Here is a 127,042-nt window from a genome sequence, read left to right on the forward strand (position 1 = left end):
TTTGTTTAATTGATAGGTGCATGCATTCATGTTATTGATGATTTGATGTACAACAAGAGACTTTGGGAGGTGGTGTTTCTCGTCAATTAATTAATTTAATTAATTATTTCTTGCTAATTTACGCACGTATCAATTAATCTAATGCCCACCCAAAGTAGTAAAGAACACAAATCCCTTAAACAACGTTCCTTCAAGTTCTTCCTCCAATCCTACTCGTCTATTATTTGGTGGACATAAATTAATCTTCGATCAATATCTTATACAAATTTAATATATTTCTCGTATCATATGTAGAATTGTTGTACATTGGTAAAAAATCAGAACATTTCGGATCATAATCAGTTTGACTATTACATAGACTTTGAGGCTGCCTGGTTTATCTCCTTGATAAACAAATTTCGTTTATCACAAGGTAGCAGTTTTGGTATAAACCGCTACCTCAAGTACCAGTTATAATGCAAAATAGCTTCCTTAAGTAGCAGTTTAAAAAAATCATACGGTCATGGGTGATGGAGTGGGGGTGAATTTTACGTTACGTTGTACCCGCCTCATCCCCACCTCACACCAATATTAATATATTTTTAAAAACAAAATTATATACTTCTATACTATTTTATTAAAAATAAATAAATAAATAAATAAATAAATTTATGTAAAATAAAATAGTAGATTAGTAGATATAATAATTTGTAAGACGCCAATATTATAACTAAAAAGGCGTGTAATATTAACAATTTTTTTTTTTTTGGTAATCTATTTTAATTATGTTGGATTGTGTATTGGAAGGTGGGGATTAGGGGAGTCTGAGGTTTGAATTAAGTGGGAATGGATATCCAAGTGGGGGTGGGGGCGGGGATGGATTTGGAATCGTACCCGTCGAGGCGGGGATAGGGATGAATTTTGAACCTGCCGCGGGGACGGGGACGGGGATAGGGATGAAAAATTTTAGGTGGGGATGGGGATGAGAAGGTCAACATCCGCTCCGCTCCGCCCCGCCCCGCCCCATTGACATCCCTAGTCAAATTAATTAATACAATCAACTAGTCAAAATCAGATAAAATAGTCCGCTTTCAATTTTAAGCTATTTACCAACGGCCAAAGTATTAAATAAAAAATACAAAGGTTTATGCTACAAAATTCTTTAATATAAAGTCAAAGATTGATCTAATTTTGTACGTACACCCCTTAATTATTACTCCCTCCGTCCCAAAAACAACGACTCATTTGGGTTGATTACGCGGGTATTAAGAAAGTTAAGTAAAAAGAAGTAAAAGTATATTGGAAAGATAAATTTACATGTGGTTTGTAAAAAAATAGAGAGAGAAAATAATAAAATAAGAAAATCAAATTTTTATATGGGGAAGCTAATTTTGCACAAATATTGTTGCAAATTGGTGGTGTTTTAATGCAAATGGGTCATTCTTTTTGGGACAAAATTTTGGCCAAATGGGTCGTTCTTTTTGGGACGGAGGGAGTACAAAGTATTCCGATTATTAATTTATTGCAGTTATAAATTAAAGTTGGTTAGTTGATTTGCAATTTCAAAAGTGATAGAGTATATTAAATCAATCTTGGACTTTAATCATCAATTTAATTTTATTTTTAGATTTTATAACATGATATCAAGAGTCAATATGACACAAAGGTTACGAGTTCAAATCCCATGTAAGGGGGAGTGACAATATATTATATAAAACGATTATGAATTTCAACCATCAACTTAACTTTTTGGTTGAGTTGGTCTTCTAAAAACAAAAGGTACTTTTATATACAAATTATTAAATAGACCTGGTTCACACTAATTTATTGTGGACCACTAACATTAGGGAAATTATGGTTGTTTTATTAGAAAAAAAAAACGGTCACTATGTAACACCCCCAAATCTCCCTCTACGGAAATACCAGTATAATACGTATAATTATACCGTAGAGATAGACTTGGGCGTATTACCGCCGCGTGATTACGCAAGGCTACTCAAAATACTTAACTCAATACCAAAAACTTGCAGCGGAAACTCAACTTTCTTTTATTAATACTTATGAAAATAGTAACATTGTTATGAGTACTCTAAATAAAGACAAGACCAACATTTCTAAACTAGGTGAAGCAAATCCCGGGACTCCCATATGCTCATTCATGACTCCACCTGAAAATAGTCAACACTGCTTACCATTACGGTAAACAGGGCGAACCAAAACAAATAGAAAATACAGATTAGCAAAATATGTTAAGTATGATAAGTGCAAGATAATGTAAACTCAATTTATTTGCAAACATGCTTTTAAAATCGATTCCAATAAATAATCCCCTAATTCCAAAACTCATGATTCAAAACCAATTCCAATGATTCAACATTCAAAATAATTGATAAACCAATTCCTTTAAAAATCCAATTCCTTTTTGAACCAATTTCTTTAAATTCAATTCCTCACCCAAGTGTGCACACCCCCCAAGCTAGTCTCCTTATATTACAAGGCTATTCTTGAGGAAAGACCCGGTCATACAAAGTCCAAGGCCTTATCAATAAACCAAATCCGCATAGTGGGATTACCAACCTGCTTATAAAGCATTAATAATAATAATAATTCAATGGTTCAATAAATCCTTTTAAGATCCAACAAATCCAATATAATTCAAACTCCTTTTTGATGAATCCACATACTTTCAAAATCAAAACATTTTAAATAAATACTTGAGAATAAAATCTCATATTAATAGCTTTCCAAAATTAATAACTCTTCCTTGAAAAACCTTTTAATTAATTCAACAAACCTTTTAAAAATCAAATTATTTAAACACAATAAGTAATTCAAACCATTTAAAACATGATTTTAAAACCAAAATACTTTTATCAATACCTCCAAACATGATTTATTTCAAAATCATAATTCAAATCAATTTAATTCAATCACCAATCAAATCAAATAAAACATGTTATTCAAACCAATCACTTTCAAAGGTATCTAGCCACCTAACGTACCTTGATCCTTGCTTAGCTATACACACCAAAAGAACCTCAAGAATCTTGGTCGAACACACCCTACAAATAAATATAACCTTAATCAATATAAGGTTAACAAATAATTAAAAACCCCCAACTATGTGTACACGAACCTTTTAATTAATTTCTCATAAATATCATTAAAAATATGATTTTATATAATTAATTCTACTCATAATAATTTTTATAAATCCCCCCATAATAAAAATAATAATAATTTAATAAGAGAAGAGAAGAAGAAAGAGAAGAATTGGATTTGCGTAGGAAATAATAGACAGAACTTTCAGAGGCTATAACTCCTTTGATATAGCTCGGAATTGGGTGATTCTTGAGCCTAACCTCAAGGACTTTTCAAGAGGAACAACTTTCTGTGAAACGTCTATACCCAAAAAACTGAGCAGAAATGCCCGAAAATAGGCTTCAAAGATAAACGGGATGATTTGTGTAAAATTGAGGAGAAGAAAAGAAGAGAATTGGTGTGAAGAATGTGAGAGGTATGAAGGGGTATTTATAGGCTAGGATGTAGAAAGGATAGAGTTTAAGGTGTGATATGATTACTAGAAAATGTGATAAGTTTTTGGGGTTGTTAAGGTACTTGAATCAAATTAAGTCTAGATTAATAGTTGGGTTAAAAGATAAGAAAATTTAAATGGATATACATATGGTTGGGAGAAGAAAGATAGGAACAAAATGGGATAATGAAGAAGAAAATTAGAGGATAATTTTAAAATATAATAATTAACAAACTAAAGTGATAACAATCAATAATAATATAATAATTGAATAAATGAATATTTTAGATAATATCAAAATTAGTTAAATACATAATGTATATTAAATATTTCTCTTGAAATAGTTAGTAAAATATGGACCAACCTTAAAAAGATAATTAAACCTATATTATTAATTTAGAAATCCAAAAATAATTAATTATTCAAATGATTAAATACTTATATTTGGCGCTAAAATTCAAATATTATTTTGGCCCCAAATAATGAAATTACTAAAATACCCTTTTTATAAAATAATTCTTAATTAATTAATTATAAAATACGTATGAAAATACGGGGTATTACAATCTACCCCCCTTAAAATAAGTTTCGACCCGAAACTTAGCCAAAAGAAACGATAATCATTTTGAAATTATTGGTTTATGCACAATCCTAACTTGACTCAAGACTCCAACCAAACTCAAGTAAGACTCGAAATCACTCAAAAATGACTTGAAAAGCAAACGCGCGAAACTCTATCGCCCTCTATCCCCCTTAAAAGGAGTTACGCCCTCGTAACTCGATCAACACTGCAACTCATTAAATAAATCAACTATATTAACAATTTATCAACAATCATCTATCAAAATAAGGAAAACCAGAAAGTTTCAAATATCCAAAGAGCTTAGGTTAAAATGATTTGAATACGAATAAAAGTAGTGAGTAAACTCGAAAAATATTTTTATAAGTCATTGGAAAATAATTTAAAATACTTACATTAGAAGAAATTGTTGTAAAAGTCTCGTATATATATAATTACAAAGTATGAACTGAAATAAAAATATTTAATAAAAGATTTTAAAAGATCTATGAAAATTTTCAATCCAAACAACTATTTAGAAACAAAGAATACAAAACTTTATTTTGAAAATTGTGTATTTGAAAATTCATTTTGCATACTTGTAATAAAATACTTGTTTCAATAAAAGTCTTACTTTTTCATAAAGAAACTCAATAATCACATATTCAACTTCATAGCAAACACTGTCATGGGTACTAAGCATAAAAGGAACACATCTTATCTTGACCCTCTTATTGCTCATAGATTAGCAACTTGTCTCAAGGTATCCTCCAAAAGTATTAACAACTTCCCTTACAAATTCATAAATCCTGGTAATACATCCTTAAATAGTAGTCATTAGCTCTTGGTTACTTCATAATACTTCGTTTTAAACATTTAAAAACTCGATCATCTTTTCTCATAACTTCAAATTCCTCAATCTGGTTGTTATAATCCATAACTCATCTTTAAGGTAATTCATTTATAACTCAATGCGATCATTGATTATTTCATTATTAATAACTTCTCTATATCAATTAACTTTGCCACCAACCCTTAGAGTAAAATCCTTTAAGTAACTATCCAAACAATCATTCCTTTAACTAACTTCAATAAATCCCTTCACAAGCTAAGGTATTATTTCTTCAAAATAAACTTCGATTTAAAACAAATTCTTTTATCTCAAATACACCATTCCACTTGAATTGACTCAAAATCCTCTAACTTTTGTATTAAGCTTCTTCAAAGATTCAACCATCATACATTTTACTTTGAATAATAACCACAATACTCATCCTCACACCATTTGGATATTTTCCACCATTAGATACAAACTATCATAAATTAATGCTAATATCCAATTCGTACCTCCCAAAAATACATACCTTACTCATACAAGACTAGTTTAACTTATCAATACCACAAATAATATTTCCTTGATCAACATAAAGCATATTCCAAAAATTAGGAAAGACTTGATAACACAAATCCTCCAAATATTCATGATAACAATCCAAAATAACAACTCATTTATCCCGTAGAAGTCATCAAATCCTTTAATCTCAAAAAAACAAATCAACCATATTGACCACATGTAACACTAGTATGATCCAAATACTTGCCACATATCACATAAAGGGTTAAGGCCAGAGTGACAATTCCAGTTATGAACTCACTAACTGTGACTCCATTATCTTTCAAGTAATGTAAGTTAAAGTAATTCTGTTTCATTTCATCAAACATTTCCATCTGTTTCATACACACATGCAAAACAATTAATTCAATGTCGAATCAATTCAATTCAAAATCCATTTGCAATAAGCAATTCATAACTCAATAAACCAAGCATAACTCAAGATCACCCAACCATGGGTAATAACTCAAAGATTTCGGACCTCTTGACCATTCCCTAAGGTGTTTCAACACCAACTTTAATGCACACATAATCGCATACTCAAGTTTCAAATAATTTCAATTCTTTTAATTTTCGAAAATAATAGATATGTACTTGAATCATGATTATAGGACGGTCGAGCCCGCGTCTTCCAGGAAAGTTACCTACGACGTTGAGGCGAGCCTTTCCTAGACAGAGAGTCGTACCCATTATAGGCCTCCGTAGAGAACTCGAGCATACCTTTCTCATTCATCTTTCCACAAATAGGAAAATAGTTTTATATAAAAATAATGCTTTTGACTCTCACACAAATGCGAAACTCTATCTATCCTATATGTCCTTCTTAAGTCTACCCACAATTTTTATTATTACTCCACTTTTAATCTTTTTAGGACCGTTGAATCTGATACCACTTTGTAACACCCCCAAATCTCCCTCTGCGGAAATACCAGTATAATACGTATAATTATACCGTAGAGATAGACTTGGGCGTATTACCGCCGCGTGATTACGCAAGGCTACTCAAAATACTTAACTCAATACCAAAAACTTGCAGCGGAAACTCAACTTTCTTTTATTAATACTTATGAAAATAGTAACATTGTTATGAGTACTCTAAATAAAGACAAGACCAACATTTCTAAACTAGGTGAAGCAAATCCCGGGACTCCCATATGCTCATTCATGACTCCACCTGAAAATAGTCAACACTGCTTACCATTACGGTAAACAGGGCGAACCAAAACAAATAGAAAATACAGATTAGCAAAATATGCTAAGTATGATAAGTGCAAGATAATGTAAACTCAATTTATCTCCATGATCACTAATTGGTCAAACTAACTACCCTTTATTCCAAAATTGAGTCATGCACTCATGCGCATAGTGGTGAATTGGTGATCGAGCTGAGCAGTGGAAGTTTGGAGTAATCATATCATGTGAAATTACATTATTGCGTCCTTGTATCTACGTAGTATTAGATCGGTAATCACACGTATTTATTTTAGAGTTGTTTATATTATTATTGAATGATTAATTGTTCATATGCTTTAATTTATATGTATGATTAATGTATACAATTTCATGATTTGATCAGATTTAATGTCTTGTTATTATTGTTGTACGTATATGATGAATCGTATAAATATGTTAGGGTTTTTATTGTTGTTGTTATAGGGAGTATTGTTTTATCGAGGTTTTAGGGTTGTTAATGCAGAGTATTATACTAAAACATGCTTTTAAAATCATGCTTTTAAAATCAATTTATTTGCAAACATGCTCTGATACCACTTTGTAACACCCCCAAATCTCCCTCTACGGAAATACCAGTATAATACGTATAATTATACCGTAGAGATAGACTTGGGCGTATTACCGCCGCGTGATTACGCAAGGCTACTCAAAATACTTAACTCAATACCAAAAACTTGCAGCGGAAACTCAACTTTCTTTTATTAATACTTATGAAAATAGTAACATTGTTATGAGTACTCTAAATAAAGACAAGACCAACATTTCTAAACTAGGTGAAGCAAATCCCGGGACTCCCATATGCTCATTCATGACTCCACCTGAAAATAGTCAACACTGCTTACCATTACGGTAAACAGGGCGAACCAAAACAAATAGAAAATACAGATTAGCAAAATATGTTAAGTATGATAAGTGCAAGATAATGTAAACTCAATTTATTTGCAAACATGCTTTTAAAATCGATTCCAATAAATAATCCCCTAATTCCAAAACTCATGATTCAAAACCAATTCCAATGATTCAACATTCAAAATAATTGATAAACCAATTCCTTTAAAAATCCAATTCCTTTTTGAACCAATTTCTTTAAATTCAATTCCTCACCCAAGTGTGCACACCCCCCAAGCTAGTCTCCTTATATTACAAGGCTATTCTTGAGGAAAGACCCGGTCATACAAAGTCCAAGGCCTTATCAATAAACCAAATCCGCATAGTGGGATTACCAACCTGCTTATAAAGCATTAATAATAATAATAATTCAATGGTTCAATAAATCCTTTTAAGATCCAACAAATCCAATATAATTCAAACTCCTTTTTGATGAATCCACATACTTTCAAAATCAAAACATTTTAAATAAATACTTGAGAATAAAATCTCATATTAATAGCTTTCCAAAATTAATAACTCTTCCTTGAAAAACCTTTTAATTAATTCAACAAACCTTTTAAAAATCAAATTATTTAAACACAATAAGTAATTCAAACCATTTAAAACATGATTTTAAAACCAAAATACTTTTATCAATACCTCCAAACATGATTTATTTCAAAATCATAATTCAAATCAATTTAATTCAATCACCAATCAAATCAAATAAAACATGTTATTCAAACCAATCACTTTCAAAGGTATCTAGCCACCTAACGTACCTTGATCCTTGCTTAGCTATACACACCAAAAGAACCTCAAGAATCTTGGTCGAACACACCCTACAAATAAATATAACCTTAATCAATATAAGGTTAACAAATAATTAAAAACCCCCAACTATGTGTACACGAACCTTTTAATTAATTTCTCATAAATATCATTAAAAATATGATTTTATATAATTAATTCTACTCATAATAATTTTTATAAATCCCCCCATAATAAAAATAATAATAATTTAATAAGAGAAGAGAAGAAGAAAGAGAAGAATTGGATTTGCGTAGGAAATAATAGACAGAACTTTCAGAGGCTATAACTCCTTTGATATAGCTCAGAATTGGGTGATTCTTGAGCCTAACCTCAAGGACTTTTCAAGAGGAACAACTTTCTATGAAACGTCTATACCCCAAAAACTGAGCAAAAATGCCCGAAAATTGGCTTCAAAGATAAACGGGATGATTTGTGTAAAATTGAGGAGAAGAAAAGAAGAGAATTGGTGTGAAGAATGTGAGAGATATGAAGGGGTATTTATAGGCTAGGATGTAGAAAGGATAGAGTTTAAGGTGTGATATGATTACTAGAAAATGTGATAAGTTTTTGGGGTTGTTAAGGTACTTGAATCAAATTAAGTCTAGATTAATAGTTGGGTTAAAAGATAAGAAAATTTAAATGGATATACATATGGTTGGGAGAAGAAAGATAGGAACAAAATGGGATAATGAAGAAGAAAATTAGAGGATAATTTAAAATATAATAATTAACAAACTAAAGTGATAACAATCAATAATAATATAATAATTGAATAAATGAATATTTTAGATAATATCAAAATTAGTTAAATACATAATGTATATTAAATATTTCTCTTGAAATAGTTAGTAAAATATGGACCAACCTTAAAAAGATAATTAAACCTATATTATTAATTTAGAAATCCAAAAATAATTAATTATTCAAATGATTAAATACTTATATTTGGCGCTAAAATTCAAATATTATTTTGGCCCCAAATAATGAAATTACTAAAATACCCTTTTTATAAAATAATTCTTAATTAATTAATTATAAAATACGGGGTATTACACACTATAATAGAAAAAAGGTCTCTATGTTGAAATAAAAGTCATTTTGGTAATATATATGCTATAAAAGGTTAATTTTTTTAATGAAATATTTTATATACTGGTTAATTTGAATAATAAAGACCACTATGTTAAATTAGGGTCATAACGTTGTACTTTAAGTTCACAATAATATTAAACGTTATACTAGTTTTAATAAAGGTTATTATGTTAAAAATAAGGTTACTATATCAAAATTAAGGGTTACTATGTTCATATAATGTCAGTTGCGTGTGTATAAACCTCGGGTCACAATAACATTATTGTGGACCAGGTCCACGCAAGATTTTCTATTATGAGAGAATGAGTTGCATTGTATTGATGATCTTGGCTATTATTTATAGCCTACAAAAGATAACCTACACAATATAAACTATATCATATAAACTTTTATAAATCTATCTTAGAATATCACTAAGATATATTATTATCCTAAATATAATATTATGAGATCTATATGGAAAATATATCACAATAATACATTTTCCTATATTCCTAACAATTATCAACAAGAAGAGAAATGGCATTTGCTAAAGCTCATTCTTGTGGTTGCTTTCGTAGTCTTTTCGGTCAATTTTGATAACTACTTAGTATTTACTGTCGTATTTTACATATAACATGCCACATGCTAATTTCCAATTTAATTTTTATTTTTTTCGTAAAAAAAAATATCTAATTTTCTTTTATTTACATTAGACGATTTGTTACGTAATCATGGGTACCGCTTAGGGCATGTTCTCTTACGTTCAGTTCATTTCAACTCAGCTCAGCTCAGTTCAGCTCAGTCAATGAGAATAGGCCCTTAGTTATTGCAAGTCTGGGTCACCTAACACTCGTCAATAGCCAAATTATCCCATGCATGAAAGAACGGGCTATGTCCAATAACAGTCAATACTTTTGACATAGTAAGATCTCTCATTTAGAAATCAAAATTTAGCATAGAAAAATTTAGTTAAATCTTGGAAGATAGTTAGTTGTAAAGAAGAGTAATCCAAAAGCATTCAGATCTTTCAAAGGTATGTTTGTTTATTTTTTTTTGGGTAATTTTTAAGATTTTTATTGTGGTGGTTGCTTGGATTTTACTTCGTTGTATTATGGAATCTGGATCTATGGATACTACTATCTAGGTCATTTTAGTATTTATTGATTAAAAGTGCATGAAGTTTACCATTTTAGGTCTTAATAATAAATATTGTAGGTCTTTATAATTATTAAAACTTTAGCATTTTGCTGTACGTATATAGTCCAAAATAAGATGATTATTGTGATGGCTTTAAATCCTAATATTTGTGTTTGGTGATTAGTTGATTGAAAGAGAGGTTCGAACTTGATCTTTTATTTTTATTTTGAATACAAACCACATGTACGTAACCTTTTCAATTTCGATATTTAAAGACAAATATAACTTGGTCAAATACATGTGCATTCAATAATTTTATGCCAATGTTCCTATATACTTATTTATTTTAATACTCCGTAATACGTATCACATTAATTATAGAAATGGCTTAATAACCCACAACTCAACACAAAACGGATAGTACCACGAGCCTAATGGCTCAACGTATGTAACGTGGAGATATGCAATCGATGTATATCATATAATCATATTTGCTTATTTTGTACGTGTTACAGAAATAATCGTAGCAACTCCGAATTGCTATGGAAAATGTGGGAGGTTGTACGTAACATACGAGTGTAATGTGGATTGTGTTATGAAACATTTCAAAGGAGGAAGATGCCAACTTGTTGCTCCTGGTAGAACTAGTGTCTTCTGCTGCTGTCAAATTTAATGAGGCTTTAAGCTACTAGTTGATAGTTTGATACAGTACTTGATAAGATTGTTCAAGAGATCTGGCAATATTAATTTCATACATGAATATTTCAAAATCTAATGTTACTATCATTGTTATTAATTTTTTTTGTCACCGTTCCAATTATTAAGGTAAATGATATACGTGTCATTAGAATTTAGGATTACAAATAAGCATTTAATTAATCGAAGGATTCATCACACATTATGCAAGGCAAAATTATGCATAATCGGTTTAACAAAAACATTTATTTTATTTTTTATTTTCAATTTTAGCTACTAATTTGTGGCCCTTAGAGCTTTATACAAAGTATATCAGTGTTATTGTTATGTTTCATTTTCACAATCTAGTTGGTTTATAGACATATTAAATGAACCACTTGGTTGGGTTAGTCTCATGTCACTTTCAAGTTTTTCTTTCAATAACTACAATACTTCATGACGATTTTCAATCACTATAAATTTTAATGTCAGAGATTCAATTTTGATAAAAATGGTCTTTCATGGTCTTTTTTTGGTATAGAATATAGGTGAAGATAATTCATTTAGGTACATAAATAAACACAACAAACTGAACCACAAATGTATGGTGAGCTACCGTGGTAGCCACCCTAGCCGGTAGCTCGGTAGGGCGTATTTTTGCCATCGAATATCATTCTTGACAGCAAACGCTTAGGCAGAATAAATATTTCCAACATAAATTTTCATATAATTGCTTGCACTGATATATTTTGATAATTACCAATTGGTTATTGGTGCAGTGGTAATTGGAGCTGCACTTGGTAAGGAGGGCCGCATATTTGATCTCCTACAACAACAATTGGGAGGAGACTAGTATCTAACCATTCAAAACTGAGCCCCAAATCCGGATTAGCTCAAAGGGTGAACCGGGCCAAAAAAAGAAAATATATACTTCAGTATATTTCAATAATTTCATTGCTTAGTTTACTTTCAAACATGCAATTATTTTTTTGCACGTTTCATTACCCAAAATTACAAGCCATCAAATTCAAGCATTATTGAACCTTGAATTATAAGATTGAATAGCATATGCAATGGTATGATTAGAAATGGGTAAATGACAAATGGTACACATCATATTGATTATATTTTGCTAAATATAATGCAATTGATAAATCCCAAAAATATTGGGAAATTATAGAAAGATAATAGCTTCTCAACAGCAACATAATGTGGACAAGTGAATCATCATATGAAATAATCCTACAATAGCTAAACTTAAACCACCTAAATAGTTTATAAAAGATTCCACCATACTATTGACATCAGAACCCAACTTGACAAATACCCGATTAGACGTGGGTCGGATTCCAAACGAGAAGATCCAGATTTGTGTGGGATGGAATTTGAACCAGCGGGTTGCGGGGTGGCTGCAGGAGCCATATCAAAACCACTGAAACCTGTCGTCGGAGGTGAAAGGGACGGAGGGGGTGCCGCCACTAGCGAGGGTGGAGAGGAAGAATTAGGCAGTGAAGGTGTTTTGTTGATATCCTGCAACACCCCATCTATCCCATGACACCTGATTGAAGACCCAGCAACACAGAGGTCAGGGCTTATTATCTTAACATTGTTAAGGAAGAAGCTCTTACGCCCATTATTCGAGACTTTAAGCATAAACTCGAGCTCTGATGAAGGAAGCATCGACCCAGTTGGGAAGCGGATTAAGTAGTCAAACCTCAAAGTGGCTGGTATCGAGTGCCTGAGCAAGAAGTTAAGCACATCATTTTCCGGTATCACAGCTTTTGCTAATAACCGGTTGTTGGGCATCAAGAAGGTTACGTTGCTTGGGATCTTGTCTGTCGAAACCATATTTAAAAGCATGACAAATGCAAAGTAGTTAGCTCTTTGCATTTCTTCAATAGCAGTGTTAAGGGTTTGATTTGTTAAGGGGGCATCTTTAGCAATGGCCGAAGGCATCAGCGCCATTACAAAGAGTGAAAGGGCAGTGTATATGGCCATAGTTAGCAGGGATCTGTGTTTGTTCAGAAAAGAGGAGGTTTCATATGCAGGAAGAAAGTGCTTAAAATAAGATACTAGATCTTAACAGAAAATGAAAATCAAATTATATAGCTTAAGACATGCAACAATGCTGGTTCAACAACTGAAAGTTCACAGTTTCTGTGTTTTCGATATTTAGCAATCATAAACTTATCATTCATGAGTTTTACATCTCAAATTCAGATGAGAACATTTTAGTTGTAGTTACTGGAGGGTTGGACAACATGTCACCTACTCATATTTCATTTCTTTATTTTTGTAACCTAGTTAAAAATTACCATGCTTTTGGGATTGTTGTTTAGACAAGATCCTACATCAATTCGCCTGATAATTACGCAATAAACTCATTGCAAACAATGGCACAATCTGAAAGACTGAAGACGTTACTTCAAAATAATATCTTTCTGAAAAAAATGTTTTTACTGAATCATACAAAAATGAACGAATATTGGGGAGGGGGGTAGCATATTCTCCCACTCTAGCTCCTGGAGTCATTGGTGAGCCTTAGTAACATTGCTGAATGATATGACTCAGCATGAGCGATTAACTCATAGAGCAGTCAATAAAGAATATGTAGGAAAGTAATTTTATCTAACCAAATTTTTTTACCTTCTAAGGGAACTGAAATGAGCCTCCGATTTGGTCAGTATCTGATGGAGGTTTGATAGCAACCCAGAGGAGGGAAATCGTAATAGCAAGTAGTCCCGACCATACGAAAACAATAGTAGGTGTCCTCCCTCTTCTTCCCATCAGACCTTTAGCAAAAGGATACAGATGTGCCAACACCCAGAAACTGAAGAAAACCCCACCTATCAGCTTACTCCACTGGGGTATAGTACTGTAGATTGTACGGCTAAACCCAACTGCTATTGCTATCAAATTAAGCATCATGATCAGAATAGGTGGAATCATCAAAGATGTCCATTTCACGATGTAAAGATCAGCAAATTCATCATCGTTCTCATCACCGGAAGATTTAGAAGTCAAGGTAAAAGAGATTTCAATTCCCGCTACCACTTTCAGCAAGCCTTGGAGCACTGCAGCAAGATGAGCACTTGTCCCTCCAATCAACCAAAACTGTTCATTTCGCCACCATTCCTCCAACTGAATGCCTGACCATTTGATCTCAAGGATAGCAAGCAGACAGAGAGTTAAAGTAATGATTAGTAGATAGGTGAGGAAAGTGACATTCAGGGTTTGTACGATGAACTGGCCGGAGAAGAGAGAGAGTGCAGGTAGGAAGCAGTATACAATTAGGAAAATAGAGGTGAAAGGATAGATACCCACATTAAGGTATGCAATTCTTTGCAATATTTTCATTTTTGGGCTGGCAAGAAGGGCGTTATTGCGGGAGAAGAAGATTTCAACCGAGCCAGTAGCCCACCGAAGAACCTGATGGAGACGATCAGTTAGATTGATTGGAGCAGTCCCTCGGAAAGCATCTCGTTTGGTGACACAGTACACAGACTTCCAACCTCTGTTGTGCATCCTATAACCAGTGACCACATCCTCTGTAACAGAACCGTAGATCCAACCCACACGCTGCCCCCATTCTGTCTTGTCCTCATACCAGCAAGAAATGGAATTGATTGCCTCAGCAACAGTGTTTGCATCAAGCAACTCACGGCCGATTGTGAGAGCGCCAGGTGGCCTTCCATTCTTGACTGCAGGGTGATCAGCCAGCGGACGGCCTTGGTACTCTGCCACAGGGATTGAATCAATAAGGAACCTAGAGTTGCCGAATTTCTTAGGAAATGTGGCAAGAGGCATTTCTTCATCGTCAGAGTCGTCACCCATTCTCAGAGCTCGGTTCTCTTCAGCTGCTGCGCGCTTTTTGCTACGTCGAAAGCAGCAATCCCAGACACTTGGAGCACGGTCTTTTGCACGAGGTGGATCAAAGCCATAAAGGGCCATTCTTCTGAATAGACAACCAGTTCCGACATAGACTGGGCCTTGAAGCCCATCAAGGGCTCGCATATTGACGTCAAAGAAAACTGTGTTATTGTTGGCATACCGATCAGAGGGGTCAATACCCTCAAACCTTTGAGGGAACTGTACATAACATATGCGATCCCCACCACGGTCCATCATGAAACACATGCCTTCTCTCATTGCTTGGGCGTAGTAAATATAATGGTCACAATCCAGGTTGAGAATGAAGGGACCATTAGACATGATTGCAGATGCTCTCACCAATGCATTCATGGCTCCAGCCTTTTTGTTGTGATCATAACCAGGGCGCTTCTCACGTGACACATAAACCAGCAGGGGAAGGCGGATGTCAACTTCTGTAAGGTCAAGAAGCTTGGAATCATCAGGAACACCTAAAAGTGGTTCTTCACTCGGAGGCTTGAGCATAACCTGCATCACATACAAAAGGCCAAATCAGCACATCTGATCATAAAAGCATTAATCTATTTAAGGATTTAACAATCACTAATTTACAATCAAATAGACGACCTACTCCACAAAATAAGAGCTCGGTTTGAACTATGTATACTTTGGCCTTTTAACACAGCACAACCATACACAATCCTTAGAGACCCAAACATAGTATGTCCCTAAGATGATATACCAAAGAATGAAGTCCCTCAATTTAGCAAGGGAAGATACTCGTGGTCAGCAATTACACTAATCAATGCATGATTTCCAAATCCATTTGACAAATTTTCCGAATGTACAAAATGCCACATGTATAGTTTGAAAACATTGTAGCTCACATTGTACCCCCTAATAACTCTTTTATAATTATCTCATCAAATAAATTATGTCCTCATGATCCTCCACCAAAACACATAGAAAATTATATGTAGAACCAGGGGTGGATCAAGAGACATGATAATTATAGTGACGATTCTAAAAAGTTTACTATAATTTATGTCACTAAATCTTTCAGTAGATGTATTGGTTTAGCGTTCAATGACATATATTATCATCGGTCATGAAATGAAGAGTTATCAAATGTTACCTGTATGATTCCTGCATGATCTCCCTTTGAGTGTTCAGGAGAAGGATGATTCCAAGTACCAGGCCAGTGAGTTCCATCAGCCATCCAAGTAGCTTTCGGAATTTTAACAACCTCAAAAGGTTCATCGGTTGGATTTTGTCTCTGAAGTTTAAGGGCTTTGATTTCTTCCCTGGCATGGTAAGCATCAGATCGCCGTCGAATAGACTCGGGCAAACCATTGATCCGAACCTTGAATTCATCATATTCTCTTTTTACACGCCTACGGTCTTTAACAAAGTCTTGGCGAACTTTATTCTTGTATGGATCCTTCTTCAGACTAAAGTAAGAATCAGGATTCCTTGGCTCAATATTATGTTTACGGCAAAAAGGGACCCACATATGGGCAAAGCTTGCAGCTTCAGCCATGGCCTCAAAGGTAAGAAGGGCACCACCATCATCAGAAACATAGCAAGACAGCTTTTCAACAGGATAATCAGCAGCTAGGATAGACAAAATAGTGTTGGCAGTGACAAGAGGAGGCTCTTTTTCTGGATCTGCAGTAGACACAAAAATATCTATTCCAGGGAGATCTGATCTTCCAGTTGGATTGTTAGAACTAGGAGTCTCAAACTTCTCTTTCAGAACATTAAGATCTGTAGCACGATTTATGGGGCAGAGTTTTGGCATCTGATCAAGAAGCCAAGAGAAGGCAAACCAAATCTCACAGACCACAGACATGCCCCACAGCCATAATGCATCTTCATTTTTATGTTTGACTCTCCATGCAAGGAAGAAACCGAGAACAACCATTCGCACAAAAATGAGCAACCTATAATAGTGAACAAGCAGAAAATTAATACTGCTGAATAAACAGTGTAAAAACGATTATAGAAGAAAAATCAATCAGACATAAACATAACAGAAACATTACCGATAAGGACTGAGAACAGCAGCAGGAATCTTCACTTTCCGAGTAAGTGGCCTCCACGGTTTGTTCATCAATTCCTGAGGATCATGCACTTCTCCATCCTCTCCATTACCATCACTAGGAGCTCCCTCTTTTGGCCAAATAGCATTTCCATAACCATATGTCCCCTTTGTTTCAAATAACCACCGACTGTGATCAAATTCTGCAGTCTGACTTCTCATCAACACCGACTTTGTCGATTTCATTAACGACAATCTCCGCTCCATCTTGTTCATTCCGCCTGCAGGTGGAAGTGGGAGCGGTCTTTCACCAGTTGCCGCATCCAATTCAGGATTCTTGTAAGGTTCCTTACAACCAGGACACAATGAGTTCCCAGACTTGACTGCATCAATGTAGCAGTCACGACATATCTTGAAATCACATTCACAAGGAAGAATATCCTCACCCCTCTCATCACTCATCACATTCCCATCGCATCCAGGGATCGCACAAGAGGATCCCTTGGCACCAGCCATCTGTGGGTGGCTAGCTTCAGAATCAAAAACCTTGTCCATGAGATGAGCTCTTGTAACACTATTAAACCCTCCAGTAAAAAGAGAGTTGGAAACATATTGCTCCTCAACCCTTTGTGAAATGGTGTGGTCCATTGGCTGGTTATCAGGTGTTTGAGGTATCTGCACAGTATACTGTGCATATTCTGAACTCGAAAGTTCACTATCAAGATCATCCCTCGAACGGTTAGTATAGCGACCAGAGGAGCGTCGACCAAAGCTTACAGTTGGAGGAAGGGGAGGTCTGAGTTGCTGCAACTCAGATGCATCAGTGCTCGCTGATAGATTCGAGCGACTTTGCTTAAAAGATTTAGATGCCATTTGTATATACCTATCCAGAATCCCACAAATTCAACAATCAGATACTTCAACATTTTACTTATGCATTGACATTCATAATTCATTTTCTGCTAAATTTCAGCAGAACCAATGGTAATACAATAAACAGCATAATTTCACCCAGATTCAAACACAAATTATCAATACTGCTGACTAAGAATAAGCAAGAAATCTGAACTAACACAAACTTCACTACTATTACTACTATAAATAAATCATATTCAATTATTCAACCTAAACTCAGATCTTTAAATCAAATTTAAACCACCCCAGAATACTAATAAGCTCTATAATTACTAACTTGCATCATTACAGTAAAAGAAATCAAATCAAACCAAAACAAAATTCAGATCTTAAAACCCTAAATTCAACTGAAGAATCAATACAAAAATCAATCCAAAAAAAAACCCTTTATTCATAATATAGTTTAAGTCATCATTAACACAAAAAAAGGGAATAAAATAAAAGCTAAACTTGAGCAATAGCAGCAAAACAAAAACCAAAAACAGGGGATTAAAAAATTATACAAAATAAAAACATGGATTTAAAAATCCATTAAAAAAAATTAAAGCTTACCACTTTCAGCATAAAGGAAGAGATCTTTGGTGGGATCTTAGTAAAGAAGCTTCAAATTCAAATCAATGGCGAAAAATAGCAGAAACATGCTGTTCTTGCTCAACCCAAAAGAGAAGAGATAATAGATTGTAAGAAAAATGCAATAATAGTTGTAATAATTATTGCAAATAGCAAAGCTAAAATGGAAAATTTAGATTTATGGAATAGTTTCTAAAAAAACCCAGATTATATTAAACCAAAAAAAATTGAGAAAGAATGAAAATAAATTTTCTCTTCCCAATAAATTAAATTAAAAAGGGAGTATAAAAAATGTGAATTAGCAAAGTTTGAAAAAAAAATAAAAATTGGTATTTGTGAGAGTAAGGTTCACACGGAAGTGTGAACTGGGAAGTTGCTGCTTCCAGTGGGTTTTATTACATTGTTCATGTGAGAGATTAAGCAAGCTACTCTACTATTACACGACACCGTTTTACGCGTTTCTTTGGATTTTATTTTTTTTGAATATAAAGTGCGGTTTTTCCGTTAAAGTGTACTTTTTTTAACTAAGTTCAATAGGAGTACAAGCGTTTTATGCTTTTGTTTTGTTTATTTATACCTTGTCATGTAAAAAGTGTGTAAATGTGGGGTGTAAGGAGATAGTAATGAGTAGAGCATGCCTATGTAGCACAAAAAATACAACACATGAAATATGAAATACAAGTCTATCGACATGATAAACATATTTAAGATAAGTAGATACTAACGGGGTATGAATGACATTTTTTCATTAAGCGATGGGTATTGTTGTACGATTACTAGGCATGATCGCATGCGTGGGACTAATGTCATGTCTGACTACTTCATCAATAAACTCGATTACCGAAGTAGTATTTTGCTTCATCAAAGCCTGACTAATACATCTCTTTCTTGCATCATCCACCGAAGCTTCTTCTCCTCCCTTCCTCGATTTCCACCATCTTCGAAAATCAAGGTAAATGGTAGCTTCAATAGAGGACATGGATGGGCTTAATTTCACCCTTTCTTCATAGGATATTAGTTTAATAGGCAACAAAGCCGCCAGAGATGGTGTTGCCATCGGTGGAAGATGGGTGGAGATCGAGGAAAGGAGGAAGCTTTAATGATGGTGTCTGAGCCCTTTTGTGTTATATGCATTGCTCCACGGTAACATAACATTAAGGGCTTGTTCTCATAGATTGAACTTAGTTGAGCTGAACTGAACTGAAATGAATATTTTATAGGAGAAGAAAATTAGGAGCTGAGCTGAACTAAACTAAACTAAACTGAAAATAAATGTATGAGAACAAACCCTAACAGTGATTGAACATCATTCTCTACCTAGCACATGACATGCTAAAAAATAACAATAGAACCATTACATAAACCTTACCGGTTTGTCTATAAGATTAATGGGGTCGCCTCCTACAATAATATAATAATCGGTCTAATTTTCGGGTCATGAATTAAAAATTCATTTCATAGAAAACAACAAATAATGTTAATCTTAAAACTAAAACATTAAGTTCATCACGCCACCCTTCATCTTATCTATCAATTCTTTTTTAAAAAAATTAATAAAAAATAAACATTTAAAATGAAGTAAGTAAGTATCCACATCTAACATTGAACAGAATAGAAGCTCCCTTTACTTGCCATTTCGCCAAGTAATTGGCTAATCCAAAATTTTAAAAAGTAAAGTACTTGATAATACTGTTATAGATTAGATTTTCATTATAAGACAAAATAGAAAGGAAAAAAAAATGTCAAAGCACATCACAATAAGTATGGGGACAGTCATTGTAACATGCACTTTTGATTTTGAGCTGACCTTATAAAAGAAATTTGCTCTAACATCTTTTTGTTGCTACAAGTATTTAATCAACTATTCCGTAACATATTTGTCAGTAATTCTTTATTGTAAGTTAATAATAACCATATATATGAAAATAAATCATCTAAATATGTCACTAGTATGGAAAGAATACATTTTAGGAGGCACAGGTGCAACCACTTTGCCACCTAAATTGAATCCTTCCTAAATTTTTTTTTAGTACATATATACTTTTCAATTCTTAAAAGTTTGATACTAACTTGTTTGACATTGGTAATCATGGGTTCTAATTTGGTTATATAGGTATTCCTTACACAGTAAATGTTACTCCGTACTTTCTTAATATTTTCTCGGGAAATTATGAAGTAGGATATGTATATTGTATAAGATGTACTAAAGCTCTAAAAGTCAATTGTAGATTTAAAAAAATCATACATTATCAATCGTAAGAACATTGCATCTTATTATATACACTCGAAAATTTCCGGAAATTCCCGTATCTCATTTCTCACCTTACTTTTAATAGATACAGAGTACTAAATGGCATAAATGAAGCACTAATAATGGTCTGAGCTCGATCGAGATCAAGAGGAATATACATGCTGGCGTTCCATGAATTTGCAAATCAAAAGAAAATTAAAGTCGAAGGTACAATATTCATGTGCACCGCCTTTTGAGTCTATGCTACCTTAATCATTTCATATACTTCACTAATTTATAATTTATTATTAAGGGCCTAATAAGGTCATTGTCAAGATACATATAGTCAAAATTCAATAATGAACTTGTGAAAAAAATAAAAAATGACATACAATGGAAAAAGAATATAATATTCTTGCAAGATCTAAGCCGAGAAGTATGGGAATAATGGATGCTGTCTTTTTCATGGGAAGACCATTATTATCCTCATCGTCCTTATTGTCATTTTTATAGGACTGTACCCAGTATTGAAATAAGCTGCCCTACAAAATGTTATTAGACAACACGTGATTTTGTCTTGCATTTTTAAATTATCACCTCCATTACATAATATTTGCAACAATTTGAAATAAAGTAGAGAGGAAAAATCTCTAAACGTTGCAAATATTATGTAAAGAGGTAGTAATATCAATTCAAAATACTACGTAGTTGAGACTGTTTTAGTAAATGTTCAAGTTAACCCAACGTTGAAAATTTTCAAGTGACATATCAAAATTGACATAATGCTTAAGAGTTTTTCTCTATCCCTATAAATTTCAATGCATATGAATGCTGGACTATCCATACTTTACTACGTACTAATTCAACATCCTTGATGCACTGAAAGACCTGCGGTGGTTTGTGATCAATCATCATCCTTGGCCCTAGCCTTGAAGACTGCAAGACCTGCGGACTTGGCAAAACTCGCAAGTTCTCATCACAAACCAAAAGTAACCGCAGAAGATAAATTAAGGATCGATAAATTCGATCATAAGGTTTAAATTACATTACCCATAAGGAAAAAATGTATTCTTTGCCAAAACAAACATAAGAATGACATATTACAATTTGAGATTTGAGCAAACTATTCCTTGATCCAGAAAGTGAACACAGTGAGACGTATAACTGAACTATTATGAACAAGTGAGTCCAAAAAGGCAATTCTACACCAGCAATAAGGAATTACAAAAAAAATTGAGGAAGGGGTTATCTATAGTTAAATTTCAGTCATAACAAGGGACCTGGGATACTGGAATTTGACTGCCTGCATTCACATATGCATGTGCTTCTGGATCCCTGAACCACACGTTGAGATCTCCTGATATGAAGTTTGATGTTAACCAGCTTACCAGCAATCTGCAGCATCTTTCTTAAGTTAGCAGAAATTCAATAGGGCAAAGGACATGAAGAGGGGGGGGGGGGGGGTAGTTGTATGTACAAATTTAACAAGCAAGCCAAAGTTTGCAGGACAAAGGGAAGGTTTTGCAAGAAATAGACAAGGTTATGAATCGTAAAAGCAAACCATTCTCCATGTCAAGTCTTCAGGACCCAAAGGCTGTGCTGGATTTGAATAAACAAAATGCCTCGAGTACTGAAAATAAAAACAATTTCAGTCATAAATTATCATAAGCAAAAGACAATTAAGATAATTATGCTAGTTCAAAATGGAAATCCTAAACAAACCCAAACACAGTTTAGATACCAGGGTGAAACACTCTTGTTTCTTTTACATTACATTAAAAAGGGAAGATGATAGGCAACAATCAAATGAGGAGATGGTTCAATCATATTTAAAGATGCTTTTAACATTTTTGGGCTATTAGGCGGCAAAAAAATACAAATTTAAAATTACCTTGGCCAAGAATTTTTGTCTCTCTTTGATCTCTGAAGGACTAAAACCTTTAAGGTGTGTTAATAGCCAGCCCGGTCTTAATGCATCATTTGATGAAACAAATACAGCCATCTGCATACATAATGACAAAAAGAATCTTGAGTATAAAATTCAGTTCAAAGTACTTATAACATGAACTGATTATTTGACAACTTAGTGAAAAAAGGCAGAAATTTGAAGCAAAAAACTGAGCAGCATAGCTTAATAATATGCTAATTCACTTGAATATTTGTGGGTTTCTGATAATAGTAACAAATTGTTATTAGAACCAATTGCATCCAAATTAAGATATCCAAATGTCTCCCTTTTGGAATAATGAAAGATACCCAGAACTTAGTTAAACATTTAGAAAACTTATGCAAATGGCAAGAAGCAGCATAGGCTGACAAAACGCTAGATGCTAATGTACGTCACAATATCATGGGCACTATATACAAGTAGCAAGATAATAGATGATACTATTCTATGCATGTGGGCAGGTTCAGATTTGGCTTGTCAAAGGACTGGGGATGCCCAACACTTAGGGCCCGGCTGGACAAACCACTTGACTCGGATAGGAGGCGCAAGCTGGGCAGGAAGCTAAATTGGGGGCCCCAGGGATACTAATTGCATCCAAACCAAGCTTTGCAAATTCCATCCCTCAGAGAGTATGGAGGAGCCAAGAAGGTCATGCAGACAGCATACAGTAACAGCAGCTCTTGGGCTATCAGTTTAAAAATTAAAAAGGCAAGAATGTACGACAACAATCAAGCTTGAAATTCACATCCACCTCCATTTAGTCTTCCAACAAAAAAGAAAAGAGACCTAAGTCTAATAATTACACTGCCATCAGAGAGACAAAAGAGAATCATAGTCGAAGAGCTTTGCAAAAATGAACATGTAATATCTTTACATTCACTGCAATCAGTTCAGTTGACTACTGATTGGTCTGTCAGTGTGCAATTAGTGGCTAGCAGCCCAGTGCTAACAGTCAGCAAAATGCTAAATTACAGTACAATATATAACACAATAGCAGTAATTGATAGATGACAATAACACCGAATATTGTGAACGGAAGGAAAAAAAGAAAGAAAAGGGGAAGTTACAAAAAAAAAAAAAGATATTATGTTTGATAAACTAATGTTAGTCCGTAGCAGTTTAACATGTCAAAACATATGATGACACAAACTATGCTAGATTCTATTCACTTGAGAGGTGTGCATAAAATTTTCTTTCTAGGGTCTTATATAGTGAAAACACTATGTGAAACCTAAAAATCACAATTTTCATTTGAAAGTTTCCTAATTTAAACATTGATATGTGAAACGCTAAAACAGTCCAAATGGCATTGGCATTGGCATTGCCATAGTCTATAGCCATACCTTACGATAGTCGATTATTCCTTCAAATGGAAGCTCCAGCTCGTCACTGACTATAACAGGGATGCAGCCACTGAATATAGCATCAAACAGTCTTGCAGATGATGGAGTGTCACCGGCTGGGCTCAGGCAAAAGATGGACCTGACAAGCATGAAAAACTACTCAGCTGCATCCACAATTTGTAGGTGTAATAAACTATTCAGCTAAAAATCTCAACACAATTGAATGTATTGATAGTTAAGAAAGAAAAATTAAGGTAGATTGTCCAAGTGAAGTTCATAATTCTCACTTGCGCATTCCATTTTGGGCTGCAGCTTTGCCAGCCTCTCCAGATGTCCCTTCTTCAATGACTACACCATCAGCACCAGACAGCTCTATCACAAGTTTTGATCGGATCTTTCCTCCCTAAAAAGCAGAACAACAATATAAGTAAAGACATTTAACATCTTGTATATGGTACTTCCAACAGATGTCTTTCTTCTTTCACAAGCATTATCAGACAAAAACTTTATTTTCAGCAATCAAAAGCACCATTGCTTTTAAATAACTAGAAAGAAAATCATTAGAAGTGTACACAAAACATTTGCCTTAAGCTCAAATTTAACAAGGCAGAAAGAATGATAATGATTAGTAACAATCTCCAAGTCTAACCTCTATCCAGTATCCACTACCTCCAACTCATAACATATTCCCACTTTCACACTCCACAGAGACTTAGAAAGTTCATTAGACGGCATTGCAAAGGTAATTTGCCCAAATATATTAAAGAACATTAGAGTTTATAAGGAACACTATGCAATATCATAAAGTTATAGCAGCAAAAGAATTAGAAAAATATGTCGATAGACTTAGTCTTTATTCTCTTTAATACAAACCCATTTTGAAAATCTCCAACTGCAGCATGCACGACTTACTATGCATAAAGAGAGTAGGAAGTATTTCAGTTCAAGTTACTCCCAATAGTCCTAAAACAACACAAATCATCTATGACAATTCCAAATAAAATACTAAAAGCTAGCAATCATGAGAAGGCTCCTTACAGCATTTCTTTTAAGTCTCCCACGAAAAAATAGCAGTGTACTTCTCTTGGATTCATATTCACGTAAACAATAAGAGTCGCAAAAGTCCACATTAGAAACATATGGCAGAATCAGGTCTTTCTCGAGGTAAACCTGGCCAGGCTTGTACCTAAATCCAACACATAGTATCCAAATCAGCCACATTAACTTCTTAGGTGGTAATTAAATTACAAAAACAATCACAAACCAGTTTCCTGTTGAGTCCATGTCAGGTAATAGCCAAATTGCGGTTTTCATAAGTCTACGAACTGATTTAAATGACCAGGGATGATGAACTGGAAGTATGTGGTCTCTTCCCCCAGAACGCTTCCATGCTGGCTGATCAGTCACCCATTTTAAAGCTTCCTACATCAAAGCATAACATACAATTACTTAGCAAGAACATTCAGCTACAGAAGAAATCATCATCTCACAAATAAAAAGATTGAAGGAGGAACTTGGCCACCTTCAGGGTATTGACCAAGGCCCCATAAAGACAAAATGTTGATTAAATATTAGGCAAACTACTACTGCTTCACATGACCAAAAGGCAAATTTAGTGTTTTCTTTCCAACATTTAGGAATTTTTATCAGTCATATGCTTTGTTCAAGACCATATATCAACAATAATATATTTGGTATCTAAACTTAATGTTTTGGTGCATAAGTTTACTAATATTTAATGTACAGATTTTTTTTCCGCCACCCAAACTTCTCCATAGTTTTAATTAATAGTCAGACATTCTATCTACTAGTGCATTAACACAACAACATAAACATTATTTACATACCTATATTTAGTAATTTAAAATACTTTATATAATAGGATTAAAATCTTACAGCATAAGTCAATCTTCCCTAAGATTTGCTTATATAGATGTGGTGCTAGGTTTCTAGCTTTTGCTCCCTTAAACTTCAGGAAGCAAATTTGTCAAGCATTTTGTTAAATAGCAAAAAAATCTTGAGGTTGAAATTATGTGCACAGAAAACCTCATGCAAGTGAACTCCATGCATTTGTGAGTAAAGTTAAGCATGGAACAGAGGAGTAAGAGTGTAAGACAAACAGACTAGATAAACAAACAGAATTTAAACTTCGGACCTGAAACTAAAGCCGCATTTTTACAGTAAAACAATAAATGATACATTTCAATCTCAAATTCAAAACTGTTTTGCCTGATGAGCTGAAATCATAAAATGACTTGGAGGTGATTTAAAATTTTGGATACAATTCTGAAGAATCAAATTTCATCAGCAAAAACTTCATTGACATACACACAACAATTTTTTCACACCTCTTATCATAAAAAGACTTGGAGGTGATTTAGAATTTGGATACAATTCTGAAGACTCAAACATCACCAGCAAAAACTTCAATGACATACTCATTACAATCCAATGCAAAATTGCACATATCACAAACCAGACATCAATGCAAGGTTTAACTAAAGCAGGAAAAACAAAACAAAGAACAAAGAAAACCGAATATCAGAGAAGCACTCACACCCTGTAAAGTGCTTTGCACTGCTGTTTCTCCATCAAGAAGTAGCTGATAGTGGTGAAGAATGGGATATAAAATAAATCAGCTTCCTCTTGCTTGTGAACGCGTATGACGTTTTTTAACAGCCTTTTTGACTCCGGAGCAATCAGATCAGCCCAAAGCCAGTAGTCAACAGAATGCTGCAAAAGAGTAAACGAAAGTATTCAACGATCATTCTCATCCTTAAACAGATTACCACAGACAACAGCACTATAAAGAAAACTAAACCGATAAGTAATCTACACCAATGCACTTACAAGTCATAAGTAATAACCTCGTCCCCATATATCATGAAACCATATAGAGTACCTAGCAACCAATTCAATTTTCCAAGGGTCGAAACCTAAATCTTAATAGAACTTTCTTACTACCCCTCGCCACTTTCCCACTTAAAAACTAAGTAGCTCTTCATATCTAGTAAGTTAAATAACACATTCTCAAATTACACTTACTATTTCAGGAATTGATTCGTAGGCCCTGTTTGATTCACTTTAATTTTGCTGAACTGAAATTATTTTTACTGAACTTAAATTATTTTTACTGATTTTCTATTATAATTCTTCTTTAAGAAAACTGAATTTTACTGAACTGAACTTATTTTTACTGAACTGAAATTAATTTTACTGAACTGAAATTAATTTTACTGAACTGAACTTATTTTTACTGAATTAAAATTATTTTTACTTAATATTATTTTTTTAAGGTGAATCATACAGGGCCGTAGTCTCATGACACGATGCCTGTTATCGACAACTTACGATTTAACAAGCGTTATTATGGTATTTTAAGCCAAATCGTTAACAATAGTTTCTAACCAATGCAGCAATGCTGCCTAACAACTTGAGGACGATGGAGTTCAACCCAAAAAGGCAAGTAATTTAAGTTTTGTGAAGCTCTAAGTAGAGAGTTGCCTCAAATTTCAATCTGCCTTCTTCATTTTTGAGTTTAATTGTCCAAAAGCATACACTAAAATTCCAGTTTCAAAATTTCTCAGATGATACACAAATTGATGCTTCAACACACAGCAATAACTAATCAAATCAACACAACAATTTCATAAGCAAAATCAAAGTTAACAAAATATGCAAGAATCTCAATAGAATAGAAGCAGAAATTCACCTGTTCGATAAGACGATGAACAGGACTACCATTAGAGGTCAAATTGGAGGTCTCTTTATAAGTATTCCGAAACAACCACAACAAATCATAAGTAAATTTCGAAGGCATTTCATACACATAAACCCTAATCGGCATCGAACCAGCAGGATAATACGATTCATCACCAATTCGCTCATTCTCTCTCTTCCAAATCAAATCATCCAGCTTCTTCACACTCTCATCGTCGGTGGAACTCGCTGTATCATCATTCAAATGCTTGGGGAGCTTGTTCGTGAGGAAATTCTCGAGCGATGCGACGAAAGAATACTCGAAATTAGGGTTAGGGTTTGGGATTGAGAAAGAGGATTTGGGAGAGAGAGAAGGAGTTGCAGAGGAGAAGAAGAAGACGATGAAGAAGAAAGTGAGGAGAGAGAGAATGATGATGATGATTGGAGAAGTGTAGATTGGTCTTTCTCTTGAGGAAGATGAAGAAGAAGAGTGGAGGTGTTTTCCTGCCATTGTTGGAAGGTAGGAGAGAGAAAGTGTGCAGGAGAAGAATGCAGTGAAGTGTGAAAGTTTTGAGATCTCTGTTTGAGTGTTTCAGTTTTCACATGATGATCAATGGTAAATTTATGGAGTGACGGTAGAGGGAAAGAACCAACACTAGAGTAGCGCGTCCGTCCAGCCGTGCTAGCTCACGTTTTGAACCCACTTATAAATAGTCATGTCGTGCTGGGCTTCTGGTGAAATTAAAAGACAACAATTAAGTAAATGAAGCCAAATGAGGAAAATTAGATATCATGTTCAAACAAATTTTTAAATAAGATCGTCCTACCATTAAGATTACCTTGACTCACAAAAGTGCTCTTATGATGGTATCATCATGGTAACAAACTTACAAAAGTAGTCTTACAAATTTACAATGGTAATGTAGTCTTGTACAAATTCTTCTGATAAAGCTATAAGGGTTTAGATTAATGGGTACGACTTATAAACTTCTTAGTGTTTGGTGAACAATTGTGGTAGAGGAAATAATGACACTAGACCCGTCGGTTGAACCGTGCTAGTCCACGTTTTGGACCCACTAATAAGAAGTCGTGTTGTGTTGGGCTTCTAGTGAACTTAAGACGAGATAACAAGTGAGTGAATGAAACTCAAGGAGCAAATTAGTTATCATGCTTAAATAATTTTTTACGCGTAAATAAAATTGCCTTACCATTATAAGATCACCATGACTCACAAAAATGTTCTTATGATTGTAATAAAAGCAGCCTTACAATGGTAAGTCAGTAATGCATTTGTCTAATTAAGCTATAAGGGTTTGGATTAATTGGTACGAGTCATACAACTTACGAAACTTCGTAGTGTTTGATAACAATTCGGGATGGGGGAGGTTGGTTAGGCTTCAAGCTTCAATCTTAGACTCCTAATCATTTGTTCGACCTTAACCATACTTGCGGTTTACCTCTAGAAAGAACTACTTTTTTGCCCCAATTTCGGGCTTCAACATTTATGACGGATTCATGGGAACTTATTATTAATAGCTAGTATATTATTAATGGTTCATATACTCTGACAGAAGTCATTGTGAAAGAAGATGATGGCTTTAATTCAAAGTAGATCAATGGAAGATAATGGTAGGCTAAAGCAAAATACTCGTAATAGGTTTAACCTTTAGAACCAGAGGCCAAAATGACAACATGCTTTTAACTATTCTCCGTGTTTAAACAACGAACAGACCAATGGAACAATAATCAGGTAAACCACAAGCACAGCTCCTAGATAATTCAAGATTACTGGAACTAAAAATCCAAGAATCTGTGAAGAATCTACTTACAAAGGAGCGGCCAGACACAATGAAAATGTTAGCAATCCTTATAAAATTCACATGCATTTCCTTTAGCCTCAAACACATATCCAGGAATCAAACACATACATAGAACACCTGACCACTCATATATGTATACGTAAAGTCAGAAGGAAATGAGATCATCTTTTGCTGAATCCGGTTTCTTTGGCTCAATTCCAGAATTTGTTGGGGTGCCAGATTTCGAGCCAAAGATCATCTCGTCAAGATCATCCATCATGTCATCATGCTGCCCTCCATGAGAATTGCCTCGGGATCCTGATGGTTTCCTTACAAGTGACTCTTCTTTCCCAGCCCGTGGAGACTCCTCAGGCTCAACAGCAACAGGAATCATGGCTGGTTCCGGTGCTGATGGGACAGTAGAGGGCTTTTTCATATCATCATATTTGGAGATGACTTTCTGGATCTCATCGTTTACATTTAGGGCCTCAAAAAGAAGAGCCTCATCATCACCAGCAGTCTCAATGATTCTCTGAATAGTGAATTGGGACTGGCGACACTGTTGTACCAACGTTGTAGTCAAGTCATCCTGCCAAAGGGAAGAAACAACCTATTATTCACTTAAGCATATCAGAGCAAGTGCATCATCGGTTAAAAAATTAGAAAAATCCTCCAGGGAATACCAAGTAACAGAAACAGTGAACATAAATTCAACTGCATAACATGAAGAAGTTACAAAATGGTTAAGTTGAAAAAATACTCGCTAGCACGCATCATAAGCAATACTGAGAGCAGTGAGAAGTGATAAAAATTTATCTTTATACCAATAAATATAGCAGCTCATTTTGCTCAACTTCCATACCACACAAAACTGAATAGAAACTCAATTTGAATTCCGAAGCCTGAAGGTCCATGTAATGGACATAGATTCAATAATTTGCCTCAGCCTTAGTAGTCATATGCAGACTCCCATAAATTTCACCTACTGAGCCATGCAGCAGACCAGGCATTCTGTTTCAGAAGGGCATGAGGAATTGCTAAATATTGAGTGTAGTCAAGAGATACAACAAACCTTTAGAGCAACTCAACCTAATTATAGAATGCAATGGCATTGCCAATTGTCATATGGCATCCGAAAAGGTAATTATAAGCCATACATATATTAGTGTTGCTGAGGGAAGAACAATGGAGGAACATGTCAGGGCAGAGCGATTGGAATTTGAAAGAGGTGCTAGTTGGATCTAGTTCTACCGAAAACATGTCACCGCTTGCAGTTCTATCATTATGGAGCCAACAAAAAGCAATCTTCAATTCTTCATAATCACAGCAAAGGAGTCTACACTCTAAAACAATCAATCTGAACAAATGGTACAGGGAACCCTTAAAAACTAATTTTCGTCAAAAGCATCACTATGAACATAAATTGACCTTTGACACCTCCTGATCTGCACAGAGCATAATCTCAAACACTGGACAGAAAAATAAGGAAGAAGTGGGTGGCTGGTTCAAATGTAGGTCAGCTAGACTGATTGCTGGATTCCTCAACAAATTCTAATTATTCAATCACTTGGCATAGTCTTGCAACAATTTCATATTCAACTATATGGTCTAAGCAAGATCATATCACATGCAAAGGGCTTGATGCAAAAGTTCTACAAACCCTGTTCAATTGTGTAATAAGCCAGTCCTGAACCTCCTTAACCACTTTGTTCTCTTTACTCTTGCCTAGATTCTTCCTCTATGAACCTCCACAATGCCTCTATGACCAATGCCACCTTATCCCAGATCAACCACAAGGCCCACAATGCTAGACTGGAAGCCTAAAAACACTGGTTTGGAAACACAACTGGATCGCAACTTCACTAAATATTTCACAAATTTAGGTCTTTCAATCAAACATCTATATTCTTCTGCCATAAAAATCTGAAGTGGCCAAAATGCAAAATGAATTTCAAAGAAGATTCTTCAATCCTAACATCTAGTCATCACAGCCATTAACTGCCCAAGCTATATAATATTGCACATCAAAATGTAATCATCTTCAAGAAGGGGAAAGAAAAAGAAACAGGCACAACGTAAATAGAGTATTAAAACAGCATATACTCAATCTCTAGCAACAGAGCAGTGTAGATGAATCATAGACTAGTAAAGAATCTTGGGTGGCTCAGCTGATAGCCTGTTAGAGCTATCTCACCTTTTCTGCTGACTACAGAATAAGCATGGCAGGATATCCAGCAACCAAATATCAGGGATTATAAATCCATCAAATCAATTGACTGGAATGAATAAAAAAAAATTAAATATAAAAATCATGCAAAGTTGGTGAGGCAGTATATATTGAGTATGCGTAGGATCCCAAGCATATTATGCTTCTAATGAAATCTAACACATATAATGCTTCTAATGAAATCTAACACAAGCTCATCTCTAAAGGTACATCGAATGATCCTAAAAAAGTCGATATTCTATGATTTTAGAGGGAGCAACAGTAACAGAAATTACCTGCAGCACATCTTGTTGAGGAGAAGATGATAAAACAGTAGAAAGAAGTTCAATACAGTTCCGTGCTACATCAAAAGCTTCTTTTGTGTCTTCAGCAGAGAAGGTTTGTACAGGAACATCACGTTGTGCAAGAGTTGCATTCAATTCTGCTTCAGAGACGGAGCGTGGAGGGGTAAATACGGGTGCCAAACTCTCATCATCACGCCCTGGGAACCGGATTCCTCTCGACTTCAAGCTCTTTTAAGCAAAGGATACAACGTTAGAATGAAAGGGTAGGGTAATATATTACTCTATGCTCATTAAAATATTTCAATCTTAAGCAATACATGTTAAGTCTGCATTCCAAAGGTAGCATGCCAAATCTTATGTTTCTCCAATATAAACTTCCATAACAAGTAAGAAAAAGAGAGTCAAGCAAAAATTAGTACTTCGTATAAGAAAAAGGAGAAAACCTTAAATCATTCGATTCAGGAGCATTCCTAAGACAGATTGGATCATTTGAATGATATACTTTTGATGTGCATAAAGGAAAGTACAAAGTAAAGAGGCTATAAAAGTTATTGCATTTCAGGAAGTTTAAAAAGACTGTGATATATAGCCCTTTATAAAAGCTGAAAATTGCATATGACTTTCAATTAAAAAAAATAGTTACACATGAACTTCAAACCTAAATTATATACTGTCAACTTAGCATAAGTGAAACACATTATTAAACTACATGTTTTGATGCAGACATGCAGTCTTAAGAATTCACCATATGCTTCCCCCTTCCCCCACCCTACAGGAAATGCCTGATTATAAGGCTTATCAACTTATATAGTGAGTGTCAAAAAAAAAAAATAGTGAGTGTCTAATACGAGATGACCATGGCATGTGTAACACCAGAATTTTAATCTGAGTCTGAACAAATAAATACTCCATATTTGGATAAGATCACACAAAGGGGAGTGTCCAATCTTTCCCCCATCATCCTACATCTTGAATCTGTGAATCTACTAAGTTATTGAGTTGTATTTGCAAAAAAAGAAAAAAATAAAATAACAAATAATAAAATCCACATTCACTCCGAATACTCCGTAATAATTTGAGAACTTCTTTAATTTTTGACAAGTAGAAGACTGAAACATGATAAAATATATTTTCGTTCCAGTCAAAATCAAAAACAAGAGAAGACGGATATCCAAATAAAAATATGGACATACCTTGTATGTTTCTTCAAATACAGGCAAGTATCTCAGCTCATTTGTAGACTCCCCCCAGGATTCGATTAGCATAAGTGCCTTGTTCCTGTTCATAACAACAGTTTGGGGGTCATCAATCAACTTTACCATCTCATCAAGAACCCTTTCTGACGCCACCTCAGAGAATGCCTTTTCACAGTTCTTAACAATAGTTTCGAGCAACACCATAGCCAAATACTGAATCCTAGGGGTCTTTAACATAATCCGCTTCTTTATCCCTCGAATCAAATCAACACTATTAACTCTCTCTTGATTAACCATGTCACATATCTCAAGATTCGTAGCCCAATCTGGCTCCTCAAGAGTCTCAGCAGTTGCTTCCTCGACGATTTTATCAGCCTGATTTGTTCCCCCTTGGAATAGTTCCTTCATCTTGAAGCTCATCGAGCTCACACCCTCGCTCATCTTCTTACCAACCTCAGTCCCACCGATCCTTAGACGCTCACCCAATGAAGTCACTTTGTCCATCAAATTATCACTCATCTTTACAACACCAAATTCAACAACCAACTTCAAGATACAACCTAACAACACCACTGGTTATCAGAACAGCAGCACTCGCGTCGACAACAACGACAAATTACCCCTAGATTAAGCAAAACCAGCAAAAACAGCAATCAATAGAAAATTCCAAGTCAATTTAAAACTCGTCAAGCACGTTATAATCTGGAAAAAATGCTACAAAAATAGGGTTTTTCCTAAAAAGTCAGAAATTAACCTAAATTATTAAAATTCCACCAAACATTATCAAAAATTCAACACGGAAACTATGTAACAAAGAAGATTCGAAGTTCAAAGACCTAGAAAAAGTCCAAACACAAAAAAACAAGAATTGATCACAATTTATTAAAAAGACAGTTACGAAAAAATCATCAAATTAGGCACAAAAATCCAACACAAAACTCAACTAAAACACAGCACTAATTCGAACAAAAACAACAAATAATTAGCTAAAAGCAAGTCTAAAATTAGTAAAAACCAACGAAATTGAAGTAACAATACGGTCAAATTGAAGTTGACTAAGCAGATCGAACAAATTACAGAGAAAATGCATCTTTAAATTGCAGAAATATAGCAAGAAATTAAAGAAAAAATGGATAATCTTACCTTGGAAATGAAGGTAGATGATGAAGAACGAGAAATTCGGAGGAGAGAGAAAAAGGGGAGAAAATGTTGCGATAATTAGAAGAATACGACGATGATGGATGACTTGAGATAGAAGGTTCTTCCGATGATTTTTAATTTTCAGTACTTGGTAAAGTACTTGCTTCTTTTCTATTCTAGTGTGTCGTCATTCGTTCGCTTTTTATGCGTTACCTACTTTACCCTTTCTCTAACAACCATTTTCACATACATTCTCGACTTTTTTGGCAATTTTTATTGTACAATTGGTTGTACGAGTACGTGAAATCGGTTCCTCAAAAAAAAAAAACGGTACGTGAAATCGTTAATTATGTACGTAGTATATACTTTAAGCATGTTCTTTTCAAATTATTTTCAGTTCAGTTTTTAATTTTCTTTTTTCAGTTCAGTTCAGTTTAATTTAGTTCAACTCAAATAAATTCACTTCAATTCAGCTTAATTCAGTCAATTAGAACAGGTCCTTCGCAAATTATAGAGTTTTTTGTTACTTCGTATTATATTTATGTTTTTATTTTAAGGAGTAAGTTGTATTTTGTTCAATATATATAATTATATCATAATTTATTATTGTGGTAAGTAAATACAAAATGCTTATAAATTTTGCAAATGCAAAAAGCACTCGTGTAAATTGAGATGTAATTTTTTTTTTTTTTTTTTTTTTTTTTTTTTTTTGTTTGTACTTGACTCTATTGTTGAACGTATATTACAATTATATATGTAGTGAAAATTAATTACTAATGTGTATAAAAACCCATCATATTTTATTGCTCATTGATTTAGATACATCATACAATATTATGTTTTTTTAATGCGATTGTATTTTAGGATGTCAATTATAAGTATGCTTTTAAAATTGTTTCAAAAAAAAAGGTATGCTTATAAAAAGTTTTACACAATAATAATTTTCTCAAGTCTGTATTATAAAGTGTCAAATTGAAAATGCAGGCGGAGTATATTATTAAATATAACAAACTAATAACAAGGACATGGTAATCAAGTAATAAGTGATTGCCTCAAAAAAAAAAATCAAGTAATAAGTGAAAATAACACTGCGAATATGGGATAACTCATGCATAAAATAATTTTAAAAAGGAAAATTAGGCACTAAGAAACTAGTAACATATTACTCATTTTCATTCCCTTTTGTTTTTGACGTTTGGAATTATGAACGACTAATTAAAAATTGTGTAAAGTAAAGGTATATTTTCCTTAATTCAATTATTGAAAGTAAACTTTTATTTAGACAAAGAATATTGTACATATGGGCGACAAAAAATATATATAAGAGATGGGATGGTAAAAGCTAACGAGTATTGAAACCCATTAAAGTATTATAAATAGGACAAATGCACATAGAAAATTGAAGACAATTGAATATTTAAATTGTTATGCAAGGATAATTTTGTCCAAAATATATGTCTTTGAAAAAAATCCTAAATATTAAGAATTCTCGTAAAAGGGAACACCTTAATGGAAACGTACATCAAAAAATAAAAAATAAAAAAATAATTAAAAATAAAAAAAAAAAAAAGAACGGGGGGAGTAACACATACATAATAGAAATTCTTAAAGACTTTAACTCTTTAAGATAATTAAGGGCCTGTTCTCATACATTGAAATTCAGTTCAATTCAGCTCCTAATTTCCTTCACTTATAAAATATTCATTTCAATTCAGTTCAGTTCAGTCAATGAGAACAGGCCCTAAGGCACATGAACGCATGGTTAATCTTAGGATGATTATTCATGTTAAAAAAAAATAAAAAAAATAAAAAAAATAAAAAAAAAAAAGATGATTGTTGCTTATACTTCATATTAATTAGAGGACAAAATGTCCATGACTACCTAAGGAGTAATATCACTTGAAGAATGATTTTCTCAATTTATTATTTATTATTATTTTTTTTTTATATTGTATTAAAACACGACTAACCAACCAAATTACATCAGACCATAGCATATGAATTGAATATAGTCTATACTTAGGTTGTGTTTGGCAAAACATAGCATTATTTGTCAAGAAGTGGTTAGATGTTAGATGTGAAGATATATAATTAAAATATGAGTGTTCGGAAGTTCGGATAATAGTTGTTGACTAATTACTCCATCCATTTTTAAATACTTTCGTTTGGCATTGCTGCGCTTTTCTATTTTTTGGTTTTTTGGTTTTTTAAAAGTATGTGATATATGTCCCAAAATGAATCAAAAATTATTTAAACTTATCAAAAACATGATTATTTTGAAAACTGGCAATAGAAAAGTGGAAACACATTTTTCTTGTTTCCTTTTTTGGTTTTTGGTTTTCAAAAAAACAGAAAACTGAAAACCAAAAATGATGCCAAACAAACCCTTAATTTCTCTATTCGCGGTGTTTTAGGAGAAATAATAATAATAATAATAATAATAATAATAATAATAATAATAATAATAATAATAATAATAATAATAAAATATGGAGGTAGTGGGATAGGTAGAAATGAATTAGATATTGTAAAAGTGAAAATAGAGCAAATAAAACAGCCGAAAAAAAAAATAGAGCAAATATTTTAAAATGAAGGGAGTATTACATATAAAAAAAATTACTCTTGTTATTTTTAATAAAAGTATAATACTCCCTCCGTCCTTAAATTACATTCCTGGTTTCTATTTTGGGTATTCTAAAATTACATTCCTTATTTCCATTTTTTTTTTTTTTCCAAATATCCCAAATCAACTCTCTTTTCTGTTGTATATTTAGGGCCTGTTCTCATAGACTGAACTCAGCTGGACTGAATATTTTATAAGAGAAGGAAATTAGGAGCTGAACTGAACTAAACTGAATTGAATTGAATATTTTATAAGAGAAGAAAATTAAGACCTGAACTGAAATGAACCGAAGTGAACTAATTGAACTGAAAATAAACATACAAGAGCAGACCCTTAATGTTTTTTCACTCTTACTATCTTAATCTCACTCTTATTTTCTCTCTCCATCGTTTTTCTCAAGTTTATACTTCCCATAACTAACCTAATGAATATGATTGAGGGTCTGTTCTCTTACGTTGAAATTCAGTTCAGTTCAGTTCAGTTCAGCTCAGTTCAGTTCAGTTCAGCTCAATTCAGTTCAGTTCAGTTCAGTTTAGTTTAGTTCAGCTCATCTTCTAATTCCCTTCTCTTATAAAATATTCATTTCAGTTTAGTTCAGCTCATCTCCTAATTTCCTTCTCTTATAAAATATTCATTTCAGTTCAGTTCTGTTTAGTTCAGCTAAGTTCAGTCAATGAGAACAGACCCTGAGTCTTAATTTTCAATTAGAAGCATGTTATTGGTCTTTTTTTTTTTTCAAAGGATTGATGACATGATATCATTAACTATTAATCTATCTTTATTTACTCAAATACATCATTTAATGTTTTGTATTTTCCATTGAAATATTTTATTATTGTTATTTATCTTATTCTTTCATCCTTAATTTCCGTGTAATTTTACAAACATGAATGTAATATAGGGACGGAAGGGTAATAAAATGTGAAGAGTAACATTTATAAAAACATGATCGCATTTGCAGTGGAAAAAGAAACCGAGAGAACCTAAGTTCGGATCCAAGCCAATACGGATACGGGTAAGCGGGCGACTCAAAAGTCTTGAAATGGTTTTTGAGTTTTGCAGTCTCCCCAAAACCACCATTATTCTCTGCAGCAGTAAAACCCCTTTCTCTCTCCTTAAACCACCATTTTCTCTCTCTTCATCTTCAGCTGCCCTCAAACATTCAGGGTGGCATGCTGATGATCATTTGATCTTGCAATTCTTCTTCATTCTTTCGATTGAATTTGATGATGACGATTATTTCTTAGGTACTAATTCTTTTTCGAATCATATTTTACTATTGTTAAATTTTAATTATTTGTATTAATGCGTAATCTTTCAATTGATTTTGCAAATTTTTGCTTTGTTAGTAGCTTTTTAGTTCTTATTTATCCCTGAAATTATGAGATTCCAGTGATTATTATTGATTTTTGCCAATATTTGGATGAATTGAATTGTTACATATTAATTTTTTGCTAATATTTTTGGGTGAATGATGGTCAAATGTGCTTTCTTTAGCTATATATGTGGTTTTTAGCATATTGAGTTCCTTATTCAGCAGTATATAAATGTGTCAAATTAAAGACTGCAGCAGAATATAAACATATCAAATTAAACACGGGAGTCCCTTTTCGATGTCGGTTATTCGTGGGCAGAGTGATTGAATAACCAAATGTTGTTGATGTATTGTTAGTAGTGAAGTGTTTGGAGTATCTAGGTTAGCTGAACCATGTCATAAACGAATTATTGTAGATATCACTATAGTTATATATTGAACTCTTAATTCTTGTCACTCAGCTGTATCTTGTCTCGTTTGTTCGATTGTATCGATTGTGAAGGCTGTAGGGAGCTAGTGACATTGTAGGTGTTTCTTGTTATTAAAATTTAAAAGTGGACCTCATCATCTGGCGATGAGATGTCTTTTATTGCATTCTATTTGATATCTTAATTCAAGCGTATTTGCTGATAATGAATGTTGGAATGATTGTTGTATGTAATTAACTTATCTGATTTTCTAGGTTGCTATTGACTGGTTATACGATTTAAGGTGTTGCCGGGAGTAATTGTTTCGGCCTCATGATGATGGCTCTGACATGGCTAAGTGCAATTCTAGTTGGAGCAGGGTGTCTTGCACTGGGATACTACTTTGGTGCGCGTCATCCTGCTCGTTTCTTTGTTTCTGCTACTGCACCTAAAGATAGCGTGACCAAAAGTGGAGGCAAGAAAAATCGTTCTCAAGAGTCCCTTGAGATCGAGAAGCTTGCTGACGTTCTTGAAGATTTCAAAATGGTGCATTGCCTTTCCTACTCTTTCCTTTCTTAAGAGATAGTTGCAGCATAAGTTGTTTGAGTATGAAGTCGATATGAAGTCCATGAAGAATTGATGATTTTTTTGTTTGTTTTTTCCAAAAGGTATTGGTTGTGAGGAATGACTTGAAGATGGGTAAAGGAAAGATTGCTGCCCAGTGCAGGTAGTGGACCACTGGCCCCAAATCTCTTCTTGTGATCTGTTTTTTTTTTTTTTTTTTTTTTTTTTTTTTTTTTTTTTTAATTTTAATTTATATTTTTTATTGCTTAATTATTCTTTATATGTTTGTGGGAACATTTCTTCATTAAGAACTGTAAAGGTGTGACCGTGTGATAGATTGTCGACTTGGTTCACTCCTGTCAGGCTCTGATTTGTGCCACAATCTTACTTTGCTAATTGTTGTGCCCCCTTAGATTTATTTTAATTCATCTTTTGTATTATATCATTCTTGTGTTTGTTTGAATTTTCTGCCATAACATGACTATCTGGTTCTTTTTATTAAAGCTGATGTCTGTTCATGCCTCTCTGTGCCTCTGCGGCATATTATCCAGTCCAGTCCCTTAGAACTGTCACATTGTGTCATTTTGATGTGTATGTTTTATTTTATTTTCCTTCTATATGTGTTAAGTTCATGCATTTGAGTTACAGGATTGCTCCTTTATTAGCTTAGTTTTCCAGTGGTTTAATATTGTGTTTTGATCTTCTGAGCAGTCATGCAACCTTGGGTCTCTACAAAAAGCTTCTTAATCGAGCCCCAAAAGCATTAAACAGGCGAGTTCAACTGTGAAGTTTCTTTGTTGATACATTTCCTATTTTACGTTCATGTACTATACTTAGCATTATCATATCTTTGTGCAGGTGGGAGATGTGTGGACAGGTTAAAGTAGTTGTCAAGATTGAAAGCGAGGAAGACTTGCTTGTCTTACAGGTGAGAATGCTTCAATAACTTTCGTAGGCTAAGAAGTTTTTGAATATTTTGGATCTGTTATTGCCATTTATCTTATTATCTGCTAGAAGTCTCAGGAACCTTTCCTTCCTCCCCCTTTTTATGTCCTATATACGTAGAAGCATCAAATCGCTTCTTTTACTAGGAAAGGAAAAGTCTCAATCTGAAGAGTAAAAGCTATATCTTTTGCGTAATTCCTTTTTCCCTATGAAATTGGTATTACCCTTCTTTGGTAGTTTTCCCTTTGTTTTATTGCTCCTATTTCCTCCTCCCAGTAATAATATTAATAAAGCTAAGCCTTGCTTGATTTCTTAAAGCTACTGTTGTTTTTTCCTGCAGTTTTGTATTGGACTGGTAATCTGATTTGTATACTTTAATGATTAAGTGAAACTTTAAAGGAGAAAGCTTGGAAATTTGATTAAACAGATTAATGGTTTCTTACAAAAGGTAGTAGGTTTAGCCTACTAAGCTCGTTTTAGTGACTTGAGGTCACAACTCAAAGGATTCACTCCAAAATTCTGCCCATCCCCCTGTTCCTTCCCTCTCCCTATTTATTTACAATTTCTAAGATGATTCTAGATGGTTTGTCTTCTTTTGAGCCCATGTGGCATCTCTTGATTCCTTGCGTAATTTCCCTTATGAACTATATTTGATGACTACCAACATACTAAGCTACCAATAATACCCCTTAGCTAAGTTGGTTTCATTACAAGTTTTTAGTACTTGTCACTTTCTTTTGTCTTAAGACTATGTTCATTCCATGTTGCTTTCTCACTGTACTTCCCTGCTGATTAGAAGTCATACTATCTTGTGTGGTAATAACGCTGAATTAGTACTGGAATCACTACCATTGACCATTATAGTATCCTTATATAAATGCCCATGTGTTGACATGATGTTTTCTGTGGTAGCACTGAACTTGTTGCATTTGTTCTGATAATTTATGTTATCATAGTTTCATTAGTGCTATGCTCTTAAGCTTTTTGTTATGAAACCTTTTTTTTTTTTTTTTTTTTGGTGGGGGTGGTGGCGGCGGCTAAATGAATGGTGTTTTTCTGAACTATTTCTAACCTTTTTGATTTTCTGATCACGGTATCTATCTTCCAATTGCAGGGAAGGGCAAAGTCAATTCACATACCTACACATATTGTTATAGATGCTGGAAGAACTCAAATAGCTCCAAGTAAGATGCTGAATCTATTTCTGTCAATAAGATCAAGCATGTTTACACTGTACTTAAGTTCCTTTTTTTTTATTTTTTTTTTTGATGAATTGTCCCAGTTTCTTATTCCACACAGGCATGTTTTGTTTAATGAGCTTATTTTCTTTCAAGCCATCTCTTGGATTGATTTAGCTTGACACTGTGGTCAAACAATGATGTACCTACAGTCCCCTCCCCACCTAGTGCAGCTTAGCTGTTACTTGCATTAGAGAAGTTGCTAAGATGAACTGAAACCTGAAACTACTAGAATTTTGGAAACCTTATAGTTCCTAATTAGTGGGCATGTAGATTGTAGGCTTTGTGTGTGTGTTGATTTGAGTCTTAACAATTACCACTTGAGGGAATATAAATCAAATAAATGAATCTCCGGTAGAATAGTTATGAATACTTAAGTGGCTTTACTCTCCGTCTTGGATGCAGCCCAGACATACTATCTTCATATCTTATCAAAGAATCTCCGGTAGAATAGTTATGAATAAATAGTGGCTTTACTCTCCGTTTTGGATGCAGCCCAGACATACTATCTTCATATCTTATCAAAGAAAACTGCAGATGCCTTTTTTTTTTCTTTCCTTTTTCCTGGCCACCTCTCTAATGTTTTTCAATGGTTCTTTCTTTCTTATCCTGCAGATTCGCGAACAGTCATGGCTGTTCTTGGTATGTACCCACTTTTGTATAGTCCTTGGATTACCTACTCCCTGTCTTAATATTATATTATCACCTCCAAGACCACATGTTTAAATAATATTTGCTATTGCAGGACCAGCCGACATGGTTGATGATGTAACTGGAGGATTGAAGCTTCTGTAATTGGTTGCTTTACTGAAGTTGGTTGCCATTTAGGCCCAGCGACAAGGACATGCCTTATATTATGATATCTGAAAACAGAGACCTCAAAAACTCAAATAACAGGAGCGGCAATTGAACTGAACCACGCTGAAAGTACTGCCTCTTGAGTCATTACTGATTGGGGGCTGATTTCTTTCCATTTCAATCAATTTAATGGATGAATACTACTAGGTTGATCCTTCTGTTGGCTACTTAATATGGTAATACTGATTTTATTTGGATAAAGTTGGTTCTTCTACCTTCACATTTTTTTTATACTAGTAATAGATTGCTGATGTTGTGGAGAACAATCATGTGAAGGGATTAGACAATGAATTTTATCATTCCATGTATTGCTTTGATTATTGTCGTTGTATCGTTTTACATGGGAAGGTTATCCTTTATAATGAGGATTGTGAATACTAATAGTTAGGGGAAGAATGGCCATATTTGAGAGTTTTCCTTGAACTTTTTCTTATTAAGGTTATCCCATCTTCTCTTCACCACCCTTGCCTAAATCTTATTCTCCGTCGTGACTCAAATTGTGTCCCAAACTAGTATGGTTATTATTTTTACCTAATACTCGTTCATTTCAAAATTAACTTTTTAAGCTCAAACCTCTCTTTAAATCCTCTCTCAACCAAATACGCCCATTTAAATATTGACCGGCTAAATTTCCCTTCAAGCCGCGAACCCCTCTTCTAGGCTTTTAGCCAAAATCTCTGTATCTTTGTCCAATAAAAAATTCAAGCAAATGGTTGAGGACAAATGATTGAAAGGATTATCTATAAAATGATTGAAAAGATAGTTTATAAAATGATTGAAAAGATAGTTTATAAAATGAATGAAAAGATAGTTTATGAAATCCAATAAACATGCAACGATGCAAATTGCTTACTTATATATTTTGTACTAGAAACCACGTTATTCATGAGGAGGACCCACAAAAATTGAATTAACCAATCACAAACTCAACTGCTAAACGTCGCTCCCATTTTACATACTAACGCTCCCTTTTTGACATGAAAGGACGATATTGCCCTTTGTGTAAATTGTAGTGCATAATGGTATAATATCATTCCCGACCCCTCCACTTACTACCACGTGGTAAAAAAAAAAAATCCCGAACTACCACATCCGACCTCGGCCCACCACATTCGATCTACCACCAAAAATCCAAGTTAATTTTTTTTAAAAAAATTTACTCAGCATTAGCAACAGGTTTAGGACGATGGATGTCGACAACATTCGGACACCGAAAGCTTCGTCGGAGGATTCCATAAGTCGTCGTACTATTTTTTAAAAAAAATTAAAATAAAACATCCGCCTAAAATTTTAGGATCCACGTAGGTGGATCCACTCAAAATTTCCGGATCCTCCTTGGTGGATCCGGAAATTTTAAGTGGATCCACCTAGGTAGATCCACTTAAAAAATTAGGATCCACCGGTGGATCCTAATGTTTTGGGCGGATGTATGTAGTGCTTTCTTTTTTCTTTTTTTCTTAAATTGATTAATTAATCAAATTTACTATTGTAATCTTTGTATTACTATTATTATTATTTTATTATGATTAGTATTAATTTTGTGATTAGAGTAATTAGTATTTTTATTTTATCAAATTTATTATTGTAATCTAATTTTTTGTTTTCCTGATTTTACTTATTTTTTTTAGAGAATAAAATGAGAGTATGAGAGTGAAGTACGAGAGTTTTGAGTACCGTAAAGTGAGTCGTGGCTATTTATTTGATAGGGGTAAAAATGGAAAATCTTAAAAAAATGCGAGCGATGCCTAGTAAAAGGGGAGCGACGTTTAACAACCCCATCACAAAATGTACAGTTGACTTTATCTATATTTATACATCACCAATTTTCATGGTTAAATCTTGTCCAATACAAAGACACACCAACATTGTAGGAGCAATAACAACTGTAAGATCAGAGAGCAGCAAATCATGGCCGTTGGATATGAAAAATTAATGGTGATGATGATCTTGATGTTGTTAGTGAAGCAAAGTGTACAACTGAGGTCCACTCATCCATTACATGAGGTTGTAGATAGGATAAACCACCATTCTTCTTACATTGGCTTAGTTTTAGCCTTTCCTGCTGAAGAAATTCCTCTTCAAAACTCTGGTCTTTTTGTGCCCAACTCTAGGAATCCATACATCCAACTCGCCGGTAATTTTCTAACTCTCGTCTTCTCTATATTTATCTTGATATAGTCGATGTCTGTTTAAATGGAATCATGTTTATATTACACTCGGATGTACCTGCATGATTAAGTATCCTATAAGTTGTACAATCAAAGCAAAGTGTTTATTGATGCCGTATTACTCGTGTACAACTTTTAGAATATTGTTATTGAAGTCGTTAGTCTACCTTCTTATGGGTACTTAAAGAGTTTAAGATTTTTTTTTTTTTTTGAAGGGAAAGAGTTTAAGATTTTAGATCTGAGTTAACGTTATTCTTTACTAAATATGGCAACATGTTGAAGGGGCATTGAAACTATCAAATTATAAATTACAGTATAATTTGAAGTGACTTTTCATTTTTCTTAATATTTTTAATTGACATTTGAATATGTACTGGACCAATGAAAACATAAGAAAAATAATGACTCGGATAGCTTTGTTTTGGCTTTTACAGTACTAACTAAATTTAAATACAGTAAATTTTTTCAGCCAAAAATGCAAAAGTCAGGCCAATTTCACATAATCAGCAAACATAGTACAATTTATTTAACCAAATATTATACTGTATTATTTGTGTCAATAAAAATATTTAACCAAATATTATCATAAATAAGTTTTTAAATTTAACAAATTATTAAGTAAACCTGTCAATTATTGTCATTATTTTACTTGTCTATATTACTTGTCATTAAATTATTACAAGTTGGTTAATATAATATACAAAGTATCTTAAAAATATTTGTCTTAATCTTGTACTTGTATATTTTTATCAGGCAGGAAATTCAACATTGGGAAAATTAAAGGTGTAGATGTAATCTATGTCTTAACAGGAGAGCAAACAGTTAAGTTCCTTCTATAACACATCCACAATTTCATACTAATTACAAGTTTAAAAAATCTAATTTACTGCTTAATGCTGTATTATACTCAGGTAAATGCTGCACTTACAGTACAGGCTCTGCTTCAGACTTTTAATATCAGGGGAATTGTTCATTATGGCATTGCTGGTTGTACTAATACTTCTATGTCTGTCGGAGATGTCGGCGTGCCACATTCTTTTGCCTTCACCAGCTCCTGGAAATGGCTGGTAAGATGAAAGTATATCCTGTACATTATGTAAATCATGTGTATGTGTCCTGTAATTTATGCTGTTTTTGTGTCGTTGTTGTTATGAAGGATTTTGGGTCTGATGAAACGAGTGAAAATGAGCTGAAATTCGGGGCGTACAATCTTCCAAATTCAGGAGAGAATTTACTGGAAAGAATTCAGTTTACTCCTGTACAACTTTTCTCTAATAAGAAGGCAATGCAAGAGCTTTTTTGGTTTCCAGTTGATGCTCATTGGTATAATCTTGCTACCCAACTTCAGGTATAAATAAATATTAGACCGTCTGCACGAATTTTTAATGTGTTATTGTATCGAGAACGAACTTATTTTAGTTGTGAATTGAACGTGTCAAGACATTAATTATTTGAACTTATATTTGTCGAAATATATATTTGTAAGGTGAAAGAACAAAGTCGTGTAGTGACTAAGGATATATAACACGGGGTTTAAATGATGACAGGGATTGAAGTTGCAGCAGTGTTTAAATGAGACTGCTTGCTTACCTAGAGAGCCAAAACTAATATTTGGACTAAGAGGCTCAACCGCGAATGTGTTCATGTCTAATTTGGCATTTGCAAAGTTCCTTTACCAAGAATTCAGCATATCTACAGCAGATGAAGAGAGTGCTGCAATTGTACATGTTAGTATTTTACAAATCAAATCTAAATTCTCGCTTATTATGACTTAGGGTCTATTCTCATTGACTGAACTCAGCTGAACTGAACTAAGCCTCAGCTGAGCTGAGCTGAACTAAACTGAATTGAATTGAACTGAAATGAATATTTTATAAGAGAAGGAAATTAGGAGATAAACTGAACTGAACTAAACTGAGCTGAGCTGAACTGAATTTCAACGTATGAGAACAGACTCTTAGTCCTGTTTTCTATACGGACAACACTTAAAATTGCTAATGATCAAGATGAGATGTTGAATTGCTTTGTGTTTGGTGCAGGCATCACTTTCGAATGGAGTACCATGTGTTGTGTTTCGTGGTGTATCGGATGTGGCTGGTGGAGAGAAACTAGCATTGGCTGGTCTAAGTTCTCTGGCTGCTATAAACTCCTTTAAAGTTGCAGCCAAATTTGTAGAACTTATTGGCAAGAAGAAAGCTACATTTTAAATAAGCATAGATAGTACTTGTACCTTAATCTGGCTTTGTTTCTCTACTCTTAGGCAAGTCAGAATTAAAGTTGTAGAGGCTATCATTGAATAAAATTGCTACTTCTTTCATCATCTGTTTCCATGTAATCAATTGTGTATGCTTGTTCATTCCTAGCTTCTATGTAGAGTATTAAACGATATTTCCGACATTATTATATTATATGAATTAAAGAACCTAAAAAATAAAAAAGCGATATAAAAAGGCACGCAAAATTTAATTTACGTGGTTCGACCAATGTGGCCTAAAGAATAATTAATTGTGTATGTATGCTTTTTCATTCCTAGCTTCTATGTTGTATTAGGCGGTCTTTATGACATTATGAGTTCCATAAACTAAAGAATAATAAAAAGCGAAAAAAAGACACACGAAATTTACGTGGTTCGGCCAATGTGGCCTACTCCACGGGCGGGGACGATCATCAAATCACTTCCACTATAGTGTTGTGAACAAGAGTACAATCATATCATATCATATCTCCAAACATACGTAAATCCATTCTACCATAATATACTCCACTACTACTGTACTACGTCTGAAGTTGTTAACCCCATTCAAGATTCTACAATCTTGGTCGTCAATGTATCATCTTCTCGGGTGGCAGTACGAAGCCACCATGTTGTCGCCTCCTTTTAAGAGTATCGAAACCAGTACGACAGATCGGCTGTGGAGGTAGGGCGCGGACGTCGATCAAACAAGTCTTCTTTCTTGCTTGGTTGTACTTTTGATAACCGTCCTTCAATTTTCTCTTAGTGTTCTCCAATTTTGCTGTCAAACCATTATTGCTTTCTTCGACATTAACCTTTAGAGATGGCGGCGAAGATATCTTTGATGATTTGAGGAGTTCTCTACGAAGTACCTTCAACTCCTTCCCTTTGCCGTGACGCTGCAAAGTCGAAACCGACGGCTTTTCTTGAAAATCGAACTTTTGTTGGACAACTTTTAACTCCTTGGCTTTTTGTTGACAACGTTGTTGTGTTGTTGGCTTCAATATTATTGGTAACTCTTTATTCTTGAGATTTTGAAGGAGACGCTTCAAATCTTTGCCTTTTCCTAAACGACGTTGTATTGGCAGCGGTGGCAACGACGATGGTTGCGAAAACTCTTGAAGAATTGTATCTATCATTTTATCATCCGAATTAATGGCTTGTTGTTGCTCCATTGAAACACTATTATTCACAACTTCCAAAGTTGTATCTAAATCATCTAACTCCCAAGAAACCTTCTCCCACATTGCGGCAACATCATCTATGCTACTGACTTCCATGTTAACTCACTCTTTTTTTTTTTTGAAGGAATAATTGAATGTTGCAATAATGATTTTACTTCCTACATATATATAAATCCGTAAGACTTACTTGGTGAAAAAGGAATTAGTTTAAATTTTTGGAAAGTGGCAAGCAATAGATAATTTATTGAAAGGAACAAATATAGATAATCATTAAGACATTAAAATCTAACTAATGAGATTATGTATTTATAACTTACTTTTTAACTAAAAAAAATAAATAAGTGTCGTGTAAAAATAATAAAAACCTATAAGATCAAAGATTAGAAACCTTTTTTTTTTTTTTAAAAAAAAAAAAAAAAAAAAAAAAAAAAAACCTACCCTAAGCTACTTCCTTGTAATAAGATAAGGTCAAACTTATAAAATTTTAACCCTGTGTTGTAATTACTATATATAATAGTAAATTATCAGATCATGTAAAATATTGTTAGGTGCTTTTTAAATAAAAATATTGTTAGATTTATTGCAATTTGATTGTATCATATGTCACATTTTATAAATTTTATCAATACAAAACTAAAGATATTAATGGTAAAAAACTAATGGAGAAAATGTATGTTTGGGATTTTATCCAACTCTTGAATTTTATGTTGCGTATAACAATAATCAAGAAATGCAATTAGTTGAGAAAATGGAAAAATAGTCATGTTTATAATTTTATTTTATTTTATTTTTTCCCTTCTAATGATGAACTCCGTGCGTAGATTGTCCTATGAACATAGAAGTTGAAAAATAGAAATAACATAGTAGTTATTCGATTATTTACTAATAATATACTTTTTTTTTGAAGGCTTACTAATAATATACTTCATTCATTCTAAATTAATTAAAAGATATATTTTGACTTGACACTATTGACAAACTTTACACTAATTAACTTTTAATAATTTATAAATAAGAAATTCACGTTAGATGTGGGATCTTGTTAAATTCATGTTAATTTTTTATGAAGTAAATTATACTTATTGATAATTAGAAATATTGACAAATTAATTCTTGCATCGCATAGTTGAAAAAAGAAACATGTCATAATTGTCATCTAATTTTGTATAATTCCCCAATAATGCATACCATTTTTTACAAGATCATACACACAATTTATATTAGGGGTGTTAAAATCCTTCACGATCCAAAAATTGGCACACTAAAGAAACCTAAGCTTATACACACAATACTCGATTGAAATGTTGTGGCACAATCAGTAATTTTAGTTAAAAAAAAAAACACAAAGTAATATATGCTTTGGTTTTAAAGAAGTGAAGGTTTAATTTCAAAAGCAATGTATGCTTCAACTTTAACTCTTTGATAACTTTTAATTTGCCCAAGTTTAAATTTTATTTTAATATGTAATTTCTTACATGTTCATTATTATATACTATAAAGGCTAAATTGATTGATTATGTAAGTTTTTTATAAGATAAAATTTATTATTAGAAAAATAATAACTTTTGTAATACAAAGAATAATTTAAAATATTTTTAAAATACAAAGAATAATTATTTTGAATTTAAGGGTGTTGATGCTAATTGGTAAACTTTCACTAATAAGAAGAAAGTGATGATTGTTACAATTTATTATTTATAGCTAGCTTAAACGGACAAAAAGAGAGAACCTCATAACCTTAAATTGTTACAATTCTTAATAGGGCACTTTGAGTGAGCCAATCTCTTTATCCTATCGTGTTAAATTTTCTTTGTTTTTGTCCCATCTTCTCTCAACCACTGTTTTTAAGTGTGACATATGTTTAAAAATTAAATAAACATGAATACATGATATCTATTGTTATTTTAAAAAATGCGACAAATTCTTCCAGACAATATTTTGTGCATGTGTATTATTATATAGCCATATAGAGTGAATACATAACTATAACTTGATAGAATGTCCCATAAGCCGAGAGCTTAGCCAAAAATTTTAGGTGATGTGCACAAACAAATGAAACAAGCAATTTATAAAGATATACGTCTAAAGTTAATGATCAAATGAACAGAAATTTTCTCTAAGTTACTAAATATGTCACATAATTTGTAATTAGATGATGAGGATGATTTATTTCCCAACCGAAATAATTTCAACTATCTTTTTAACACCTTTATAAACTCCTCTAAATTCGTTTAATTTCCCTCATAACAACTTTGCTTCTCCTAATTAATTCAATATATGAATATGCTACTCATAATCCTAGCAAAAAGGGCAATGTATTTCTTGTTTCTTTTCTTGTTGACTGTCTTTTCTTTTCCCATGTTTATTCACTCTTCCCCTGTTTCAGATCCTGAACTAATAGTTCAACAAGTACAAGGGTATGTTACATTAATCACGTTTCGTCTCCCTAATCAATGATACAAACTAGTACTAGTAGTTTTAAGTGATAAAAAATCGCAAATTATTCTAACTAGACGCGTTTCTTGTAGTAACATCATGTATATGTAGCTTACAACATAGTTGTTTTCCTTATTGCAGGACGATTAATGCTTCTAGGAGTAGTTTAGCGGCCTCCTCATGTCGTCGGTCAGGAAATCCTATCGATGATTGCTGGCGGTGTAACAAGAACTGGGATAAAAACCGGCAGCTATTGGCTGATTGTGCTATTGGCTTTGGTAAGAATGCTGAAGGAGGTAAAAAGGGCAAAGTTTATGTGGTTAAAGATGCTAGTGATGATGCTGTCAACCCAAAGAAAGGCACATTAAGATATGGGGTTATACAAGATGAACCATTATGGATAATTTTCGCTATGGATATGGTGATCAAGCTCAAACAGGAGTTGATGATCAATTCCTTCAAGACCATAGATGGAAGAGGTGCTAATGTGCATATAGCCGGGGGACCGTGCATCGTCTTACAAGAGGTTAACAACATCATCATACACGGCATTCACATACACGATTGCAAGCGAGGAGGGAATGCATATGTAAGGAGAACCCCTACTCAATATGGTTGGAGAAGCAAGTCAGATGGTGATGGGATTTCCATCATCTCATCAAAGCATATTTGGGTGGATCATTGCTCTCTGTCTAGATGCACTGATGGCTTGATCGACGCCATTCGTGGCTCCACCGCGATAACCATATCTAACAACTACATGACAGATCATAACAAGGTGATGCTCTTGGGGCATAATGATAATCATAAACAGGACAAGAACATGCAAGTAACAATAGCCTTCAACCATTTTGGAGAGGGCTTAGTTCAAAGAATGCCAAGGTATATATGTTTTGATATAAAGTTGAAACAATCTTTATACGTCATTTTTATGCACCAAATTTGATATTTTGATCCCTTTTTCAGGTGTAGACACGGCTATTTTCATGTCGTAAACAATGACTACACTCAATGGCAAATGTACGCCATTGGAGGCAGTGCAGGACCAACTATCAACAGCCAAGGCAACAGATTCCTAGCTCCTGATAATCGGTCTAATAAAGAGGTGATTTTCACAGAATTGCTTACTACTTACTGTTAACTTTTCCAGCCATATCTAAACCTGACAAAACTAAACCAAGGACCCAAGGTTTTAGTGTTGTACCGTTCCCCATTACCTAATTTAGCTTATGCCATACTTAAATCCGAATTGTACCTGAAATGACAAGACCAGTTGATGAAACAAAATCCAAAAATGACTCGAACCAAAAAACCTAAACGCTAATCAGCAATAGCCAATAGACAGTAGCCTTGGCCTAAGATGACTTGAACCGAAGCAAATGACTGATTACCTTAATGACTTGATCCAAATGATTTGTAACAGGTCACTAAACGGGAGAATGCAGCAGAAAAGGAATGGAAGAAATGGAATTGGACATCAGAAGGGGATTTGTTTCTAAACGGAGCACGATTTGTAAAATCCGGAAGTGGATCATCCTCACCTTATGCCAAGGCCATGAGCTTAAGCGCTCAGCCAGCTTCACATGTGGCTTCAATGACAAAGGAAGCAGGTGTGCTCAAATGCCAGAAAAACAGAAGCTGCTGATCTATTTCTGAGCTCATATAGGCCAATTAACCCATAGTTTTATTGTTTCATTTGTTTTTTGTTCTTTATTTTTCAATATATATATATTATAAATACAAGAAAATAGACTCAGCTTTCTTCAATAAAACCTTTCATAAAGGGATAAAAACAGGGATAAAAGTAATCACAGATTCACAAATGTGTTGTTGCTACATTACATATGTTCAAATGATTATCCTACAGTGTTATTAAACATGAATTCAAGAAACATGTTTTATCCATAGAACTTTGACCCAAATTGTTGTTTTTTGTATGATCTAAAGATCATAAAGAAAGACCGATCAACTCCATGACATGATCGCCTCCACAATAACTAGTTCACTAGGGAATCCATTTTTGATGAAATACATTAGATCACAAGTTATTTTTAAGAATCTGAACTGATGAAAATTAGATATGCACTACAATCACATCAGTAATTGATTACCCATTTACCCCAACTCAAACACAAAGCCTGAATACGTAGTACATAAACTCTGTAGAAGAGAATTTTGTCAGCTTGAAAGGCCATCAATTTTCTATGACTTAACTTTTAATATTTTTTCGTCATCCTCATAACCTGGTCCATTTTTATCATCAAATTCAAGGGAAGGCAATGCATCAGTAATCAGTTTACCCCCCTTCTGGTTAATTGTACTCAATCTTTTCATGTTTACCAGTTCATTCCCGGTTCAAGATCCGAGCTAGTAGTTCAAGAAGTACAAGAGTATGATACAAAGACATTTACATCCATTGTGAGTTTATGACAGTAACTACCCTATAGCTTTAAGAACCATCAACCTTAAAATTATTATTAACACGTTTCACCTCCTCTTAAGCAACCCAGTACTAGATTCTTATACTGTTCTGATTTTAGAAGCCTGACAATTAATCATTACAAGAGTACAACACAAATATCACTACTGAAGCATACTATCAGGTAAATTTGATCTGAATTATTGCTCAATATTGTGGAAAACAACCAAGGGAGCATAAAATGAACCAAGAACACTGAAACTTTATATAAAATGCCGATATATATACAAACAAATAGAGCAGAAACTACAAAACAAACATTCAATGTCATCTGAAAAACATGAACAGCAAACCATAGAAACCTTAATCAAAGACTTGAACTGATAGTATATATGGTTATTAAAGGTCAACAACAAATTGCAGAACAAAACCTTGTATCCTTTGAATGTAAAAGAAGGGACTAAATACTCACAGACCAGCATAACCACTTCAATTCAAGTCCATGAATTATCAAAGGCGGCCGAGGTGATCGCCTGAGAGAACTCCTGATAATTGATACAACCATCACCATCAGTATCAGCCTCCTTGATCATACCAGTGAGCTCCTCAGCAGTCAAAGCATGGCCGAGCTTCGCCATCGAATGGGCGAGCTCGGCTGCTGTGATCAATCCATTGCCATCTCTATCAAACATTGTGAATAACTGCTTAAGCTGTTCTTCACTGTAAGGGCATTTTGTTGGAATAAGATCAGGGGATACCAGAGAAATAAATTCTGAAAATTCAATCATTCCATTGTTATTCTTATCAGCTGCTTGAATTAGGGTTTCTAGCTGATCTTCGCTGGGTTTCAACCCTAATGATCGCAACAATGATCCTAACTCTAATTGAGTCAATTTTCCATCGTTGTTTCGATCAAATGTTCGAAAAATTTCCCTCAATTCTGCAATTTGTTCGTCGTCTAGCTTCACTCCTTCCTTATCACTACTCATTTTCTCTCTCCTTCCCTAAGAAAATCACTCAAAATTGATCGATTTTTTTCCAGAATTCTTGAAATTTCCAATGCGATTGATGAAACCCAGATAATAAAATTCAATACTTTGACCTGGAATTGAGTGAATTCCAAAAAAGCCGGTGATTTGGGGAATTTTCGGATCACAAAAACAGAGCCAGAGAGAGAAAATTAGGGAATTACGGATCTAGAGGCAAAATTTGGGGAAAAAAGAGAAGGTGGCGGATGCTTTTCAGAAATCAAAAATTGGAATTGATTGCAATTCGGTGGTAAGTCAACGACAATTGCTACACTATTAATTGAATTTAATTCTGATGAACCCTAATTTTTCAACTAACTTAGAAAAAACACAATTCCGATTGAATAATGTTAATAATTCTTCTCAATCATTAAGTAGTGTAGTAGATAATGTAAATGGACAAATTTAATTGAAGAATTTTGATTATTATATGGTATATATTTGAATATTTGGTTTATTGTTGTGAAAGTATGACAGAGTCAAAAGAGGGATGAATTTTCAAATTAAAAATAAGAGGTTGGTGATTGGTTAATGGGGTGTTTATGTGTCCCGTTAATTACGTTTGAAAAGATCATTTAGATGGGGTTTATTTTTCCAAGCATTAATTGAAAAATAAAAAAAAAATATGTGAATGCCAACCATTATTGACATTTTAATAGCTTCAACCATTAATAAGTAAGGCTCATTAAGGGTCCCCTAAAAAAACAACTTTAATAAGGGTTGGCTTCACCGGCTCACCGCGTGAGCACTCGATTGGGTTGGATTGTGCTTGTTCGATGTTGGGTCAGATTGTGCTCTTTTCTATTGTAATTGATGACTTGAAGTACGACACAAAAATTAATGGGTGTTGTACTGTTGTTGTGTGTCGTAATCGAAAATTCGAAATCACAAACATGCTTCAATTTTAAATGCTACACTTTTCCATGCTATTTTATTATTTTCTTGTGCATTTTATGAGTTGTGTGCTTGTATCGTACTTACGCCTTAAAAAAAACATGCTTGGCCCACGACAATTTAAACTACATTTGGCTATGCTTTTCTTATGTCGTCGATCATCTTAATGCCAAGCCAAGCTTAATAAGGTTGAGATTTTCACTTTTTGTAACTTTTACGGACAAGTTTGAAAATTGTGGATGTTGTCATTTGGTATTCGGATAATATTCCAAGTTATGTGGTTGGAATCTCTATTTTATTTTCCCCAAACATTAAAGTGCAAGCTTAAAGATGAAGCGAGTATCAACTTAAATTGTGAGATAACTCAGATAAGTTAAGACAAGAAGGTAAATAAGGCTATTGATTTATCCATAAATGCATATATACATATATATATATATATATATATATATATATATATATATATATATATATATATATATATATATATGTTGCTCCACGAGAATTAGAATGCATATATACATATATATATATATATATATATATATATATATATATATATATATATATATGTTGCTCCACGAGAATTAGAAGTTGGAGATTTTGTACAATTTCAATCGAGAATAAACGTCGACAAAATATATTTACGAAAAATAGATTAAAGTTAAGTGCACTGGTACAAAAAAAAATACTCATCAAAACATGAAGCGAGTAGACCAAAATAAGAAGTTTAGAGTGCTACTTTAAACATATTTGTAGAACTTGAGTTATGACATGAATTCCTATTGTCATTTAGATATGTATAATCTCACTTCTTTTCAAGAGAAATCATAAGCAATGATATGGAGTATAAACTTAATTTGTCTTATATATTGTGTTTGTGTACATATCACCCTAAATACTTTAACCAACTAAGTAAGATGAAGGGCGGAAAGCCGGGTTCACATGAGTATGATAGATGTTTCATGAGCAATAAATACTCTGTAAAAATCAATTAATCAATCACTTTTTTCTCAAAATGGATGTTCCAAAAATTGAGATTAAAACTTGTTATTTCAAGCATGAACTATTCAATTGATATGTCCCTCTTTCTCAAAATGGTTGTTTCCAAACACGTTCTTCAAACTTTTTTAGAACCAAAGTCATTGTTTATGCTACCAACAATGTACGCACATTAAATGAACTTAAATTATTTTTAAAGCCATAATCAAAGTTTAGTGAGACTACCTATAACTCTATTCATATCCATTTACTATAATAGTTTTTTCCTTTGTTTTCATTTTTTCGTAAAAATTAAAGATGTGTTTTGTTTACCTGATTTTTACTTATCTGAACTTAATTTAAACTTGAAATAAGTACAAATAAGGTGAACAAAACATGCCTTAAGTATGAATCAAAACTCAATCCATGCCATATAATTTAGGAAAAAAATATTATCATCATGTGTCATATTTCCAATTTATGTCAAAATTACAATAACACCAAAAAACAGCTATACACAAGTAATATCCTATCATCCTCGTCATAAACCATCCATCAATTGAGACATGATCCTCTCCATTTAATTTTTATTTAGAAATTAGAAATTTTAGTTATGAAGTAATGTTTTGAAAATTACATTAAAAAAATTAAAGAATGTTCCGAATTGTTATGATATAGATGTATAAGTGGATGACTATTATCCATGTACTATCTAGAATACTCTAGAGACGGGTATTTGATCTTATCCGATGAATCCTTAGATAATCTACATGTAATTGCAATAATGCATAAGAACCAAAGCGACACTTGTATGAATGTTTTTGATGCAATATGTTATAATCTTCCTAACTTATATTGATTATTTATGAGTGAATATATTGATACAGTTTGCCTAACTTCGTATGAATATTTAGGTGATTTGTTTAATCCATGTCAATTATTCTCTTTAATCTTCTACTTGTATAGTACTTGATCGTCACAATTTGACTTGGTGATACAATTAAAGAGGGTAATACTGCAACTAAAGCTAAGTCTATTAAATTCCTTCGTCATTACCTCCACGAAGTACTTAAAAATGAATATTTGACTGTTAAAGACCCACAAGTCCTTTGGAGTAATCTAAAGGAGAGGTATGACCACCAGAAAACTGTGATATTACCAAAAGCTCGTTATGATTGACTACATTTAAGATTACAAGACTTTAAGTCTGTGAGTGAATATAACTCAATTATGTTTGTGAAATTATGTGGGGAGAAAGTCACGAATGTAGAAATGTTGGAGAAAACATACTCTACTTTTCATGCAAACAATGTTGTCCTGCAGACACAATACCGTGAAAACGTTTTCAAGAAATATTCTAAATTGATATCTTGTCTCCTCGTGGCTGAGCAAAATAATGAGCTATTAATGAAAAATCATGAATCACGTCCTACTGACTCTACTCCATTCTCTGAAGCGAATGTGACATCCCATAATGGGAAAGAGTCTAGAAACAAACACCATTCTAGCAGTAATGGTCGAGGTCGAGGTCGCGGTTGTAGTCAATTGCGTGGCCGAGGTCGTGGACGTGGATCTGGTGGATATGGTAGAGGTCGTGGAGGTAATTCAAATTGCCACCAGAAGTGGAAACGTAAAGACAATATTGATGAAAAGGGAAAAAGTGAGACCAATATGTGTTATCGTTGTGGAGCAAAAGGTCATTGGTCTCGAGTGTGTCGTACATCAAACAATCAATTAATAAGAAAGGAAAGAAAGTGGAAACTAATTTGGTGTACCAGGATGGCGAAGGTGATATCGGTTATGGTGATGCAACCCATTTAGAAGCTGTTGATTTCGTTACCTCTCATGAAAAAAAAAAAAAAATTGAATAAATTATGATGATTAGGCGAATAAACTTGATTAGTTTGCTTTTATTTTTATGTTCCCTTATTTAAGATAATAGTAGTATTATGATTTTATGCCTTATAAGATTTTCGTTTTGGGACATTTTATATTTTTGATGTAGCACTAATTTCTTGACTTACATTATACGGTAATTTTCTAGTTTTCATGTTAAGCATAGAACTTGTAAATATGTGGGTGATGAATAGGTCGGATTATTGTGCATATGTCATATAAGTTTTATGGATGACCTTGAAATTTCTTATGAGTTTCTAAAGTATGTCATTACTTAAATAATTTCTCATTCGCAATAATGATGTGATTCTATAAATATAATGTCATGAGAGAATAATACATATATACTCTCTCCGTCCCTAAATACAGTTCCTATTTAGAATATTACTAACATAAGACATTGTGAGAAACTTGATTTATATATATATATATATATATATTGTGCTCATATATATACGAGATTCAATTCTAAAGATTAATTTAATTGAGCAAGAGGAATAAGCTGGAGCTTTATAAGAATAAGGTTACCTTGCTTGATACATGCATTGCTAAAAGAATTAATGGCTTAAAATGTGCAAGAAATTAAAAGTCGTTGGATTAATTTTATACCCCATATGCAAGGATTAGGGGGAGATGACATTTATTCTATTGTTTCCTTTAATCCTTGCACATTATGAATATAAAAATATATTGATGTATGGTCAGTTGCGTACATATATTAGCTTAAACATAAAGGTGGCCACATGATAATAAAATATTTAGCATGATACCATCCTGAAGATGGATATGAATAAATGTCATGGCTATATACAAGTTATAAATGCTCCAATTAAATTTGATGTCCTGGAAGGACAATACCGATTGTTAATGAATCTAAAGCACGCCTGAAGCGTGGTATACTAACAAGTTACAATGATAAAAATCCTCTGAAGACGAACGGAGAAATAATTGACAATGAAATGTTCGGAAAAGTTATGCATTTCTAATCTATCTCCAAAAGGGAAATATGTCCAATAAAATTAATTCATGATACGATTGTATAAAGTGCTCCAGAAGAGTGTAAAATGTCCAACATGATTAGCATGTATCAAGATTATACTTAAAACTCCAGTAGAATATGAGTTGTTATTTGATAACATATTGGTTGATTGTCTTTCCAAGTATAAAAAGACACATATGTTAGTGTTCTTATATATATCACATCATATTCATGGCCATGTATATAGTCGTCTAGTAAAGTGATCAGTAGTATTGGAAAATTGACCATAATTTAAATTTAGACAAAATGATTCGATGTGATAATTAAATTAGGTCATCCGAGTTTGATAATTACCCGTTTTGGAAACTAGAAGTTTCATTTGAAATGAAAGGAAAAATGTGCTGACGCTCTCTCATGTTAAATATATAAAATGAATTGAAGGCAATACATAACATTGAGATTGAGCTATATTTGATTGTAATTATTAATAGTTTATGTTGAAGGAAAAGTCCAGAGATGTTATATTAGTTTGAATAATTTTTTTTTTTTTAATGTAAGAGTAATTGGTGACCAGAAGTTTACTAGAATAACCTTGTCAACTATTAGGTGACCAGAAGCTCACCAAATACGAGTTGTATGTTGAAATTTTGAGTAATTAGTATAGTGATCCAGAAGATCACCACCTACTGAAATTACAAGCAAGTTTATGTTTGTATAACAATTCTCTTGATTGGGGCTATCGTATGTCAGCACATAATAAATAAGAAAGTTAGATAGACAACTGCACAATACATGTCTCCCCACTGATATTGATCTCCAGAAGAGAACAAATTATGAAAGATTTAATTTATTAACATGTGCAATGTGCATTATAAATTAATTAAGAAAGTATATTTTCCTATAAAATGTTCTCTAGAAGAGATAAAAAAGTTTGGTGAATATAACTTTTCTATAAGAGGAATTTTGTGAAAAAATAAATAATTAAATTCCTCCTATATATAGAATGAAATCTTTTTGCACATGAAATAATGTACTAAGTTGGTGAATAATTCGACGCCCCAATATTTGAGATATTTTACCAACTTAAGGGGGAGAAGAAATGGAGTAAGTTGGCAAAACTGTAATATTATAATTAGTTGATCCCTATAAAGATAATTTATAGTGTTATGTGCCAATTTTTGTAAAATTATACATTGAGAAATATCTTGCTAATTTTCTTTGAATCACTACACCTAAAGTGTAGGTTGTGTAATCGGTTCCAATATAAATATGTGATATATGGCAAGATAGTGCAGTTAATACTTGTAAAGTGTAATTATAATATATTAATATCATTGTATAAATTACCCCAAAAATAGGCGGTATAGATATCTGAACTATAATAGATGATCTATGATATGAGAAAAGTTTTGTAATGGTACCAATTGAAGATATATTCAGATATCATTATTGTAAGATAGCACGCAAATGAAAGTTGAATTTCAAAGAATATAATGATACCGGTATATAATGGAACTGATGAATAAAACGCATATGCGTAAAATAATGGACTAGTAAATAAGGGATCTCAAATATATGTCCATTTTGATGTCGACATAGTTATAATGATCAAAATTCATCGTGGACCAGAAGTCCAATAGAATATGGATATTAAATCCACACTGTACAGTGTCTTGCATTATTGAGTCTTATTATGTTCGTCTGCATTAGTAAGTCATAGGTTAATGGTTTTCACATTGCATGTGTAGGAAATTGTTTAATGCATTACTCATCGTACATTTTGTTTAATATCCATAGTTTTATATTTCATATTGCATGTACTAGTTTCCATACAATAATTATGGTATATGACATATGTTAGTATACATTAAAAGTATAGTAAGGTGCATATACAACTTTGATGGAAGATTAGAATGAGATATTTATATTCAAATGGGCTTATAATTGTGATGAAACTATATATGGTGTCGATTTAATAGAATGCTATGAATGAATAATCATGTAAGAAGAGTTCCCGAAGAACTTATATACAACGTATCTAAATACCTAGCCCTACGAATTATGTATTTTGAATGTGTACTTATTATCAAACTCCTAAAAGTTTATATGACTAAATCATTGACATCTCAACCTGAAGTTTGAGCATGTAAGAGTTAGTGCGATCAATTATTGATATTTATAAGGGAACTCTCGTATCAACTATATATGAGATGTACAAATAATATAACAACAGGATACTTATGCGTGAGAATGTTTTCTTATGGTCCAGCAGAACCATAAACAGAGTATGCAATTATATATGTTGCACTACTACTTCATATAAGATTTATTAGACACCAACATGCATCTATCGATACCAACATCTATCGATGATATTACATTGCATGTTATCGGATTATTATTAATGAATATTTAATCAAATATTGATCATTAATTTTCAAATGCAAAATATGACCTCCGGAAGAAGGCATAAATTTGATGTTTTAGGCAACTTCAAACAACGAGCTTCAAATATTATAAATGCGAGCACGTGAATTATTATTATCGCAAGTATTGTAAATTGAAGACACAACACATCATTGAAGACTTGAAGATGCAACGCCAATTTAGGAGGATTCAAGATCAAGGAATGATATCTCTCTACATGAGAGAAGACATTCAATTATATTGAATTCATTGCATAAGAAGATCAACTCAAGTTATGTATTCACCAGGGGGAGAAAATACGCGCTGCACTCTTTTTCCCTTGACCACAGTTTTGTCCCACATTGGGTTTTCCTGGCAAGGTTTTTAATGAGGCAGCATCTCGAGCGTATTACAAAGATTGTTGTACTCTTTTTCCTTCATTAGGTTTTTATCCCACAGGGTTTTTCCTAATAAGGTTTTAACGAGACACGATCTTCGATAAGTCATCCAAGGGGGAGTGTTATGATATAGATGTATAAGTGGATGACTATTATCCATGTACTATCTAGAATACTCTAGAGACGGGTATTTGATCTTATCCGATGAATCCTTAGATAATCTACATGTATATATATATATCCCGTAACAGATGGAAAGTATACACACTGAATAAAATTCTCTCATATATTTCTCTATATTTAACACGAATGAAAAAGTTGAAAATTTTGGGAATTACAGAGTAATTTCATTGTTTTTATTTCTAGTTTGTGTGGTTGTATAACTCAAAAAAATGACTGAAAATAAAGTTTGTGCAATTAAGCAATAAAATTCACCATCACACACCATTAGTCCATAACATATCATATCCTAGTATCCTACCATACATTTAAGGTAATAATAATAATTACATTTTTTTTACACATTATTCACGTCCACCTATATAACTATTGTACCCAGCTAATGTGATTACGTATTTTTAGCCTAATTATCTAAGATATTAGATATGTAGGTGATTTGAGTATATAATTATGCATATTATACACATATATAAATATATGTTCATGAACTTAATTTTTTGAAGTTCATCAAAAAAACAAAAAACAAAATAATAACATTCATCTCTAATCTTAAACTATATTAGCCAAGAAAAGTATTTAATCAATGGAGTATGGTAAGCTCCAACCCACAAATTCAGCTAGATTATCAGAAAACATACCGCGAATTCAAACCCAAACCCGAAAAGACATTTTGGTAAAGTATGCCCTTGCTACACTCCTTGTTTTATTTTTCCTAGTAGTGTTACTAGCATCATTAACAATTATTACAATTGTTGTGATGAAACACAAACACTACTACAAAACCACCCTTATTATTCCATCATCATTATCAAATAATGATTCTAGTTACTCCCCCGGGTTAAGCCTAGCACCATCGTCGTCCTCATCATCAATGTCGCTCATACGGATATGTACCATGACACGGTATCCGGACCTATGTGTTAACTCTCTAGGAGAGTACATGATAAACACACAATTGGTGGAGGAAAGTAACAACCAAGACGGTGTTGAGGCCGCGATTAGGCATGGTGAGGTGAAGGCTAATGTGGTGGTGCAAGTGTCATTAAATGTTACAATGGAGAGATTAAGAAAAGGATTAGATTACTTAATGATGGAAATGAAGGGTTTAGATGAAATTAAGGAGTCATTTCAATGGTCAGCTCATGATGATTGTGTAGGGTTCATACAAGATTCGGTGGACTTGCTCACACGTACTCGTCCCCTCCTAATGAAGACGTTATCATCAACATCTAATTATCAAGATAATAATAAGGTAATTAAATTGAATTATTGTTATAATTAATTGAGTAAGTAATTACGTATTAATGTTTGTATAATTTTGGTGAAACTGAATTCTCATTTGTGTTGTTTGATTATATAGTTTTAGACTTCTAGTATTACAATTTTTATGGTTAGTAGTTTGTCTTTGTATGATATTAGGGCAATGGTGTAGCTTGGTAAGGGTGCTAGCTAGCATGCTATTGAGATTGATAGTTAATGTCTTTTGTGTACTTGTCTGGAGTTTGGAGTTAAGTGTTACATCGTGTTAAAGTCTAGATAAGTATATATAGTCTAGCCTCTATTAATACTCATCATTATGAATATTATTAAGATTTTCTTTGTAATTTCAATTAGAGTAATAGAGTATTATTTCTTCGTGAGGGAATAACAAGGTTTTTTTATTTTTATTTTATTTTTTTTTTATTTTTTTTATAAATTAAAAAAAAAAATTAAATTGCTGCATTGCTACTTTACAAGAATAAATTAAACTATTAACATAAAATCTTCTTCATTCCTTCCAAAAAAAATTACGACACGTACTGATGAAAATTTTAAAAAAGCCGTATGGTAAAAAGACTCTTTATGCATGTCCATGGTAACGTTTAAAAAAAAGTGTACATTAGAGTGCATTTATACGGACCACTATGAAGTAGTTTTAAAATTCCTTAAAATAAATCTTTTAAATATTGTACTCGTTATATTTTTAAATGGGTGGCCTTCTTTTATTTTTACATTTGTATTTCTAATAGTTCCTTTTGTGACTCTTTTATTTTAGATTCTTAGGGAATATAATCATTCAATCATTCATGGTTTTTATTAATGTTGAAAAAAAGTTGATCAACAAGGTTAAAGAATAACTATGAGTAACATGTTCATCCATTATTGATGATGAAAAAAACCATATGACAACTCTTAATTTTTGGAACAATGCACATATAACTATATAAGTAAGGAAATAATCGAATCCAATGCTAATTTTTTCTTCACTTTTTTTTCATAAATATGAAGTTTTTCTAATTAGGTATGCCAATAATAGAGTATAATGAATAATTGAGTTATAATTAGCTTGTGATATTTTCTTTTTGGAAATATAAAATAGAGTCAAAGCCATATGATTGACTTGATGACGTGGATGGCAACTGTATGCTCAAACCAAGACACGTGTACGGAGGGATTTGAGGAAGCAGGTGGAGCAACAAAACATCAGACGGCCAAGATCATTCAAGAGTTGTGGCAAATAGTAAGCAACCACTTGGATCTTTCAAGCATGATAGTAAATTGCGACGTCGTTTCAGGTAGAAAGTTAATGGGCCTTGAGCCCAATAATATGGATCACAAAAATCTTGGTGACCCAAAATGGATATCAAAGAAGCACAAAAAGTTGTTGGGCTCACCACTATCAATCATTCAGCCCAATGTAACAGTATCTCATCATGGTATTGGGCCTAATGTTACTGTTAGGTCCATTAAAGAGGCCATTGAAATGGCTCCCAAGAACAGTAGTGTTCCATTCATCATACATATCAAGGCAGGAAGGTAATAGGGTACATTTATTTGATTTATTATAAGATAAAATTTGTCAATTTGGTCTGTTGGTCGAGGTAATCTTTTTATATTGTGTTATATTGTGTTTTTCTATGTAGGTATCAAGAGATGAACTTAACCGTGGGAAAATCTAAAACCAATCTATGGTTTATAGGGGCTGGTAAAGGCAAGACGATCATTACGGGTAATAAAAGCGTTAAAATGAGTAATATAACAACTATTAAGACCGCTACTTTTGGTAAATATACTTTATACCCTTTTTTTTAACATGTACAAATATGTGTATGGTTTATCTGGATTATAAACTTGAACTTACCCTATGTAGGAGTTACGGGTGCGGGTTTTGTGGCCCATGGTATAACCTTTGAGAGCACGGCAGGACCACAAAATCACCAAGCTGTAGCACTCTTGGTAAAATCCGAGCACTCGGTGTTTTACGAGTGTGAGATGAAAGGTTATCAAGACACCTTGTACGTACATTCAAATCGCCAATTTTACCGAAACTGTGACATATATGGCACAATAGACTTCATATTTGGTAAGGCACAAGCAGTGTTTCAAAATTGCACCATATACACTCGTAAGCCTATGGAACAGCAAACGAACACGATCATTGCCCATAAACGACCGTGCTCTAACATATGTGCCGGTATATCCATCCACGAATGTCAAATTCGTGCTGCCCCGGACTTGGAACCTGTGAAATCAAACTTCACTACTTACTTGGGACGTCCTTGGAACCAAGGGGCTACTACGGTATATATGCTATCGTACATAGGTGATCATATTGATCCACGAGGGTGGATACCTTGGAATTCAACAACTACACTAGATGATGTATTTTATGGTGAGTTTCAGAACTATGGTCCAGGAGCTAATACTAGTCAGAGGGTGGTATCACCTGGAGTACATGTTAATATGTCAGTTGTTGAGGCAGCGCGATTTACTGTTGATCGATTTGTGGACGGATCATCATGGATTGGGCATACAAGAGTGCCATTTCAAGCAGGATTAGGGTATTAGGAAAGATGGAGCAATCACCAGATTAGTTTAGAATGTGTTTTGGATGTTTTAACTAAGGCAGAATTATTAGTCTATATAAGAAAATATTAATAGTACAATTAATTTTGTACCATCCAATTGTAAATTATTTGGATCCGGATAGCTTCTGAATCATAGCTGCAGAGTTTATGAATACCAATTTGATTCCATATTTACAAACTTTTTCCAAATCTCCTAGCAGAAAAGTGCAGCATTTCTGGAAATGCAAGAAAAAAAAATAGGATGCAAATAACTGGTAAATATATGCAGACCTTAGTAGCTGAATTAACATATGACAGTACAAATGATACAAAACCTCGCTTTAAAACTGGAGTAGAATAAACATCACAAACTTCACTTGACAATCTATACATCTAAAACTGCCACTAAACCAACCAAAAACATCAAATTACAGTGGGGCATGATAAAACTTCACCAGCTACAAATTTCAGATGAAACGGCGCATCACAAGATCAAACCCTAGTCACTCACTGGTGACCACTGGCTCTTGGGGAACCAGACTCGGATACCTGAGAATAGCCAGCTGCAGTGTTTCTTCCTTTCTCCTCCTCGGCCATCTTCTCCCTTGTTTTCTGACCAACATCCTCGGCAGCCTTGGCAACCCTGCTAAAAGCACCAGTAACCCAAGAAGTCCCTGTCAAAATGTAGCGATTCTTCATAATGGCAGATCCAGCATTACTGACAGTCTGCTCTGCAGCTGTGAATGCAGATTTTGTTTTTTCTGAGACTTGGAATTTCTGGTCAACTTCCTTCATCTTGTCGTTTACCAAGGTTGTGCCCATGGTAAACTTCTCACTCAAGCCAATCTTTTGGTCCAGAGATGCAACTGTAGCGGAAGCAGTAGATGTAAAGCGATGCTTTTCATCGAACCCCCTTGCCTGGTTCAGTGCATCTTTCCCCAAGACAAAGCCCTTGGCAAGCATAGTAGTGACAACATCCTCAGCCTTCTGCACTGGGGACCCAACAGCGCCAGTGTTCTCAGTGGCCTAACAGATTAAAATATTGTCATATCCTCATATTCTACAGCATCGTATAGCACCTGGTTTAAAGCACAATAGATAAATCATACCGTTGGTGGTACTGATGCAGTAGCTGGCGGCTTGTAATCTGGCGCAAGAGCTATTGTTACTGATTGGTCAACTATGGTTGCACCCTGAAAAATAAAGTAAAATTTAATCATGAAGACTCCACGAACTATAAGAAAATATACCTCCCCACCCCTCTCCTGTCAACCAAAACAGCAGAAGAAAAGAAGGCAGCAAGAAGGATGGCATAGTAGCACGTATATTCGTATAACCACTTCAATTGTAAGATATCTAGCATAACAGATCTATATTCTCCTCCTCTATCCCAACAGCCCACAAATCACCCCCTCCAAAAAAAAAAAAAAAAAAAAAAACACTATTAAGAGACAGCTCGGGCTTCCCACATAAGTTGTAAGGGAATCAGGGTAGCATTTAGGGTTATAAAGAGCAATCAGGGAGGTTCAAGACCCTACATCTTGTACCAAGGTCAAGACAGGTTTAGAAAATCCCTTACACAATACAAAAACAGCTCAATAAAGAGATCCAAAAGTTAGCTTCTGTATCAGTGAGATCCCAGTGTAGTTCTATTGTATCTCAGTAATTTTTTTTGCTGATTATAAAAGGAAAATTCAGAAACAAAGATAATCCCTTTGTAAACATTAAATTAGGCCCCCACAAATTCAAGCCAAAACCAGGATTTCAACTATACCGACATAAAACTTCATTACCAACTTTCAGATCATAAATCAGCTATATTAAAAAAAAATAAATAAATAAAAAAAAAAAAAATAAATAAAAATAAAACCATACAGATTACATGGGAGAAGAAAGAACTTACCAAATAAAAGATCACAATATAACAAAAGGTCTTTACTCTTAAAATACTTACAGAAAGAAGAACAGCAGTTTCTGCACCTTGAGCATCCTTAAAAGTGACATATGCAGTTTGAGATCGCTCATTCTCACTGGAGATAAGAAAACAGCAAATTTGGAAAGATTAAAATCACATAACTAACAAGTAAAGATACAGTACTACAATACCATACCAAGTAAATGGTCTACTTAATTGATTATTACAGGAAACTTCTAAAATCCTCTTTCTACATTAACAAGATAAGCCACACATAATAACCAACCTTTGCAACTCAATATGTTCAATTTCACCAGAAAATGAGAAAAACTCTTTTATGTCTTGTTCGGATGCTCCGAGGGAGACATTGCACACTTTCACACTTTTTATCTGCAAAAATACAATTTGTTCAGCAGAATGTAATGTCAAATGGGTCACATGATCAGTGTCTCCTATGCCTCTTTGTGTAGAGGACTAGAGGCAAGGGTACAAAAGACTCAGAATATAGCATAATATTATACTCCGTAATAATTATTAAGCATGTAAATTAAGAATTAACTTATTAAATGTGTGAAGAAAAATAGAAGGAAATACACAGCTATCTACATAAGAGCACTATCTTCTGTTAACAAACTAGTCCACCTGGCTCATGCATGTGAGAATAGACAGCTTAGAGAAAATACACAGATATGTACATAGAATGCTCGGAAGTGGTCTGAAAATTAAATGACAAAAGGCAAAAAATAATAGACCCAAGGAAAATTGGCTACATAATTAGTTAAAATGATACAGAGAAGAAAAATGGTACCGAATTAAAGCAACATCATTTACATCCTTATTAGAACATCAAAGTGACACTTTTAATCCTTAACATTGATGAAATTACAAGATGCATGATTCAAGTTCATATGACAAGCAATGCCACACTGGCTTTTAATGACATGCTCGCTAAGCTTAATCTAAAGATGTCAATTTCCTTTTTCGAAATCATATAATCGAGCAACAGCATAACACTAAAGCGGCCAATTCTATACCTCTTAGACTCACCTAGAAACAGCTATTACACCATAACGACATTTAGATTCTTGACATAGAAAATACCAAAACTGAAAGAAATAGACATCAAGTTGCCTCATTTCTATGCCCTTGATGTGATCTGAACTTTACAAGCTAGGCCATCTATTCCCACAACAAGTTAATCTTTTTATTTTTATTTTTTTATTTATTTTTTGGCTATTCTTTTTCCTTATTGCTAAAAAAATACAAAGTAAATCATCACTTAATTCTATACATATATTTTTAACATTACTGCATAATTTTTACAGATTGATGGATTAATTACGAAATGAAATATCCAACAAATCAATACTAGCACTAATTTCTCTAATTACCATTACAAACCCTAAACACCGGAATCAAATCCAACCAAAATAAAATCAATTAAACTCGAACACACAAATCGATATCAATAGGGGAAACACATAAAAATTAATTCAAACGCATAAATTAAGACAAAAATGATAATTAATTATCAGTGAAACAAGAAGAAAACAATGATATAATCAACTAATATCACAACTGAAATTAAATTGAAACGCATAAATTACATAGAAATGCGATCAATCAAAAAGAGAAATAGAGAGAGAAAACGGACCGACATGGAGAGATCGATCGAAGAGAGGAGAGAGAAAATGAAGAAGAAATTGATTGACTTTGATTGAATTAGGTTTTTGGTTGAATAAGAAGGGATGAGAAATATGAGACAAGATTATTTGGAGGGAGAGTTTTTTTTGGCGATGGTGGTGAGGAGTTTAAGTTAACGTTGTTGTCACGTATATTTATCACTTTCACGCTTTTCGTCCCTTTTTAATTAAAAACTGCTTATATTAAGCATTTGTATTAGGGGAGTTGCTAATTGAGGCTCGTCTATATTATTGTCCTTTATGACTCTTTTACACAAACCCAAATTTGGTGTTTCTTCCCTTAAGAAAATTAAACAAAGGTAATTCTGTAATTCATTTATTTTGTTGCATACACTCAAAAAATATTTTAAACAATAAAAATCAAATAGGATTTCCTACAAAAAGGAGTAAAATTTTAAGCAAATATAGGATATGTTATCTAGAATATTCAATGCAATCGAAATAGGAAATACTATAGCTCCAATCAGTTCAGTTCAGTTCAATTTAGTTCAATTCAGCTCAGTTCAGTAAATGTGAACAGACCCTATTTTCATAATTTTGTATTTACATTGCCTTTTTCTATAACTTGAAAGTGGTAGACTACGTGAAAGGTTGGAAAATGGAGAATGTATTTGTCACACCAAGCAACATTTTCAAATTGTTCAGTTGAGATAACAAACTACGCTAGACTAATTCAATTCTTTTGGTAAAAATAGATTAAGCAGTTCCTCTCTGTTTAAGTGATCAATCCATTTTCTTTTAAATTACCTATATACCAACCATATTGATTGGGAAAACTTAATGGAAAAAATAGATTACAAATATCATAAAATCAATTTTAATCGGAAAATAGATCTCTAAGTGGATCCCTATTCAAGTGATAAACCACGGATAAGGCGTAACACAATCCACCATTTCGGTCATGTCTATTCATTTTCTGTTCATAGTTGACCCACATTTTTTTTTTTGCATGTTCAAGCTGAGTTGCAGTCTTGTGTTTTTTTAATCACGAATCTATATCTATATCTATCTATACTTAGGGTCTGTTCCGATTGACTGAACTCAGCTGAACTGAACTGAACTGAACTGAACTGAACCAAGCTGAACTGAACTGAACTGAATTGAACTGAACTGAACTGAACTGAACCGAGCTGAACTGAACTGAACTGAACTGAACTTATTAATTAGTGATTTTTAACTACGGATTAGTGATCTTTGATTATTTATTGATATTTATTACTATACATATGTGTATATACAAATGTACATATTAAAATATTTACGAAAAATATACTATATAATTATAATTATAAAATGTATGGAAAATATATTATAAAATGTATGGAAAATATATTAAAAACTTGAAACCTCTAATTTTCTCAATGAGATTAACATTAGAAATATGTTTCAAAAAAATAGAACCATTTGAACAATGAATTGTATCAATATTATCATTGTTATTATTATTATTATTAATTATTGATAATTATTATTATTATTTATTGATTATTATTATTAGTATTATTATATTATTATTATTATTATTATTGCTATTATTATTATTATTATTATTATTATTATTATTATTTATTGATGATTATTATTATTTATTGATTATTATTGTTAGTATTATTATTATTATTTCAATTATTATTGTTATTATTATTATTATTGTTAATATTATTATTATTATTATTATTATTATTATTATTATTATTTTTATATACTATTTATTATTATTATTTTTGTTGTTGTTGTCGTTGTAATAAGATCTTAAAAGAATGAAATTTGGCTTTATATCATTAGCAATATCATTAGACATAAATTAAGAGCTGAGCTGAACTGAACTGAACTGAACTGAACTGAACTGAGCTGAACTGAACTGAACTGAACTGAACTGAACTGAATTTCAACGGAACAGAACAGGCCCTTAGTATTTAAAAACACAAACCATTATCCCTATCAATCAATCAATAATCATCAATAATATATTTATTAAAAGACACACCAGCTATGACACGTGTCATTTTCTGGCGTGTCCCTTAGTTTTTTTTTTTTTTTTTTTTAAATTTTTTTTTATTTTTATTTTAATATCTACAATATATAGGAAATAAATCTTATACATAAATAAAAGATCGATTAAAAGATTTTCCTTACAAAAAAAAAAAAAAAAGATTAATGTATCTTTTCAAATATATATCGATACCATAAAATTCTAAATATAATTTATGACATATATGGAGTTGCGTATACTTTACCATTAATAAAACAAGGATTGTTTTTTTAAAAAAAGATTTTTGTATTTAAATTATCTATTTTGCTAAGATTTATATTTGGTTAATAAGAAGAAAACGATATAAATTTGTTGATGATATATATATAAATATACCTACCTACGCATTTTAAATTATCTATTTTGCTAATAATAGACTTTCATAATAAATTCAATTTACAAATTAATAACTTAGCCAAATTTAATTTTTTATTATAAATATAATTTTAATTAAAAAAAATATTGAAAGTTACCGTGCATGGCACGGGACCTAACCTAGTAAAAAAAAAAAAATTCAATGCATGTATGAATGTTGTTTTGTTCACTTTCCCCCAATTTAATTTCTTCTATAATTACATTTAATTTCCATCTCTTCTTCTCCTCTATAAATTATTCATTTTCCAATATACATATATTTAAAAATAATTATTTATATTGTATACTTATAAACAAACTGTACATTGCATTGGACAGAAGGCTAGTTTACTCTAAATCATGTTTGGCAATCAATTGTTTACTATTTTACATTAGTTGTCTATGTAAAAGTTTTGATTAATAGCTATTAGCTATCAATTTTTTAGTAAATACAAACTACTAAAAAGCTTTTAAAAAAACAATTCATATACGTTTTTGAAATGATCAAACGACTCTTTTTTCTCCCAAATCCTCTTGACTTAACACCTCATCCGCACAAGAATGATTGGAAGCTTCAACAATGAATTCAGGTTCATAAAAAAGATTGAACTGACATGAGGTAAGCTCGATGTTTTAGAGAAAACAATTCATAAATTAAGAAGAAAAAAAATCATAAAATAAGAAAAAAAAAATCTTCAACGGGATAAGAAACTTGAGAAGATCAACGAACCTGAGAGAAGGATCCAGAATCTAATCTAAGGAAGCGACTGGGCTAGACTGCTGATCTTAAATCGTGTCATACCTAGCGAGTCATTGAGCTAAACCAACCCAACCTGGTCCTAAACATCTCAAGTCATGTATAAAGTACGAACTATATAATCAAATCAGGAAATCATCGATCAAAGTAGGGATGGCAACGAGTTCGATTCGGAGCGGATTATGCTAAATCCGACCCCGACTTCAATATCCGACTACCGACTCCGATCCCACCCTACTCCGATATTTATTTATTTATTTATTTTTTTGTTATTCAATATACTTTGAGAAATTGGGCTATTTGGGCCTTTACAACCCACACCCAATGCCACCATGACCCACACCAAAATCCACGACTTGTCAGAGACGGAGTCGGATAATCTGTCAAAGTCGGACATTTGCCGAAGTCGGTTTTTTTAGGATCCGACTCCGACCCTCCGACTCGGAGTCGGATTCTTTTAGCAGAGTCAAACTCGGATTACTTTTTTTTTCGGACTCGGAGCGGATTTTTTTTTTACCTCGGATCGGGGCGAAATAGGGTCGGATCTGAACTGGATTGCCATCCCTATCGATAAATAGTTTAGATCCGTAATTTGGCGGGTGGATGGGGGTTTCGTTGACAAATAACACAAGGCCACAAAGGGGTCAAGGGTGCAAGTGTAACATGGTCCCCGTCCCCTTGATACAAACCAGCCACAAATTTGAGTATTTGACAGAAAGAAAAACACAATCAAACCTGATTCATTTCTTGGTACGACCAACAGCGAAGTTGCGGCAACTTCCTAATTTGTCTCCACCCTATTCGCAAACAAACACACTTCTCCAGCACTTCATCGTCAACCCCAGATCATTCCAACCCTTCAATTTCTTCAATCAATTTTGCAGAATTCGACAACAAGATGAGTTTTGCCGATTTAGAGGCAGGTAGACCGTTGCCTTCTATACGAAGGCAGCAGCAGCAGCAGCAACAAGACCCTTCTCAGGCTGTTGCGGCTGGGATTTTTAAGATTAACACAGCCGTGTCTTCGTTTCAACGTCTTGTTAATACACTTGGTACTCCTAAAGATACCCTTGATCTTCGCGATCGATTGTGAGTTTTCCCAATTGTTTGATTATTTGATTGTATTGTGATTAGGGTTTAAAGTTTGATTTTGTGGGGTTAGGGTTTTTGGGTGATTGGGGGTGTTATTTGAATTGCTTTTATTGGTTTAGGGTTTGAATTATTTTGATTTATCTATTTGGGTTGTTTGATGGGATGAATTAAGTTGAATTATCACAATTTGTAGTTGTTGATTGAATATAATTGAAATTGTTGAAGTGGGTTATAATTGGGATACATTGTGGCATTGAATTATGATTTTGAATTTCTATGAAAGGAACTGTTTTTGATGGTTTATGAAAATAATAACAATAACAAATTGTGGAGGATAGGGGGATTTGGCAGTAACACTGCTCCCCATCCCCATTTCCTACCTAAAAAGAGAATAGGAATTGCTAGGTATTGTATTCGATTGGGTTTGACACATTTCTAGTTTGTCGAGCTAGACCGAACGGGTAATTCCCTGAACTTGATTCATTCATAGCATATGAATACTGGATCCTAATTCTAAATCTGGCCAGCTTGTTGTAAATGACATTTATGAGCTGATTTGTAGTCTATTAGAGTACTATTTTATGGATCAGCTTATTGCAATTTGGGTATTATAATAATTATTGTCACAACCAAAGATTAATGAAGTATACATTTGGGAGTATAGGGACTCTCAGAGTCGAAGGATTTTCATTATCTGGTGGATTGTGTTGTTAATGAAGCGAATCACCAAGTGTTACGAAGTATAATGTTTCAGTTTACTATCATAGTGCTAAATTGTAGTGGTTTCATACAGTTGATTAGTCTCCAGATAACACATAACTGAAATGTTAGTTGCTTGGATAAAATTGTTTACTTGATGCTTTTCATGCCACTCTAACCTAAATCAGTTGAAATTCGTTTACTTACAAAAATTTGCAACCAGTTTGAGATGGAAAGAAGTGTTGCTAATGAGTAAAGTGAATTGCATATATGCTGTTAATTCATTTTATTTATTCTGTTATTATATTTATTTGTCTAGGTTTCTTTTACCTTATTTTTTCTCCATTGATCCCAATATAATTCCATTTTCATTAATTTTGACATGGCAATACAATATTCCTATACACAGTAGTTTATTTATCTCTTGTGACCTCTCATTAAGAATTACATTATATGCAGGCATAAGACGAGGTTACATATTGGGCAGTTGGTAAAAGAAACCTCAGCAAAGCTTAAGGAAGCCAGTGAAACTGATCAGCGTTTTGAAGTCGGTGTAAGTGCACATTTATGTTTTCATATAGCAATATTTACTTCCCTGAAATCCGTTGCCTGTTTGCACCATCCTGTATATATGTTTTTTTCCCCTCTATTCTCTACTGTTGTTTTCAACATCTTTAGCTTTCAATGAATTTAGTCCTTCGTATGCTAGCTTCTGCCTCTCTTATACTTGGAATTTTCTTCACTTAACTGCAGGCTAGCAAAAAAATTGCTGATGCTAAACTTGCTAGAGATTTCCAAGCAGTTCTCAAGGAATTCCAGAAGGCACAACGACTTGCAGCACAGAGGGAAACTGCATATTCTCCCTTTGTTCCAAAAGAAGTTTCAGCTTCTGGGTAATTCATATCTGCTCACTTATATCTCTGTTGTTGTTTTATCTGCTTAAGATTCAAGTATTAGTTGTGGAAGCTAATCATGGAAATTGAGAGGAAGCCATTATTCCTTTAATATGTCTTTGATCGCAGATATGGATGACTGGACATTGAGTGATTTGAGTCTACTTTTTTTGTCGTGTTTGATTTTGTTTCAAGTTTTTTAGTGATATGATAATGCATGTTGAAGGAAATAGTCATGAGATGTGTACTTAATATGTTGATCCACTATTTTCGAAATTGGGGTTAGAGAATTAGTGGGTAACTTTATTACTGGAAGTAGCCTGTGTGTTCCCTTGACACGTCAGATAGTTTAATTGTACAAGAAAAGGTTTATGGGCCTTTTAGGAATAACTAACACAGATTAAACATTGATTCCCTCTCCCATTCTGTCTCTCTCTTATGACCTTGGAAGATTTTAAATCCCTCAAGCTCTATCAATATCCCCAAGTCCTCAACTTTTTTACTTTGGTTTTTCACTCTCCTTGTAAAATTAAAGTTTGCAGGGTAATGATACAAAACTTTTCAAGTTGAATTAATCCACATATACCATATTTGGGATGGTGCAATGGATTGGAAAATCATGCAGGAGTGGCTGGATTGGGAATAGAGTTTGGGTCTTTGAATTTGAGCAACAGGACATCTATGTCTAGTGGTTCTGGTTGGTGTCACAGAGATTTCCTTAGAATGGAGTGAGGTGAATGCAGGTCTTATATGAGGAATAAAGGAATGTCAAGGCATATTTGTCATTCAATCTCAGGAGGAGGTGTTCACTTGTGTCTTAAACTCAATTAATCAAATCAATAAAGCGTATCAAGGTTGGTCCCCTGTATATGGTTCCTCCGAATTCTCTTTGGACTTTTTGGCTGAATAAGGGTTCTTGAGATCCAATCTTGATTCTGTCCTTTATATTCTACTTGTATTATTTGAAAAGTGAAGCTTGGGGACTTGATTTGAGATGGAGTGGAATATTTTTCTTATGTATGATGGGAACGAATTGAAACTAAATGTTTGTGCGTAACTTGAACAAGGTTTGGAGTTCTACTCAACTAACTTGATAGCCCATGATAAATTCTCATGATTTCTTCTTAATTATGGATAACTAGTTTGGCCCTCTTGTTGAAATGTTATGTAGTTATGTACAAGTTCTTACCATTATGCTGGCTCTAGGAATGAGTAATTGAGTATGGAAGTCTTGGTCCATGTACAAAGTTCTCAGTAGTCACTTGATGTAACATTCAAAGTTATGAGACAATTTAACCTAGAACTTCAAAACTTAGTATTGTGTTTACATTTTTAGGTTTGGGCCAATATTAGTATTGTGTTTCTGATCCGGGATAATGAGTAAGGCATTTATCTGCAACCAGGCCTGGCTTGAAAGTGTCAGGGTGTTTTGTGGTGGGGGTGCGAGCCAGTGAAGAGGTAGAGAAATAATGGAGTACTTGTATTAGACACAAGGAATGGAATGAAATAGCCTTTCTCCTCTCTAAAGTCTAACGAAACAAAATGGGAATGGAGGATGTTAAATTAATAATTTTCTTTCCTTTGCCTTTCTTGAAACAAAAGATTACTTTAACAGTGCAATATTACTTATAATTTTTTATTACAATTTCAAGAGTCAAGTGGTATATTTTTATTATAGTAATTTTTACTCTTTCAAATTAGGTTGATATCATCGTAATAAGTTCTCTAAGCTAATGTTTTGTAGTTAAAATGATACATCTGTTGTGTAAGTTGGTGCAGTGCTATGTCTTTTGAATGTGTATTTGATTATCTTGTATTGGGTGCAGGTCTAGTAGAAATGATGAAGAGATAAGCTCATTTGAAAGGCAAGAGCAGCAATCCCTTTTATTGGAGTCTAGAAGGTGAGTGATGGTTCTCTAGAATGACTGTGGGTTTAACCTCTATTAGGTTTTCTATTTCTATATTTGAAGAATATCAAAGAAAAGTTAATACCTAATTATGACCTGATGGGAAGTTGGTGTCAGATTTAGGGTCTTAAGATTTTAACAAACACATCCCTCCCTTGTCCATGAAGAATAATGGGGAAAAGAAACTGTACACCTTATTTTTGTCCTGCCTGGAGGCCCAGGACTAGTGCTGCAAACACATACAGCGTAAGGAGTGAGGTGGAGGAGATTATTGTCAATGGTAGCTTAGTTAACATAGTTGACCCTTGTGCAAGGTTCACTCCCAGTCTTCCCTAGATGTGACCAGAAAATAAAGACATCTCATTTATATTGTAACTATTTTCTTTGATTTTTCCCTTTTTTTGAAACAATTTTTTCCTTTGAAACTGTACTTAAATGGTTTTTATTTGAAAGGTTGTGGATCTTCAGAAAATAGTGTTTAATCTGTAGAGGAATATTGCTCTCATGACTGGAGCCATCTTAAAGAATTTATATTTTGAAGTATGATGCTTTATCCAATTGTTATATCATTACTGTTTTTTTTTTTTTTTTTTTTTTTTTTTTTTTTTTTTTTAAAGTTTGCATAGATATTCTTTACTCATTACGGAGTATGTTTTAAGTTTCATAAGACAGATGCTTTAAGTTATAGCTGGTTTGAATGCTGTGTGGTTAGAAATGTGTTCTCGTATCTATCCATCACCAATTCTTTTGACTTCCTTGATTTTTTTTACAGACAGGAGGTAGTGCATCTGGATAATGAGCTGGTTTTTAACGAGGCTATTATAGAAGAGAGAGAGCATGGGATTCAGGAAATCCAGCAGCAGATCGGTGAAGTGAATGAAATTTTTAAAGATTTGGCAGTGCTAGTTCATGATCAGGGTGTTATGATTGGTGAGAATTTAAATTTAAAAAAAAGTAGTTACATTTTCTTTTTAATATTATTACTTTTTCAAGTGAAATATCTCCTGCATCACTTATTCACTTGTGAACCATTATTAACAATTTTTTAATCTTTCAGATGATATTAGTTCAAACATCGAAGGTTCGCATGCTGCAACTACGCAAGGAACTACCCAACTTCTCAAAGCTTCAAAGTACCAAAAATCTAGTTCTTCTTTGGTAAGCTGCAACTTGAGCTAACTAATTTTTATTTAAAATGTAATCCATTCTTAGGCTACCATTTGTTTTTCATTATGTGTGAGTGGCAAGGATTAGCATTATGATCAATAGGGAGATTGGAACAAGTCGATTGGTAGATTGATGCTCTTGTGTTTGTATTATGTTATTCACTAAATAAAAATGTAGGAAATTAGGATGTTGATCTCTTAACTCTTTAGGTTATGTCAATATTGTCACATGGATTCCATAGGGGTCTGCTATTGAAATGATTGTCCCTTGATTGTGTTATTCATCTACTTTGGTAAACTGGGTTTTAAACATTAACCTTCCTGATGTGTAACATGGATTCACTTTATATTTACTCATAACTCTGTTACATTTATGGCTCTAAATAGACTTTTGTTGCCAAGTCCTTGATTGCTGTCTTTTGTGGAATGAACATCATACTTGATAAAATTTTGGACGCTTAGCACTATATTCTTTTTAATTCTTGACTGTTGTTATCTTTCTAGCTAATTTGATGACAAAGTTCTTCTGAATCTGCAGGTTTGTTTGCTCTTGGTGATATTTGGTATTATCCTTCTCATTGTGGTCATAATAGTTGTGTTTTGAAGAAGAAAACGCCTTCAAATCTAGTGTTAAATTTCGAGCAACCAAATTTATGCCCACACCATGTCTTTCAAACAACGGGGCTGTAAGAATGTTCAGGAGTGTTAAGGTTGCTCTGTGCTGGTAAATAAAAGATTGATCTAATACTTGTACAGTCTCCTAAAATATTATCTAGTCCGTTTCTGACCTGTGTCAATGGATGCTATGACTTAATAATATGTATAAATGAAAAGGTATATTCTTATACTATGCGCATCTTTTTCTTCTTGGTTTGATAAGTATGCTGAATTTGGGTTTTGAACTTTTGGTATCATGGCTCTCTATGTTGCTACATGTCGAACAGCTTATTCTCGGTTCTAAAGATGACTACAGAGGGAAATGAAGAGGTTAAAGTTATGTCTTGTTTCTTTTCTATACATGTCCGAGTAATTTTTAGCTCATAATATTGTGTACATGTCCGAGTTGTAGTAAAAAAAAAAAAAAAAAAAAAGGAAGGACCTCGATCAGGTTTTAGCCCTCACGATTTATTTGGTCTAGTTTGCAGGCGAGACACTTGGGAGTAGATGGTAGTTGTAGTTACAAAACAGATATTTTGGGCGAGATATTTTGGTAAATTCTACAATTTCCATAAAAATAGTTTTTCGTTAATTGGATTTTGTGAGGGGCTATCATGGTTCCACATCAGTCTTGTCCAATAGGAATATTGGTCGGACTCTTGCTAAAAATACACATGTGGTATATTACGTATCAAATCTTTTTAGCCCTCTAAATCAGATTTTTGTCTAATTTACTCAATTATCCATAACATCAATGGTCCTTTGTTAGTCACTTTGAACTTGTTTAGGACACCTCTCATCGCACGAACTCATTCTTATTTACTCCGTGCATAAGATCAATCAAAACTAGATAATATTAAATCGTTAAATCACAAAAAAAAAAAAAAAAAAAAATTCAAATAAAAAATTGTGCTTAAATTTAAAAAGTCGTATGATGTGACAGGCACATATAAGACTATAGATACAAGACGTACTTAACATAAATCTTAATTAAGGACAAAAAATTAAAAAGCAAACAGTGTCGTAAAGGATAGACATTACATTAGAGAGGTAATGATTATGAAATTAAAAAAAGCATTGTAAAAAAGAAACAAAAATATCCAAAAAATAAAAAATAAAAAATAAAAAAATAAAAGAGAAAAAAGGGAAATAAAAGAAGAAAAAACAGGAAAATGAAAACCCAAAAAGCAGTGTAATTGCATTCCAATTCCCCCATTAGTGACTCTTTCTTCAAATACTCACTTTCTCTCTCCTCCATTTTCTCTCTCATCTTTATCACAACTATTTCAATTCAATCTCCAACCCCCTTCAATTTCCCAATTTCAATTACTAGGTATTTTTTTCGAACCTTAAACCCTAATTATCCCCTACAAAAATCTCATCCATTTTGATTTGTTTAGAATTTGGGGAATTGTGTATAGAAATCAGTGAATTGTTCATCTAATGGGAGAATCGTCGTTGACGGTGGCTATGGCGGCGAGTAACGGCAATAGTAACGGCGGTAGTACGCCGGCGCCGTTTCTGAGCAAGACGTATGATATGGTCGATGATCCTTCAACTGATTCTGTGGTTTCATGGAGTTGTAATGGTAACAGTTTTGTTGTTTGGAATGTTCCTGAGTTTGCTAAAGATCTTTTGCCTAAGTTTTTCAAGCATAACAATTTCTCCAGCTTCGTTCGTCAGCTTAATACTTATGTTAGTTCTCTTTTTCTCTTGTTTAATTCTTACTTTTTCATTATTGTTGGTATTGATTATGATTGAAATTGCTCAATTTCAATTTGAATTTGATTATGTTTTTGGGATTGAATTTTGAATCTGTGACTAGGTTTTTGAATTTGTGTAGAGTTCTTCGATCATGTTTGGTTCTGTTTATGAAGTGATTTTTATAAGTTGGGATATGGTTTAATAAGTTCGGATAAGGGTTACCCGATGTTAAATTTACCGGGTGAAATACGATTTAGTAAGTTCGGATAAGTTAGTAAGTTCGGATAAGTTTAGGTAAGTGAATTACAGGTGAAAAGAACATACATGGAATAACTTTATGTGAATTGGGAGGTTTCTGGGTTTAGGGTTAAGGAATAAAGTTATGATCAAGGATATTTTGGGATTTCTGGGTTAAGGACTGTCTCTTCAATGGTGGGTTACTACCGGCTTTATTGTGTGTAATAAGCCCCCGAGGTAGGGATGAGGACCGTCCGTGGCTTTTGGATGGGTACTGTGGGTCTGTGGCATTGCTTACCAGTCTTAATCGAGTGTCTCCGATGATGCACACTTACTGTGTGGTTAATGTCTTGATTCGTTTGCATACTTTTTTGTTCATTTTATATCGGGTCTAAATTTAATTTGAACCCATTGTCCTCTATAGTTTTACAAGCATCTACCTAATTAATATTTAGTGAAACAAGTTTCTTGTATGATTATATTGTCTACTGTAATAAACACTACCTTCTAACTGTTATCACGAGTTCAACATTTTAAACATTACGTACGTGTATACGACGGTATGACCTATAATTCAGCCATACTAGTGTAGAATTAAGTGAGGAAAGTGGGAGCTGCTTTGTGGATGTATTGGATCATTCATTCGCTGCTTCTTAATGTCTCAATATTGTGTGTTTTAAGTGTTGCAACAGTTGTTAGAATTTGGATATTTTTCGGTTTTAAGTAATAGTGGCTGCATGCTTCCATGGCTAATGAGGGACTGGTGCTCGTCTTTTCAAACATTCTATACTGGGTGATTTATGATAACTCCTTGTAGAAGCTAGACACCTAGTAGAATTTATGAATTCTAGGTCTTTTCTCGTGGAAAAAGATAAGTGAGTTGGTCTGGGGTTAATTTAGCTGTATAAAAAAAACTATGAGTAATATGGGGACATCTTTTTTTTTTCAAAAAGAATAATGCAGTTGGAACAGGGGACTATTATGCATTAGACTTGAGACAGTATAGAGTTGTTTATTTGCATACAGAACTGTGTATGTGCTCAGGGTACATACTTGTCAATTCCAGTATTCCTGGCAGGATAAGACAAAGGTTACTGAATTACTGGAGGAAAAGCTTATTATTGCATTTGATATTAGGAGCTTAGAATTTCTTTCAAGCCCTTCTATTTTGCTTGTTATGTCAGAGGGCTATTTTTGCTGAAGTCTTACAGACCATATAGCAATTAAATGGAGAAACTGCTGTAACTACATGGAGTATGTATGCGTGCATTGTGTATTTTTGTGTCTTTTTTGGTTTGCAATTCATAAGAATTTGCAAAGGTCTTATACGAGTATATGCTTTTTTGAAGCACTGAATGACGTAGTCAATCTCTTTCCTAACATATGTGCCATTAACCTTGTATATTACTTAAATATTGAATGCATAGTGCGTCAAATTATCATCTTTCCGTATTGAATGCATCCTTTCATTTTTTTTTCCTGCTCTAACCAGGGTTTTCGGAAAGTTGATCCAGACCGCTGGGAATTTGCTAATGAGGGGTTTTTAAGAGGTCAGAAACACTTGTTGAAGAGTATCACCAGGCGCAAACCGGTTAATGCTCATCCTCATCCACAGCAGTCTTCAATTCAAAACACTTCTGCTAAATCATGTGTTGAGGTAGGTAAGTTTGGCCTTGAAGAAGAAGTTGAAAGGCTTAAAAGGGACAAGAATGTTCTTATGCAAGAACTTGTTAGGTTGAGGCAACAACAGCAAACAACAGATAACCAGTTACAGAGTGTTGGGCAGCGCGTTCAGGGCATGGAGGAGAGGCAGCAGCAGATGATGTCATTTCTCGCCAAAGCTATGCAGAGGCCAGGCTTCTTGGCCCAAATAGTGCAGCAGCAAAATGAAAGCAACAGACATGTCACAGGAGGCAATAAAAAGAGGAGACTTCCTAATCATGATGAAGAAGGTGCTGGAACAGAAAGTATGCATACTGACTACTCTGATGGTCAGGTTGTTAAATATCAGCCTTTGATAAACGAAGCTGCTAAGTCAATGCTTAGAGAGATCTTGAAATTAAATGGACCCCTGCTTGACCAGTCGCCCAAGGACCCTAATAATTTTTTGCTTGATCATGTGCCTGCTGCATCCAGTGTAGTAGACTGTGGCAGCTCCTCTACTCGAACTTCAGGAGTGATTCTTTCTGAAGTAGCACAGTGTTCTAAGCAGTCGTTCATTCCTGAAGAAACAGGGTTTTCCAGCAATAATGCTTTAAATTCAGAAATTCATTCTTCTTGCCCTGTGGGAAGTGACCCAGCTAAAGAAATTCGAATCCCAGAAATCGATTTGTCAAGTTCTCAAGAAGATGCATTGATGTCAGAGTTAAACCAAGTGCTTCATCCCGAGAGCAGTCTTAAACTTCCTGATATGACTTTCTCTGTGACCCAGAATCCTGATGTTGGTTTTACAGATTCATTGTCAACGGTTCAAAATGGGACATTACCAAAAGGTTCAGAGGAATACTCTCCCAGTCCTGATCTGGATGTTTGTCTTCCTGGAAGTAATGATGTATTCTGGGAGCAATTTTTCCCCATGAGCCCATTGGGTGAAAATACAGAAGAGGTTGATTCTAGTACACCAGAGACCGGCATTACTAGAGAGCTTGAAATAGGCGAAGATAAGGGATGGGAGAAACTGCACCATATGAATCATCTAACTGATCAAATGGGTCTTCTTACAGCAGAGATGGGAAGGATTTGACCTCAGCAACCAACTTTGTATATCTCAAGTCATTTTGAGGTAAATGTACAGCTCACAAATTTTGCTTGTCATTTTGTTTCTTCTAGACTTGTTGATTTAGTCAGGCAATGTTCTAAAGCTTCTGCCCCAGTGTCAATAGTATGAGTATTACAAAGATGTGAATCATATTTTAGCTTTGTAAAACCTTAGCTGTATGATGTGACTTCTGCAGTATGTAGTCTATTTCCTGATAGGAGGCTAGGCTAAGTTTTTGTTACTGAACATCAAAGAATCTATTTGCTTACAACAAGTCCTTTTCAGGTTTGTGGTTCATGCTGTTGGCTGAGAAAGATATCATATACCCAAAGCTCTGGTGATGGGAAGCATGAAAGGGTTTTTAGTTATTTTTGAAGTTGTATTAATAAGTTTATTTTTTTTGTTGTCAAATTACCCTTTCAAATCCACATGCATCCTTTCATCTTTTTATGAGATAATCCAATGAATATATCCTGATGTATGTTGAATGAGGATATTTGGTTGTAAAATATGATGCAGCAAGGTTGTCCATTAATCATTCTCATAGCTTTCTGAAATTATTAGGCGTTCTATCCATTTCACCTCCTAAATTTGGCAAAGGATCTATACTTCTATGGTCGCCTTAGAAGAGCTGTTGATTTGATGCTATTTTTGAGGTATGGCTCAGCTTTCGTAGTCTGCCAAAAATAGAAGACTGGCCTAGCCTGTTGAATTAACCCTGGCAGTTCAGGCTGTGGTTTTGTCCTAACCCCACTAAAGGTTTGAAGATGGATGGGTAGCATAGGTTGTTAGAGCAGGGTGGGGTTTGTGGTGGTCTGTCAAGCACTTGGAATTGGTGCCAATTTGAAGCGGGTGTTATGATAGTAGGAAGTTATGTGGTTTATGAGTGCCTTTTTTCAGTATATTCTGAGAAATGGTTGTTCTTTGTTGGGATACCTTGGATCAATTTCATAAGATGGCAGAAATAATGCTGCGAATGGATTTATTCATGTTCTGCAGTCTGCACTCACTCAAATAATGAAGTACTCTCCTTGGTGTGAGTTTTAAGGCCTTGCTGGGAATTTCTGAAATTGTGACCCAGTCGGAGTTGGATGGATTATTATTGTGAGTTATATACTACTAAAAGATATTGGAGTAGTTTTGTTACTGCTTGTTCTATCTGTACAATGATTCAGTTTGGTTGGGTTTCTTTAGCAGTTTATACAGGAATGCATTGTAAAAGTGCAGACAGGAGGTAATTGGTAATGCTTTCAGGCTCGTTTGAGTAGAAGAGAGATACATGAAATATGATTGCCTGTTAGGCTTTTATCAAGTTACCCAATGTCTATACAATATACTCCGCACAAAGTCTACAAACAGTCAAGGTACCTGAAAACCAAACCCCTGCCATGACTGCTCATACTGGATTAAGTAGATGTGTAGATCTTCAACATAAAACTATGGTTTACCAAACTTAAGGTTAGACATCTTCGATATTTACAGGTATGGAGTCTAATATATAATGACCAAGTCTCCCGGTTCGAAAAAGATTCAGTAATTTAACTGCAACTTTGTGCTCAATGTCCTCTGACCCTGCTGGCAATTTTAAAGCCTTTTTCAAAACGTCAAACTCTGCTTTTATTAGCCTTAACAATTCCTCTTCTTCTTGTAAATTACCTCTGAAGGATGAAATGACTTCAAACAGGCTTCTACGAACAGAGAGTACTACAGAATCCTGTACACAATAAACATGTAACATACTCCATAATAGCTTAGACAATAACTAAATCTTGCTACCAGTCTAAAGACCTAATACATGCCCAACTTTATTGGTCAGTGATGAATTTACCTGAGTATGGTCCGTGATGACTTCTGGTGTTGTGGTTTTGTCATTGTTTCCTGAAACGGGAAGCTCATGGATACATAGCTTCTCCCATTTCTGGTACTCATGGTTCAAGTTTAGGACAGAAAGAAAATATTGTGCAAGTGCTTTCTCGCCTGCTAAATTGTCTCTGAGAGCTCCTGCAACACATCAAGGGAGAGAAGGATGCAAAATTTACCTCCTAACAACAATATAAGTCTCAAGTTAAGAGGTTTGGTTCATCATTAATTAACTGAAAGCGTCTAATGCATCCAATGTGAAACAATTTTCCCTCCACATTTTCTTTGTTCGGGTAGTTAGATCAAATTCTGTGTAATCAACACCATACCGTGTAATCAAATTCCTTCAACCTTACCTGTTAAAGCTAACTTGGCGCAGGCTTCCACATCATTTAACTGTGGTGGTAGAATGCCGGGGGTATCCAAGATATAAATGCTAGGATGGCTAGCAACCTGGAAACACAAGATCAGTTCATCAGGACACAAACTGGTTACAGAAGTACTATAATGTTGGTCATATGAGTGTTCAACAACCTTCAAGCTGCATATACTCTTCGTCTCACCGGGAATAGGGCTGACAACTGCATGCTTCAGCTTCCCTTTCTCTGTTGCAAGGAAAAAATGTCAATAATCAGAACAATTGACAAAGTAGACAAGAAGACAACGCTGCACATAACCGAAGTAGATAGATTTAAACCTGCAGCACTAATCCGCCCGATGTGATGCAAGGAATTTGCAAGAGCCGACTTCCCAACATTGGGGATTCCAACCAACATCATTGTTATGGTATGCCTTTCAGGCTCCGATTTCTTCAAAGCTCTCACTTGGCTTTGCAAAAAGCCTAGGAACTGATTAACACAAATCAATATACAAAGTGATAGTCACTAGTTTCTTGCATCATCTTTGCAAAACTTCCCTTTGTGAGTACATGCAACATGCTTCTTTTAATTCAATGATTTTTGCACTTTGTATGATTAATTTTACCTCTTGAATGTTGTCTTTATTATGTGCATTCACACCAAATGTTGGAAAGCTTTCTCGTTCGAAATACCTTGTCCATTCCTGAAGTTGGAAAACAATATGAGTATATAAGCAAACACATATCACATTTTACTACAAATCTACAATAATGTCCGAGGAAGATCAAATCACCTTGACTTTTGAACGACCGGCAAGATCCACCTTGTTTAAAACTACAAGGCGACGTGACGACGAAGAAGTAGATAGTCTCCTAAGTAGCTCACATTCTGATGACAATGGTATCTACATGAACGTGATATTAATTATAAATGGTAGAAACGGAGAATAATCTTATAATCGTTACTTGGACTCTCTATATCACCTTAACCGGGCATGTCACATTATATATAGAATATGGACACGTAACTCTTCATTTTGGATCAAATTTGGTAACTTTCACATCATATTATTTACACATATTCGAGGGTAATATAAGTACCTGAGTCCAAGTAACATTAGCTACGTGTTTTATTAGTTAACATTTCACAAAACAAGTTATAGTCATGACTCATAACTCATAATAAACCTAGGAGAGATTAAAAATTTGAAGAATTAACCGAGTCCGAGTAACATAGATTACGAGAAAAACAAATTGGCATTTCATCAAACAAGTTATACTCGTGAAGAACTAGAAAGAGTGAAAACAATAATGAAGCAAAAGTGTAATGGAATTACCCGAGCATCTCGAAGATCAAGGACAAAATCAACACTAGCAATACGCTGAGAAACAGCAGTAGAAGCGGCCGCCATGAAAGGAGTATACAAGCTTTTCCCATCTCCCGCCATTTTTACAACTGTATTACCTACTCGTTTCGCCATCAACAGTAAGCTTTCCTTCTTTGTCATTTTCTTCTTTTTTATTTTCCGTAACTTTTTTTTCGCAATATAAATACAGCTGTCCAAACAAACGTTATCCAGTTTTAGAGAGAGAAAATTGAATTAATGGTGGAAAATTTTCAATAAAAAAGCTAATAATTTGTTGTTTTAAGGTTGAAGAAGAATGTTAATGGCGGCGGAACCACTGAATTCGATTTCAAAGGGATTAGGGTTAGGGTTAGGGTTGGGGAAATTGAATTTGAGAGGTAGAAATGGAGTATCGATTAAATTGGGGAGAGGAGAATGTAAATGGAAAGCGAGTATGAATTTGATTACAAATCCTGATGCTTTTCAAGTTGGTCCTTTTCTTGGTAGCTATGGCTTCTTCAATGTTACCAGGTTTTTTAAGCTTTTTCTCTCTCCTCTAATTTTCCGCCATTTTTATGCTGTATGATTTTTAGGAAAGCTTCGAGTTTATATTAATAACTCCGTAAAATGTCTAATCATTATAAATAATATAAAACGGGGGTAGTAGTTGAAATTGTTTTGCCTTTTCTATTCTGTTATGGTGGTGGTGCTATGGTTGCTGGCCGAGTCGTGGCCGAGAGATAAATTGTTACTCTAATTGTTTTTGTTACGGAGTATGTTTTTACTAGTACTCCTTCCGTCTCAAATTGAGAGGGACACTTGATTTTACATGGTTTACGAGGTTGGTTATAACCCTTACTAATATCTCTGATTACATATTAATTAATACGGAGTAATATTTTTTAAACACTAAGTGAGCAAGGCCTTTTGATTAAATTTACTCCGTAATATGTATTGGAAATGAGTATAATGATTTTTAAGGTTGAGTGAGCAAGATCTTGGTTGATTGAACAAAGCCTGAGATTAATACAATAAATTTGAGTTAGCAAGATCCATTAGATGACGATTTTTTTTTTTCAGTTTAAAAACCACCAAAATATTAAAAATCAACTTTGTGGCATTTCAGCTATTCAGGGTTTAAAAGTGGTGTAGATTATGACTATCTGTCAGAGGATATGGGGAAATTGAGAACTCAAGATGTTGGTGAAGGTGGCATCAATATCAGGTGTGTTCTGTTATCATCATTACTCATATGGTATCGTTTTTAATTAATCGCTGCATTACATGCTGCTTCCTTTGTGCTACTTATTACTTGATTACTTTGAAGTTTGGGGGAGTGATGTTATCCTTGGCAGTTCTTTGCAGGCTATATGAAGGAAGAATTACTCAAGGTTCTTTGAGAGGTACTTCTGTTCTTTTTAAGGTACTGTGACAAAAAGGAAGAGAGCTAGTAAATTGCGTTAATGATAGTGCATTTGTGTCCAAATTTTTATTGTGGTCTCTTTTAGAAGCTCATTTCTCATTTATTACTATTTTAAATGCGAGTATTGAAAAATAGAAATATAAAACTTAAATTGCTTGATCTAATTTAGACAATCATCTCATGTCAATGTCCCCGACTCCCCGGTATTACCATGGACAGTTGGTAATTGGCTTGAGGATTTCCTTTCATTAAAAAAAAAAAAAAAAAAAACAAGCGGGCCATTTATATTTCTCTTTAGAAATACTTCAACTTCTTCTCAGACCTCAGTACCTCACCTTGTTTTCAAGGATTTTCTTGTCCAATTTGTTGATTGTTAGGTTAAAGGTAAAATATGTTCACCATTAATAATTTTTCTTTCAATTTATTTTCTTTCATCACTGTGGAATCAAGTAAATGGCTTACACTCACCAAGGATTTTGATCTGTGTCAAAGACTTTGGGTTTAAATCACAGGACCATCTACTTCAAAGTAAACCTTGTCATACTAGAGTAACTGATTCTTGGACCTGGTTCTAGGTGAAGTTCTCAAGTATTGATTATCTGCTTGAAAATTGGTTTAGGTATATCCTGGACAAAGGACCGGTGGTGCTGAGGCCGACATGATGGCTGCCAATGAGCTAAGTACTCATGTTTTCCTTCAGGTAAGATGAAGTAGTTTTACGGACTTGAAGATCTTTTGAGTTCACATCAGAGCACTTTGTTTTCAAACTCTATGAATTGAGATATCTATATTTCTCTCAGAGCTGCTCAAATGAAATATGCCAGAATATCTTGATGTTATTAGGTGGATTCGAGACAAATACTGGTGAGCAGGTATGTTGTGTTGAGCTTCCCTGTTTCTACTTTAATTTAGTTTGCCATAAACTAAATAAGTTGTCTGGCCTTTGTAGTGGCTTGCTTTCCGCTATAATGGAAAATACACTGCAGCAGACTATGCAAAGATTTCCAGTGAAAAATTGACAAAGAATAAGTCTCTTGATCCACAATCATTTTGGAATCCTTTTGAACAAGGGCAAACATTTAAACGCAGAAGATATTTTGTCATTAAGATGCTCCAGGGAATATTCAATGGCCTGGTCTATATGCATGCCCATGATAGATTACACCAGAGTCTTGGACCAGCTTCTGTTGTTCTCAAGTATGCTATCTGACATTATTTAAGTATGACGAGTGCTAGCACATATTATGTGATTATGCCACTTTGGTAATTTTTCCTGTGCATAATTGCTATGAAACTTGTCCTGTAATGGCAGTACAATATCTGAGAGGGAAGCACCTTACCTGGTTGCGACACTCCGAGATTTTGCGTTTTCAGTTGATATAAGGTTTGCTACCTGTTTCTTCTTTACTTAAATCAGTTTCAATTAAACCCTACTCATTCTCTAGATAGAGAAAGTTATAGCATGTTTGTCAATAACATTACAGATTTACAGCATCCATTCTTGTTTGTCTGTATACTTAGAGCTTGGAATCTGTTTATCTGATATTTGCCTGATAGGAATTCAGAAGGAGCTAAATCTAGGTTGAACATTCTTTATTATCATAAACTTGAGCACATAGAACCTTCAACTTTATCATTATAATTTTGAGTACATAGTACTTCAATTTTATAATCATAAACTTGACCACATAGAACCCTTTGATTTATTAATTAGAGAACAAGATGAAAAGAGTGTTAAAAGGCTAATTATTTTGTTCAAATGTGTTATGTAAATCCATGATTTAGTTAGATCCATTGTTTTCTTTTTTAATGCATTTTTTTAAAAATATATGTGTAATGCGTAAGTTGCTCCTTTTGAAGTAACTAATGGTTTCTTTTTCTCAAGATTTAAGTTTGTATTCTTCCACTCTTAACAACAACTGACAAACAAACAAACAAATCCTTAGTCTCAAAATGGTTTGGGGATGGCCAACTTAAACCGTCATAAGGAACCGTCCAGGAGAGTGAAAAAAGAAAAGTAAAGAGATTCTTTTATGCTTAATGTAAGAATATACTCCTTTCATTCTCAAATAGATTTCCTATATGGTTTAGAGTTTAGACATGCATGTTAGGAAATTAGTAGGGCTAGTAGATGTTGAGGTAGATAGTATGGAAATAAGAAATAAATAATAATTTAAAGATATTTTGTGGGGGAAGAGGGCCTGCACCTGCATGGCATGGAATTTGAAAAGAGAGTGAAAAATAGAGTTAGTGGAGGGGTATGCATCACATAGGTTGAGTGTGAAACTCCATGAACAGCTCTAATGTAAACCCATGATAAGGTTACATCTTTAGTTTTGTATTTAAATGTAACCATTTTAAAATCTATGCTATGAAATCTGATTGAATTATAAACAGATGTTAATCGAATAATAATGGGGAAGAGGAATGGAATATTCCTTATTTAAATGGATATAACGGATGGGATCAAGGGTTTGACACATGGCATAAAAAGTATGTTTTGAATCATTAGTATAGATATAGATAATGATTGTAATGGGTACAAGCTTAATGCCTCTTTCCAGTTATTCGTCATTAGAGAAAGGTCCTGGATCTTTGTCAGAAGGACTTTGGAGGAGAGCTATTGCAGCTGGTGCATATAATCCTATGGAGAAAAGAAACTTTGGGATTGCAGATGACATGTAAGTATGTGAGGAGAGTCATGCATGATTTGTTTGAATGTAGCTAAAAAATGATTTTCTGACTGGCATTATGAATAATTGCCTGCATAATTACTTGGATTTTGTCTGAAATTCTATATGCAGATATGAAGCAGGTCTTCTTTTTGCATACTTGGCTTTCGCTCCATTTTGTGAAACTGGCATCATGGATAGTCTTTCTTTACAAGTGAGTCGTGCTACTTTAATTGTAGCATTTACATAAGCTGCTAGCCTGTGGTATCCACCTTTTTAAATTGAATGAGTACTGAATAAAGTGAATTACATCGAATTGCAGAGACTAGTGGAGAACACTTTTCAGCTTGATCTCCAAGCATTCAGAGAGTATGTCTTTAAACTTACTATCTAAGCTTAATTTCATAAGCACACTGAACATAATTAGGTTTTTATTTGTAATTATTATTTGCATAATATTCTGTATATATTATGGTTGTTCTAGCACAAATCATGATTAGAGATAATCTGTAACTGTCTGATAACCAACTGGTATCCTTTGAGGAAGTAGACAATATAAGTTTTAGGGCACTCCTATATTAACTTATTGAGCACATGTAGCCTAGTCACATTTTGATTCTTGAAAAGGACATAAAGATTTCACATTCTAGAACCGACTGTATGTGATTGGTTAACGTTTTGTTTGTCGCTTGAATTTCCATGGGTTTTTGTCAACTTATATGCTGTAACATACTAGCATTGCAGTTTGGTACTGATCCAAATGTGGCTTTGGGTGAGTTCATGGTAGGGTGGGGTTGTCTGTAATCTCCTATTATGCAGATACTGAGCTCCTGTGCGATTAATTGACTGCACTACATTTTTTTGTTTTACGAAATTATATGCGGGGATATAAAATCTTACTTAGGCATCTAATTAGTAGTGCAACCAATAGTAAGGACCCTTTTTCAATGTTCTGTATTAATTTCTATGCATTTAACATGCTTTCAGATACTGTTCAGCTGATGATCGCTTGCTACAAGCTGTCAAATTCCTAGATCTTGGTGATGGTGCTGGCTGGGAGCTACTTCAGGTAAGTGGATTACTTTCTTTTACCTGTAATTGTAACTGTCATACACTGTTCTGTTAAAAGCCTGTCTGGTGCTGGTCTAATTGCTAATCACTCAACTTACAAATTATCTGCTCTAAACTCGGTCTATTTTTATATGGATTAAACTTTCATCTATACTGTTATGTGTTATAGAATCTCTGACAGTTAATATGATCATGCTAGACGAAATAACTTCAATTTTCTATTGTGCCAACTTATAGTTGACTAATGACAACTATCCATTTCCAAGTATTAATCTATCTAATCTGTATATTTGCATTGCTATCAGTGTTTAAGAAGGTGATTTATGCATCACTTATTTTTGATTTGTTATCTTCTGAATGCATGCTAGGTTTGATGTCTTAATTCATCATGGTCATGCTGTTATAGTGTTATTTTATGTTCATATCATTGTTTAAATGAAGGTGATGTGCTGTTGAGTTGATCAACTTTTGTAATGCTCACCTCCATACCATGTAGTTGAGAGAATAACACTTGATTGCCACAAATTTGGAGCAGTACTTTTATGTTTTTGCTACAAGAGATGTGTCAAGAATTTAATTTTTATCTTCCAAATTACAGGCGATGTTAAATCCTGATTACAGGAAGCGCCCAGTTGCTGCAGCTGTGCAGAACCATCGTTTTGTCACTGGAGCTCTTTTGTAGCAGATGGAGTTTGGTACGTTATTGATCTGTGATCAAGCTAAAAGGCCTTGTGAACTACTAGATACAACCCTGTTACAGTACTTTGCAAGTGCTTCCTCTTCTTCCATGCACCTTCCTCATAATGAAACTGAGACTTCTGTAACTGTTTTGAAACAGAGACAGACAAATTGAACTTCGACTCTGCCTCACCGGCTATGCTTTTAATCTCTTATACAAGTTTGTAATCATTTACCTAACAGGTGTCTTACATCGCGAAGAAATGTGTAGATTTAGACTTTGCATTTCCTTTACTTTGAATACTATATTGTGTCTGTGTTGGAAAATTTTAGGGTGGAACATGTGGTTGGATTTCCAATTTTAACAAGACCCCAATCTGACATCTTCATGATACAACTTTTGTGTCTTCAGTACTTTTTCTTGATTCATAAGGATTAGGAGCTGCATAAGTAAGATTGTAAGCAGTCTTAGCACATAAAAGGATAAAACAATACCACAGTGGAAGGGCGAAAGGGAATTTTAGACCTAACGCCTCACAAGTCACAACTCACAAACCCTAATAAACCGTGCTTCACAACCGGTCCAAAAACGGTCTACTGGTAGCCAATTTTGAAGACTAATAGTACATTATATTAGACCAGTTTTGGCTTTTTGGATATTTCGGGATCCGGTGTCGGGAACTGAGTTGATGCTAGGGAGATGGATCATGGGGTCATGTAATATTGTTTGGAACCACATAAGACTAGTAGTCGGTCATATAAAGGCCTATGGTGACTTTGAGTTAATAAAGGGATCGTAACTAGTAAAATTGACACTTTAAAAGCACGGTGGATAATTTTAACCACCCAAATGGTCTCTTGGGTTTTGTGGGATCTATAGAAAGTGTTTTGATTTTTTCCTTTCTAGACCTGTTGAAAATTGTCAAAAAGTAAAGGCTGTAATCGACAGTCTTGAACCAATTTTGAAATTTTTTTCTATAAGTGAACTGAATATTGAGAATGTTTCATGAGATCATACAAGTAGGTTTGCAATTATCAAGTGCCTATCAATAAGTCTATAAAGCCTTGGGAGTGAGTTTGGTTCAAGTCGGGTTTGTGGTTATTTCAAAATTTTGTTGCATTAGTATTCAAGAGTTGCAAAAGATGAATGTAATTAATTAACTTGTCATTTCGAAGTCCTATTAAAACATCAAAAATCTATCATAATAATACCACATACAAATTACATAATCAAGAAGTCACTAATTCTCGAACTCACTATTTCTTAAATTTAAAAATATTCTTTTCAAGCAACTTAAGTTACTTAAACTTGAGTTAAAAGATAAACCATAAATGAGCCAAACTTAAACACGTTAATTACAAGGGGTATAGACGTACTAAATTTGAAAAGTCAACAAAACAAAGCAAAACACAGGAGACAAACTACTCAAGATCAAAAGAAAAGTATCAAACTCAAAACACAAATCTGGGAATTCTCAAAGTTTAAACCCTCCTCAATCTTCATCATTTCTCTATATCTTCTGAAAAATTCTCTCTTTAAAAATCAAAAAATTTCAGCAATCTCAAATACTTCTTCTACAGTTAAACTAATCTAATAACCTTAAATTCCTGTCCCACTCAATCCCACTTCCTGTCGCAGGTATTTTTCTGTCGAATTTTCGATTCTCTAAGAAGACTTTACTGTTTGTTATTAGATTATTTTTTTTTCCATTGTTTTTAAAGTGTTCGGTACTTATTAATATTTTCAATTGCTCGTTTTTTGTGAATTTTTTGCTTAAAAATGTTCTTTTTTTTTATTTAATTTGGGATAAAATTGATGTTGCTGCCTTGTGATTGGATTCGTAATTATAATCAAAACGATTAACTTTGTATAAGAAAAGGGCTGCTGAATTAATAATATTTTTTTTTTATAAATCTATTAGTTATTGGTGGGGAGATAGTGCGAGGATAATGATGTAGACGGGATTTGATCCTAGGCCATCACGGCCGCCCCTTAGACATTTGTACTCGTTTATTTGATTGTCTGCTCTTTATTAGGTTTCAAAATGTGAAAAATGGCTGTAATTTGAAATGCCAAATACCCAAATTGCTAGATTTTCGAGTATCGATTTGGGGGGTTGAAGCTGAAAACTTTTATTTCTAGACTAGATTAACTTTATTTATCACTTCTGTTGATTTGAAGAGATTTGATGTATAAAGATTGCAAAACTAAGACTTGATGCGGTTGTTGGCTTGAGTTTGGTTATTAAAACCTTCCCTTACTAGGGTTTTAAAAGGTAGCATTAATGCGAAGTAGGAAAATTCATTGATAGGTAAATCGATGTAGTTAAATAATCCGCATTGGCAAGATACCATCTATGGTACCGTCGAAGTTTGTGGATTGTATGAACATAGGGGAATTCATAGATAACATCATTTATGTGTTGTTTCCATTTTGACAGATGGATTGTGTCTATAATTTGTAATTTTATGAATTTTTGAGAATTGTCTTTGTTTGATGTGCAAATGTGCAATAGTATTTGGTTATTTAAAGTAATTTCCATGGATTTGAACTAAATTAGCTTTCGTATTTCTTCTTCTTGCCAAATCCAGATATTTTAACTATGGAGATATTTGAAAGCCGAGTGAAATTGTCAAGTTGTGGAATTTATTGTATCAGAATTTTCAGCTGAAGGCTCTTAGATGGAAGAAGAAACTGTTATCCGTTGTCTCAACATATATCAATATATTACAGGAGATTAATGTTTTAGAGTTCCATGATAGGCCGAAAGATATCCCACCGTCCATTTATAGCATACCGACCAATTGGACCCTCTGATTTAGGTATTCTCCAACAACTTCATGCAGATCTCTTTCCCATCAGGTGGATTATCCTCTCTTTACTTAGTTTTCTTTTTATGCAATTATCTTTTTTTTTTTTATATTTTTTTTTACGCAGATCTCTAACTTAAGTATGCTTTCTGCAATATATCACCTGTTTTTGATTCTTTAAGGTATGAGCCTGAGTTCTTCCACAATGTTGTAAATCGCCGTGAAATAATTTCATGGGGAGCTGTTGATCGTAGTAGACCCGGTGCTCAAAGTGATGATCTTATTGGATTTGTCACCATAAAGATCGTTCTAGCAAGAGAAAGTGAGGTATGCCTCTTGGTTTGTGTTGCTACTGCTCTCTATTTTGGAACTTTCTATTTGATTTAATAAGCTTGGCTCAAGGTTGTGGATTGCTTGATATTGTTGGAAATTGAAATCATATAGTTGATGAGTTTGTGTGGGCAATTATTTTTATTTCATTTTGATTTGTTAATTCCTACTGATAGCGTGATAAGTAGATGATGTATGGCTGATTGGGTGATCAGGCTAACCTATAGGAGTGTAGTCCGCAGGGAATATTGGATGAGATTTCGTTTCTGATAGTTTTATCAACAGTGATGGGCAAGATCAGTAATTAGCTGTATGGATTTGGGGAGACCTTATGTTATGTTTTGACATTGGAGCTACACTAGCTATTCATTTATAGTTTGTGATGTAATCAATTGATATCTAATGCAATATGAATATATGATTGTATCACCCTTTTTTAAATTTTAACTGTTGAATGATATTTCACAATTCACATTAAGATACAACTTTGAAAAAGTAACATAAAATCAAAACATATTTGCTCACCTCCTGTTTGTAATTATATAGGGTATATGCCAATCCGGCATTCCGGCCTGTTTTATCAGGTTGGTAAATTGAAGAGAAAAAGGGATATTTGGTAGCCATGGCCTGAACCTTGACTGCTATGCCTTAGTCAAATTTGGACATGATTCTAGGCTTATGTGTAATTCATCGATAAAAAGGGGCACCCCCACCCACACCCCCGATTAAGGATCCTTACGGGCTGATAGTGTAGCTCTCTTTCATGAGTTTTGTGAGAATAGGGGCTTTATACGAGTTTGTTGCAAATTTTGGTTCCCAAAATTTCATGAGCCGTGATATACATGTCGTGCAGTGGTATATTCATGTAGTATTCTTAAATTGTGCTCCTATGATTTGCAGATCACTGATTTGGTTAAATGTGACTCCACCCAACCTGATCAAACTCTAGTGTATATTCTCACCCTGGGAGTCGTTGAATCATACAGGAAATTTGGCATTGGTATGTGCCAACTCCTCAAGTCCTCGCTGCATTTGCTTACTGATTTATTGGCAGATGTAACCACATTTTGCCTTTTTCTTCAGCTTCGGCACTGATCAGAGAGGTCACAAGATATGCCAAAACTATCCCAACATGTCGAGCTGCATATTTGCATGTTATATCTTACAATACTCCAGCCATCTATCTGTACAAGAAAATGTCATTCACATGTGTAAGAAGGCTTTATGGGTTCTACCTCATTGAGGGTCAGCACTACGATGCTTATTTGTTTGTGTACTATGTAAATGGTGGTCGATCTCCTTGCTCACCGCTGTAAGTAAAAATCTACCAAGTATATCTTCCCTGTTAGTTGACAACTTTTTTCCTTTGACTTGTAGATTTGAGAACCACCCCCCCCCCCCCCCCCCCCCGACTCCCAAAAATAAACCTCCAAATTTTGAGCACCTTTGCTGGGGAGTGGGGACTAATTCAGTCTCCCCTCCTAAAGTGATAATTGAACCTAGGGCTTTGGCTATGGAGGAGGGAGAGGCGGTGCTTTCTGTCTGGATTCTGAGAGATTTGCCTCTTTTTTTGTGTGTGTGTCTAGGTTGACATGTCTTTGTTGGTTCAATGTTTTACTAAAGATGAAAAAAACGTGAAGATGACAACTTGAGGTCTTTATTTTCTATAGCATTCATTCCCTTTGGCTCGTATGCTAGGATGACATTTTGAGGTCTACTGTATGTTTGAAGGGAAAAAGGTGTTATATAGTCATAGCCAGCTCCTGAAGGCGTTTCTATTGAGGATTCAGAACCGCAACAAAACCTTATCATGTTGACCTTTGTATGTTGGCATGCATGATAAAAATTTACTTTTGAAGCTCATCAGACATTCTGGGACTTCTCCATATCATTTTTTATTTTGGTCTATAGGGACCCACAAAAGGCAGTGATACGAAGATGGTTCAATCCCAGGTCTTGGTTACCACTTCCCAACCCCAATACCTTACCAACTAAGCTAATTGGCGTCCGTGGATACTTTTGATGTTGCACATATGGGGTTACCTTCTTCCACCCCTTTACTTGGATGGCTTAGGTGATCTAGCCTAATTATGTTATTTTTGTTTTAAAATCTTCCTAATAATGAGACTGTTTGAAAAAGACTCCTCTTTTTAATTTGAGAGATCAAGGATACCATGTACTTTGTAGTCATAATTGGAAACAAGGCTTTTTTTGTTGTTTAGATTTTGAGGTCGAATCTTGTTACCTAATTGTGCAGGGAGCTTGTCGTCGGGGCAGTCAAATATGTAAGGACTAGCTTGAATTCAGTCGCAAGCAGGCTTTGGAGATATGATGAAAAAAAGCCTTGGAGATGGACAAAGTATAGAGAAAGCTGTGGTTTTATGACACCTTCTCAGAGCAAGAGGAATCTCGTTAATGAAGGCTCAAGCGAGTTTCAATGTGTGTGAGTTGTAATTATAGACGTTATGTATCACCATACAACTCAAGTTCGATAGAGTGGTGTGGATCTGCCAATTTGTAATCATCGCAGATCATCTGTTTCATATATGAGCAGTCAAATAATCTCTTGTTTGCTGTACATTTCAACGTGCCAAAGAGCTTACCGCCTTTTCATTGCAGGCAGGTGCTCAATATTTATGTAAATCTTATTGAAATTTTCTGTTTCGACATACAAACAGGAGGTTATTGTGTAGCTATGTTCATCTGGTGCATCTTGTTGAATGTAAAGCACTGAAGCTTTCTTCCTTTTTTCATCATAATAGATTTTCAGTTGACACCAAACCAAAAAAAAAAAAAAAATAGGGCTTGTATGTTTGATACTTTGATAGGCTACAAAATCAGGTTTATAGAGTATTGAACTATTGACTGTACTCTTATTAGTCCACAACCATGCTTGGATTTAGGGTCTGTTCTCATTGACAAATTTCAACTAAACTAAACTGAATTGAAATGAATATTTTATAAGATAAGGAAATTAGAAACTGAACTGAACTTATTAGAGCTGAGCTGAACTAAACTGAACTAAAAACAATCGTATGCAAATGTCCCTTAGTTATCTTGTTACTAGTTGACAAGTAATAGATTACAAGACGGATCTTCATCATAAAATAATACGAAGTACATATGTTCACATAATACGAGTATATATGATGTAGCTAAGACGAATACACACGACTTTTGGGCGGTGCATGCATTACAAGTGTCACCTCGGTGCACATCCAAGTCTAACACCCTATACTTAGCCATAATCATCAGCAAATATCCAAAATTAACCATAGCTTTACAAATTAAGCAAATGTTATTATGACTAAATGAAAAGGGAGGAAGAGATGAGATGTAAGGATAAGATTAACACCCATATTTATATTATTCTAAGCATATTCTGTTAAAATTCACTTTTTTTTCAACCGACTTTTTTAAAATTTCAAGGACAAAATTGAGACCTAGACCAATAATAAAATTTTTGAAAAAGATTGAATTTGACCATCCTAAAAGTGGTTCATTTGCCCATTTTATAGCTTTCTTTTCTTCATCAATTTTTGTTATGAAACGTAATTTCATTTCTTACAAGATTTGCCTCATTATTTCTAGTAATTGAAATATAACTTTATTGACTATTTCCCTTTTTGGTTGAAAGGTAATAAAAATGTCCTACACATTTTTCAGCATTTTACAGATGATGAACAAATTTACAAGGGTGATCAATATGGCAATTGGCAATAGCATCTTCTTTTGTCTCTATATTTAGTATAATCTTGCTACATCATCATGCTTATCGAATAACAACCATACTTAAGACGGGATTTATAAATGGTTATGCTTAATTATTACACGCATTGGTAAATTTTTTTTTTTTTATTGTGTTTTTAGTGTAACTAATAGTACCTAGTACTAAATATTACTTGAAAGTTGAAAAAAATGAGTTCTCTCTCAGTATGTTAGAGGACCAACTAAACCAAAAACTTAAGTTGATGGTTGAGACCCAAGAATATGTTTTTATATTCTATTACTCCCCCTCACACGAGAGCCCGTTTGGGCTAGAAGTGTGGATGCAACATGGGCCCTCCTCATACCCAGCGCTTAATATTCCACTTGAAAGTAGGGGGTGAATGAGATTCGAACCCATGACCTTTATGTCACGCTGAATCTGATACCATGTTAGAGAACCAACTCAACCAAAAATTTAAGTTAAATTATAATTATAAGCTACTTTACATATCGGTTACGTACAATAACATGATTAGCAATGTTTAATTATAAATTATAATTATAAGCTTATTGTATGGAAATTTTTTTAAATGGTGGTCACTTTGGAATTTCAGAGTTAAAACTTTATATTTAACCATAAACATCTAATTAGAAACTACTTTACATATTACAATTTTCCCCATATTAGAAGTAAATTACTAATTAAAAGAGTACAACAAAACAAGCTTACATCATTATAAGGGATATAATCATATAAATTATATATGGAAGAGTAAGTTCATAAGGTAGGTAGCTATAAATCTGTTCTTTAGGCATGAGAAAAAAAAATTGAAATCAAAGTCAAGATACTAGCTTGGTACGGTTACCTTGTGGTGTAATTCTTGGGAAAGTTTCATATTTCTTATCCTAGTTAAAAGAAAACACTACATTGTATTAATCAATTATAAATTAATCATATTAATCAGGTCTCCTGTATTTTAATTTATGTCGTTATACTTCTCTTGTCCAAAAATATTATTCAAATCGAAAAAGGTATAATATTTCATAAGATAGTCCTTCATACTTAAGATCGAGTGATGGAGAGAGTATACAACTATACATGATTGTATACATGGTGTCCGACTATTATTTTAATTTACTAAGTATTTTTCTTTAGTAAAAACGGGTCATATACTTAATTATGATGTTTGAGAATACGCATGCATGTGACTATATTTTTGGACAGATGGAGTGTTAAAACTCATTTCTTTCTTGTTTCGTAATCAATATTTTTATTTAAGTCATAGATTTTTATTACTCTACTCTAAAACGCATTAATATCAGTAATTAAAGGTTTTATAAACCGTACATGTTAAATAACCGATACACACCAATAATACATTTGTACATAATGTTGGAAACTTTTGTAAGAACAGGGATAAATCAAATGAAACATAATTTAATCTCTCGTTGAAAAAAATAGTAGCTAGGAAGCAAGAATTCCAAACTAATTCTACCAAAAATTGTTAATATTGTTAACTATATTCCAAAATTAAAATAAGCAAAAGTATCAAAGAAGTGCCAAGCTAAGTATCCGCGTGTTTGCTGTCCTTGGTTTATTTAAATGTTCAAGTTATTAACTAAAAAAATTGTAATTTACGTCATTGTTTTGAATTCGATTAGTCCTCAAAATTCCAAACAAGGAAATCTAGTTGAGCAAGAAATCTATTACTAGTAAAATTCTTCTTCTTTGACACTCTCATATTATTAGCATGTAATTATATGCTAAACATAGAAATTAAGTTAAGGATGGTTTGTAATATATAGAAAAAACTTGAGGATGAAGTTTATGAATGAGGCTAGGTAAAATGGGAAGATTTGAGACACATTACCACCTTCTTAGGCAAACTCTCCGTTCTTTTCAACTCCTATATTGACTTAATTATCAAAGATCAATGATGTTAATCATGTCATACAATCGTTTATGTATAATAACACCCCGTGTTCTAATTAATAACAATACTGTTAGACGAGATATGATCTTAGACCATGTATATGTACCACATATATATATATATATATATATATATATATATATATATAACCAATCTTAGCTAGATGACATCCTATATAAAGCAGAAAAAGAAATACCTTATGGCAATATAGATGGACTGTACTAGTTATAAATGTAAACGGATGTTTATGTTATAATTCACATCAATAAACAATTCATTGAGTGGTATTAGTACAGACAAAATTTTTTAACTTTATAAACATTTTTGTATGGATATGAACTATTTTAATTGTTTAAAATCTTGAACTTTGGATTCAGAACCTGAATTTAAATTTTATCTATGTCATTATTTATTGCCCTTACGACTTTAAATAAATTTGCGGGAAAAAAGAAATGTCGTATACATTTTGCATCATGGTTTGTTTAGTCTCGCATATTCATAGAAAGGCCATGTACTAGAAGTGTTCCTGTATGTATGTAATTTTCATTTCAGTATTAATCGTAGGATGATAATAGGGATATATTATAGCTAGTTACATATTTTAATTATGCTAAATTAGAGTTGTCCAACTATATATTGCATTAAGTCAAAGATTTTCTTGGTGCATACGTCAACATTTTTTATAATAAATTTATACTCATGTAATGATGTACTCCCAAAAAAATAATGAGATATACTAAAATATACATTATAATTAAGTAATTGTCTTTTTCATCACAAATTTCTTAGTATTTATTTTTCCTCCCTTTTTGGTGAGTGAAGATTATGTTTGAGAAAATTACGTTCATATCTTAGTGAAAATCGAGAATTATACTTCTTTTGTTTTAAAATAATACTCAATTACTCATAGCATTATTGTTATACTTCGTATTTGTTAACGCTAAACTTTTACCATTAATATCTATAACTATTTATTAATAATATAATGTAATGATTTATAACACACGTCACATACACAACTCTAAATGAAATATAGAACCAATCTGATTTTGGGGGAACCACACACATACGTGCATTCACTGTGGTTGTTACGTTATACAGTATACGTCCATATTGCCTTTAAACTGACTACATTAACTCAAGGCTACCATGGGATATATGACTCACTAGTAATTATATATGATTTCAAACAATATTAGTTATATGACCCCGATATACATCTTCGACAATTTTACTCGTAAGATTTTTCAACACTGAATCCAAAAACCTCAAAAATTGGTGCAATATCGTGTATATTATAGCTTTATAGCCTTCTTTTTCTAACAATTTTGGATATTTTTGCATTTTAAAAAATTGGTGGTCGGGATTCTTCCCATGGACCCCACGACACCATTGGACCATTTGGGTGGTTGTAACTTTCCATTTTTCCTTTAAATCGTCGATTTAAATTAGCCGTTTTTGTACATGCCTCCCATAAAAACTCAGGGTCACCACGGGTCTTTCTATGACCGACTTGTGGTCATATATGGTTTCCAACAAAATTATACGACCCAACAATGCATCCCCTACAATCTCGGGATTTTTATACACCGAGCCTCAAAACCTCCAAAATTAGTCCAAAAGCGTGAATTATAACCTTCAATTTTAGACAATTTAAAAATTTTTCAGACTCGGAAATGGAAGAGGTCAAGGTTTTTTCCACAAATCCCACAACACCCAGAAAGATCATTTGAGTGGTTGAAATCATCCACTTTGTTTTTAAACGGCCAATATAAATGTCTTTGTACAAGCCTCTTTTCAATGGCTAAATTTTAAAAAATAACACATTGAACTATAAAACATATATATATAGCTAAGTATAAATTCTACCATATACCACGAATTCAAGTCAATTTTGCCATATTCGACCCGTTATCATCTCTAGGGTGATAGAAAGTACATAGGTAGATCCGCCCAGGCACGCGCACACACACATACGCACAAGCGACACAACACATAGCGTGCATGGGCGCAAACTATGGTGCTACCCGGCCGGGTGCACATCTAACTTGTCTAATAGACAGCCACACCGTACCATAAAGTGAATAATGAACATTATTATTGTAAGACTCTTAATAAGTAGTTGTACAAGCAAGGCACAATATAGAAAGAATAAAATAAAATGGAGTAACATGTGCGTCATAGATTGAAAAATTAAACAGAAAAGATGGAAGTACGGTAAATCCATTGGTGCACATACATAAAATTATAATTAATAAACAAACAAAAATGATAAGTGAATGTTTGGTAAGAAGAAGATCAACTGTGTAATAACGACACTAAAGGAGCAGTTAGAGACTATTTATTTTATCTTATTTGTGTCGTAAATTGAAATTTTATAGTAGTTCAACTGGAGATCAAAAAGAACACCAAATTACAAGCTAAATTTTGTATAACTTATTTATATTATTAATTAATAGAATGTAAGTATATCTTTTGATGTGATTTAATTTGTAGGATTACCTACTGCTTTATTGTTTTCTGTTGGATTTTAGATGCTGCTTTTAGGCTCAAGCAAGCTCTTGTGCATGATCTATTATCATCAATATATTTTTTCCTTTTTTTTTTCAATTTTACTAGTGAATTTTTATTACTTTTGATCGGATTGCCATGGTGTATACAAATACATTAGTGTTTTGGATAAAATTAAAGCAAAAAAATTCGAATATATGCTGGTGTAACACCAAAAAAGAAAAACATTATTATTAAACTATTTTCTATATTAAAACATTACGAAGTACGGAATATAATTTATGTTTTAAGAAAAAAAAAGGGGCCTCTTAGATAAAACAATCTCATGCTAAATCTACTTACGTAAATTTTTTTTTTCTTTTATAAAATTAAATACAATCTTTACCACTAGATCAAATATTATTTGATATTGTGTACTGTATATTATTCATATGGACTATAGAGTACGTAAGTAAGTAAGCAATCAGTCTTGTATTTGACTCTATCAAATGTCGGCCACGTATCTAACTAAACACCTCCCTCGGACAAAAGTCTACGGTGACAGCGTAAAGCTTCACCTTAATCATGTTTTTATGCATGCATATTTCCACATTCTACTATTTTCGCTGCTTCATAATCTTCGTGTGGTTGTAGTACGTACTACGTATTTAGTCATGCATTTTAATCTTACGTATCTTATCCAAGTCAAATATTGATCGTATAGACGGTCTAAAACAAGTTTATACCTAATAAAAATGGAGGATTAACGAATAGGATAAGATATCACTAGAATAATCATAGAGGATTAACGAGTCTAATGTAAAACGTGTTTCAAAATTTTCCATGTAGAAATTTGATTCTTGTTTTCTTTGATTGTATATTAGTCATTACGCAAATATTTACTCCTATCTGATAAATTTACGTAAATTAATTTTTGAGGTCAATGCAAATAAAACATCTTTAACCTTTTAGTGGTTTAGCTATTCGTTTTAGCTTGACCACTAAAAAGGAGTTGAAAAGAAGATTATTTTGGGACACAAAAATTTTTAATTTGTAAGAAATTCATGAACATTATCACTTAATAAGTGGTGGGAGTAAATAATACTGTAATTAGTCTTAGTTTGAAGATCATTATCTATAATTTATTATCATAATTTGTAAGAATGACTGCTAGCAAATCCGAATAGGGGAGAAAACATGATATCATGTTCAAAGGGAGAAAACATGTGATTAGGTAACATAACACACTAAATTTATGCACAAAATTATAATTAGTAGCATTACCCTACCACATAGTAGTAGTTAAGAGTTTGAATTAGGATTAATTTTAGAGACATTAAACTCTACAATTGGGTGATTAGGTAACTAATTTGATTTTATCCTAAGTAACTAGTCTACTTCAATTCATATACTACCAAAAAAAATAATTTCTATACAAGGACAAAATTGGAATTTAATTGTGACAAATACATCTAAGCCTAAAGTATATCTAGGAAAGCTTCTTAATTACACTAAACTAAAGGCAATTAAATTAAAGTCAATTTTCCATAAAATATGCCAACACATATCCTATAAAAACCCTTCTTACACTATAGCAAAGAGATTAAGATTCCTAAATTCAATTGCTATAATTTAACTCCATATACTTCTATGTCCTCCATTTCCACATTCAAATCTTAGCTTCCTTCCTCAACACCGCCTTCAGACACATTTGAGCTCGAATTACTGTATCGAAACTGCTGGTACAAACATAAAATCAGACTATATTTACAAACTTGTGCATGTATATAACATATGATAATGATTTTAATTGCTTAAATTTTCCTCTAGATAATAGTTCTATATGTGATGACACAGGAAAAGGAACTGATAGACAAGGATAAATGATGGTGAGATCACCGTGCTGCGATGAAAGTGGTCTAAAGAAGGGTCCTTGGACACCAGAGGAAGATAAGAAGCTAGTGGATTACATTGACAGACACGGTCATGGAAGTTGGCGAGCTCTCCCTAAACTGGCAGGCTTGAACCGCTGTGGTAAGAGCTGCAGGCTTCGCTGGACTAACTACCTTCGCCCTGATATCAAACGCGGAAAATTCACTGATGAAGAGGAGCAAACCATCATCAACCTTCACTCTGTGCTTGGCAACAAGTATGACCATTATTACACATGTTTTTTACTGTCAGCAGCAAATTTACTGCATTGTGTTTGTGTGTTACCTTTTAAAGTTCTAATGCATGTATGTGTATTGTTATCTGATGATTGCAGATGGTCAGCAATAGCAAGCCACCTTCCGGGGAGGACAGACAACGAAATAAAAAACTTCTGGAACACCCATCTGAAAAAGAAGCTTCTGCAGATGGGTATCGATCCTGTAACTCACAGGCCGAGGACAGACCTGAACCTGCTAGCTAACCTACCTCAGTTGCTCATGGCTGCCAATCTCAGCAACAGTCTCATGATGAACAACAGTACAGGCAATGGAGTTCCTAATTTGGAAGATACTCTTAGGTTGATAGACTCTGATGCCACCCAATTCGCAAAATTCCACATACTAAACAATATGCTGCAGGTGTTAAGTCCAAGCAGCAGCAACCCACCTGCTATAGCTTCTCAGATTACAAGTCTGCTTTGTAATTCAACCATGCCCTTCCAAAACCCATTGAACGATAACCTACTTAGATTGGCTAATTCTCAGATGGAAAACGGACTCACAGGTGCTATCAGCAGTCAGTTCCCACCTTCAAATCCTTTAGCTTCCAGCAGCCTTGAAAGTCCAGCAACTCCTCAATTTCAACCAAATTTCAAGCATGGGCGCCACAGGAGTTATACTAGTAATGAATATCATGAAAGTAAACAAACTGGTGTTGAAATTCTTACACCCGACAGTTTAATGCCTAGTCTAGTGCCGGCCTCACCAGACCACTGCAGCAAGCTAATTAGCCAAAAGGGTAATGCAATAATGTCATCAAACCCTTCCTCAGCCACAACTACTGCAAATCCCTTTGAAGCAGCTGCTGCTGATTGGACCAATGATCTTATTGATGATGCTTCACACTCGTACTGGAGAGACATTATTGAGTAAGCCTCTATCTTTACCTTAGCTTTTGCAGATAGCTTTTTCTTTCTTTTCTCCCTTGATTACGGCATGATTAGCTCCGTTCGTTGTTTATATATTATGTGATCATGCTGATATCTGTTCTCTATTTTCATCATTGGCAGCCAAGCATCCTCCCCTTCCTGGCCTATCTCATCATAGAGAATGTAAATTTTGGTCAAATATATCCAGAGATGAATAATTTTTACAAAAGAAGATTTTTAAATTAGTGTAATCTGTAGTGTTACATCCGGACAAAATATAATTGCTATCATATAAATGGAAGAAGACTCTTGTATAAAAGCTATGCCACTTCATTCCGGCCTGTATGTTGTACTATCTGATTGCAGATTATAATATTGTTGAGATTAGCATTTTTTTGTTCTATAGTAAATCAAGCATTCACAGTGCATCATTACTAATGCAGCAGTGCCCATCAGATAACATGGAAACAGGTCCAAAACATATACTGAGTACTGACAATACTGTGGCCGGCTCGTGCATACACAAGGGCATGGATGGGCAAATATTGGCATATGCTAGATTGGGTGCATCATTTCTAGGTACTACAAGCCGAGTGCATAAAATTGTTTGCAATAGGTCCATTTCAATCATCAAATAAGATTCGTTAAAACAGAACATATTTTTGTTATAATAACCATAACCAATCTCCAATTGCTTGAAAATTAAATTTTTCCTCCCCAATTAAAATTTAAACAGAGAGGGCAATATTCCATATGAAAGTTACATTACCAAATGAGCATAAAGCGAGCCTCGAAAAATACTAGTTATATTCTGGACTAACTGACTGATAACTCCATATACCTTCTGAGTTCTTATTAAAGAGAAAAGTCAAAACAATTTGTTAACCATTAGGTAAGACTATTTTTCTTATGGTGTTACAGCAGCCAGCAAGAAAATGACTTTCCTAGGCATCCTTCTCTGTCCACTTCCAATTTATTTCTAGAATATGAAAAATAGTAATAAAGCTACATTTATATCATTAATGAAAAAGATACTACAAGCTAACTTTCAAGGTCCAATATCTTGACAAAGAAAGGCAAGTTATTACTCATATGCAAGCTATTTGATCATATTATAGCAGTAGGTACACTATTTCAGCGTTGACCCTGCTTAAGCAACCAACTTCTTACCTACTATTTCCAAGTAATTAGTTTGCATGATGATGCTCCAAATGTTAAGGACTTTACCAATGTACGTTACCAAGGTCGCATGAAGTTGGTACACATCAGTTGCCGTAGATGCCTAGCACAATCCGAGTCCTGAAAATGCTGTCAAAAGAAAAGATGGGTTGATAAATTCAATTTACAATCAAAGCGTACGGATTATATATATTTATTTTATGGACTCCATCATTCACTAAAAAAGAGTGAAACATTTCATAAAAAAAAAATATTGATCTCTTATCAACAGATGATATGTTCACAGTATTCACAGCAAGAATTGAGAGAGGCAGTGTCACAAGAAGAAAGGATTAAGAAGAATGGCTAACAAATTTATTGCTGCTGATAGCAAGATAGCATTTTTCCAATGCTTATATATAAGCAAAAACATTGCTCGGTTACTGATAATAGGTAAGGGAAGTTATCAGCGGACAAAGCCTACACCCGCTTAAGACCCTTGCCTGTTATTACTTACAGGGCATCTGTTAGATGTTTGCTTCTCACATAACTAACAACAGGATCATAGTCTTTCACATGTGTTTCAGGACGAAGAAAAAAATTAAGGTTCCATCCATTTTCAACAATAAACTATAACAAAAATCAGGCTATCAAGTTTGCTATCTGAGGTTAATCTGACTATAACTTTAATAGATGACTCTGACGACAATGAAATACAGAAGTTATCAATAAGTCTCTACAATTTAACAATAAAACAGAATAACAGGAAGAAACAGGATTCAGGAAACACATCAAAGCCAACCAATTGGTCTAATCACCATGGAAGTCATTAATGATCGTAGCTAGTATGTAATCAAAATCTCAAACAGAACACTTATCTTCAATGCTGCTGCATTGTCTAGGTTAGCAGCTAATAAGCTACATTCCATTTGACCTCCTCCAAAACCTATCTTATATTCACGGTAGGTAACAATCCCGAGTGAAATCATGATGTAAAAGAATTTAGGTGCTTCAGCAAGAAGGTTATGTTGCATCTCAGCTTCTTCAATGAAGTATATCAGTATTGTCAGAAGGAATGCTTGCAATTTGGGATATGACATGTGCCAATGCAATTTATCAAACTTCAAAACTAAGTATTACTCAGTACTCGAAACCACCCAATACTGAATTGAAAGTGCAATGGAAGAAACTGCCAACAGTCTGATGGCCATGTTTAGCAGAATTCTTGTTTAAACATTGCACCAAATCCTTCCAGCTAAAGTAATACACAAGAGGAATGACAAGAAAGTTTGTGCTAGTGTCCGATATTGATCAGTCTCACACACAAGAAGAGTAAGACTGCTAATTGTATGGAATTATAACATTCAACATAGACTTCCTAGAGGACAGTAAATTACGATATTGATCAATCTCACACACATAGATATTAGAACCGCGTCATGTATTGTTTACTCGTACTAACATCAAACAAAAACTTGATAAGAAAAGGGACAAAATGAGGACAAAAACACAATGCATTTCATTTATGTGATTAAGCAAAATTGAACAAGTAACATGCTAGACATTGGAATGCAGAACAATGTTACAGCATCATTTCATCATACAGCAGTACCATCTCAAGCCTTTTCGACACCAGACCGACTACTGCTAACAACATCCAAAAAGAAATCAGTCAACATAACTTCAAACTCCGGCAACTTAGCATAACCCGGGAAGTAATTAATATCAATGATCAAGTACTTAACACCACTCGATTCAGACCCGTCTCGAATCAGATCAAAATTAAACAGATTAAGCTGTGCACCCTCCCTCAACGCGCTAGCCAATCCATTGACAAACTCCATTGGAGGCATAGCAACATTATCAACCAGCTGCTGCTTTTCAGAAGTTGGCAAATTCGAAATCTGCGAAAACGGCATTACATCCTCAAAATGATCAACTGTTACATCAAAATCTGGAAGTGATTTCCTTTGAACACACCTAACATTCTTCCCAGCAACATAAACCTTAAACAAAACTCCCCCATGATTAACAAACTCCTGAAGAACAATTGGGGTTTGATTCTTCAACTTCTTCAATCCATTCGAATTAAAAACCAGCGACATTTGATGAGATTTAATGCTTCCATTCGCAACCAATGGTTTCGCAATCACCGGAAATTTCAAACCCAGATTCTCAATCTCATCTTCATCCCTCAACAAAACCTGCTTCGGAATCCCCACACTCGGCACCATCGCCGCCGTAGACGACGGAATAACAAGATTTTCGACGGCTTCAAGCATCGAAATCCGATCATGAAGACGCTGAATTGCGGTAGGAGAATCAATAATCGGAATACTAGGGTTCTTCGAAGCGAAATCAAGCAATTGATTACTCCAATCATCATCGTAAATCTTGTGAAGAACACAATCAAATGGACCTTGATGAATCAATGGTTGATTAACATCAATAGGGATGAAATCAACACCATGGGATTTAGCGTAAGTTAGCAAAGATGGGTTCAAGATGCTGTCAACTTTCTTGGGTGGTAATGCGTATCCTACTGATATTCTTGTTGTATCTCCATTTTTATTCTCATTTTCTCTCTCTTCCGCCATTAGAGAGTTCTTTGATACTTTTTTGAGTTAATTAATGTTTAGAAGAATGGGTTTGTTTTGAAATTGTTTGTTTGAGAATGAATTTATTGAAGGAGTTGAGTGGAAGAAGGGGTAGGTGTGATTCGGGGTTTGAGGAGAATAGTGACAAGTGATGTGGGTGTGCTACTGACTTTTGGGGTCTGCGGTCCATTCCTTCCACGGCGAATGGTTACATGTCGGTCAAAATTTTCCCGCCGTTAGATTGCCTTTTCTTTCTCGAAATCGGAATTTTGTATTGGCAAAAGCTAACAAGCGCACTTGGGAAGCTGAATTAGTGATCGAATATCACTTGCAAACCTTGATTATCAATGTATGGAGTAACAAATTTTGAAATCGCCGTATAATTAAACCGAACTCATTATCTAGGCTTTATGGATTTATTAATAGGTACTCGTATGTTATGGTTCGGATTTTAGGATCAACTTTTATAACTTTAGGGGGCACCCCCAACATTTACTTCAATATAGAAAATATTCTCGAAATTGGCCTAGAAGCGTGGATTATAACTAGAGTTGTCGATTCGGGTAAACGAGTCAGGTTTGGGTCGGGTAAGAGTGGGTCTGGTCAATTCGGATTAATTCCATAACCTATGCGGGTCGGTTTTGGGTGGGTCATGCTTGAGTCGAATCACTTCGGGTCATACTTCTTATCGAGTTTAGGTCGGGTTAATAACAGGTCGGGTTACATCCAAGTCGAGTGAACAATAGTTCAGGTTTAGTTCACGTTTTCACGGGTTAAAACGGGTTAGGGTAATTCTCCGGTTCGAGTCGGGTTCGGTTCAAGTCAATAATTTGCGGGTTAGAATCAGGTCGGGTCATTCTCGGTTTTGGGTTGGGCTCGGTTCAAGTCAATATTTTGCGGTTTATAATCATCAGGTCGGGTCATTCTCGAATTCAAGTCGGGTTCAATTCAAGTCAATAATTTGCGGGTTATAATCAGATTGGGTCATTTCCAAGTCAGGTTATTCTCGGATTCAAGTCGGGTTATGTTCAAGTCAATAATTTGCAGGTTACAATCAAGTCGAGTCATTTCCAAGTTAGGTCATATTCGGGTTCAACTAACTATAAATAGATAATTATCATTTTTATGAAGCTAATTATTTCCTTTGACTATAATATATATGGCAATATACTAGGGAACTATAGTCTATAATTTAGGAAGATAATTATCTACTTTGACCATACAACAAATATATACTATATTTATCTCTTAAATTTGAGGATAATGCTCCTTTCTTTTGCTAGCCTGGACCGACTAGGTCTCCCTAGACAAAATGCTTTAATCAACAATAGTAAGGTGATTTAAATTGCATTTAAGGTGATTTGAAATAGAGTCAAGAACAATTTGGGTTGAATTTAGGTCGGGTCAATAACAAGTCGTGTTAATTTCGAGTCGGGTTAGTAACAAATTGGGTTGAATTTTTGAGTCGAGTAAGTAATAGGTCTGGTAAAATTCGGGTTGAGTTAATAACAAGTCGGGTTGAATTCGGGTCAGGTCAATAATAAGTCGGGTTGATTTTGGGTCGGTTTTGTAACAGGTTGGGTTAAATTCGGGTCGGGTTAGGAGTGGGTCGGGATGAATTCAAGTCAGGTTAGTAACAAGCCGGGTTGAATTCAAGCCAGGTTAGTAACAAGTCGGGTTAAATTCGGGTTTTGACGGGTTAAAACGGGTTTTAGTCAACTTCGGTTCAAGTCGGGTTCAATGCAAGTTAATTAAATTGGTCGTTGTAAACCGGTAAATCGGTGCAAGTTGTAAACAGGTAAATAGGCCGTTTAAAAGCAAATTGAATGGTTCCACACACCCAATTGGACTTCCAGAGGGTATTAGGGACCATGGTAAACATTTCGGCAATTTTTATTTTCGGGCAAAAAAAAGTCAAAAAATTCCAAAATTGAAGGCTAATATCCACGTTTTTTGAGAAATTTTGGAGGTTTCGGGGCCCGATGTCGAAAAGTCTTGAAATTCTATGGGATACATCTCGGTGTCATATAATGCCATGTGGAACCATATATGGTCATTATTTGTTGTCATAAATGTTCGTGGTATGCTTAAATTAATGAAAGCGGTGCAAGTTGTAAACAGGTAAATTGGTCGTTTAAAGGCAAATTGGATAGTTTCACCCACTCAATTGGACTCCCGAAGGATATTAGGGACCATGGTAAACAATTCGGCAATTTTTATTTCCGGGCAAAAAAAGTTAAAACATTTAAAAATTGAAGGCTAATATCCACGTTTTTTGAGAAATTTTAGAGGTTTCGGGGCCCGGTATAGAAAAGTCTTGATATTTTAGGGGATACATCTTGGGGTCATATAATGCTGTTTGGAACCATATATGATTATTATATGTTGTCATAAATGTTCGTAGTAGGCTTGAATTAATGAAATTCGTGCAAGTTGTAAGCCGGTAAATTGGTCGTTTAAAGGCAAATTGGATGGTTCCATCAACCCAGTTGGACTCCTGGAGGGTATTAGGGACCAAGGTAAACATTTCGACAATTATTATTTCCAGGCGAAAATAAGTCAAAAAATTCCAAAATTGAAGGCATTATCCACGATTTTGAGAAATTTTAGAGGATTCGGGGCCCGGTGTCAAAAAGTCTTAAAATTCTAGGGGATACATCTCGGGGTCATATAATGCCGTTTGGAACCATATATGTGTAGGAGTTTATAGGTACTACGCAGCGGAAAAACATGAATCATATTCAATCAAGTACCAATCCTAAGAATCACATGCATAACACACAAGACACATAATCATACCTTTGACGCGTGAATTCCACGAAGCTATTCGACAGGCAAATCAGGGAGAGAATAGAGCCCCAAGCGTTGCTCCTCTACTTAGTCCACGAGATTCGAACGAGCCGTCCACCAATACTAGATTGGTCGAGTGATTGAGGAGAACCGCGATCACCACCTTTACGGACAACCGACCACCGCACGAACCACCACCACCACGAGACACCACCGGCGCCAATGGAGGAGGAGAGAGCCGTGTGAGAGAGAGGACTTTGAGAGGGTTGGGTTTCGTGTTTGGTAATTAGGGTTTGATCACACTGATCAGTCAATTGCTTACTTACTGCAAACCTAGGCACCTAGTCTATTTATAATCTCATTATAATTAGACTAGGGCACGAAGCCCAAAACTCCCTTGTCCACTCCATATGGCCGGCCACCTAGAGTGATGAGGCCCATGTTGGGCCTCGTCCTCTAATGCTCGATCTAGCCCCTTTGTGTGACCTTATAGGATCCGTCCAATTGGGCTTTGGCCTATTTTACTAGTCCAAAGATCGTTAGTACCTCTAGCTATGGCAAAACGACGACCCAAAACTACGAACTTAATTATCTCCATAATTTGATCCAATTATATATCTAGTAATTGCACACGAAGAAGACATAACTCCTTCAATCTCCCACTTGTCTGAGACAAGGGTGCAATATTCAAATTCCTTAAGTCAATATATGTGTCGATTTGATAATATGATTGCATCACATGTCGAGATCATATTAATCTACAAATCGTTTCTTGAAATCTGAGTTAGAAATACAAAACCAAATGATTACTGTGTAATGCATTTGAACGCGGCCACGTATTTTCTGAATTCTCCCTCTTCAAGCGGCCATGACACATTTCCTAATTTAATAGGTAGACTCTATCCAATCTTGTGGTAACATGACTCCCACTCAACTTCTGAAATAACCGGGAAACACCCTTTATAATCTACAGTTACGGCTAGACGTTTGAGTGTACCACAGTCACAACATCCATTGAATGAAATCAATGTTCCACTCATGTCAAAGGAATCCACTAATATATACGGAAGCTCTATACTTGAACTTCAAAGTAGGTCAATAGTTCGATCATGCATCATTCATGCATATCCAAGTGATTGACCGAGCATCACTATGCCCCTATAGCCCATGAAACTGCGCTATCCAATCAATCTTACATGCTAGTCCATTTATTGAAATCATTTATGTCCACTTTAACGATCTCGAACTAGGAACTTTAAATAATGTATGAATTTTGTTCACCTGTGGTGTTTCAATTCACCAGGTCATCAACCTGATGAGCCCATCAATTCATAATTATTTTGGACATTTTATTTAATTTTCAAAACCATAATTAAATAAGAGGAATAATAATTTCCATTTTAAACATAATTCTGCAAATTGATGCATTTCTCATGTAATATGCTTTCTCAAAACATATACAACTTAAATTACATAACTTGCTTCAATCCTAAGACTTTAATATGACTCTCATATCTTAGTCCATGGAAGGGGTTTAGTGATTTCTCACTCATAATTAAACTTTGCAGAACACGACCTTCCGCTGGTCAATGATCTCATAATTGAGGTGATATCTCATATCCTTTTGTTTGGATTTGTGATGTGACTCTGGCTCCTTTGTTTTTGGGCAAAGGTGACCTGTTAGTCACATGACATTTTAATCCGAACTTCCTCTAAAACTATCTGACTATAGTTTAATACACATATTCTGACATTGAGTATGCAACAGTGCTCTGCTTTGAACTCTTCAAGCTCACTGTCCTTTTCCATCCAGACACAAATATGCATTTAGATCACCATCTAGAATCATCTTGCCTGTTTGAAAAACTTGCATTTGTGTAACCTTTTGACAATTTGCTTAAATTACCATTTAACATAATAGCTAGAAGAATTCCTTTTAGTGCTTCTCAAGCACTCGAGGAAGTTCGGATTAAAATGTCATGTGACTAACAGGTCACCTTTGCCCAAAAACAAAGGAGCCAGAGTCACATCACAAATCCAAACAAAAGGATATGAGATATCACCTCAATTATGAGATCATTGACCAGCGGAAGGTCGTGTTCTGCAAAGTTTTATTATGAGTGAGAAATCACTAAACCCCTTCCATGGACTAAGATATGAGAGTCATATTAAAGTCTTAGGATTGAAGCAAGTTATGTAATTTAAGTTGTATATGTTTTGAGAAAGCATATTACATGAGAAATGCATCAATTTGCAGAATTATGTTTAAAATGGAAATTATTATTCCTCTTATTTAATTATGGTTTTGAAAATTAAATAAAATGTCCAAAATAATTATGAATTGATGGGCTCATCAGGTTGATGACCTGGTGAATTGAAACCCCACAGGTGAACAAAATTCATACATTATTTAAAGTTCCTAGTTCGAGATCGTTAAAGTGGACATAAATGATTTCAATAAATGGACTAGCATGTAAGATTGATTGGAAAAAAAAATTGTTTTGAAAAATTATTTCAAGATAATTATAAATTATTTTGGGATAAAATCAGTTTTTTTTTGGATAAGATAAAATATTTTGAAAATATGATCTTTTATTTTTCAAAGATAAAATTGGTTTTATTTGGATAAAATCTTTTATTTTAGGATAAAATCAAATATTCAAAAGTTGTTATATTTGATATTATCCATATTTAAAGTTGTTAAATTGGTAATTATCCATAATTAAAGTGGTTAATTTTGGATAAGATTTGTTAGGATATTCTGAGCATATTCCAAAAGGATAATAATTGATTTAAATAATGTGATTATCCCATAATTAATATTGGATATAATTGATTTAAAATTTTGTGATTGGCTAGTAATTAGGATAGAATTTCCTAACTTTGTTAGGATAATCTTTGAGGATAAATATGATTTATCTTTTAAGATTAAAATAAGATTTGATTCTATCTCATGACTAATTTAGAATATATGATATTTTATTGATGGTCATGAATAATATATGATATTATCTAATTGCATTAATTAAAAATATGAGATATTTTGGTGCCATGTTTCCTTAATTATGAACATTCGATGTTGTAGTTTAGGAAAGCATGATGAGTGATTTATTATGTGGCAATTTTATAATATATGATATTATTTACTGCTATATAATGACTAGTATGGCCCAGTAGATTACTAAATACGATTTGCGCATCGTGATGTATTTTTGTAATCTTAGTACGGTTTACGTACCGATAAAGTATTTTTGTAATTTTATTTCATTTTATTTAAGTAGTAGATAGAATAGAGTAAAATTACAGGTTGCAGTTAATCCAAGAAGCCCATGAAGTGAAGTCCCAAAGGAGCAAGGTGGATGAGATCCATGAAAGTTCAAGTGGGAGTTTTTTGCTTTATTAGTTTTCTTAGGATTAGGGGCCATGCTATGTCTTGTTTATGCATTCAGTATTTTATGCATGTTAGATTTTATTGATGTTTTGTGATGATACGCTAGAGTTCACTATTTAATCACAACATAATTAATCTAGGTCCCGGTAATATTGAGGTTGCTTTTCCAATTAAAAACCCGATGAAACCTTCGATATTTATGACAGGACATGCCTCAGCTGGGTGTCATATTATATCTTAGGGGAGTGGGGGTAAATCACGTTTTACAATTTTAATTGGTTATACTCAACAAGGTTACCTAAAGAGTTTAGAACCTTGAAGCTAAGGGTAATAATTAAACATGTGATGGTTAGTTATTCAACCAAGAATTACAAAGAGTTGTAATCAGTAAAGAGTTTACTCACCTTGAAAATGTAATGGTTGATGGTAGGGCCAAAGTCCGGTCAATCATTGCACAAATAAAGGATCTTGGAATCATTCTATTCAATAGGGATCAATTAAAATTGAATAAATGCTTTAAAGTTACCAGTTTTAAAACCGCTTATGGTACTTTAAATTTTATTAAACATAATTGAATTTTGCGTTTACTTATAAGTAACATGTTGTTCTAATTTTATTATTATATATAATCTCCTCGGTTGAAAATAAAGTTGAGAAACGTTCTCAAAAGGTTAAAAGAAAATCCATAAACCTATATTCCAACTTTGCTAAGATGGTTCTAAAAGGCAAGTTTTAGAAACCCATGTCACATGTCTAAGATTGATTTTATTCAAAATGTTTGAGTAAAATACCAACACATCTTCATTTTGAAAAGTGTTTCAAGGGATACAATGAGATGGGAGGTACAAACTCTCTAAAAGACAAGTATAGAAGTCCAATAAAATCTCTTATCTTCAATATGATTGAATATAAGAAAGTGATTGGAAAACTCTATGATCAAAAGTTGATCAAATGACGCAATTCTTCATCCACTTTATATAAGAGTTAAATAGTTGATTAAACTCTAATATGAATGATGATTGAATAGACTTAGCAAAATCATGAAATGTGCTTAAAGTAGTTAAGCAAAGCATCATTTTGAACCTAAGAGAAGTGTTCTAAGTGGCTCAAATGAGAAAGGTTTAGGAATATATGAGGATTGCATTAAGAAGTTATAGGCCAAGAAATGCAAACAAGTTGCTACTTCTCAAACCTAGAACTACTTAATGCTAAAAGTTGTTATGAATAACAAATGTTTCAAATTAAATGGACCAATTCCAATTGATTAGAAACTACCTCATATAGTTGGAAGGTAAAAGAATGGAAATGTTCCAATTTAAGAAGTATATTATAGAAATTGATTTAGCACATTGATACTTCTTGGACATATGATGTCTTGTTTAGTTCTCTCATTGAGAATGAGGTTGAACTAAATGAAGAAGTATGGCTAAAGGAGAAATAAATCTACAAGTTTAGAAGCAAATGTTGCTACTTCACAAGTAGAGTCTACGAGTCTGGAAGCAAAAGTTGCAACTTTACAAGTAGAACCTATATTTCACCTTACCTTGTTATTGGCTAGAATTAAATAAATGTTATTCATTATTGCCATTATTAAAACACCATTCAATGTTAGTAATGACTACGCATCGAAGATTCAAAAACATGGAATAAATGTTATTCTATGCTTCATTGAGTCATAATGTGTTTTGAGTTGCTAAATAGATTCAAAGTTCTATATGATAGAAATAATTGAACCATTTCTATACATGAATTATCTCTAAAATGTCAAATAATTCGAACTAAAATGAACATTGCATGCGAAAGATCCAAAGGGATGGACTTTCAATATCATTAGATTATGAATCCATTGATATATGTAAATATCATTCTAATTTGAAATTTTGACAAAATCACCATTTAGAGAAATGATGATGTGAACTCAAGGTCGAATACATATCGATGTAAGAAAACCAAAGGTTCAAAGGCTAGAGACGGACAATGAAACTTCATTTGTGATATGATCACATGTTCTTAGTTGAAGCATAAGAGTGAAAATTTTGAAAAGTTCAAAATGTTCAGTATGAAGTTCAGTATCAACTTGACAAGATAATTATTACATTACAATATGATTGTAATTGTGAAAATTTAAGTCAAGACATATACTTGGCAACACATTCAAAGTATTGCGATATGATCGTAATAATGAGAATTTAAGCCAAGACCTTGATGAACATCCAAGAGTTGTGAAATCGTTTCACGACAAACTTCGAAAGAAAACCTTGTGAAGTGTTTATGAAGGGAGCTATCAATCTATATAAGATATATTTTGATAATGGATGTAAATTACCCATCTTCCAACCATTGTTCAAGGGACATACTTTTAAGATAAGCTACAAAACTAAACAAACTACATAAGTCAAATCAAATTGTAGCAAAGACTTCATATGTGATATGGATAAGAAAAGTTCTTATTAAGTCTTTCTACAAAGCAAGGAATAAATATTGTATTAAATCGTTTAATGCACGATCAATTCCTACACATAGCACAGGGTACTACTACACAAATCATACTTAGCACAAAATGTTTGTTGCTCAAGTAGGTGCCCCTATGAAAATTGTTCCAAAAGGTCAAGTGGGAGTAGTGTAAATCTTGAAAGAGTTCAAGAAAAGCAACAAACAAACATGGTTCAAACCATGGTTGGTTCACCCTATGCTAAAAAGTGCCTCCTCAAAAAGGCAAGTGGGAGTATAAGAATCTTGAAAAGTTCGAGAGCCTTGAAAGAGTTCAAGAAAAGTGATTTCGAAAATCTTGAAGAAATTTGAGAAGTAATCGAATCAAAGCAACAATATGAGCATGATTTACCTCATGTTACAAATGACAACGCATGGTCTCATTAAGTGTAATGGGAATAATAACCATGTGTCGAAGGTGGTACATTCAAAGTGCACATCCTCTATTGCTGTTTCTCATTGAAAACTAAACAAAGTTGTTGTATGAGTTTCAATTGTTGCATCAAACCCACAACGATGACTAGCATATGTAAAACTTAATCAAAGAAATATGATTTCATATTGATTAAGAGTTCTAAAAACATTCATTTTGGAACATGATGATTATGCAAGTAACAAAGACCAGTGTATGACACTTGAATAATTTGCCTAATTGGGTGAGACCCATTATAAGCAAAATAGACAAGAAAGAAAAATATTCTCTAAGTAAGCAAAGACTTGTTAAAGGATTCAACTAATTCATAGTATGACTATGACTACGACGAAAACTTTACATTAGTCATGTTGCAAAGATCTATTAAATATATTTTAGTGATTACTACCTTATAAGATTTGGTAGATGGACTTCAAAACACTTTATTGAAATTGTTCATGAAAGAAGATTTGTATATGATACAATCAAAAGTTTGAAGATCCAATAATCCTAGGGATGCATAGCATCATAGAGTTAGTGTTCTTAATTTTGTGAGTAAATCAAATCGTTTGATGTTCTCGTAAAATGAAGAAAATGTCTTGTGTGTACAAGATGTTTAGTGGGAGCTATGAAGTCTTCTTGGTCTAGTATAAAGAGAAATTATTCATTGCTTGAAGGGTCAAGTAATGGCTGATGCATTTTGTATGAAAAACCTTGAAGAGAATGATGAGTACATTTGGGATTCAAAATCTATAGAGATAGGTTTTGATGGATGTTTGAGCTTGGTTAAGAAACTTATATTGATAAGATTCTTATAAGGTCCAACATTATATTGAAAGGAGTTTCAATCCCATGTAACATGACACATTGATTAATGATTCAATGCTTTGAGAAAGGTTGATGAAATTAAGGTTTTGAGTGATGATCCTCATGCAATATGCAAAGGATGCATCATGCATGTCATGGACTATACTCGTCTATTTGATTCACATGTTTTTTTAAGAACAAGTGATGATAGATTTCAATCGAAATCCTATGTAACGTTGGAATACAAATTAGAAATTTCTAAGTTCCTTGTGAAAGGACGAAGGAAAATTCTTAGTGTATGGAGTTGAGAATGATTATAAGATTTAGAAATTGCAAAATTCATGTTTATGAGATTGTCTCATGAACTCTACTTAATAAACCCCTTCCATTTCCAAAGCATGAGAAACATGCTAATGAAACTGGATTGAGGCAAATAATGTAATTAGAAGTTGTATTTGTTTTTGGAGAAAAACAAGTTACATATGTAATACATTCATTTGCAGAATTATGTTTATCAATTGAAACAAAGTTTCAATCTTATTTAATCGTGGTTTCAAGATTAAATAAAATGTCCAAAATAATTATGAATTGATGGGCTCATCAGGTTGATGACCTGGTGAATGGAACCCCACAGGTGAACTAAATTCATATATTATTTAAGTTCCTAGTTCGAAATCATTAAAGGGGACATAAATGATTTCAATTAATGGACTAGCATGTAAGATTGATTGGATAGCGCAGTTTCATGGGCTATAGGAGTATAGGAGCGTAGTGAAGCTTGGTCAATCACATGGATATGCATGAATGATGCATGATCGAACTATAGACCTACTTTGAAGTTCAAGTATAGAACTTTCGGATATATTAGTGGATTCCTTTGACATGAGTGGAACACTGATTCCATTCAATGATTGATTTAGCTGTGGTACACTCAAACGTCCAGCCGTAACTGGGGATCATAAAGGGTGTTTCCCGGTTGCTTCATGAGTTGAGTGGGAGCTTTGGTTGCCACAAGATTGGATTGAGTCTACCTATTTAATTAGGAATGTGTCTTGGCCTCTTGAAGAGGGAGAATTCAGAAAATGCATGGCCGTCCTCAAATGCATTACATAGTAATCATTTGTTCTGTGAATCTCACTCAGTATTTCAAGAAAAGATTTGTAGACTAATATGATCACGACATGATATGCAATCATATTATCAAATCGACACACATTGACTTAAGGAATTTGAATATTGCGCACTTGTCTCAGACAAGTGGGAGATTGAAGGAGTTATGTCTTTGATAAGTGCAATTACTAGATATATCAAGGATCACTATTATGGAGATAATAAGTTCATTCTATAGGGTCGTCAATGTTTCACTAGTGGAAAATTTCTCATTCGTAACAGGCTATCTGTAACGGGCAAAGCTTTGCCCGTTACAATTAAGATATTCGTAACGGGCAAAATAGTGTCCGTTACGAATACTTATTTATTCGTAACGGGCAAAATAGTGTCCGTTACGAATAAAGATATTCGTAACGGGCAAAATAGTGTCCGTTACGAATAAATAAGTATTCGTAACGGGCAAAATAGTGTCCGTTACGAATAATAATTATTCGTAACGGACACTATTTTGCCCGTTACGAATACTTATTTATTCGTAACGGACACTATTTTGCCAGTTACGAATACTATATTACACGTAAATGACCAAACTTAGCCCAACTGATGAGAGGAGAGCCCAATACTTTGCTTTTTAGGGTTTCACTCCCTTTCTCACTCATCAGTCCCTCACACCCTCCTCTGGCCGTCATTCACCTCTCTCTCTCCTCTCCTCTCCTCTCTCTCTCTCCTCTCCTCTCTCTCTCCTCTCCGTCATCTCTTTCTCTCCTCTTTCTCCATCATTCACCTCTCTATCTCCTATCCTCTCTATCTCCTCTCCTCTTTCTCCGTCATTCTATCTTCGGAGATGATTATTTTGGTGTTTTGGGCGGAGGTGTAACCGACGGTGACGGAACTCCGGTCCAAACCTGGTTAGCGTCGATTGAGCAAAGGAAGGAAGGATAGATCTGCCCGTTGGGATTCTATAGCGACGTTGAGAACAACCAAGCCCGTAGGCTTCTTCCTCTAATTTAGATCTAAGTCGCTGAACAAATTCACAGGTTTGTTTCGATTTTTTTCTCTTTTGCTTTCTTTACGTTCTTCGATTTGATGTGCTCGTTGTTTTGATCTTCGCATTGAATTTTTTAGGATTTATAATTGGTTATTGTTCGAGAATTATTTAGTTTTTTGAGTGATTTAATAGATTTATAATGTGATTATTGATTCAGCATTTGATCTGATTTTCAGTACGTGTTGTTAGTGAATTTGTGAAATCATACGTTCTCATCATCAGTAAGATTTGAGAATTTTTCGTCTAGGTGTTTGATTCTTAGTGTTGATTTTAGGATTTGTGATTTTGGATTGTTTATTTCAATGATCTGAAGAGGATTTTGTGGTGTAAATCTTGTAGATCTGTAAATTTATTTGAATTTTGAAAATGGTTATTTAGTTTTGTTGTTTGTGAATTTGAATTTAGCTTGGAAATGAGATGCGATTTGGTAGTTATGACTTTAAATTGGTGAAAAACTTTCTGATTTCTGAGATCTTTAAGTAATGCGCAAATGTTCGTAGTTCCGAAGCTTAATTATGCTTGAATTATGTAATTTTATGGTGAAATCAGCTTATTTTTTTAAAAAAAAAAATTGATTTTTTTTAAATCAACTTATTTTATGTAATTCAATTATTATTATTATTATTATTATTATTATTATTATTATTATTATTATTATTATTATTATTATTATTATTATTATTATTATTATTATTATTATTATTATTATTTACGGGCTGATTCAATTATGATTCAACTATTTTTTTTAATTTTGATATTATTTTTTTTTTCAATTATGTTAATTTTGGTTTGTTGTAATTATTGAATGTAGGTGGAGCAGGATATAATATCTACACAAGGGAGCTTAAGACTCAACGTCTCAGACCATAAATGTTGGGATAAAACTTGTTTTTAGTTACAATTATGATTTTTTTGCTCTTTTATTAGTCTTAGTCTTAAGAAACTTGCGACATTATATGACAAGGTTGATGTATTTTAAAGTTGATGTATTTTTTTTTTTTTTTGAAACAAAAGTTGATGTATTTTTGAGTATATTAAATGTGTATTATACTTATGAAATAAAAAAAAAAAAAATATATCTGTGTATTATATTTGTGTAAAAAAAAAAATAATCTCATTATTTGATAAAATGATCCAGCATGTGCTGGATATTTTTTTAATTGCATTAAACACTATTCGTAACGGGCAGATGTAATGCCTATTACATTATTCGTAACGGGCAAAATAAATGCCCGTTACGAATAACGGGTTATTCGTAACGGGCATTTTATCAGCCCGTTACGAATAACGGGTTATTTGTAACGGGCACTTGAAACGCCCGTTACGAATAACTACTTATTCGTAACGGACAATGTAAGTGCCCGTTACGAATAAGTAGTTATTCGTAACGGACGGTGCCCGTTACGAATAATAATGGCCATCCGTAACGGCCGCATACGTAACGGACGCTGCCCGTTACGGATGGGCCCTTTTTGCCCGTTACGGATGGGCTTTTTTCCACTAGTGTTTGGTGCTAGATATGACAATTGATCTTTGAGCTAGCTTAATGGCCCAAAGCCTTATAGAATGGATCCTACAAGGTCACACATAAGAGTATTGGGTTAAACAAGTTAGAAGCCCATTATTGGGCCTCATGAGTTCATGACATACCATATTGATAATTGGGCTTGGATAGTTAGAAGAGTCTAATGGGTTTTGGACTTGACATGGTTTTATTTCTAGATATGATCTATAAATATAAACTATGCCTAGGGTTACATGAGAGAACAATTGACATACAGTGAATTGTCACACAAGCAACCAGTTTTCCTAAAACCCTAACTCTCTCTCTCTCTCTCTCTACTCGGCCCTCTCTCTCTCCTCCCTGTCAGTACGGCCCTCCTCCCTGGATGGCGCGTGTGGTGGCGCGTGGGTGGTGTTGTGGTGTGTTCGTGGCTCAAATCTCCGTTGAAGGTTGATTGAAGTGTTCAGTCACAACTAACTAGCATTAGTGGAGGTTTAATCCATGCTCGTGGACTAAGTAGAGGAATCAAGCTTGGGGTTCTTTATCTCCCATTGTTCTTGCTCGATCGCACGTGGAATCACGCTTCAAAGGTACAATTATATGTTCTTTATGTGTTATGCATTAGATCTTGGGATTAGGTACTGTATGAATATGATTCATGTTTTTCCGTTGCGTAGTACCTATAAACTCCTACAGGAAATCATGTAACTTTACTTCAACCAAGTAACCTACGATAGGTATGAATTACCTGAACGATGATATAATCCACGTGCAGTTTCATGATAATTAAGCATGTGATGATCTTTACTGTTTGTTTTGATCCCAAGTAACCTACGATAGGTATGAGCGACAATAGAATTATTCTCTTCAACTCTTTGAAGCCTTTCATTCTAGTGGGACGATAGAAGCCTCGCTAGTGGAATTAGCTTGCTTCGACACATGATTTATCAAATTAGCTGATTTCATATGCCTTCGTCTCTCATGTAGTGTTATCCACATCCATTTGTTGCTCGTCTTGAATCTCATCAAGATCTAACTTTACTCCGACTTGGCTTTAATTTGTAGGAAGACATTCTTTCTATAAAGACACTATCGCGAGCAACAAACACTTTGTTTCTACGCGATTGTAGGAATAATACCTCTTAGTTTCCATGAGAAGACCCATGAAGAACTACTTTTCTGATTTAGGGTGTATTATGTTATCTTTGTAAACATTTTACATTGATTTCATAACCCTTAATCCTGTTTAGGAAAGACAACTTTTGGAACATTTCCAAATCATAACTCTTATGACATCTTTTCTTATTGCTTTGGTTAAGTTTCTTGTTTAGTGTATTCGCAATTGTTGTTGTTCTAATGCATATCCTCAAAACGATATTTGTAAATCATTAAATTTTGGATCGAATAATGGCAAGCAAAGTTTGATTCCTTCTTCATAAACATAAAATTTAATTGTAATGTTTCTGGATTGTGAATTAATTCAACAATTTCCTTTAGATGATCATTCCTTTTTGAGTTAAACATTTATCACAACAATCATATTGTGGTGTTAAATTGTTTCATCTTAAACTGATTTTACATTTCATTTTGGAAATTTTGAACATTTCAATATTTCCAAGCTTTACTTCATTAAGTAATTATCAACATATTTACTTAAATCGTTAGTAAAAGCAATGAAATAGTTGAATCTCTTTGCTAATTTTGAACTTATTGGTTCACATACATCATATGTATGAGTACCAAAAGGTCATTTTAGCTTCCTTTCCCCTTTTTACTAAAAGGCAACTTGGTCATTTTAACTTATCAAGCATGATTTCTAATTCTCAAGTGATTCATAATCATATAAGAATGAGAGTCCATCCAAAACTTTGGATGTGCAAATGGTTTATGTGACCCAACCTTACTTTGTTATAAGTAAGTGCACTTTAAATCATCTAAATTATTTTGTGATCTACTTATATCAATGTCATAAAATAAAATTAACTCATATCTATCAAAATGAAAACAATTTATTACCTTGGTTATGGATCAACACTTGTCCAAGCCAAGTAAACCAAATTCAGTATTCAAAACAAGAAAACCGAAATATTGTCTCATCAAAACTGGAAATTGTTCTAAAATCATGATAAACTAATCAAAAATTTAAAACTATGAAGCTATCTCTGGCCACTCAAATACTTCTAGTGCACCTTCAAGCTCCATTTCCAAGCTAGCTTCACTTGTTTGCAGTTCCTGCGCAACATCACTATGTTAAGCACTGCAACTTGGTATCATATACCTAAGTGAAAGTTAAAATGTTTATAACATTATACCTGAGGTTGATGCTCCATTCTTCTTGAGGAAGTCATGGTATTTCTGGCAATTTCGCTTCCAATGCCCCTTCTTCTTGCAGTAAAAGCATTCACTTTCACTTGCAGCCTTGGGCTTTGGAGTCGTCTTAGGCTTCTCAGGAGCCTTGGCAACTTGCTTGCCCTTGCTCTTGGCACTAGCCTTTTGCCCCTTCTTCTTGAACCCCTTTCCTTTTTGAATCATAAGAACTTCCTTCTTAGGTTCCTTAGGGATTTGTTTCTCAGCACTAACCAGCATTGCATG

At 33.9% G+C, this 127,042-nt stretch overlaps 12 protein-coding genes, 1 long non-coding RNA gene and 3 pseudogenes across 18 annotated transcripts; 9 read left to right on the forward strand and 7 right to left on the reverse strand.

Annotated features, from left to right (window-relative positions):
* Positions 1 to 12,371: 12,371 nt before the first annotated feature.
* On the reverse strand, positions 12,372 to 19,035 carry LOC145631726 (cellulose synthase-like protein D3). 3 transcript variants are annotated; one of them, XM_081683885.1, is made up of 5 exons: positions 18,647 to 19,035; positions 17,184 to 18,062; positions 16,274 to 17,081; positions 13,915 to 15,666; positions 12,372 to 13,006 (listed from the first exon to the last, which is right to left on the reverse strand). In XM_081683885.1, exons 2-4 carry the CDS (start codon positions 18,050 to 18,052, stop codon positions 13,918 to 13,920), a joined length of 3,426 nt encoding a protein of 1,141 aa, XP_081540011.1. In that variant the 5' UTR covers positions 18,053 to 18,062; positions 18,647 to 19,035; the 3' UTR covers positions 12,372 to 13,006; positions 13,915 to 13,917. The 3 variants fall into 3 exon arrangements, with proteins under 3 accessions (XP_081540011.1, XP_081540012.1, XP_081540010.1); XM_081683886.1 differs by having other exon boundaries at positions 12,372 to 13,103; XM_081683884.1 differs by lacking the exon at positions 12,372 to 13,006 and having other exon boundaries at positions 13,673 to 15,666; positions 18,647 to 19,033.
* A 3,014-nt stretch (positions 19,036 to 22,049) lies between these two features.
* On the reverse strand, positions 22,050 to 28,537 carry LOC145630254 (putative arabinosyltransferase ARAD1). The gene is made up of 9 exons (XM_081682510.1): positions 27,898 to 28,537; positions 26,745 to 26,918; positions 25,450 to 25,607; positions 25,224 to 25,371; positions 24,473 to 24,588; positions 24,186 to 24,324; positions 22,786 to 22,896; positions 22,456 to 22,524; positions 22,050 to 22,289 (listed from the first exon to the last, which is right to left on the reverse strand). The coding sequence occupies exons 1-9, from the start codon at positions 28,393 to 28,395 to the stop codon at positions 22,161 to 22,163; spliced, it is 1,542 nt and encodes a 513-aa protein (XP_081538636.1). The 5' UTR covers positions 28,396 to 28,537; the 3' UTR covers positions 22,050 to 22,160.
* A 1,020-nt stretch (positions 28,538 to 29,557) lies between these two features.
* LOC145631727 (TOM1-like protein 1) lies at positions 29,558 to 34,686 on the reverse strand. Its single transcript, XM_081683887.1, has 4 exons — positions 34,534 to 34,686; positions 33,388 to 34,012; positions 32,186 to 32,422; positions 29,558 to 30,272 (listed from the first exon to the last, which is right to left on the reverse strand). Exons 2-4 carry the CDS (start codon positions 33,907 to 33,909, stop codon positions 29,850 to 29,852), a joined length of 1,182 nt encoding a protein of 393 aa, XP_081540013.1. The 5' UTR covers positions 33,910 to 34,012; positions 34,534 to 34,686; the 3' UTR covers positions 29,558 to 29,849.
* A 3,536-nt stretch (positions 34,687 to 38,222) lies between these two features.
* LOC145632502 (bark storage protein A-like) lies at positions 38,223 to 46,968 on the forward strand. Its single transcript, XM_081684882.1, has 14 exons — positions 38,223 to 38,400; positions 39,151 to 39,421; positions 39,544 to 39,602; positions 40,151 to 40,210; positions 40,298 to 40,367; positions 41,499 to 41,568; positions 42,238 to 42,264; positions 42,368 to 42,415; positions 44,318 to 44,614; positions 45,402 to 45,469; positions 45,560 to 45,715; positions 45,805 to 45,996; positions 46,196 to 46,375; positions 46,688 to 46,968. Exons 2-14 carry the CDS (start codon positions 39,209 to 39,211, stop codon positions 46,853 to 46,855), a joined length of 1,608 nt encoding a protein of 535 aa, XP_081541008.1. The 5' UTR covers positions 38,223 to 38,400; positions 39,151 to 39,208; the 3' UTR covers positions 46,856 to 46,968.
* A 3,410-nt stretch (positions 46,969 to 50,378) lies between these two features.
* Positions 50,379 to 52,214, forward strand: LOC145631728 (putative pectate lyase 5). The gene is made up of 4 exons (XM_081683888.1): positions 50,379 to 50,482; positions 50,643 to 51,383; positions 51,468 to 51,606; positions 51,925 to 52,214. Exons 1-4 carry the CDS (start codon positions 50,379 to 50,381, stop codon positions 52,144 to 52,146), a joined length of 1,206 nt encoding a protein of 401 aa, XP_081540014.1. The 3' UTR covers positions 52,147 to 52,214.
* Positions 52,215 to 53,162: 948 nt separating this feature from the next.
* LOC145630256 (putative calcium-binding protein CML18 pseudogene) lies at positions 53,163 to 54,310 on the reverse strand (annotated as a pseudogene).
* A 9,764-nt stretch (positions 54,311 to 64,074) lies between these two features.
* On the forward strand, positions 64,075 to 65,510 carry LOC145632503 (putative pectinesterase/pectinesterase inhibitor 61 pseudogene; annotated as a pseudogene).
* A 262-nt stretch (positions 65,511 to 65,772) lies between these two features.
* On the reverse strand, positions 65,773 to 69,258 carry LOC145631729 (binding partner of ACD11 1-like). Its single transcript, XM_081683889.1, has 5 exons — positions 69,079 to 69,258; positions 67,711 to 67,814; positions 67,464 to 67,539; positions 66,619 to 66,702; positions 65,773 to 66,535 (listed from the first exon to the last, which is right to left on the reverse strand). The coding sequence occupies exons 1-5, from the start codon at positions 69,082 to 69,084 to the stop codon at positions 66,017 to 66,019; spliced, it is 789 nt and encodes a 262-aa protein (XP_081540015.1). The 5' UTR covers positions 69,085 to 69,258; the 3' UTR covers positions 65,773 to 66,016.
* A 3,705-nt stretch (positions 69,259 to 72,963) lies between these two features.
* On the forward strand, positions 72,964 to 78,934 carry LOC145631731 (syntaxin-22-like). Its single transcript, XM_081683891.1, has 7 exons — positions 72,964 to 73,359; positions 74,521 to 74,614; positions 74,815 to 74,954; positions 76,781 to 76,855; positions 77,634 to 77,791; positions 77,919 to 78,019; positions 78,566 to 78,934. Exons 1-7 carry the CDS (start codon positions 73,169 to 73,171, stop codon positions 78,629 to 78,631), a joined length of 825 nt encoding a protein of 274 aa, XP_081540017.1. The 5' UTR covers positions 72,964 to 73,168; the 3' UTR covers positions 78,632 to 78,934.
* Positions 78,935 to 79,852: 918 nt separating this feature from the next.
* LOC145631730 (heat stress transcription factor A-1-like) lies at positions 79,853 to 83,918 on the forward strand. Its single transcript, XM_081683890.1, has 3 exons — positions 79,853 to 80,379; positions 82,118 to 83,407; positions 83,669 to 83,918. Exons 1-2 carry the CDS (start codon positions 80,128 to 80,130, stop codon positions 83,366 to 83,368), a joined length of 1,503 nt encoding a protein of 500 aa, XP_081540016.1. The 5' UTR covers positions 79,853 to 80,127; the 3' UTR covers positions 83,369 to 83,407; positions 83,669 to 83,918.
* Positions 83,919 to 84,670: 752 nt separating this feature from the next.
* LOC145631733 (DAR GTPase 2, mitochondrial-like) lies at positions 84,671 to 87,109 on the reverse strand. The gene is made up of 8 exons (XM_081683895.1): positions 86,939 to 87,109; positions 86,396 to 86,506; positions 86,228 to 86,305; positions 85,941 to 86,091; positions 85,778 to 85,848; positions 85,600 to 85,696; positions 85,212 to 85,384; positions 84,671 to 85,097 (listed from the first exon to the last, which is right to left on the reverse strand). Exons 1-8 carry the CDS (start codon positions 87,107 to 87,109, stop codon positions 84,843 to 84,845), a joined length of 1,107 nt encoding a protein of 368 aa, XP_081540021.1. The 3' UTR covers positions 84,671 to 84,842.
* LOC145631732 (uncharacterized) lies at positions 86,961 to 93,076 on the forward strand. 3 transcript variants are annotated; one of them, XM_081683892.1, is made up of 13 exons: positions 86,961 to 87,087; positions 87,253 to 87,478; positions 88,074 to 88,172; positions 88,313 to 88,370; positions 88,990 to 89,070; positions 89,171 to 89,242; positions 89,320 to 89,567; positions 89,683 to 89,754; positions 90,935 to 91,051; positions 91,175 to 91,256; positions 91,365 to 91,411; positions 92,030 to 92,111; positions 92,712 to 93,076. In XM_081683892.1, exons 2-13 carry the CDS (start codon positions 87,264 to 87,266, stop codon positions 92,793 to 92,795), a joined length of 1,257 nt encoding a protein of 418 aa, XP_081540018.1. In that variant the 5' UTR covers positions 86,961 to 87,087; positions 87,253 to 87,263; the 3' UTR covers positions 92,796 to 93,076. The 3 variants fall into 3 exon arrangements, with proteins under 3 accessions (XP_081540018.1, XP_081540019.1, XP_081540020.1); XM_081683893.1 differs by lacking the exon at positions 86,961 to 87,087 and having other exon boundaries at positions 87,183 to 87,478; positions 92,712 to 92,808; positions 92,952 to 93,076; XM_081683894.1 differs by lacking the exon at positions 86,961 to 87,087 and having other exon boundaries at positions 87,183 to 87,478; positions 88,303 to 88,370.
* Positions 93,077 to 94,191: 1,115 nt separating this feature from the next.
* LOC145630257 (histone acetyltransferase MCC1-like) lies at positions 94,192 to 98,628 on the forward strand. The gene is made up of 6 exons (XM_081682511.1): positions 94,192 to 94,430; positions 95,384 to 95,654; positions 95,785 to 95,929; positions 96,833 to 96,932; positions 97,016 to 97,244; positions 98,190 to 98,628. The coding sequence occupies exons 2-6, from the start codon at positions 95,548 to 95,550 to the stop codon at positions 98,377 to 98,379; spliced, it is 771 nt and encodes a 256-aa protein (XP_081538637.1). The 5' UTR covers positions 94,192 to 94,430; positions 95,384 to 95,547; the 3' UTR covers positions 98,380 to 98,628.
* A 7,322-nt stretch (positions 98,629 to 105,950) lies between these two features.
* Positions 105,951 to 107,147, forward strand: LOC145632504 (transcription factor MYB39 pseudogene; annotated as a pseudogene). Its single transcript, XR_014112580.1, has 2 exons — positions 105,951 to 106,213; positions 106,331 to 107,147. The product of XR_014112580.1 is annotated as a transcription factor MYB39 pseudogene (transcript).
* A 2,650-nt stretch (positions 107,148 to 109,797) lies between these two features.
* Positions 109,798 to 111,074, reverse strand: LOC145630258 (inositol-tetrakisphosphate 1-kinase 1-like). The gene has a single exon (XM_081682512.1). The coding sequence runs from the start codon at positions 110,896 to 110,898 to the stop codon at positions 109,918 to 109,920; it is 981 nt and encodes a 326-aa protein (XP_081538638.1). The 5' UTR covers positions 110,899 to 111,074; the 3' UTR covers positions 109,798 to 109,917.
* An 11,455-nt stretch (positions 111,075 to 122,529) lies between these two features.
* On the forward strand, positions 122,530 to 124,035 carry LOC145630260 (uncharacterized). The gene is made up of 2 exons (XR_014112028.1): positions 122,530 to 122,935; positions 123,758 to 124,035. It is a non-coding gene; the product is annotated as an uncharacterized LOC145630260 (long non-coding RNA).
* The last annotated feature ends 3,007 nt before the right edge of the window (positions 124,036 to 127,042 follow it).

Source organism: Chenopodium album, chromosome 5, assembly GCF_948465745.1.
Source record: "Chenopodium album chromosome 5, dcCheAlbu1.1, whole genome shotgun sequence".
NCBI classification, from domain to species: domain Eukaryota; kingdom Viridiplantae; phylum Streptophyta; class Magnoliopsida; order Caryophyllales; family Amaranthaceae; genus Chenopodium; species Chenopodium album.

Bases quoted from the DNA above. Each gene is read 5' to 3' on its own strand.
- LOC145631726 (XM_081683885.1), bottom strand. From the start codon at position 18,052: ATGGCATCTAAATCTTTTAAGCAAAGTCGCTCGAATCTATCAGCGAGC. The intron at 17,082-17,183 runs GTAATGTTTCTG...TCACTATTATAG, and splicing joins GCTGTTCTCAGTCCTTATCG to GTTGCTCATTTTTGTGCGAA. The intron at 15,667-16,273 runs GTAACATTTGAT...TATGTGATGCAG, and splicing joins ATCATGCAGGAATCATACAG to GTTATGCTCAAGCCTCCGAG.
- LOC145630254 (XM_081682510.1), bottom strand. From the start codon at position 28,395: ATGGCAGGAAAACACCTCCACTCTTCTTCTTCATCTTCCTCAAGAGAA. The intron at 22,525-22,785 runs GTAATTTTAAAT...TTTTATTTTCAG, and splicing joins GACAAAAATTCTTGGCCAAG to TACTCGAGGCATTTTGTTTA. The intron at 22,290-22,455 runs GTTTGCTTTTAC...AAGATGCTGCAG, and splicing joins AAGACTTGACATGGAGAATG to ATTGCTGGTAAGCTGGTTAA.
- LOC145631727 (XM_081683887.1), bottom strand. From the start codon at position 33,909: ATGAGTGATAATTTGATGGACAAAGTGACTTCATTGGGTGAGCGTCTA. The intron at 32,423-33,387 runs GTATGTCCATAT...TTTGCTTAAAAG, and splicing joins TATTTGAAGAAACATACAAG to AGCTTGAAGTCGAGAGGAAT. The intron at 30,273-32,185 runs GTAATTTCTGTT...TCCCTTTGGCAG, and splicing joins CTCAACAAGATGTGCTGCAG to GATGACTTGACTACAACGTT.
- LOC145632502 (XM_081684882.1), top strand. From the start codon at position 39,209: ATGATGATGGCTCTGACATGGCTAAGTGCAATTCTAGTTGGAGCAGGG. The intron at 39,422-39,543 runs GTGCATTGCCTT...TTTTTCCAAAAG, and splicing joins TTCTTGAAGATTTCAAAATG to GTATTGGTTGTGAGGAATGA. The intron at 44,615-45,401 runs GTAATTTTCTAA...TATTTTTATCAG, and splicing joins TCCATACATCCAACTCGCCG to GCAGGAAATTCAACATTGGG.
- LOC145631728 (XM_081683888.1), top strand. From the start codon at position 50,379: ATGTATTTCTTGTTTCTTTTCTTGTTGACTGTCTTTTCTTTTCCCATG. The intron at 51,384-51,467 runs GTATATATGTTT...TCCCTTTTTCAG, and splicing joins TTAGTTCAAAGAATGCCAAG to GTGTAGACACGGCTATTTTC. The intron at 51,607-51,924 runs GTGATTTTCACA...GATTTGTAACAG, and splicing joins ATAATCGGTCTAATAAAGAG to GTCACTAAACGGGAGAATGC.
- LOC145631729 (XM_081683889.1), bottom strand. The intron at 67,540-67,710 runs GTTGGTTATTAT...TCTTATCTCCAG, and splicing joins GAACATATTGAGTTGCAAAG to TGAGAATGAGCGATCTCAAA. The intron at 66,703-67,463 runs GTAAGTATTTTA...TTTATTTTTCAG, and splicing joins AAACTGCTGTTCTTCTTTCT to GGTGCAACCATAGTTGACCA.
- LOC145631731 (XM_081683891.1), top strand. From the start codon at position 73,169: ATGAGTTTTGCCGATTTAGAGGCAGGTAGACCGTTGCCTTCTATACGA. The intron at 77,792-77,918 runs GTGAGAATTTAA...TTAATCTTTCAG, and splicing joins TGATCAGGGTGTTATGATTG to ATGATATTAGTTCAAACATC. The intron at 78,020-78,565 runs GTAAGCTGCAAC...CTGAATCTGCAG, and splicing joins AAAAATCTAGTTCTTCTTTG to GTTTGTTTGCTCTTGGTGAT.
- LOC145631730 (XM_081683890.1), top strand. From the start codon at position 80,128: ATGGGAGAATCGTCGTTGACGGTGGCTATGGCGGCGAGTAACGGCAAT. The intron at 80,380-82,117 runs GTTAGTTCTCTT...TGCTCTAACCAG, and splicing joins TTCGTCAGCTTAATACTTAT to GGTTTTCGGAAAGTTGATCC.
- LOC145631733 (XM_081683895.1), bottom strand. From the start codon at position 87,109: ATGACAAAGAAGGAAAGCTTACTGTTGATGGCGAAACGAGTAGGTAAT. The intron at 85,849-85,940 runs GTTTAAATCTAT...TCCTTGCAACAG, and splicing joins CGGGCGGATTAGTGCTGCAG to AGAAAGGGAAGCTGAAGCAT. The intron at 85,098-85,211 runs GTAAATTCATCA...TATTGTGTACAG, and splicing joins TCATCACGGACCATACTCAG to GATTCTGTAGTACTCTCTGT.
- LOC145631732 (XM_081683892.1), top strand. From the start codon at position 87,264: ATGTTAATGGCGGCGGAACCACTGAATTCGATTTCAAAGGGATTAGGG. The intron at 87,479-88,073 runs GTTTTTTAAGCT...GTGGCATTTCAG, and splicing joins GGCTTCTTCAATGTTACCAG to CTATTCAGGGTTTAAAAGTG. The intron at 92,112-92,711 runs GTAAGTGGATTA...TCCAAATTACAG, and splicing joins CTGGCTGGGAGCTACTTCAG to GCGATGTTAAATCCTGATTA.
- LOC145630257 (XM_081682511.1), top strand. From the start codon at position 95,548: ATGATAGGCCGAAAGATATCCCACCGTCCATTTATAGCATACCGACCA. The intron at 95,930-96,832 runs GTATGCCTCTTG...TATGATTTGCAG, and splicing joins TTCTAGCAAGAGAAAGTGAG to ATCACTGATTTGGTTAAATG. The intron at 97,245-98,189 runs GTAAGTAAAAAT...CTAATTGTGCAG, and splicing joins CGATCTCCTTGCTCACCGCT to GGAGCTTGTCGTCGGGGCAG.
- LOC145630258 (XM_081682512.1), bottom strand. From the start codon at position 110,898: ATGGCGGAAGAGAGAGAAAATGAGAATAAAAATGGAGATACAACAAGA.